We start from the raw sequence: 144,179 nt of genomic DNA on the forward strand, positions 1-144,179 counted from the left end.
TATTATTATTATTATTATTATTATTATTATATCATATATTTCTACAAATTATGTGAGTCAAAACATTATTTTATGTATATGTACTTATTTACATGTACAAACAGTGTCTACCCTATTTATCCTATGAAATTCCATTTTGACCAGGTCGATCTCTAAGGAGTGACTGAGCCGCAATGGTCTTTGAGTACTCGCTAAGATAAGACCTTTCTTAGACATCAAACATGGAATTAAGGATCCTAACGGAGAAACACTTTCGTATTAATATTAACTTAATGACCATTTATTATTATTATTATTATTATTATTATTATTATTATTATTATTATTATTATTATTATTATTATTATTATTATGTTTTAATCATGTGTACATTTTTGGGGTCATTACATTTTATTTAACTCACATTAATGATGTCGCTAAAATATCATCTCACAATAGTGTGTTTTCTTCTTATAGGTATAGATTTACTGTTGTAATAATGGTTATTCACTCTATCAATTGTAGCAATACTATTTCAATTAATTAGGATATGTGGTATTGATTTTTTTCAAAATAGAATTACATACAACATATCTTTCAACCAACTTACTTCCTCACTAGCCGATGCTAAAACAATAAGATCAACTTCCATAGTTGAGTTAACAATTATTGTTTGTCTTTTAGATTTTCAGTAAATAACACTACCATATAAAGTAAAAATATAACCAGTGGTAGAGAGAGAATCACCTGACAAAATATTACAATCAGCATCACAAAAACCTTCAATTACAATAGGGTACTTACTAAAAAACAAGCCATAATTTTTGGTATCGACTAAATATTTCATTGCATGTTCAAGAGGATTCCAATGTTGTCTACTCGACTTGCTCGAAAATTTACTAAGTATTTCTACTGTATATGTAATGTCAAGTCTAGTTAAATCAGTTGCACATCTGAGACTACCAATAATTCTATTATATTCCTTTTGATTAATCACTCCATTTTCATTCTCAATAGAAAAGTTTTTGTTAGTCTAACAAAGCTTTCACTTCTTGTTTTGATGGTAACAAATGAATGAAAGCTTTAATATCATTGTTTGTTCAAGTAATGATGTTTTCAGGAAACTTAAAAAGCCAAAACCAACAAAGCTTCGAAAGATCACCAACAAGCTTAAAGGTGTATGATGTGTAATGATGTGATAAAAAAGTGAAGCTCAAAGACAGTTGAAGATAGAATGAACTCAAAGCTCAAAGATAACCATGAAGTTTTCAAAGAACAAAGAAGTGTTTATATTGTTAAGAAATCTTCATGTAAGTACTGCAAAGATAAAAATATCATTGTGAGTGCAAATAAGCTCATTAGGAGATTTAAATGAACTTTAATATTTTATTTTAACCCTGGAAAATATTTTTCAAAAGCAAGAAAGTTAGGAAGTTAAATATTTTTGAAAAAGAAAAACAAATCAGAAAAAAGACAACTTCAGGTGACCGAGGTGAAACCTCAGGCGACCGAAGAAATTGTTGAATAAAAGATAAAACAGGCAGTGTTGCTTTAGGCGCATGACCCTATATCTTCAGGCTCCTGAACCCACTTCAGGCGACGGAGGATGCTCTTCAGGCAACCGAAGTTCGGCAATGGCCAGATTTTTCAAACTTCTTATTTTCAAATTTAATTGACTTGGGCCCTAATATTTTTAGAAACTTGGGGGGCACTCCAAGTAAACTTGGGCATCACAAGTGAAAGTGTTTTTAAAGCCTATATATACATGGTTTATGAAAATAAAAACCTACCAAGCATTGAACAATCTTTCAAAATTTCTCTGACTCAAAGCTATCTTGTTATTTGCTCTAAGCTCTGAATTGCTGCGAATTCCTTGAGAAATATCTGAGCTTTTTATATCTTATCTAAAGCATATGATTAGAGTTCTTGATCCTTATCAAGAGAAGTATAACCAGTGATATTTACATTGAGCTTCTTGCTTCATTCTTTCGGTATTTTTGAATTGAAGTAAATTAGTTTTCAAAGTGTACTAATCAACTCTTTGTGAGAGCATTCTTTGTACATCTATTAGATTTGTATCTTGTAGATTGACGATTCTAAGAATCGTTTGGATCATTGGCTAAGTGAGGGGATATCGCTTAGAGAGGCATGCTCTAGCCTAATTGAGAGAGTGACCGAACGAGGGTACATCGTTTGGAGAGGCGGGCTCTAGTCTACTAAAGGAATGTGTAAGCGGTATTATTCCACCCGGCAAAGGAACTAATTTTAGTAATCCTTTGGTGGTTTGCCAAAGGCAAGGAGGTAGGCTGGGTATAAGCTAAACCTTGTAAAAATCTCTGTCTCACTCTCTCTTTCCCTTATTCTTTATTTTCAGCACATATAAATTGCGTGGATGATTTAATTTCTTAATTAGACATATACTACGTATATTTGGAAATCAAGTAAACTTAAAGTCTAATTTTGATTTGGGATCGCGGAAACCAAAAGGGAGTACGTTGGTTAAACCATACTTTATGGAAATCATAAGAGAGTACGTTACTTGGTTAATACCCAAAGATAAATTTACTAAGAGTTTATTTGAATTATGAATTTTGGAAAGAGTGTGAATGTTTTATTAAATTGAGAAACAAATTACATTCTCTACATGGCTTACAAATTTGTATACGCAGGGTTGCAAACAAAATAACCATCTTGATTGGATATTGTGGTTGATTGAAAAAATTGATTGGTTTGGTTGATTGATTGATTACTTGATTGTTTAAATAATTTATTGGTATATGGTTGTGGATTGAATATTATTTTAAGTATTGGTCGTGTATTTGGTAAATCAACAAGAAGTCAATAATACATTAAAAAGAAGTAAAAGAAATTTTTTAAATCCAATTCACCCCCCCTCCTCTTGGGACTACACCTTAGTTTTCAATTGGTATCAGAGAGGGGTTATAAAAAATCTTAATTAGTAGTTATAAAAAGATCTTAATGACTCACATAGGCATAGCTCCCTTTGGAGAGGGAAAATCTTCAACTAGGCCTCCTATTTTTTGTGGACATAACTACACTTTTTGGAAAAAAAAAAAAATGAATGCAAATCTATCTTCAAACTATGAATTGGAAAACTTGGGAGGTTGTCACAGATGGGGACCTAATTCCCCTTAAACTAGTAGATGGAAATAAGTTCCTAAGGATAAAAATGATATGACAAACTTAGATTATAAGATGCAGCAAGTTAATTCTAGTGCTATGAATGCTTTGTATTGTGTTTTAGATGCTAATGAATTTAATAGACTAATGACTTGCAAAATGGCTAAGGAAATATGGGATAAGCTAGAATTCACTTACAAAGGCACTATAGATGTTAGGAATAATAGGATTGTTATGCTTACAAGCGAATATGAAGCTTTTAAGATGAACCCAGATGAATCTATAACTACCATGTACACTAGGTTCACTCACATAATAAATTTCCTAAATGCCTTAGGAAAAATCTACACTAACTACGAGATGATAAGAAAAATTCTTAGAGGGCTGCCACCTATATGAGAACCAAAGCTCACTACAATAACGGAAGGTAAGAACCTTAAAACCTCTTCTCTAGATGAACTTATAGGTTCTCTCCTCACATACGAAATGGCAATGAATGAAAGGAGTGGAAAACCAAAGCCCAGAATCAATAGCCTTTAAAGCCTTAAAAGAAAACTCTAGTAGTGAAGAAGAAATGGATGAAGATGAACTAGCCTTCATATTTAAGAAACTTGCAAAAATCCTTAGGAGGGAAAAAAATTCAAAAGAAAAAATCAAGACTCCAAATCAAAAGAAGAAGAAATCAGCAAAAAGAAATCTAAAAATAAAACCCCCACATATTATAATTGCAACAAAGCTGGATATATAAAACCAGAATGTCCACTACTAAAGAAAGAGTCTAAGAAGAAAAACAAAAAGGCCATGAAAGCCATTACTTGGGACAACATGAGTACAAATAGTTCGGAATATGAATCAAGTGACCAAGATGTTGCTTATACTTGTTTTATGGCATATGATGATAAGGAAGGCTCCATCTCCAAATCCTTAACTAATTCTTATAGTGATTCTTCAAATGAATCCAATGATGAGTGTATGTCATCGTATGATGAATTACAAAATGATTTATTCAAAGTACATAAGATACTAATCAAAGTAACTAAACAAAACACATCATTGAAAAACAAGAAAGATGGAATAATGAAAGAGTTAGAATCAATTAAGATTACTGAAAATGATAAAGATTCAAAACTCAAGAAAATAGAAAATAAGTATGAAACTGCAATAAAAGAATTAGAAACTAAAAATCTTGCTGAAAAAGAAAAAACTTGAAAATTAAGAAATTAGAAAGCAAGAATGAAAAGATGATAGAAGACCTTCGATCTCTATCCTCTATGGAAATGAGAAAGATATATGTTAGAATTGGTGTATTCCCAAGAGAGGGGGGGGGGGATGAATTGGAAATTTAAACTTTTCCCTAGGTTAAGTCAGAAGTCAATATGATTTGTAACCTAAGGTCTTTCTACACAATTCCAAATGTGCTGATAAATAAAATACGCGGAATTTAAATCATACACATCATTCATACCATGACATATACGTGCGGTAAATATAAAGTACGGAAATGTAAATAGACTCACGATATGTTATTGGGGTTCGGCCAACTGTGCCTACGTCCCCACCTTTAGCTCGCAAGCCTGAGGATTCTACTAAAGGCTCACTTAAGGGTGAGAGTATCAACAAGCAATCTTTATATCATAAGATATTCAATCAACAGATTCACACAAAGATGTTAAGCAGGTTTCAAATGTATCAATCTAAAGGATATATCAATCATGTAAATAGTAGATGACGTATATGCTTGGTTTGCAAAAGATGTATAGTATTTGTATTCAGCAAATGATATGCAAATAGATATTGCAACAAAGATCTATATTACAAACACAAATATCTTTTCAAAGGTATATCAATATAAATCCCACGAGACATTTGAGTATGTTTTGAAAATGATTTTGCAACCCAAAGATAAATACAAGCTTTCTAAGATATTGCAACACAAATGCAATACTCAGAAGCTTAAGCAAGTCTTCTTAGGATAGGCTTATGAACAAAACCCCCTAAGAACACTTAGGTTTAGCTCTCAAGAAAGTCGTTTCAGTCAAATAAACAAGGAGAGCAAACCTTTGAGAATAATCACTCAATCAACTTACAAAGAGTATGAGCAGTAAGAGAAGGTAAGTATGAGTGGTTTTAGTATGAAAATGAGTATTATAGGTTTTTGGATTTTCAGAGAATTTTCCCTAATCAAATATGATAATCTTATGCTAATAATCCCAAATGAAGGGGTATTCATAGACACCCCATGAAATATAACCGTTGGGGATATAGCCTGGATTATTAGAAAAGTTTAATGATGTTTTTGCAAATTTAACCCTGTTTAAAATATTTTAACCATGGTAAAAAATCAGGGAAACTCGAGAGGTTCGGTCGACCAGAAACCTTTTCGGTCGATTAAAGTTCATATGATTCGGTCGATCGGGCCATTTTTGAACTACTTGGTCGGTCGACCAAGAGAAGGTGGATTTTTCAATTCACGCGGTTCGGTTGACCAGAGGAAAATGAACTAAGCCTCTCGGTCGACCAAACCATTGGGCCAACTCCCAAGGACCCTCGATCGACCAGGTTGGTGTAATACAAAATTTACTCGGTTGACCGGGGTCAAATGAACTGCGGTGGCTCGGTCGGCGTATTGTGGTCAACCAATTGATCCAGACCGAATTCGGTCGACCAAGGCAGAAGGAACTGCATTGGACGGTCAACCGAAAGTGCACAAAGTGTGCATTTCGGTCTTGTTTTGAATCACAAACACCTTAATCAAGTGTCTAACATTATAAGTGCAATGGTGAGTGTCATAGGGTCATTTCTGGGTCCTTTTGAAGACACCTAAAAAATGTGGTGTCGGTCGACCAAAGGGTAACCCCTAAGGTCTTTCTAAGGTCATTTGCATTATGAGCTTACGTATTTAACCACGCAAGTGAGGTGTGTGATTATTGCATACGAAAAGCCCTAATTACTATTACAAACCAATTACATAAATGAATTATATATATATATATATATATATATATTACAATGCAAAGTAATTAAGTCTTCAATCTTCACTTGCTTTATGTGCATTAAGATCTGATAGCTTAAGTTCCTGCACAAAATCTCAAACACTCATTAGATATATAATAAGTATTTGTCATAATCCAAACCGGGCATGACCTATAAGGTCAATATTCTCCCCTTTTTTGATGATGACAGATACGATTAACAAAACTATGGGTTAAGCCTAAAAGGGCTCCCCCTATCAATATGCATCCTATTTATTTTTAACCAAATTATTTTACACATTATTTTTACCCCTTTCCATCTCCCCCTTTTGGCTACAGCAACAAGGGCCATATTAGTTAACACTCGAGGCAATGGGTGAATATTACAATTATACAAGAAGAATTTTGGAAAGATTTAGAAAAATTTCGACAGAGTGCCGTTTGTAAATCGGACTTTCCAAAATGAATCCTGTATAAGTGTAACCTATTTGAGTTTAAATATGTCCTAGCAGTTTATCCACAACTACTCAAACAGTTCAGTAATGTCCAACAAGCAAGTAAACTTTCAAGATGATCATGAAGTGGACAAGTTATTCATCACAAATGGTGATCATTATACATTACATTCAATATGATCATGCAATAGATGTATGAAATGTGCACACATAGACAAGAGTCACTTTACAAAGTCTAATCCAATGATAAATTCCAACAATTATAGTTTAGGTAGACTTGTAAATTTCACTCGAGACTCCTTAAAAATCTGATGATTGTGTGAAGATGAGATTTAATTTTTACTTGGTTTTCACTCATCTTTTCAAAAGATTTTACGGTGAATTTTATTATAATCATTTTGGTGTCCCAAAACAAGCATGCATTTTCGCACGGTATAGCATCATGAGAGCATGTTGGCCTAATACAAAGTGTTACCAATATACAATGAAGAATACATATTTGTTTTTCAGGGCCCAATGATTTTTATGCTAAGTGACTCCCCCTAAAAGTATGCATTTTGGTCCAAATACTTTAAATATATATATATATATATATATATATATGTGTGTGTGTGTGTGTGTGTGTGTGTGTGTGTGTGTGTGTGTGTGTGTGTGTGTGTGTGTACAAACAACCCCAAGGAATTTAACATTTCAATGCAAATGAATCAACTGTGACATATTTAGATTTTGCACACACAAAAGAGGATTGTTTTAGTCATTTAGGCAAATGTCTACAGAAAATTCAGCAGCATGCCGGCTGTAAATAGGACATTTTCCAAAATTTACCTGCAAAAAAATGATTCTCAGACAAACAGTATCTCAAAAGTAAGGCATGCGAAAACCTATAATCTACCAGCAGACAATTCTCATCAACTGCATCTGCCATGTAGGAGGCATTTTATACTAATCATGCATTTTAGTAACATAGTCTTTTATGCTCAAAGGTTTACGCAATCCTGAATTTTACCAAATATACATATGATCATAATCAAAACCGATAACACATAATAGCATCTGCATATGGTGTGTGTGATCGTCATGATAAAACAAACCAAAAGTAAAAGTTGTTTAATATATATATATATATATATACAAACCAGATGAAATAACAAAAAATAAATCAACTCCGCACAGTCTGATCTGCAGGCTGCTCTCCTGAATCTAGAACTTCCCTCCATCATCACCACCATCGCCACCGTCACTGGCATCAAAGTCAAAGTCCATGGTCATCCTGTCTCTCTCATCCTGCATCTCCTAAATATGATTGTTCAACTCACTGAAGCTGATTGTCATAGTCCTCTCTAAATCTGTGAATCGACTAGCGGTAGAGATGGAGAACTGCCGAAACTCGTCACGAAGGGTAGTGGATGACGATGCCAAATCTTATAGATCTGATTGGACTAATTCTAGAAACTGTCCAAATGAGTCAGATAAACTAGTGATGGCAGCCATAAGATCTACGTTTGATGGCTGCGCAGGTTATGGTGGCTACTGCAGGACCTCTTCCAGTGTTGCTGCACCCCTAGAAGGCAACCAAATGTTGCCAACAAGCTCATACCCCATAAGTCTCAGGGTCACGCCAGAGAAAATATCAGCAGGTCGTCTTCTCTCCAGTGAAACCACATTTGAGCATGTGACTTCAATGGATCTAAACAACTTGTTCAGGATTCCCCCGTATGGCATTATAATTCTGTGGCCAATCGTTTTGGCCATCATCCATCGGATCATCAAGTTAGGCAGATCTAACTTCTTTCAGGCAAATAAACACCACATGATAAAACAGTCTAGGAAAGACACGTGCACCCTAGAACCTTCCTTGGGCAGGACATTTTAGGTGATCAAGTGGTGCACAACTCTGACCTCTAACGTAAACTGTCTATACTGTGGGGGATGGTTTTGGCTGACCGTGCCTAGATCAAATAGGGTCAGGTTTGCAAATGTGGCAACTATGAATTCCTATTCATGGATCTAGGAGTTTACCACATCTGGGCACTCAAAATCTCCACGGTCAATATCAAGGACATCTAAATGGTACTGTGCATCGAAACATACATCGGTCCTTAATACTAGAGAGAAGTACCCATCTTCATCATTACCCAAATTTGCCAAAAATAGCCTAACATACGTTGGGTAATGACCGCCAAGCTGATAAGAAATAAATGTTTTCCAGCCTTGATATTCAAACATGTCCATTATATTTAAAAAATACTGATTCATGAACTCCAAGTCTAAGATCTAACCAAGTATCACCTCCTTAGGACGAAACTCGCTTATCTATCTGACTTTGCACCATTCTGATATAAAGTACTCGTCCTCAGCGTGATCCAAGTCATGGGCTTCAATGTGCTCATTGTGGTGTGCCATGAATGAAGGATGTGAGACACAAAATCAAAGTTTGCTTGGTAATAGTAGGGAAAGGTGAAAGATCTTTCAAAATTTTTGCGCAAATGAGCTTTAATCGAGGGGAAAGTATGTATATATATATATATATATATATATATATATCATAGCTCGGTCAACCAGAAGCAGGTACGGTCAACCGAAGGTTCAGGTTCTTCATGCATTGACACTATTCGGTTGACCGGGGTGAATTTGAACTAATATGGTTGGTCGACCGAGAGAGAGTACTATATCTGTGTTCAGTCAACCAAGGGAAAACCAACAAGTTCGGTCGACCGTGGTGGATATGTTCACTGAGGTTTGGTTGACCAAAAGGTCAAAGTCAACGTGTTTCGGTCGACCAAGAGCTTTTACTCATTCAATGCTCGGTCGACCGAGCATAGTGAATTTTCCTGATTTTGTCTCATTTTGATCCAAAGTTCTCCCTTAGGTTCAAATTTGATATATTACAATATAAACACGATTTTTAGGGATTCTTGGTGAAGAGATATTACACAATTGAGGTACGTACCAAGATTTAACTTATTGAGCATAGATTACTTCCTAGTTTTGCAATTACTTTGACTGTACTTCCCTTTAAGTCCTAACTATTTTGGCATGGAGCACTAAGAAGTATGTGACTTTTCTTAAACAATGCTCTTTGGTGATTGGAGAGTATCCTTCAGAAATGATGACTTAGAGGAGCAAGGATACAAATCAAGAAATAGATGATACCTCATTGAATATGATCGTGGTTTGGTAAGGATTTCCTATGGATAGGATAAATCAAAATTAAAGGGTTTACAATCTAAACAAAAAGGGAATACTCCCCTAGTGGATGCCCATAATTTTGATTAGGAATGATATCCTATGACAAGCACTTATCGGATTAGGAATTTGTAACCACTATTGCTCACACCTAGAGTGAAGACTTCTACTTGTTCAGGGTTGTAAAGATCAAGGATGGGTTTAGGATTATATAGTATATAGTGTGAGATGGATTCCCTAAACCACAAACTTATGCAATGGACAATAGTTGCTTAACTTTTGTGATTTTCATGTTAGCATGGGTTAAACATTTAAATTTAAGTACTAGGCATAAATGCTATGTCCATTTGGAAGTGGATAAAAAGTCTTAGTATAACAAGATGGGAGTGTGTATACTAAGAGTTTCTTTTTAAGCATCAAACACTTCCCAATTCTACAATAGTTACAACCCCTAAACTTAGGAACAAAGGAAAAAATAACTAGAATATAGTTTTTATTTGAATCCATTTTTCCTTAAGTCCTACGGGGTTTGCTTCGCTGATTATCCATTTCATTTCCTTTTCTAAGCCTCTAGCACTTCAAAGTAAGCAATTAAACCATATGTGCCACACAGTTTTGCAAAATAAGTAGGTATTGAATATACGTAAAGGATTGTGCTTATTTATTCCATTTTTCTTCAATGAGGTTAGATTGTTGGTTTTATGTAAACAACCTAAACCCTTTTTGAAAAGAGTTTTCTTTTTAGGTTCGAAGGGGTTTTTTAGGTTGTCTTTATCACTTGGGGATTTGAAAATCATTTTAGAATAATTTTTACTTTTTCTTTCTAAGCAAATGATTTTCAAAACCTTCTCCATTTTTCTCCTTTCTAGTGTGGCCTGATATTTTTTCAAATCATTTAAGTGCTTTGCCACCTTTTCATTTTCATTTTTCAACAATGTTTTCTTCTTTGATATCTTAACTAGAATTCTATACATTTTAAATGAGGTCTTTTACAGTTTTTTATATGAAGGCTTCTTATCAAATGATTCATCACATGATTTATCAAATTGACAGACACATAAATCATGACATTCATTCATACCATCATCATCACAAGAAACATTTGAAGATTCATCACAAAATATATTATAGGAATCAACAGATGAATCATCATATGCAATATTAACATAACTATCATTATATTCAATAAATGATTCAACATGTGACACAGCATAGCATTTATCACAGGAATCATCAATCGATTTATCATAAAATTCAGTACATGTTATATAGCAGCATTCACAGTAGGAGTCATCAAAAGATATAGAGTGGGAACCATATACTTCACTGACGGTAAATGCTACATGCTCATGATTTACCCCCTCCTGATGTTTTGAACTCAGAGCACCTGGAGGAGTTACGATCTCCTTCTCCTAGGATTCTCCATATTCCTTTTCTAATTTACCCCAGATTTCTTTTGCAGTCTGACATGCCACATACTCAACAAAAATATCAGAATCTAATACAAGATATAACATGTCCATGGCATTAGAATTAATCATATTAAAATCATTTTCATTTATTTGTGCACATCTTCCTTTGGCAGTCACAAGCCAAACCCTTCAGTTCACAGATTTAAAAAATATGGTCATTATAACTTTCCACGTAGTGTAATCGACACTACAAAATAATGGAGGACTGGAAAGTGACTGTCCCTCACCGAATGGGGATACACCAAAGTGAGTCATTGCGATCTTTTTACAAAAAACATTTAAATCTAACGGAACGAGGCTCTGATACCAATTGTTAGTATTGGTGTATTCCTAAGAGGGGGGTGAATTAGAAATTTAAACTTTTCTCCTAGGTTAAGTAAGAAGTTAATATGATTTGGTAACCTAGGGTCTTTCTACACAATTCCAAATGTGCCGATAAAGAAAATATGCAGAATTTAAATCACGCACATCATTCATACCATAACATATACGTGCGATAAATATAAAGTGCAGAAATGTAAACAGACACGCGATATGTTATCAGAGTTCGGCCAACTGTACCTACGTCCCCGTCTCTAGCTTGCAAGCCCGAGGATTCCACTAAAGGTTCACTTAAGGGTGGAGCGGCACCAATTACAACTAGGTCAATTACCACAGGGCTGACCTCAACCTTAACAACCAAGTCAATTAGCGGGGCTGACCTCAACCTACACGCCTTAACAAGATGGCGCACCTAGCTTTCCTAACCGGGTCTAAGCCAATCCGGGACTATTTCAAAGGGCTAGTCTCCCTCTTCAAGCCCATGCTTGGAAATACAATAGATTTGCAATCAAATAATATCGGTACAATGATTGTGCTTTCTTGTAAAGCATATATGTACCCAAATACGCTCAGTCACATACACCACAAAATGATTTAATATGTAAGCTCAGTGTGATCTAATATTTCAACTCTCAAAATATTTGCTATCAGTGTAATAAGTGTGTGAGAATATCAACAAGCAATATTTGTATCACAAGATATTCAATCAACAAATTCACACAAAGATGTCAAGCAGGTTTCAAATGTATCAGTCTGAAGGATATATCAAGCATGTAAATAGTAGATGACGTATATGCTTGGTTTGCAAAAGATGTATAGCCTTTGTATTCCACAAATGATATGCAAATAGATATTGCAACAAAGATCTATATTACAAACACAAATATATTTTCAAAGGTATATCAATATAAATCCCACGAGACATTTGAGTATGCTTTGAAAATGATTTTGCAACCCAAAAATAAATACAAGCTTTCTAAGATATTGCAACACAAATGCAATACTCAGAAGCTTAAGCAAGTCTTCTTAGGATAGGCTTATGAACAAAACTCCCTAAGAACACTTAGGTTTAGCTCTCAAGAAAGTCGTTTCAGTCAAATAAACAAGGAGAGCAAACCTTTGAGAATAATCACTCAATCAACTTACAAAGAGTATGAGCAGTAAGAGAAGGTAAGTATGAGTGGTTTTAGTGTGAAAATGAGTATTATAGGTTTTTGGATTTTCAGAGAATTTTCCCTAATCAAATATGATAATCTTATGCTAATAATCCCAAATGAATGGGTATTCATAGACACCCCATGAAATATAACCGTTGGGGATATAGCCTGGATTATTAGAAAAGTTTAATGATGTTTTTGCAAATTTAACCCTGTTTAAAATATTTTAACCATGGTAAAAAATCAGGGAAACTCGAGAGGTTCGGTCGACCAGAAACCTTTTCGGTCGATTAAAGTTCATATGATTCGGTCGATCGGGCCATTTTTGAACTACTTGGTCGGTCAACCAAGAGAAGGTGGATTTTGCAATTTGCGCGGTTCGGTTGACCAGAGGAAAATGAACTGAGCCTCTCGATTGACCAAACCATTGGGCCAACTCCCGAGGACCCTCGATCGACCAGGTTGGTGTAATACAAAATTTACACGGTCGACCAAGAGGTCAAAATGTTGACTCCCAAGTGGTTCGGTCGAGTGGGGTCAAATGAACTGCGGTAGCTCGGTCGATCGCACTGTGGTCAACCGATTGACCGAGATTGGATTCGGTCAATCGAGGTAGAAAGAACTGCATTGGCCAGTTGACCAAAAGTGCACAAAGTGTGCATTTCAGTCCTATTTTGAATCACAAACACCGTAAACAAGTGCCTAACATTTATAAGTGCAATGGTGTGTGTCCTAGAGTCATTTTTAGGTCCTTTTGAAGACACGTAAAAAATCTGGTGTCGGTCAACCGAAGGGTAACCCCTAAGGTCTTTCTAAAGTCATTTGCATTATGAACTTACGTATTTAATCATGCATGTGAGGTGTGTGACTATTGCATACGAAAAGCCCTAATTACTATTACAGACTAATTACATAAATGAATTTTATATATATATATATATATATATATATATATATATTACAATGCAAAGTAATTAAGTCTTCAATTTTTACTTGCTTTATGTGCATTAAGATCTGATAGCTTAAGTTCCTAGACAAAATCTCAAAAACTCATTAGATATATAATGAGTATTTGTCATAATCAAAACCGAGCGTGACCTATAAGGTCAACAATATATATATTTCTGAATTAGAGGATAAAATCAGAAAATTATCTCAAGAATTAGAGAAATCACAAAAGAAGGTTGATGACAACAAAGATATTAAGATAAATAATCTCAAAAATCAAATTGAGGATAAAGAAAAAATAATTTACAACTTCACAAAAGAAAAGGAAAACTTTGACAAAATGATAGGCTTACAAAGGATGTCCTTAAACAAGGAAGGCATTGGATTTAATGGGATTGAAAAAAAAAAAAAAAAAAAGAATTGTTACATAGGATATTTTTCAAAAGCATCCAAAGATTATGATAGCACATCTTCTAATGCCTACACTAACACTATATGCTATCAATGTGACAACCCGAATAAAAATGGAATTTGAATAATTAAGAGGGAGAGAAATAGAAATAGAAATAGAAGGAGGCCATAGAACGTTGCCTGAATTCGTCAACGAATACAGGGGTTCGTCGACGAGTGCAGAAGAAAATTCGTCGACGAGAAAATACCAAGGGGGGGGTTTTTGGCTACTCTGAATTTCGTTGACATAAACAGGGTCTCGTCGACGAATTTAATGAAGGACTCATAGACGAGGTGATGTGTCTTGTCGACAAATCTGGCCCTATATATATATATATAAAATCCTATTTTTATCTTCATTTTTAAGCCATCTTCGCCCTCTCTCTCTCTCTCTCTCTCTCTCTCTCTCTCTCTCCCCTTCGGCTCTCTCTCTCTCTTATCATTTTTGGGCCAGATATACGTCGGATCGACAATTCGAAGTCACCACGATGCTCCTGGCGAAGTTTTTTACGAGTTTGCCAGAACGGATCGTTGGGAGAATGAAGTTGGAAATCATCCCTATAAGGCTTTTTAAGTCGAATTTGGTCTTGTGATAGTTATACGAAATGATGTACGCATGAAAATATTGAAGTTTAATAGTAGGAGTTTTAAGTTTCAGGGTATTGATCAGGAAATCCTACGGGAGTCAGGTTAGGATATTTTAGGGGCTTTCTCAGTAGCCAGGTAAGGGAATAAATTAAAGCAGTTATTTTCCATGCAAATTACTATTATTTATGAGTAAATTTATTTTCAGAAAAGCATATGTTATAATTGTATATTATGGATGAAATGTATGTTTGGGAAATACTACTATTATGTTGAAGTGTATACGTATATATGAGATGCCTAAGAATTACGATTTTAGAATAAGAAGTATGATTTTATACAGCGCATGTGTGGCATGAATATTATTTTATGTGAACGTATTATGATATGAAAGATTTTATGAACAAAGTATGTTATTAGGTATTATGAAAAATATATTATGTTATGATGATTTTGACGAATGTATGATAATCGATTTATTTTCAAAACGTATATACCTGAGATGATTTCGGCATGAGACCGTAATTATGATATATTCGGCACGAGGCCGTAATTACGATATATTCGGCATGAGGTCATATTTACTATATATTCGGCACGAGATCGTAATTATGATGTATTCGGCACGAGGTTGTAATTACAATATGTTCGGCGCGATGCCGTACTTATGTTATGTATAATCATGTATTATATGTTATCACAACCCGGATGTTAGTTTAGTTCAGTTCAGGAGCTCGGTATCGTAGCTATATGTAGATTAGATATCTATGTTCAGATTAGTGCTAACCATCCCATGAGGGGATGGGAGATGGATAGTCGATGTCGCTTTCAGTAGAGCGTGGACGTCCACCTGGCAGTCCGGACCAGGGTGTGGCGGGCCCATCGTACTTATAAACATATTTGACTCGGCAGTGGTTGGCCAACCATTGTCGGGTCCCGCCTTTGGGCTACACAACCCATCATGGGAAGTAATACATGACACCAACTAGCTATTCATCTTGGGTATATTTTCAGTATTACAGTTATAAGAGATGTTTTATGTATGTTATGATTTATTAACAAATATGAAATTACATGATTATCCAGTATGATATGATGAATGTTTATAGAGTTATGAAATGTACTGTATATGTATAACTGCCTTAAATATTCATGTTGCTACACAACTGTATTTAGTTTATTTTCCCTTACTGAGAAGTGTCTCACCCCTGACCATTAAATGATTTTTAGGAAATCCAGAGGGATCGGCGGGTCAAGGCCGCCGTTGAGTGGGTTTAGCTTCCCTACTAGAAGGGTAAGCATTGAACTAGGATCAGGAGATTTTTTGTTGTATGATCCTAGTGTTATTTTTGATTTTTTTTGAAAGAATGTAAAAAAATATAGTATTTTAGGAATGTAGATAACTCTGGTATTATGCTTTATAGTGGATGATTGAGATTTTATGTTTACTGTTGCTTAGGTTTCCGCTGTTATTGACAGATGCCACGCTACCCACGGGTTCGAGTTGACCATTTGATTTATTATGTTACATTTTATGTTAAGAAGTTTAGGGTCACTACAATCAATGTAAGAAAAAGGGGCATATAAAGTTTGAATGTCCATTTAAGAGGAAAGGTGTGAAAACAAAACAAATATGGAGAGTAAAAGAAACATCCCTTCTGAAACCTACCGAATCCAAGAAAATATGGATACCTAAATGAAATACCTAAACCAAGGATATCAAAGGTAAAAAGCTATTCTCCTTTTAGAAAAACAAGAAAGTTATATAAATACTAAAAAGAGAAACTTGAATCATTATACAATAAAGGAAGTAAGTTAAAAAGGTTTCAAAACAAGAAAATAAAGAAATTTCAGAAATTGTAGAACTTTAGTTGACTGAACTGATAAATTCAGGCTCCTACATGTACTTCAGGCGCTTGAGCTCCAGATCTCAGGCGACTAAACAACTACTTCCTGCTGAATTTCATCCCAGAAAAATCCTTAGGTGACTGCACTTATTCTTTAAGCGCTTGAAGTTACGGAGTCCTTATATTTTAAACGTGCGAAACCCTATTCTTTTCTAAACTCCAGGCTCTTGAACCGTATTCTATCACTCACCCAAAGTTTCAATACCAGATTTTCTTCAATTTCTTACGTTGAAACCTCCGAATCCGAGCCTTTTAGCATGATCATACCTATTCTAGGGTTTGAAAGAAGCCATTAGTTTGCTCCAAGAACCTTCACAATGCCTTGAACAAAGCAAACAACAAATCGTGGTTCATCCTCTGGTAGAGATGATCCAAATATCGAGTAATGACTGGTATCCTCTCAATCTAAGCATCTTTATAAGACTCAACTCCTCACTAGTGAACAAATATTTGGAAAGGTACTTGATATCCAATTCTTCAATACTGAATTTCCTGAAATTTTACCCTTGTTCAAAAACGTTGGATGGAAAAAATTCATTGAGTGTCAAACCAGAGTGATCTTTCCAAACTTGATAAAAATATTCTATGCAAATATGACCTTTGGGGAAAATTCCTTATCAACTGATGTAAAGGGTAAGAAAATAGTTCTTTCACCTCAAACCTTAGCATCCATCTTGAATATCACTCTCGGAAATTTTGAATGCCCTACATTAGGACAATCATGAATACTCCAACAAGACTTTACACCTGAAGAATTTTTGCCATTAGTCATGGAGCATCAACCAACTTACTTTGGGCATCCACCACTATATAAGCAACTTAACCTGAAATCTCAAATCCTCCAAAAGATTATCACCAATAACATTCTACCACAAGCTGGATCCTATGACCATATTTCATATGCCGATTGTTTTGTAATGTGGCATTTGTTAAAAGAGAAGAAACTTGACTTACCCAGCCTTATTATAAAATGGATGGGGGCTAAGCTTGATGCATCTCAAATTACTCTTCCTTACGATGGAACTCTCAGTTTTTTTTTGCAAAACTAAGTATCGCTTCACCAACAGACTTGTTCATCAAGAGGACTAGGTATTAACTCTTTACCTTAACTACCCTCAAACAAATAGGGTATGAAAAACGGGATTAGAATTGGTGTTTCAAAAGAGGAAGTTAACGAAGGGCAGCTGCTATACCGCCTACTCCTCAGGCTCAGCCACAAAGAACTGCATCTGACACTCCATCTTGGTTTTTGTCTTACTATTCTGAATTCCAATCCTTCACTCATGACATGCCTAGTGGTCTTCAGTCTCTCCAAGAAAATTACTCTTCCTTAGACCAACGTCTCACATGAATTGAACAGGCACAAGCTAGTTCTTCTCATGGTGATCGTATGGACACCAGCTCAATACCTCGTAGTAATGACTCCTCAGAAGAAGATAAGGAGGAAAATGAAGGAGATGACAAAGAGGAAGAAACTGAAGAAGAAGGTAATCATGAGAATGAAGATGAAGAAGAAGAGGAAGAAGATGATGAAGCCTCTGTTGGTGTTGACAATGAAGGACATGATGATTAAGTCTCTTAGCTTTTAATATGTAAACTTAAAACACAACTATTTTTGTGATGCATTGTACTGTTGAAGGTCACATCTTAGTGATGTGTTTTGGTTTGTACTACTTATGGCTCTTTTACCTTGATGCATATCTATATGGTTCTTTGCTCTTTGTATTAAAATTTTGTATCCTTTTTTGCATTATGTCAAAGGGGGAGAGATGGTTTAGAGAGCAAAAATAGCAAAAATATATGAATGGTTTAGAGAAATGAAAATGCTGAGCTAAATGTTGAAAATGCAATTTGCTATGAATGTTGACTATATATATGAGCTATGCAAATTCCTTGATAAATACATTGATAAATATACAATATTGTAAAATGTTATAAGGATTTGCAAATACCTTGTTGAGTTTTGGACTACTTTATAAAACATTACTTGAATCTATGCTTATTGTAAGGGAGAGCATTCTATAAGTTTTTCTCAATTTTTGCTCCTTATTTGTCATCATCAAAAAGGGGGAGATTGTTAGCCTAACAAAGCTTTCATTTCTTATTTTGATGGTAACAAATGAAGGAAAGGTTTAATATCATTGTGTGTTCAAGTAATGATGTTTTCAGGAAACTTAAAAAGCCAAAACCAACAAAGCTTCGAAAGATCACCAACAAGCTCAAAAGTGTATGATGTGTCATGAAGTGATCAAAAAGGGAAGCTCAAAGACAGTTGAAGATAGAATGAACTCAAAGGTCAAAGATAACCATTAATTTTTCAAAGAACAAAGAAGTGTTTATATATTGTTAGGAAATCTTCATGGAAGTACTTCAAAGGTAAAAATATCATTGTAAATGAAAAGAAGCTCATTAGGGGATTTAAATGAACTTTAAGATTTTATTTTAACCCTGGAAAATATTTTTCAAAAGCAAGAAAGCAAGGAAGTCAAATTTTTTTGAAAAAGAAAAGAAAAATCAGAAAAAAGACAACTTCAGGTGACCGAGGTGAAAACCTTAGGCGACCGAAGAAATTGTTGAATAAAAGTTAAAACAGGCAGTGTTGCTTCAAGCGCCTAACCCTGTATCTTCAGGCTCCTAAACCCACTTCAGGCAACAGAGCATGTTCTTCAGGCAATCGAAGTTCGGTAACGGTCAGATTTTTCTAACTTCTTATTTTCAAATTTAATTGACTTGCACCCTAATCTTTTTAGAAACTTGGGGGACACTCCAAGTAAACTTGGGTAGCACGAATGAAAGTGTTTTTAAAGCGCATATATACATGATTTATGAAAATAAAAGCCTACCAAGCATTGAACAATCTTTCAAAATTTCTCTCACCCAAAGTTATCTTGCTATCTGCTCTAAGCTCTGAATTGTTGCAAATTCCTAGAGAAATCTCTGAGTTTTTTACATCTTCTTTGAAGCATATGATTAGAGTTCTTGATCCTTATCAAGAGAAGTATAACCGGTGATATTTACACTGAGCTTCTTGCTTCATTCCCTCGATATTTTTGAATTGAAGTAAATTAGTTTTCAAAGTGTACTAATCAGCTCTTTGTAAGAGCATTCTTTGTACATCTATTTGATTTGTATCTTGTAGATTGACGATTCCAAGAATTGTTAGGATCGTTGGCTAAGCGAGGGGATATCACTTAAAAAGACGGGCTTTAGCCTAATTAAAGGAGTGACCGAACGGGGGTACATTGTTTGGAGAGGCGGACCCTAGCCTACTAAAGGAGTGTGTAAACGGTATTGTTTCATCTGGCAAAGGAACTTATTTTAGTAATACTTTGGTGGTTTGCCAAAGGCAAGGACATAGGCTAGGTATAAGCCGAACCTCGTAAAAATCCCGGTCTCACTCTCTCTTTCCCTTACTCTTTAGTTTTAGCACATATAAATTGCGTGGATGATTTAATTTCTTAATTATATATATATTTCGTATATTTGAAAATCAAGTAAACTTAAAATCTAATTTTGATTTGGGATTGCGGAAACTGAAAGGGAGTACGTTGGTTAAACCATACTTTGCGGAAACCATAAAGGAGTACGTTACTTGGTTAACATCCAAAGATAAATTTACTAAGAGTTTATTTAAATTCTGAATTTTGGGAAGAATGTGAATGTTTTGTTGAATATTAAATTTAGAAACAAATTACATTCTCTACATAACTTACAAATTCGTATACACAGGCTGCAAACAAAATAACCATCTTGATTGGATATTGTGGTTGATTGAAAAAATTGATTGATTTGGTTGATTGATTGATTACTTGATTGCTTAAATACTTTATTGGTATATGGTTGTTAATTGGATATTATTTTAAGTATTGATTGTGTATTTGGTAAATCAACAAGAAGTCAAGAATACATTAAAAAGAAGTAAAAGAAATTTTTTAAATCCAGTTCACCCCCCTCTTGGGACTACAACTTAGTTTTCAATTTTCATTCTCAATAGGAAATAAGTGATTACTTGAATAAAAAAAGTAGTAACATGCTTGCTCTTATCATAGCCATATTTATTCAAAAAAATTTCAACGTAATGTGACTGATAAAGAAATATACTATCGCATGATCTTGTAATTTTCATGCCTAAAATAACATTAGCCTCACTTAAATCTTTCATTTAAAAATATTTTTTGAGCATATTTTTTGTTTTATTTATGATATGTAAATTTGAACAAAAAAGAGCAAGTCATCCGCATAGAGGCTAATAATAACATGTGAATCCTCCCAAGATTTATAGTAGACATACTTGTAAGATCATTTGTTTTATATCCATTCCCAATCATGCAGGAATCAAACTTCAATTCCACCTCACCACTACCAAGTACTTGAGTGGTATGTGAATCACCAAGTATAATAGTTTTGGGTTCCTTAAAAGGAGTGTACGCCTTGAACCAAGATTTATCATAACATACATACCTATTAGCACTCAAGTTTGCCCACCACCCCTCAATACTGTGGACCATATTTATATCATTAAGCATCGCCACAGATGGTTCCTTAACTATATTAGATTAAGGAATAGGTCCATTGTAGACCCATGAAATAAGGAAATAAAAAAAAAAAAAAGGTAATTTTAGCAGGCTTCGTTGATGACGCCAAGGTTCTCATCGACGAAGACCCTTCTATGCTTCATTGCCAAAATTTAGAGCCTCAGCGATGAAAAGATCCTGACCGAAAAGAAAAATACTAGACTAGGGTTCGTCGACGAGGGAAGAGGTTCGTCGAGAAGAGCCTTCAGTGGCTCGTTGACAAGGGCACAATTCGTCGATGAATTTGACCAGGTCAAGGGGTCTATAAATATCATTTTTAGTTGCTTAATAGTTAAGAAATCACAAAGGCGCTCTCTCTCTCTCTCTCTCTCTCTCTCTCTCTCTCTCTCTCTCTCTCTCTCTCTTCGATCCTTCGTTATTCATCACCCAAATCAACGATCCGACGTTACTATGTGGATCAGGGGGAAAACCTTTACAATTATAGTGGATTGGATCTTCGTTTTGAGGAATTTTCGGGTTTTATCCCGAAATCAAGGTAAAAGTCTAAGTTCGTTTCTAGTTTAGTAGATATGTAGTAAATATGATTGTATTAAAGTATTGTCCTTTGGTTTTTAGGTTTTGGGAACTCAGGTCGTTGTTTTTGAGCCGTTTAGTTTGTGTTTCAGTGTTCGGGGAGATAGGTAAGGGGATTTGTTTACATAAATCATTTTAGAAAACTAAACCGCTAAAAAGTTAGCTTATGTTTATATGCATGTATTGACTGCTTATTTGCAAAGTTTCACTAGGTAAAAATATCGGTTTCTACGATTTTATGGTTTTGGTAAAAATGAGGGTTTTGGCGCATTATCTCCAAGCTTTTCAAAACTTCTTTATTTGCATTAAACTTAACATAGGAGATGCTTGAACCCCTTGTTTTCCATTTAAATGTTACTTTTTGAGTTATATACTATATATAACCAAATGAGTGTGGCATATGATATGAAATGGAAACTATGAATCTGTTTAAATACGTATATGAGCTATGGGAATTGAAGTTCCATTTTTCTATCTGAAAATGTGAAAAACAGATGCCAATTATATACCAAGCTTTATATGTGAAAAGGGTTATGTTAGCTTTGGTGCAATCCCAAGAGGGGGGGTGAATTGGTATTTAAAATTAATTGCCTTAGGTCAATCCTCTAACAATAGTATTATACAAGTCTAAGGTCAATCTAATGCGTGTAAAATGAATCAATGTAAATATACAATGGAATTTAAACTGCAATAAACGATTAACCAAGCATGCACAATAAAGCAGTAAAGGAGACGACACCCAGAAATGTTATCGAGATTTGGCAAACTGCCTATGTCCCCGCCTTGACTAACAAGCACAAGGATTCTACTAATGCCCACTTAAAGGGTGGAGCGGTACCGATTACAACTAGGTCAATTATCACAGGGCTGACCTCAACCTTAACTAGGCCAATTAGCGGGGCTAACCTCAACCTACATGCCTTAACAAGATGACACACCTAACTTTCCTAACCGAGTTTAAGCCAATTCGGGACTATTCCAAGGCTAGTCTCCCTCTTCAGGTCCGTGCTTGGAAATACAACATATGTGTATATAATTTTGCGTACAAGGAAATGTTTCTTACACTAAGCTGATTATGTACCACTAAGCACAATGTAATTAATACACTACCAAGAGATAGGATTTGATAAGATCGGTGTAGTCTAAGTGTCTACTCTCAAATATTTATGCAAATATAGCAATCAATGCATGAGAGTGTCAATGATAGGATCTTTGGGTCAAAATAATATTACAATCACAATGCACCAACAAAGATCACGAGCACACTTCAAATATCTCAACAAATAATATTTCTAAATATAAACCACAAGAGATATTTAAAAATGGTTTGCAAAATATTTATTTGATCTTTGTATTAAAAAGATAATCTCAAACAAAAGGTGTAGCAACAAAGATCTTTTAACACTTAATAAAATATCTCAAAATAGATTTCTCAAAGATTCGCACAAGAGATATTTTTGAAAAAGATGTATAATATTTTTGCAACCAAAACACAATATGAACTCTTGAGTATTGCAATGAGAATGCAAAACTCAAAAGCCCAAAGAAGTTTTCATACGGAAGGCTTATTTACGAAGCCCCCTAGGAGAACTTGTGGCTTACTCTCTATGAAATATAAATCACAAATAAAACAACCAAGAGAGAGTTTAAGCTTGGTGAGATAAGCCCAAGAATACTCTTACAAGGAGGTATTTGCAATATAAACGAGTAAGAGTGGGAGTTTAAAGCTTGAATATGAAATATAGGCTTTTTAAGATTGAGAGAATATTGGCTAATTATATTTGCTAATCTCATGCTAATTATTCCAAATGAGGGGGTATATATAGACAACCCCTAAAATATAACCGTTAAGAACACATATGGAATTATTAGGAAAGTTTTAATATATTTTAACCAAGTTAACCTTGTTTACAAATATTAATCACGGTAAAAATTAAGTCCAACCCGAGAATTTTGGTCGACCAAAAACATTTTTGGTGGACCCAAGTTCATATGGTTCGATCGACCAGGACAAAAATGAACTGGGGACTCGGTTGATTTGACACATGTGTCGAGGGCAAAATTACCGAGGTTCAGTCGACCAGGGGGAAATGAACTATGGTCTTAGTCGACTAGGAATGGCGATTTTTTCAATGTACGCGGTTCGGTCGACCGAGAAGAAATGAACTAGATGGTTTGGTTTACCAAATCGTTAGGGCATCTCCTGAGGACCCTCGGTTGACCAAAGCATTGGCGTTCATTTTGGGCTCGGTCGACCAGGAGGTCAAAGTGTTGAGTCAAAGGGAGTTCGATCGACCAGTGTAAATGAATTGTATCAGTTCGGTCGACCGGACGGTGGTCAAACTGTTGACCTGGTCCAGGTTCGGTCGATTAGGAGTATTTGTACATGGAAGTACGGTCGATCGAAAGTACCTATTTAAAGCATTTCAGTCCCGTTTAAGCATACAAACACCCTATTCAAATGACCATTCATATATATGCATAAGTGAGTGTCCTGAGGTCATTTTTAGGTCCTTTTTAGTTTGAGAACACTGAAAAAATCCGGTGTCGGTCAACCGAAGGGTATTCCCTAAGGTCCATCTATGGTATTGAGCTTATCCATCCTACCATGCAGCTAAGGCATTAATTATTACAAACCATGTTCCATAAATTACTATTACAGACCCAAATAATATAAATTACAACAAGAAAAAGTTCTTTAGGGTCTTTGGTCTTCAAGTTTTCACGTGCCATCAAATGATCTTGTTATTATGAACCTGCACACAAACTTGACAGACATCAAATACCAGAGTATTTGTCATAATCAAAACAGGGTATGACCCACATGGTCAACAAGTTAAACCGAGAGGGTGTGTGCTAGTTTATACCACAGTATGAGTGAATGAGTTTGTGAAAATACTAGAACTGTACAGGTGATTTATGAATTGGAAACAAGTTAATTTGTCTTATTGTAAGTTGTATATATGATATTGGGACAACAACTTGTTACTATGAGAGCCTTAAAAAACTCAACGTTATATGAAGCCTTAAAAAGCTTTAGTGCGGTTCCGTTGCTATATTCTGGATACAATGCAACCACACATCTGATTTTCAGTGTGGGTATCAAGATAGTCGGCTGGGTAGGTGTGTGCCACTGGTGGGTTAATGGACCAGGTGGATTCAGTCGAACTATAGTAACCATAATGACTGATAAGTGCCCGCGTAGGGTAGGGCTTGTTCAGGAATTTATGATGGCATAACCCACGCCAAGGGGTAGTGTTGACATTTGTTATGAAGTTTCTAAGCTGGGCGGTGTTCTAAATATGCATATACATGATTTAAAAATTAAAATGGGTAAAGTCACAGGTTTGAGTACTAGGCGGAGGGATTGTACAATTTAGGGGCCTGTACCCTCCCCTAACCTCAAGAACTCTCACTTGCAATGATTCTGAATTAGTTATTACAAGAAATATATAAATATCTCCTAGATTACAGTATTGAGAATATGCTTTATATGTAACTGCCTTCTACTAGTTTGAATGTGTATTGTCACACACTGATGTAAATATCTTCCACCTTACTGAGAAGTGTCTCACCCCAACATACAACCCTTGTTTTAGATCCTACAGAACGTTGGTCCTAGTTACTAGAGGGGCTTGGAGTGTCGTATTGTGTATAAATTACGTAAGTGTTTTGTATATGCAATAGACTTAGTTCAGAATGTCTTTTTGGGGAATTGTAAGAACAAGTTATGTTTTAAGCACGATCGTATGTATGTAAGGATACAGTTAAAAACTCTGGCTTGTCTTATAGATTCCATATGAATGTTTATGTTTTCTGCTATGCATTGAGATTGCAGATCAGTATGAAACACCTGTATGTTCCTATTTAGTGCGGGTTGTATATGTATATTTATTAGAGATAGGTGTATTATACAGGTGTAGTAGCATTCTAGGGCCGTAAAAAGGGTCGGGGCATTACATCCACGTTTTGTAAATTTGCAAATTCAAGCAATATGTCTACTTTTGTCACAAACATAACAAACATTGTTGTTTTGTTTATTTTGAAGGGCATCCTTGGTTCAAGTTCTTTTGATTAGAGTTTCCCCTATTCATTTTGTGAGGTCTACTGTTATTTTTCATATTTCTCCTCTTAGACTTTAATTGAGGGTTTTTAGGAAAAATATCTTTAGGTAAAGTATTATGTTTAGAAACAATTATATTTACCATTGTGGTATTACCGTTATTGGTATTACCACTTTCTTGCATAATTGCATCTTGCCCTTTTGCCTCCTTTATGCGAATTCGAGTGATCAAGGTTTCAAGAGACATCTTTTTGTTTGTTGTACATGCACTTTTGGAATTCTCTACAAGATGGGGGTAACTCATCAATAATTCTAGCCACAACAAGATTGTCTCCAATCTTGATCCATTCCAATGTAACTTTCGTCACTATCATTTGAAAGTCTTGTTCTTGCTCCACAACTGATTTTTTGTCCACTAGATAGTTGCGTATTTTTTCACCCCTACCTCCTCGGTATAATACTTATTCTGCAAAGCATTCCAAATTTTCTTTGCGGAGGAGTAAGTAGTACCATAGTAATCATAAAAATGATCGGTTATATAATTTAAAATGTAATACCGACATTTATACTCATCTTTTTTATATTGTTCTAATTTTACGTAGTGATCAACCAACTCATATTCATTCATTTTTTCGGTATCGATTTTTTTGGATTCTTCTCGGTGAGAATATAAGCAAATTTTAGGAGATTAAAGTAGAAGAGTACCTTTCCTTTCCATCTCATGAAGTGGACTCCTTTAAATCGAAAAGACTTGTTGAGATCTCCGACATTTTCATTTGATTTTTCAAATGTAGGCTCCATATTTTGAATCTCCTTAAAATTGTTAGGAAATTTAATAAAATAAATAATAAAACTTAAATAAAAATAAAAATAAAAATATAAACATAATTTACAAATAGGCCGATACATAAATATCTCATTCTCTTTAAGAAAATTCAAATTCTTTACGATTTTTTACTTAATCTACGAACGATGCAATAAAACTCTTTGAGACTTGTCTTTTTCAAGATATAATAACTCAATTTAAATCGTCACTCCAATTTTATACAAATAGAGAAGTAAAAATTTCATAAAAAAATATATATTTCTTTACTTGTCAAAAATTTTAGAAATAATAATATTAAAATACACTAACAATCATATGATTGAGAAGATGATGATGTGATGATGATTTGAATCGAATATCTAGAGTTTAGTTTACTTTTAAAGGAACCGAATTTTCTGGGAAGCTCTGGGGAGAATTCCAGACTCACGAGCTGGTGCGAATCTAAGGGAGAAGCCTATGACTAAAGGGAATTGCAAGTCAACGCACCACAGCGCCAGCGATCAAAACATCTCTCGTTCGAATTCCAAGCCCCTCACCAGCTCAAATCTGAAAACATAGCTACGATTCTCCTCCCAATCCGACACGAGCTTCTCCACCTCCGCTGCTGACGGCGGGCCAAACGCTCCTACGGCTGTTCGTTTCTCTCCCTGTTCCAAGAACGAAACGTAGTTTAACTGCAAGAAGAGGAGGCTGTTCTAGTGGAACGCAGCAGGCCAGCAAGCCAGGGATTGCTTCTGATTCGAGATCCATCACTGTCGGGCTGCTAGATCCGATCACACTCTCCGGAAGAACCAAGGTGAAGAGTTCTCCTTCACAAATCAACATTATTTCATTCTTATTCCAAATTTTCTTAAGGCGTGATTAATGTACATTAGGGGTGTTTGGTTTGTGCCTAAGATTCTCATATTATTGGGGTGTTTGGTTTGTACCAGATTCTCATATTCCTGTTTGGTTCACAAGCTTGATAGACATCTCTAGGTAGATCTAGTCTATCATGTATCTATAAACTAACCCAATAAAGTGATGACATGTCATACATTAAAGCACATAAATAAAAATAATAATTAGTTCTTTTAATAAACAAATAAAAAATTCATTAGTTGTTGGAGTTTTGTTGGATTAGTTTATAGATGATGTGGTAGACCCAATTTACCTTATAATTTTTACGTTTGAATAAAATTACATGTGTAGCTAATATATAAAGAATAATTACATTATATTTTTAACACAAAAAATTGATTTAAAAAATAAAGGATGCTTTCAGGCCACAAGACTCCCTGCTTTGTGAGGGCAGGGGTAGGGTGTTGGCAGTGTATGCAGTCTTAACAAAGGAGCAATTTTACTGTTGATCCGTTGATCTTGGACTGGTCCTCCAAAACCTTCTTAAAACCTTACCGTTTGTTAAAAAACTTACTTAAAAGTATGTACTTAATTAAATTTATGTGCTAAACTTTTCAACAATTATGAATTTAAAAGATATAACGCTTAAATAACCAATTTACCAAAATATTGTTTAAATATTGATTAGGGCTGTTAGAGGTTATATATGTCTTTTAGAATTATTATTATTGAGTGTGTTAGTATGTTAATTAGTAGAGTTTGTAAGGGTATCATTGTCAGTAGAATGTATTTAAATTTGTATTATAAATAGAGGGAGAGACCTATCTTCAAGTTAGGTCATTCATTTTAATCAAATCTTACATTGGTATTAGAGCATGATACTATCTAAACCTAATTTCTCTCTGCCATCGCTGGAAAACAACATTCTCACATGTGTTCTTCCCTAATCCACCTCCTTCCCATACTAAATCACAAAACCAACCATATACCCATAATTAGACCCACCCACTCCCCCGATGACCCACCCCACAAAAGCCCATCGTTGGAGGGCACTCCACGCGCCCCCATGTACCGCCCAAATGCTGGCAGGGCTGATCCCATGTGCTGGCACGTGAGTGAAGCTCTAACCACTTTATTTTTTATTTTTTGGTTAATTTTTTTTATTTTTATTTTTAATTTTTTTTATAAAATTTTTTCTTCTATCACTTCCTTCTTTAGACTATATTATCAAGCTCTAGGCCAGTTTTTTGCTAAAAAAATTCAACTTTTTTCAACCATGCACTCGCGGTATTCTGTTAATTTCTGTTTAGGGTTTGTGAATGCTCCCTTGTGAGTTTTTTGGAGCCATGGCGGCGTTCGTATGCTCAGTTGTGAGGCTGTGGCAATGCTATATCCGTTGGTGAGCTACCTCTTCCGTGGTTGTGTTTGTGCTTCACATGGTTTGTAATTGTTCCAATTATTTATTGTTCTTTTCGCTTTTGGTGTGGTTGCTGATTTGTGAGTACTGTGGCAGCACTATATTCGTTAGTGAGTTGTTCACCTCGTCTGTCATTGTGTTGGTGCGTCACATAGTTTGTGATTACCCCAATTAGTTTTGATTGTTCTTCTTGTTTTTGGTGTGATTGCTGATTTGTGAGTATTGGGATGGAATTTATGAATCCCAAAAATTTGTTTCCTACATCGTTGCCACAAATAACAACTCGAAAGCTGGATGAAAAGAACTATGTTCAATGGTCTAAAGCTGTTTAGATTTATTTCGCATGGTTAGGGAAATTTGATCACTTGCACCAATTTGATTCTTTTGATGAGAAGAGAAAAGTTATGTGGGTTTAGGAAGATGCCTTGATTGTTTCACTTTTATGGAACTCAATATAGCCACATATTGCACGGATGTGTATGCATCTAGATATGTGCAAGGAGATTTGGGATTATGTCAAATTTCTATGCTCCTGTAACATTACAGGTATGTATGATTTATCTCAAGAGTACTTTCAATTATGACAAAGATATGGGAGCATTGTAGATTATTTTGGAGAGATGAAGCATATTCATAAGGAGCTTAATGTCGTGCTACCTATCACTGCCAACGTTCATGAGATGCAGAAGCCATGGTTTTAAATCGCGGTAGCGGGTAGTGTAACGTAATGGCAATGGGCATAGCGGGAAGCGGGAGTATCTGATGTTACATAACGGGAAGTGGGTGTAACGGCCATGAATTTTTTTGAAGCACGCACAACCTTGTGCATATTAGCGTACTTTTATGTTTTAAGCTTTTAGCCCTTCCTAGAAAGAGTTTTAGTGTATTTTGGATCCTTTAGTTCGAGTAACTAAGTCATTTGGTAAGGGCAACAAGTTTACATTTGTTTTAAACCACCATTGATAGAAAAATTATGTGTGTGTGTGTGTGTATTTATACTTCTCATTGTTTTTATCTGTGATAAATTCTTATGTGTGCTAAATTAATCAATAAAACAAAATACACTGTACACTCCATTAATCTATTAGATGCATAAGACATACGCATAATACAAATATACAATTGCTAGAAAAGAAAGAAGGTTGAGGTTAAAAAATATAGAACATAAATATCACATTACTAATATTATCAAAATAAAATATTTTCCTAACAAGTTAATATTTTCAAATTGTTAATTAATGCATCTATTGTGAGTATTTAAAGAAATAGTAAATTTTGTATCATTGTCTTCCTCATCCTCTTGCCACTTGGTATATTGAGAATGATATATTTTGAGAGGGAAAAAGTGAGAGGAAAAAGTAGAAAATAAAATAATTTTTTGGTGGAACAATCTTGTAGTGGTTACGTAATGGCCGTAGCGGCCTTTACGTAACAATCGCAGTTTGTAATGACCGTTACGACTGTGATTTTTCTTCCCACTGATTTCGTGGTGTGTAACGGTATCGGTAACCCAAAAAACCTGTAACGTAACGGTGTTACGTAACAGTTGCGGCTATTATTTAAAACCATGGCAGAAGCAGAGGGAGCAGATGACAGTGCTTTGTATTCTTGTTGGCTTGAGACTTGAGTTTGAGGCACTTTGGTCCCAAATACTCATTAGTGCTGAGTTGCCATCATTTGTTGATGTTTATTCTCATGTCATTTTTGCTTCCTTTAGCACGCATTCTCTTGCACTTGCATCTGGCTTTGAGAGGACAACCTTTGCTGCAGAGAGTGATTCTAGTTCTCTACCAAACAACCGCAAAAGTTATCGTGGTGGTTCGAGTAGTCGTAGTGGTAGATACGGATGAGGCAAAGGTACTCCTTGAAAAATGCATTCTTTGTGGACGGCATGATCATACTATTGAGCAGTGTTGGAATCTTCACGGAAGACCTTCACGTGTTGCCAATGCAGCCACCAGTGACTTCACACCTTTGGGGACAGCCAATGTAGCCACAATCGACTCCTTACCTTTGGGGTCGAGTGGGGGGCAACATACTGTCTCTATGTAAGAGGAAGAGTATTCCACGTTCCAGTAGTATTAAGCGTCAAAACAAACTTCTATTCCCATTGCATCTCTTGCCCAAATAGGTAATCACAAAGTATGCCTGTGATCCAGTACTCCTTGTCCTAGACCTTAGGTCATAGATTCCGCTGCCACTGATCTTATACCTAGCTTTTTTTCTACTCTTCAATATCCTGCAAATTTACCTTGTGTTACTCTTGCTAATGGATCCACTACTACAGTAAAGGGAATTGGGATTGTAAATCACATTTCTTCTATTTCTCTTTCTTCGGTTTATATATTCCCAAATTTCCTTCCAATCTTATGTTTGTTAGCAAAATTACTAAATCCATGAATTGTTCAGTGACATTCTTCCTTGATTCTGTGGTTATTTAGGATTTGAAGATGAGGAAGATGTGGTGGAGGGCGTAAAGCTGATGGACTATCACTTTGAGCCACTGTCTCCTTGTACCGTTTGCACTATTGTTGCCACGCCTTTTCAAATTTATTGTCGCTTAGATCAACCTTCATTGGAAAAGTTAAAATGTCTTGTTACTAGTTTGAGTTTGTGTCTAGTCTCGATTGTGAGTCTTGCCAGTTGGGAAAGCACCATTGTGTTTCTTTCGCTTCTCGGGTCAATAAACAGGCTGCAATCCCTTTTATGTTAGTTCATTCAGATGTCTGGGGTCCTAGTAGGGTTGTGTCCAAGTTGGGTTTTGGGTACTTTGTAACCTTTGTGGATGATTATTCAAGAATGACTTAGTTATATTTAATAAAAGATCGTTCTGAGTTATTTCATGTATTTTGTGCCTTTTGTTTTGAAATACTCACTCAATTTGGTTTGCCAGTTTGAATACTTCGAAGTGATAATGCTAAAGAGTTTTTCAGTACACAATTAACTAATTATATGACTCAGTTTGGTATTGTTCATCAATTATCCTGTGCCGACACTCAACAAAATGGGGTTCCAGAGTGGGAAAATATACATCTTCTTGAAATGACTCGCACTTTACTTATCAAATGTGTTATTTGTGGCTCTTATACTTTAAGAAAAGAATAAAGAAGGAAAAACATGAAGGAGGCAGCACAGCAGACTCGTCGACGAGGAGCTATATTCATCGACGAGGAGACAGCAAAGGCTCGTCGATGAAGACTCTAAATTTCGTCGACGAGTAATTACCAAGAGCAGGTGATTTCAGATTTTTGGATTCGTCGACGAAAGCCTTGTGTTCGTTGACGAGAGACGTTTGGGCTACGAGCAGTTTTTCAGAATTTTTGAATTTTGAATGTTAGGTGGTTGGGCAAACGGGGGGAAACTTCCGAGAAACTTTTATATATGTTATTTTGGGCGTATATAAGAGAGAGTTGATCATTTTTGAGAAGTGTATTATGTACATCTTGATTTCTTAGGGAAAAATTTGTGTGCCATTGCTTTTGTGGATGTAGGCTTTGCCGAACCACGTTAAATCTTTGTGTTGTCATTTTGATTGTGTATTTTTATTCACTTGTTGTTTTTATTTTCGCCGTGCATCTTCATTATCCGATCCGACCATTATCACTAAAAATTGGTATCAGAGCGAAGTTGTTATGGCATCGGGATCGTCTTCTGCAAGATTTGACATCGTTAAATTTGATAGAACCGGAAACTTTGGTTTATGGCAGAGGAGAGGGAAGGACATTCTTGTGCAACAAGGAATGGCTAAGGCTCTGCTTGATACTCAATCGGAAGGAATGGATGAGACAACATGGGTAGATTTGAAAGCAAAGGCAGCGACTACAATATGCTTGTGTTTGGCCGACGAAGTTCTCTATCGGGTGATGGAGGAGGATTCTCTAGCAGCTATCTGGCGAAAGTTAGAAAGTCGGTACATATCTAAATCCCTCAATAACAAACCTTTTCTTAAGCAGCATTTATATTGACTTAAGATGGTAGAAGGATCTAGTCTAGATCAACACATCAATGCGTTTAATCAAATCATAAGTGAGCTTATGAGAGTTGATGTGAAGTTTGATGAGGATGATAAGACTTTGATGCTGTTAAATTCCTTGCCCTCAACTCTTACCTATGAAAATCTTGTGACTACTCTTACGTGGGGAAAAGAAACTCTTGATTTAGAAGAGGTAACAAGTGCCTTCTTGAATTTTCATCAAAGATTGATTGAAGATTTGTGATGAAGGAGAAGGACTTGTGATAAAAGGTAATAATGAGCGAGGCAAAGGAAAGTTTAAGAATTGGTCTAAATCAGAAATCCCAAAATCAATCCAAGAAGAAGAAGGAAATCCGGTGTTATAAATGCGGTAAAAAGGGGCATGTGAAATCGGAGTGTTCAGATTGGAAGAAGGGAAATGCTAATAAGCATGAAGGGATTTCAAAATTTGTGAATGTTGTTCAAGAAGAGGATTCAGTAGATGGTGATGTTCTATCAGTTTCATCGGAGTCGGATATTCTAATGAACTCTTGGATACTTGACTCGGCATGTTCTTATCACATAACTCCAAGTAAGGAATGGTTCAGCACTTACAGGTTAGTAAACTCTGGATCAGTTCTTATGGGTAATGATGCTTCTTGTAAGATCGTTGGCATAGGAAGTGTAAAGATAAAAATGTTTGATGGTGCTGTAAGAACATTGTGTAATGTAAGGCATATACCTGAGTTGAGAAAGAGTCTGATATCACTTGGCACTTTGGATTGTAATGGCTTTAATTACAAGTCCAAAGGTGGAGTCTTAATGGTGTTGAAAGGTAATCTGACTGTAATGAAAGGGCAGAAACTGGATGGAAATATCTACACATTGTGGGGAACTACTGTTGTAGGTGGAGTTGCAGCTGTGGATGCTGAATCAGATGAGACTATCTTGTGGCATATGCGTTTTGGACATATAGGAGAACATGGCATGAAAGAACTACACAAAAGAAATTTGTTGAAAGGATTGAAATCATGTCAGTTGGAATTTTGTAGATTTTGTGTTCTTGGAAAACAGAATAGAGCAAAATTCAGTTCAGCTACTCATAAGACGAAAGGAATTCTTGACTATGTACATTTAAATGTTTGGGCTCCAGTTAGAGTTGGATCAAAGGGTGGACATATGTATTACGTGAGTTTCATTGATGACTGCTCACGGAAGGTTTGGGTTTGCTTCATGCATCACAAATCTAGTACGTTTGCCAAGTTTAAGATTTGGAAGGCTGAAGTGGAAAACCTGATAGGGAAGAAAATCAAATACTTAAGATCGGATAATGGGACTGAGTACGCTGATTCTCGGTTTATGGAATTTTGTGCGGAGCAGGGCATCAAGAGACATTTTACAGTTCGCCGGACACCTCAGCAAAATGGTGTGGTAGAACGGATGAATCGGACTCTTGCTGATAGGGCTCGGTGTCTCAGATTGAATGCAAGACTACCAAAGAATTTCTGGGCCGAGGCAGTTAGTATGACTTGTTTTCTGGTAAACCGATCACCAAGGGCATCATTAGCGGGTAAAGTGACGGAAGAGGTTTGGATGAAAAATGCAGCAGACTACTCTGGATTGAAGGTATTCGGGTGTCCATCCTATGTTCACGTGTCTAGTGAGGAGAGGTCTAAGTTTGATCCGAAGTCTCGTCATTGCATCTTCTTGGGGTATCCAGAGGGTGTGAAGAGGTATAAGTTGTGGGACCCGACGACAAACAAGGTGGTGATCACTGATCAGTAGAGATGTAGTCTTTGATGAGAAGACTATGGTGAAGCGTACTCAAGAGTTTGATGATCAGAAACAGGAGTCAGAAAGCTAGGGCAGTGATGAACACGTTGTGCAGGTGGAGTTGGAAGCTCAGGGCAACGAAAATGATCATGGTCCAGTGGTTGCAGGGAGCTTTAGCTCGGAAAACCAGCAAGTCGACGATATTCCTATACAAAGATCCGGATGCACTATCAGGCCTCCATCAAGGTATGATTTTGATGAATTAGTATCTTATGCTTTTTTTACTTGTTGCAAAGATCCAACAACCTTTCAAGAGGCAGTGCACGACCAGGAGAAAGATAGGTGGATGGGAGCAATGATTGAGGAGATGGAATCTTTGCATAAGAACCAAACTTGGGACTTGGTGGAGCTTCTAGATGGAAAGAGACCGATAGGGTGCAAATGGGTGTATAGAAAGAAGGAAGCAATTTCAGAAAAGGAAGGAGAAAAATGCAAGGCACGGTTGGTGGCAAAAGGATACTCACAGAAGAAGGGAATAGATTATGATGAGATCTTTTCTCCAGTGGTATGACATACTTCCTATTAAAATTGTGTTGGGGTTGGTAGCTCATTACGATCTTCATTTGGAACAAATGGATGTGAAGATGGCGTTTCTTCACGGTGATGTGGAGGAACAAATCTACATGGTACAACCAGAGGGATTTATTGAATCAGAAAAAGAAAATTTTTTTTGCAGGTTAAAGAAGTGTCTTTATGGGTTGAAACAATCTCCAAGGCAATGGTATAAACGTTTTGATTCCTACATGATCAAGATTGGCTATAAATGATGTGAGTATGATTGTTGCGTTTATGTGAATAAACTTGAGGATGGTTCTCTTATTTTCTTGTTATTGTACGTTGATGACATGTTGATAGCTGCAAAGGATTTAACTGAGGTGAATCAGTTAAAGAATTTGTTGCATAAGGAATTTGACCAAAAGGATCTTGGTTCAGCCAAGAAAATACTTGGAATGGAGATTCGCCGTGACAGGAATGTAGGGAGATTATGGTTATCTCAGGGTGGTTATGTGCAGAAGGTGTTGGAGAGGTTTAGCATGACTGATGCAAGACCAGTGAGTACACCTTTAGCGAATCACTTTAAGTTGTCTACTGCAGATTGCCCAAGTTCGAATGAGGAAATTCGGGACATGTCAAAGGTCCCTTATGCTAGTGCTGTGGGGAGTTTAATGTATGTCATGGTATGTACAAGGCCAGATTTGGCGCATGCGGTAAGCATGGTGAGCAAGTTTCTCTCTAATCCAGGAAGGCAGCATTGGGAAACCGTTAAATGGATATTTAGATACTTCCGGGGTACATCGGGATATGACATCATGTTTGGCAAGCAACAGAGTTGTCCTATAGTTATGGGGTTTGTTGATGCAGATTATGCTGGAGATATGGATGACAGAAGGTCTATAATGGGATATGTGTTTACCTTTGTAGGAGGACCAGTATGTTGGAGATCCATGATACAATCTCTGGTTGCATTATTCACGACTGAGGCAGAATATATGGCAGTTACCGAAGCTGCAAAGGAAGCCTTATGGCTTACTGGTTTAGTCAGAGAGCTGGGAATATAACAAAATGGAGTGGTGTTGCATTGTGATAGTCAGAGTGCTATTTACTTAGCGAAGAATCAGGTATATCATGCTAGAACCAAGCATATTGATGTGAGATTTCATAGGGTTCGGGAATTGATTTCTTTAGGTGAACTTGTGTTAGAGAAAGTTCATACATCTGATAATGTAGCAGATATTCTGACCAAATCAGTTGCTTCAGAGAAGTTCAAGCATTGCTTGGACTTGCTTCATGTCTCCAAGTGATTGAAGGGAGACAAGCCCAAACCTAATGTTTTTCAAGTTCAAGGTGGAGCTGATCACATTTTTAGGACTCTCCTAAGGGGCGTATAATTGCCAAGGTGGAGATTGTTATTTGTGACTCTTATACTTTAAGAAAAGAATAAAGAAGGAAAAACATGAAGGAGGCAGCACAGCAGACTCGTCGACGAGGAGCTATATTCGTCGATGAGGAGACAGCAAAGGCTCGTCGACGAAGGCTCTAAATTTCGTTGACGAGTAATTAGCAAGAGAAGCTGATTTCAGATTTCTGGATTCATCGATGAAAGCCCTGTGTTCGTCGACGAAGTGTCTTCTTCTCGTCGACGAAGCCCTGTGTTCGTTGACGAGAGACGCCTGGGCTGCGAGCAGTTTTTCAGAATTTTTGAATTTTGAATGTTGAGTGGTTGGGCAAACGGGGGGAAACTTTTGAGAAACTTTTATATATGTTATTCTGGGCATATATGAGAGAGAGATGATCATTTTGTTCGTGAAAAATTTGTGTGCTATTGCTTCTGTGGATGTAGGCTTTGCCGAACCACGTTAAATCTTTGTGTTGTCATTCTAATTGTGTATTTTAATTCACTTGTTGTTTTTATTTCCGCTGAGCATCTTCATTATCCGATCCGACCATTATCACTACAAAATGCATGTACTTAAAGATTTTTGGAGTGATGCTGTACTTACTGCTTGTTATCTGATCAATAGACTTCCATCCTCTATTCTTAGTGGTTAAATTCCCTACTCCTTTCTCTTTCCTAATTCACCTTTATTTTCTTTTCCTCCTCGTATATTTGGGTGTGTATCCTTTGTTCATTAAGTAACTTCTAGGGTTAATAAGTTGGATCCTCGTGCTATAAAATGTGTCTTTCTTGGCTACTCATAATCATATACTCAAAAAGGGTATTGTTATTATAGTCCTATGCTGCATCACTTCTTTGTTTTTGATGATATTGCCTTCTTTAAGTCTACACCTTACTACACCCAGTTACTGAGCGCTTCTGAGCTCAATGAGTCTCTTCCTTTGCTTAATCTTATAGATTCTACGTTGCTGTCCTTACCTAACCAACCATTTGAGTGTTCATGTAGTTCATGTTCTTCTCGTCGCCTTGATCATCCTAATTTGTAGCTGTATTCACGATGACGACTCCAAGGAAGAGAGTCCCCTCAAGCTTCTACTACCACACCTTTGGTTTCCTCGCCTGATGATCATACTTCCTATGATATTGATCCTCCTATTTCTGTTTGGAAAGGTAACCGCACATGTACTCAACACCACATTTCCAACTGTGTTTCTTATGACTCCTTATCACTCTCTTATTATTGTTTTGTCACTACTCTATCATCTACTATCCTTCCTAAATTTGTTTTGGAAGCCTTAGCCCATTTAGGGTGGAGGGATGCTATGGTTGAAGCGATGAATGCTTTTTACATGACAATGGTACTTGGGACTTGGTACCTCTTCTTCTTGACAAGCCGTAGTTGGTTGTCGTTGGGTTTACATTGTGAAAGTCAGCCTTGATGGTTTTGTGGCTGGTCTAAAGGCCCGTTTTGTTGCTAAAGGATACGCTCAAGGGTATGGTCTGGATTATTCTGATACTTTTTCTCCGGTTGCCAAACTTACATTAGTACGTCTGTTCATCTCCTTCGCTACTACTTTTCACTAGCCTTTGCATAAGTTAGATACTTAGGTGTGAAAAATGCCTTCTTGCATGGTGACCTTGAGGAGGAGGTTTATATGGAGCAACCACCTGGGTTTGTTGCGCAGGGGGGAGTTAGGCTTAGTGTGACGGCTCAAGAAGGCTTTATATGGTTTAAATAGTCTCCCAGAGCATGGTTGATCGTTTCAATGTTGTAGTACTTGATTTTGGTCTTTGACGGTGTGCCGTGGATCATTTCGTGTTTTATTGTCATAGTTCATCAAGTAAGATCCTTCTTCTTGTTTATGTGGATGATATTGTTATTACAAGTGATGATGCTAAAGGTATTAAGAGTCTCAAACTTTTTCTACAAACTAAGCTTCTAACCAAAGATTTGGGATCATTGAAATACTTCTTGGGCATAGAAGTATCTAAATCTCATATTGGAATTGTTGTGTCACAGAGGAAGTATCTTCTTGATCTATTGGATGAAATTGGCTTGTTGGGATCTAAACCAGTTGATACACCCATGGATCCTAACAGCAAGTTAATGTCGGACATGGATGATTTGCTATCTAATCCTGGACATTTCAGGATATTTGTTGGAAAGTTGAATTATCTCACAGTTACTTGGCTAGATATATCTTTTGCAACAATTGTTGTAAGTCAATTTCTAGATTTTTTGAGGACAAGTCATTGAGATGCAATAATTCGCATCTTGAGATATCTCGAAGGTGTACTTGGGAGAGGTCTTTTATATCGTGATGAGGGCCACGATTATATCCATGAATATATAGATGCAGATTGAGTTGGATCACCTTCCGAGCGGAGATCCACCACCTTGTACTGTTTGTTTGGTGGTTATTTGGTTTCTTGGAAAATTAAGAAACAAACTGTGGTGGCAAGGAAAAGTGTGGAATCAGAATATAGAGCTATGGCTCACACTACCTGTAACTTGTTTGGCTGAAGAACATGTTGGAAGAATTGGGTTTTCCGCATTCTTAGCCTATGAAGTTGATGTGTGATAATCAAGTTGCTCTTCATATTGCCTCCAACTCGCTCTTTCATGAGCGGACGAAGCACATTGAAGTTGATTGCCACTTTGTTTGGGAGAAACTTGTGTAGAAGCTTATTACAACCGCTTATGTGAAGTCGGACATGTAGCTTTCTGATTTGTTTACCAAAGCGTTGGGGGGTGCTTGTGTTGAATTCATTTGTAACAAGTTAGGAGCTTATGACATTTATGCTCCAGCTTTTATGCTCCAACTTGAGGGGGAGTGTTAGAGGTTATATATTTCTTTTTAGTATTATTATTATTGAGTGTGTTAGTATGTTAATTATTGAGAGTTAGTAAGGGTATTATTGTCATTAGAATGTATTTAAGCTTGCATTATAAATAGAGGGAGAGATCTACCTTCAAGCTTGGTCATTCATTTTAACAATCTCAACAAAGGCAAAAGACACTAACCTCCCCCGAGGTTTCAAAAATTATAGAGACCTCCTTTGAGGTTTGTTAAAAAGGCATAGACCTCCCCTTATTTTTTCAAGAAACAGGTTTTTTAGGGGGAGGTTTGTGTCTTTTTGGCAAACCTCGGGGGAGGTCTGCAGCATTTTTGAAACCTCATGGGAGGTATGTGGCATTTTTGAAACCTCAGGAGAGGTCTCTATCTTTTTGTCAAACCTTAGGGGAGGAAAAGACACTTTTGATTAATATATTAAATTATTTTAAGATAATAATATTATTATTTTTATTTTTCTAATAATTTATTATTTTTTTAAAAATAATAGAGTGATAATATTATATTATAGGGGCATTGTTGTCTAATCCATTAAAATAGTGAGGGCAATTAGGTCTAAAAAGATCCAATGAAACTTTCCCATAGGGGAGGGTGAGAATAGGATGCTCATTTTCATGAGAATCCTTTCCTTCCTAGAAATGTAAATGTTCTTGCCAGATCAGTTGTCTTGCTCAAACAAATACAGGAATGAAATGTCATGTGCCTCACCTTTCCAGAAACCTTGAAATATGCCATGAACTAAATGCCCCCCCCCCCCCAGCGGTCTTATGGTTTCTCTCATAAATGAAGGATTTAGGAGTTATATTCTGTTTAATGGCTCCTACTGCCATTAGTTGGACTGGCTCTTTCTTTGCTTTTTTGTGTTTTCCCCCCACCCTGATTTAGCTTTGGGGAATACTGATACGAAATGAGAGTTTTCAAAATTTTATAATGTCGTGTTGGGAGCTTGAAGTTTGAGGCTTCGAGTTGTAATCATGTTGATTTCAGCCAAAACTCAACGCAATTTTGTATGGTCCAAATCTAAGCCTCAAATTCTAGGCCCCCAAACTTACAACGAGTATTTTAAAATACCTTACATAAAGTAATGATTCAACGTAAACATAATATATATAATATTAGTTGTTACATAACTAAGAATAATTAATATATAAATATATTATAACTAATTAATAACTATTTCATAATTACCCTCTTTGGTCTCTATTTTCAGTATTCTAACATATTTTAATAAATTAATACTTTCAATTAAAAATTTACTAGAGCCTGTTTTATTGGATAATTTGAATTTGTGGTAATGAGTCAATGTTAAAATATAGGCAAAATTATAATTATATAAAAATAAATAAAGACATATTAGACATGCATAATTTGTGTATATTTTAAAGAAAAATAATCTTAAAATGTGATGAGCATGAAAAATGATTGAAGTCTCATAAATATATATATTTTAAATAATATAGAAATGTGAATTTGAGCATGAGAACCATCCTTGTGTCTAGTGGGTAACTGCTACAAAGAACCCTGCGGGTGAAGTATTGACATTTTTAATTTGTGTAAATGTGTGTTTACGGTTTTTCAATATGAGCTGCAATGAAAATATCTCAGGGGGGGTGTCTTTGGATCATTTTGACATACAATAGACCATAGGGTTTACAAGGCATTGGAAATTCTAGTAAGAATGTGCATTTTGATTTCAGATTAGATAAATCCCTAATAGATAATTTGTTTTATGGTTTTTTAGTGCTTTAAAGTTAATTTGGACACCATTTTAAATACAAAGATAGTAATAGGTTGGTCAGAGCTGGGTTGTGGACTAGTGTAGGCTCAAAATTGAAATGAACCCCACATTTCTTCCCTGTTAACTTGTAAAAAAGTTTCCTTCTGTAAAAAAATTTTAAGTGGTTTTATATATTTTTGTTCATTCATGTAGATGACTATTACTAACCATCTGGTTCAGGGAATTACATCCTTGAGAATCCTATGCCGTGGCAATTGGAATAAGTTGCCATTCCCATGGAAATTCAAATTGTGGAAGAACTAAATGGGAACGTTTCATGAGCATAATTAATTCATCCAAAATGCTGAGCATATTGGGTTCTTGGGATGGACCAAATGTGGGAATAAAGAATTTCCAATTCTCATTCCTGGAATCATCAAAGATTTCCTGTACCAAAGGACTGGTGAGTACATTAAAGTGTAATTAGTCTTCATTAACTTAGAGTAGGAAGATTATTAATGATGGAATTGGTGTAACTTATGCTCTTTTGTTTTTTTTCCCCTCTTTGTTTTTTGCTTTTTGGGGAAATATGGCTATTGTGAGAGCTTATTGTTTCTTTGATTTATTATAGGTTGTTTTGCAAAATTTTATTATTATCACCGATACAAATAGATAGATGGATCCTGTCTCAGTTCGACTAACTCTATCTAATTTAGCATTTGGAAATGTCTGGCAGCTGCTGCTTGTGATTATCAAAAGGTGTGCCCTTCTATGTCTCTTTTTGATATTCTTTTTTTTGGTATTTTGACCATATATTTATGATGAATATATTGTGATACCTTGATTCTGCATTCCACATTGTTTGTGAAAAGAAGACCTGAATACACAAGCCTGGGCAATCTGACTACTGAGTGACATAATGTAAGCATTTCAGGGCTGTCCAACACAAATATTTTGGGCTAGGATTTTGGCGTAGGGAACTATACACATGTACGCACATATTATGTCCATTGCCATAATTTTTTGAATCTAAGTAGGGGCTTACTGGTTCATCAAAAGATTTCACTATCTTAGATATCAGATCTATTTTTGTTATGTACTTCAAGAAATAGATATATGGCATTTTAATAAGGTGGAGTGGGATGGACATTGTGGATAACACACATTGAAGCTAGTTAATTGATGACAAAAACTGTCATTTCTATGCTATAGGTGGATGAGGGTGATTTGAATACCGTTTTTGGATTAGGAAATGCTGATTTAGTTTTATACCTGAAATGGTATTTCAAAAATTTTGTTTATTTTGTATGGATCTCCAAAAGTATTGCCATTACACTTCTTTGTTGGGACGACTTTTCTTATTATTTTTTTCTCAATAAAAGAAGAAATTTCATTAATGGGGAAAAAGAGATATAGAGTGGAGGACAAGATATCATCCTAAAACATAAGACAGAAAAGGATACCAAGCCCTAGAAAAACACCCAATGCTGCACCATTCAACAATCCATTAGCACCTTTATTTCTTTTGAATCCCCTAGAATTAAGTACATAAAAGAGTCTAAGTAAACCAGGTTGTGGACTATGTTTTCTCTCCTACTTCTCTCCCCATTTCTCTCTTCTCTCTCCGTGCCTATATTAGTACCTTGATACTTTTCTTAAGGAATACTAGTAATTTGATATTTTTTTAAGAAGAAAGCTCGACAATATATTAGCTTAGCAGGTGGGTAGAAAGATTATCAAAACAAAATGAATTATATGCAATTTCCATAGCAAGTGGTCTTGGTAGAAAGCCATTTCATTATTGAAGATATGGCCATTTCAAGCTCTCCAAATGTGATAGACAAGAGCAGACCATATAAGTTATTTTTCATCTTTCCCACATTTCTTCAGGTTTTTGAGCTGTTGTAAATCCCCTTCACAGCAGACATAGCTTTTATTGAGATGAATACCCATTATAGAATTCATTTGAATATGGAGAATAAAAAAATAGGTGATTTCTGCTCTCATCCCATTATTGCAAAGTATACAGACTCTACTTGTAATTTTCCCCATCTATAAATTCTATCCAAAGTTGAGAGTATCTTTTATGGCTAGCCAACAGATAAACCAAGTGGAATATTTGTAGTAAAGCCATGTCTTGGAATATTTGTCTAATGCTGATGATTGTATTGTCTGGAATGTAAGCTCCTCAGGTGACTTTTATCTTTCCTCATGCTGGAATCAGATTAGAGAATCAAATCCTGTAGTAATTTTTTATTTTTACATTGCTTGATTTTTAATCCTTTTTTTTTTTTCATTTCTAGTTATTATGATTGAAGAAATTATGCATTTTTTTTTTTTTTCCAATGATACGTTTTGTGATTATTTATTATTTTATTATAATTTTAAAGCTTAGGTCATACAATCACTTTTGGGCTTAAATTTGGTGAAAATTTGATTACTTTAAATGAATAGTTTAATATAGCTTTAATTTATTGGATCTTACTCCAAGAGGTCATTTTGGTATTAAATTGTAATAAAACTCTTTCTTGTATTATTTTTTCACAGCTCTTTTTTTAATTTTATTTTCAGCAAACCTAAGTTTACACAATATATGCATTAATTAAGAATTTGATAACATTGCTTTGTTAAAAAATATTTATTTTGATAATATTAGTACCTTGATATTTTTCTTAAGGAATACTGGTAATTTGATATTTTTTTAAGAAGAAAGCAAGAGAATATATTAGCTTAGCAGGTGGGTAGAAATATTATCAAAACAAAATGAATTATATACAATTTCCATAGCAAGTGGTCTTGGTAGAAAGCCATTTCATTGTTGAAGATATGGCCATTTCAAGCTTTCCAAATGTGATAGACAAGAGCAGACCATATAATCTTTATTTTTCATTTTCCCCACATTTCTTCAGGTTTTTGAGCCTTCACAGCTGACATAGCTTTTATTGAGATCATATGAACATGGAGAATAAAAAAATAGGTGATTTCTGCTCTCATCCCATTATTGCAAAGTATACAGACTCTACTTGTAATTTTCCCCATATATAAATTCTATCCAAAGTTGAGAGTATCTTTTATGGCTAGCCAACAGATAAACCCAAGTGGAATATTTGTAGTAAAGCCATGTCTTGGAATATTTGTCTAATGCTGATGATTGTATTGTTTGGACTGTAAGCTCCTCAGGTGACTTTTATCTTTCCTCATGCTGGAATCAGATTAGAGAATCAAATCCTGTAGTAATTTTTTATTTTACATTGCTTGATTTTTAGTCCTTTTTTTTTTTTCATTTCTAGTTATTATGATTGAAGAAATTATGCATTTTTTTTTCCAATGATACGTTTTGTGATTATTTATTATTTTATTATAATTTTAAAGCTTAGGTTATACAATCACTTTTGGGCTTAAATTTGGTGAAAATTTGATTACTTTAAATGAATAGTTTAATATAGCTTTAATTTATTGGATCTTACTCCAAGAGGTCATTTTGGTATCACTGTCAAAGATTATGAAAATGCAAACTAGAAACAAAAATTGAACTAGAAATAGATACTAAATACCAGAAGGCAACAACCTGTTCGAGTACTATTTTTGGATCGAATTAGGGACATTAAAAAGACATAGCTAGCCCAGAAAAATATGTAGAAATCTCAACGGAAGGGGTCAGCATTGAGCACACATGGTTTTAGCAGTTTTCTAAGAATGAATGAGACTAATAGAGTATCACTTTACCTAAAAGCTTAAGCTGTTAGGTTGTGGCAAACAATGTATATCAAGCTTTAACACCCCCCCACACCTGCACTCCGAAAGCACATGGAGAGACAAACACACAATAAGTAACACCAATTACAAGGAATATTTTTTAACACCAAACAATAAATGTGGGGAATGAGACTAGAACCTAGGACCTCTTGGTAACCAGCTTTGATACCATCATGGAGCTCAACTTTACCTAAAAGCTTAAGCTGTTAGGTTGTGGGCCAACAATGTATATCCAAATTTAACAAAGATGAAGGAAGGACCATGGATGCATGCGAATTCAAATGCTTAATAAATAAACAAGAAGTCTTATCTTGTTTGACTCTCATCTCAATTAGGTAGAAGCTTCTTATACTTTTGGGCCACCTTGGGCAGAAATTGTGTGGGATCAAGAGCTCGCCAATAATACGAACATGTTGACCCAAGGGTCTAATCTCTTCCATGAGTAATGTTATGCTTCTATTTTACCACCCCCCCACCACACCCAGTGGACAAGGTCTTGTGGAAAAGCCATTCTTATTTTCTTTCATTTTGTTCATGGCTAGTGTTTAGGTCCATCATTTTGACCTCCATTTTCCTTTATTTGCCTCAAGTCCTACCCTGCTGTTTTCGATTTTGTAGCAGCAGGGTGTTAGGGGGAAAGGGGATGATTCCAGCAACTCAAACACAACTCGATCACACAGAGAACACAAAACAAATTACGTGGTTCGGCCAAACTCGGCATACGTCCACGGGAGAGAGGTAATCTGACTATATGATCAATAAGAGAGATACAAAAGAGGAGGATTAACACAACTCAACTCAACTCAACTCTCGTCACTAACCTCTCTGCCACACACACTTAGCTCACTCCGTTCTGCTCTCTATATATTATTCACACACACTCACGACTTTACAAAGCAGTGTATATATATATATATATATATATATATATATAGAGAGAGAGAGAGAGAGAGAGGAGCATTGAGATAGAGCAGCAATAAAAGAATTATGCATGCTCGAGGCTGTGTATGCACCACGACACTGCAACTTCCCAAGCAAAAAATAATTAAATGCACCCACATGGGTGGGTCAACAAATCATCCCCTCCAAACATGTGGGGGCAACCAATTGTCCGCTACACTGATGCTGCAACATTGTGACCTCGCCCTAGTCTCTTGGTGTCCACCCCCTTGAGAGAGTGCTCGCACCCCTTTGCCGAGGTGCACATGCAGGGATCAACTTCTGGATGATTTCAGTAGATCTAGGAGACCCACTGAATCTGAGCATAACTCCAGTTTCTCTCTAGTCATTGTCTTTGTCAACATATCTGTTGGGTTTTGGCTGCCAAGGATCTTCTCAACTGCTAATACCTCTTCGTCTAGAAGAGATCTGATGAAGTGATAGCGGAGTCCAATGTGCTTGGTCTTTGAGTGGTATGCTGAATTCTTCATTAAGTGTATAGCGTTCTGACTGTCACTATACAAAACACTCTTCACCTACTTGAAACCCAACTCTGTCAACAAACCCTGTAACCAGATCATCTCTTTGCTCGCTTCTGTCATGGCCATATACTTTGCCTCTGTAGTGGATAGGGCAACAATTTTCTGTATTTGTGATACCCAACTAACGGTAGTAGCACCTACTGTGAATACATATCCAATAGTGCTTTTTTTGTGATCTATCTCACCAGCAAAGTTTGCATCTACGTATCCCTACAATGTCAGATCACTTTTGCCAAAACATAAACATTTGTTACTTGTACCTTGGAGATATCGAAATATCCATTTTATGGCTTCCCAGTGGATTTTTCTTGGATTCGACATGAATCTGCTGATGTTTCCCACTACATGACTAAGATCTGGTCTTGTGCAAACCATGGCGTACATTAAGCTTCCTACAGTTGAAGCATATGGGATTTTGTCCATTTTTTTCTTCTCTTCCTCTGACTCTGGAGACTAAATCTTTGATAACTTGAAATGACTGGCTAATGGTGTGCTAACTGCCTTAGCATCACTCATGTTGAACCTTCTGAGAATCCGCTTGATGTACTCGGCCTGAGACAACTGCAAGGTTCCCTCTTTTCTGTCTCTAGTGATTCTCATCCCAAGCATTTGCTTTGCTGGACCCTAGTCTTTCATTTCAAATTCAGTGGACAACTGCCATTTTAATTTTCTGATCTCGTTCATATCTGATCCTGCAACAAGCATATCATCAACATAAAGCAAAAGAATTATGTAACCTGATTTATACCTCTTGAAATAGCAACAATGATTAGTTTTGCATTTTCGGTAGTCATTCTTTTGCATGTAGCCATCAAATTTCTTATACCACTGCCTTGGAGCCTGTTTCAAACCATACAAACTCTTATTCAACCTGCAGACAAGTTTTTTTATGCCTTTCTCTGCAAAACCTTCAGGTTGGTGCATGTATATCTCCTCCTCTAGATCACCATGTAGGAAAGCAGTTTTTACATCTAACTGCTCGAGGTGTAAATTCTTTGTTGCAACAATGCTCAAAACTGTCTAAATGGTTGCGTGTTTCACAATTGGTGAGAAGATTTTTGAGTAGTCAATACCTTCTATTTGTTGGAAACCTTTGACCACGAGTCTTGCTTTGTATCTTTTTGAACCATCATGCTCTTCTTTTATGCGGTACACCTATTTGTTTTGAAGAGCTTCTTTTCCCTTAGGTAATCTAGTTAGCTCGGTGAGGGATTTCATCTCATCTTTCATGGCAAGTTTCCACTTGCTAGCCTCATCCACCTGACATGCTTCATCATAGCACTCTAGTTCATCTGCATCAATTAGTAACAAATAATCCAAATATATCCTATTCGGTACATGCGGTTGGGAAGACCTCCTCAGTGTCAGAGTAGGAGTTGGAGTCTGTGGTGCTTCAGAGCACTCCTCTATGATAGATTGCTCTGTTTGGTAATTATCAATAGATTGTTGTGCCACTTTGCTGTTAGTGAAATCATCTAACTCTACAATGATGGGTTATATAGTGCGGGATTACTTGATGATGTCACGTCTTTGTACATAACCTTTTCATTGAAAACAACATCTCGACTTTTGATTATTTTCTTGTTTTGATCATCCCGGATGTGGTAACCAAATTCATCTTCACTATATCCAAGAAGTGTGCATTTTTGAGATTTTGGATCAAGCTTACCCCTAGCCTGATCACTAATATGTACATAAGCAGTGCAATCGAAAACTTTTAAATGTGAAAGCTTTACCTCCTTTTTGCTCCATACTTCCTCTGGTAACTGGAATTACAATGGTACTGATGGACTTCGGTTGATTAGATAAGTAGCTGTGTTGATTGCTTCTGTCCAAAACTGTTTTGGTAAACTTGCTTGTAATCGCATACTTCTGGCTCTCTCAGTCAATGTTCTGTTTATTCGTTCTGCTATGCCATTGTGCTGGGGTGTACCTGGCACGGTTCTTTCAAGTCCGATCCCATGCTCGTAGCAAAACTTTTTGAATTCTCTATCTTCATATTCACTACCATTGTCTGATCTCAGCTTTTTGATTTTTAAGCCTGTTTTATTTTCCACCATTGCCTTCCATTTCCTGAAAACATCATACACTTCAGATTTATGTCTTAAGAAATAAACCTGTACTTTCCTGGAATGGTCGTCAATAAAGGTGACGAAATAGGATTTCTCATCAGTTGATGAAATTGGGCTCAGTCCCCAAACATCGGTGTGCACCAGCTCTAAGTTTTCTTTCTTTGGAGTTCTGCCGAATGTCTGAAAGCTGACTCTTTTCTGTTTGCCGAGGATGCAACTCTCACATTGGTCAATATCAGCTGACTGGAGACCTGGTATTTTTCCCTTTAAGTTCATGATTTTAAAACCTTTCTCACTTATGTGACCGAATCTCTGGTGCCATAGGTTTGAATCTTCATTCCCTGCAGCAACTGAAATTGACATGCAAGCATCTGTGGTCATATAAAGAGTACCAGTTTTCTTACCGCGCAAGCATGTCATTGCGCCTTTGGAAATTTTCCAACCATCGCCACAGAAGTTTGTAGTGTAACCTTCACTTGCAAGCTGTCCAATAGATATTAAATTTTTCTTGAGATCAGGGATATATCTGACATCAGTCAAACTCCAGGTGATACCTATCAAATTTATTTTTGCTTCTCCTTTTCCTTCAATTTCACAAGGTTAGTCATCACCAAGATAAACATTGCCAAGATTTTCGGGTACATACCTGTTAAGCATTTCTTTGTTGCCTATTGCATGAAACAAGGCTCCAGAGTCTAATACCCAAGACTCTCCCTTCCTTTCCAAAGGAGCATAATAGTGCATCTCCTTCTCCTGAAGAAGAGGCGACATTTGCTTCGGTTTTATTTTCTGGGTCCTCCTTTTGGGATCGACATTGATTTTTGTAATGGCCAATCTTGCCACAATTCCAACATTCGATCTACTTTTTGTTCCGAGTGTTGTTGGAATTTCCTGGAGCTCTTGATTTGGACCGTCTTCTTCTTGATCTTCCACGGTTTTGATTTCTGCCCCTGGTCTGTTTCTCACCTTGGGTGACCAAGGCACGCCCTTGGAGGTTAACAGTTGGTTTTCTGAGGGTGTAAATATCCTATAGTGAAGCCACCACTTCTTCCAAATTCAAGGTTTCCTTACTAACAAGCAATGCTATGACAAGACTATCATAAGAAGGTGGTAGAGATGCCAAGAGAAGAAGTGCTTTATCTTCTTCTTCAATTTTTACACCAAGACTCATTAACTAGATTATGATCTTGTTGTAGTCATTTATGTGGTCAAAAATATTTACCCCTTCCTCCATTTTTAGATGATTGAGTTTCTTCTTCAGAAATAGCTTGTTTGTTAGAAATTTTGACATGTATCTCTGTTTTAATTTTTTCCATAGCTCAACAGGTGATGATTCATCTAACACAGAATATTTAACTTAATTTGACAGGCATAAACGAATAGTACTAACCGTTTTCATTTTCATCTCTGCCCAATCATCATCTTTGATATTTTCTAGCTTCTTTCCGAATAACGACTTGATCAAGTCACGCTGAATCAAGATATCCTTGATTGTACTCTGCTATAGGCTGAAATTGTTCCGACCGTCAAATTTCTCCACATTGAACTTGGATAAATTGTCATCCATTATAAAACAGCAAAATCGATTGCACCAATGTGCTCGGAATGGCCAAAATAGTTGGGAATGGATCTGACCTGATATATGCGGACCCCAATGATGACATGGCAAGTGGGCCCCATTGGTGACGTGGACAAATTGGAGTCTCTGGTGCGTGTCTGCAAGCACTTCTGCACACAGCTTACTTCTCCAATATAAAGTAAGTATAAATTCAAGCCACTCCTTTTGTTTAAAAAAAAAGGAGTGAAAAGACCACACCTTTTTATTTAATAATAATAAAAGACCTCCCCTTGTGACTTGGTGGGGAAGATTTCTCCCATCCTGTTTTCACCTTTCTCTGTCTCTGCACAGAGAACACTCTAATCCGCCTCTGCACAAAAGAAAAAATGGAGAACTTCGCAAGCCCTCACCAGACGCTGCAATCACTTGTGGTTGAGAGATCCGCGACACGATTAGCATCTCGGGTTGACCCGATCTGAGGTTGTCTTCGGGTCGGGTCGGGTTTCCCTTAGGGTCGGATTGAGGTGGTCCGAGCGAGGAGGACGCGTGCAGTGCGTGAGGAGCTGGTCACCGGCGCGCGTCGACGCGTCTTGCTCCGGTAAGGCGCGTGAGGGCGCGTGAGGCTTCTTTTGGACTCCGTTCAAGCTCCGGTCTGCACGGTTCTCTTCATCTCGACGAGCTGAATGTGATGGTGACCTCAAAACATAGTTTCGATCCACTGGACAGAGCTATGATTTCGGGATCACTTCCGATTTGGCTTTTCTGCTCCAACCGGGCTCTGATACCACTCGTTAGGAACTTGTGAGCAACCAGAAAGATGTGACACCAGAAATTTAACGTGGTTCGGTCAATATCGACCTATGTCCACGGAGCACACACCACAAATTCACTATTCGTCGGAAAATTACAATTCTTACTCTCTCTCTCTCCTTCTCTTCCTCCTATTTTTCTCCTCTCTGCTCTCTGAGCTTCTCACTTGTGCATCTTTTGTATTCCTCAACCCTCTATTTATAGGGCTGATATTTAAATCAATATTTAATCACAATTAAACATAATCAATCACAAATGGGAGGTTTACAATCATGGGATAAATGGGGATTAATTGCAAATCACGTTCCAACTCATCATGCGTCTCCAGCTTCTGGCTCTCCTGTCTTCAGTTACAACAATTGTTTGCAATTAATCCCCATTTATCCCATGATTGTAAACCTCCCATTTGTGATTGATTATGTTTAATTGTGATTCAATATTGATTTAAATATTATGCCTATAAATAGAGGGCTGAGGAATACAAGAGATGCACAAGTGAGAAGCTCAGAGAGCAGAGAGGAGAAAGAGAGGAGGAAGAGAGGGAGAGAGAGAGTGAGAATTGTAATTTTTCGGCGAATAGTGAATTTGTTGTGTGCTCCGTGGACGTAGGTCGATATTGATCGAACCACGTTAAATTTCTGGTGTCACATCTTTCTGGTTGCTCACAGGTTCCTAACAAGTGGTATCAGAGACCGGTTGGAGCAGAAAATCCAGATCGGAAGTGATCCTGAAATCAAAGCTCTTTTTAGTGGATCAAAACTAAGTCTTGAGGCCACCATCACGTTCAGCTCACCGAGACGAAGAGAACCGTGCAGACTGGAGCTCGAATGGAGTCTAGAAGAATCCTCATGTGCCTTGTCGGAGCAAGACGCGTCGACACGCGCCAGTCACGCGCCGGTGACCAGCTCCTCACGCACCGCACGCGTCTTCCTCGCCTGAACTGCCTCGACCTGACCTGGAGGGAAACTCGACCCGACCCGACCCAACCAAGAGACAACCTCAGACTGGGTCAACCCGAGAACCCGTCTCGACCCGGATCCGGTCCACCGCCTCAGCGCCACACCAGCACGCCATGGTAGCCCTGCCACGTCATTAGGTGCCACGTCAGCGTTGACCAGATTAGCGAATCGAGATGTCAAATGAAAAGAGCTCAAAAATCGAAATGTTCAATGGCAACAATTTCGGTTTCTGGAAGATGCAAATAGAAGATTATTTATTTGGGAAGGAATTGCACTTACCGTTGAAGGGTAAGTCAACATCCATGAACGAGGACGAGTGGGAGTTGCTTGATCGAAAAGCCCTCGGAGCCATCAGAATGACGTTGTCAAAATATGTGGCGTTCAATATCAAGCATATAACATCCACCAAGTCTCTGATGGATGCGCCCTCTAATATGTACGAGCAGCCTTCAACCGCAAACAAGATACATCTCATGAAAAAACTATTTACGATGAGCATGTCTGCAGGTGAAAGTTTTAGCAGGCATTTGAATAATTTCAATGAGTTGTTTGATCAACTCGCCTCAGTCGGGATAACGTTTGATAATGAGATTCGGGTCCTATTGATTCTCAGTCAGTTGCTTGAAAGTTGGAATGGTGTCGTTACTGCCATCAGTAGCTTGGCAGGAAAATCGAAGCTTGTATACGATGAGGTCGTCAGCATGATTTTGACGGAGGAAATCAGAATGCAGTCAAACCATGGCTTCACTTCGAGTTCAGCCTTAAACATGGAGAGTCGAGGCAGAGGAAACAGGCATGGACGATCAAACAACCGCGGCAGAACTAGGCCCAGGCAGTCTAAATCTAAAAATTCTAGAGGTACTTAGGACACAGGTTCTCAGAGTACAAAAGTTATTGAGTGTTGGAACTGTGGAAAAATTGGTCATTACAAGAACCAGTGCAGAAGTCAGAAGAAAGAATACGAGATGAGGGCAAAGACAGAAGCAAATATTGCTTCCGAAAATGATGAGTTGTTGATCTGTTCTTTGGAGAGCAAGCGGGAGTCTTGGGTCTTAGACTTTGGAGCCTCATTTCATGCCACTTGCTGTAGAGATTGTCTAGAGGAGTACACATCAGGTAATTTTGGTAAGTTGTACCTTGGCAACGATCAACCTTGCAACATAACCGGCAAGGGAGTTGTGAAGATCAATATAAACGGGTCAGTATGGAAGCTAGAGGCTGTCAGATATATTCCAGACTTGAGAAAGAATTTGATCTCAGTTGGTCAACTGACAAATGAGGGATACACGACGAAATTCATTGGCGATGAATGGAAAGTTTCAAAGGGTGTACTAACGATTGCGCGAGGTAAGAAAAACAAAATACTTTTTCTAACCTCCAATGCCTCCATGTTTATTTTAGTTGCTGCAAGAAATGATGACAGCAACATCTGGCACCAACGACTCGGTCACATAAGTGAGAAGGGACTTAGGGTGATGCACTCAAAGGGAAAATTGAGTGGTCTACAGTCAGTGTAGATTGACATATGTGAGGATTGTATAGTCAGGAAACAGAAGAGGGTCAGTTTCCAAATAAACACTCGTGCCCCAAAGAAGAAGAGACTAGAACTAGTCCACTCAGAATGTGTCGGGACACAACAACAGAATGCCGAGAATCCTCAGGTGGAGGAACTAGTGGAGCAGATCGTCGCACCACCGTCTCCTACTCCAGTTCCGGAGTTTAGGTGATCTACTCGATCTCATATACCAAATAGAAGGTATATTGATTACTTACTTCCTACGGATGGAGGGAAGCCCGAATGCTATGATGAAGCATGCCAGGTGGCAGATACGAGTAAGTGGGAGCTTGCGATGAAGGATGAGATGAGGTCCCTCACCTCCTACAGAACGTGAAAGTTGCCCAAAGACCTTCACAACAAGTAGGTGCACATAATCAAAGAGGAGCATGACAGCTCCAGAAGGTACAAGTTTCGGTTGGTAGTCAAAGACTTCGAACATAAGGAAGGGATTGACTACACCGGAATGTTTGCACTAGTTGTGAAGCTGATAGCTATTAGATTAGTTCGTAGGAATCGAGTAGATAGGAAGGTGGTGACTACAGAGAAGCTAAAGTTGTGTTCAATTTCAGTTGGTCTTCATGTCTGAAGACATATTTTGAGTACATCATTTATTCATGATACTGATTGAGGAGACGTCTCTGTCTCCAAGTGGGAGATTGTTGTAATTGGAGACAGGAGAGCCAGAAGCTGGAGACGCGTGATGAGTTGGAATGCGGTTTGCAATTAATCCCCGTTTATCCCATGATTGTAAACCTCCCATTTGTGATTGATTATGTTTAATTGTAATTCAATATTGATTTAAATATCAACCCTATAAATAGAGGGCTGAGGAATACAAGAGATGCACAAGTGAGAAGCTCAGAGAGCAGAGAGGAGAAAGAGAGGAGGAAGAGAGGGAGAGAGAGACTGAGAATTGTAATTTTCAGGCGAATAGTGAATTTGTGATGTGTGCTCCGTGGACGTAGGTCAATATTGACCGAACTACGTTAAATTTCTGGTGTCACATCTTTGTGGTTGCTCATAGGTTCCTAACACAGCAGTTGCGTGCGATCTTCGCGGGGAAGCAACTCGAGGAGTTGGTATGGTGGCGTGTGAAGTCACCGTTCACACCTATTTGACTGCTGTCCCAGCTTCGTCTCGACGTTGCCGAACTCGAAGGTAAGCACAGATTTTTTAATCACGCTTCTCACCTTCTTCAAGCTCTGATACCAGTTGTTAGGGGGGAAGGAGATGATTCCAGCAACTCAAACACAACTCGATCACACAGAGAACACAAAACAAATTACGTGGTTCGGCCAAACTCAACCTACGTCCACGAGAGAGAGGTAATTTGACTATATTATCAATAAGAGAGATACAAAAGAGGAGGAGTAACACAGCTCAACTCAATTCTCGGCACTAACCTCTCTGACACACACACTTATCTCACTCTGTTCTGCTCTTTGTATATTATTCACACACACTCACGGCTTTACAAAGCAGTGTATATATATATATATCAGAGAGGAGCATTGAGATGGAGCAGCAATAAAAGAATTATGCATGCTGGAGGCTGTGCATGCACAACGACACTGCAACTTCCCAAGCAGAAAAAAAAAATAAATGCACCCACACGGGTGGGTCAACACAGGGGAAATGCTAGTTCTTGAGGTTTTGTAAGAGGTTTTGTTTGGGAAATTGGAGCACTGTATTTGAATTTATGTGTGAGAAAATTCAATTAAATTTTGTGTTGAATTATGTCTAAATTTAACTGGGTTGGTGTTCTTTAGCCCCCTCTTTGCTTGCTTGATCAAGAAATTCTCCTCTTTGATTGATCCTGACCTTGGAGACTACATTTGCAGGCCTTTTCTTCTGATTAAGGAAGAAAAAGGGTACTCAGCAACTGCCCGAGAAGAAGCTTAACATTGTAGATAACATCAAATGTAAGAATTTTACATATCCTTTGGTTTTGTATTCCTTTTTCCTTAGTAATAAATCCTTTTGTTAATTCTGCCGCCCTTTTGTTAATTCTGGAGCTGCTGTAGTAGACCTAGTAATCATGGGATATCCGTGAGAGGAGAATGGGAATCTGCTGCTTGGGGTTTAACTTGGGGATTTGGTAATGTTGTGACATTGTGGATAATTGCTGTGGAGAAGCTACTGGAACTTTTCTATTGAGGAACAAAAATTGTTATGTAAAAACAATAATGAATGCTTCATTGGAAACTAAAATTATTTATTGTTTGTTTTGTTAATATACAGTGAGACGAGAGCATTATGAGCTTTTGAAACAAAGAGAATAGAAAACATGTCAACATTGCTTTCTACTGAAAATGTAAAAATTATATTAGTAAATACTTGGAGAAGTAGATAGCCCCCCTAGGGTTAGAACTAGGATTAGGGTTCGTTTTGTTCTTCCCCTCCTGAACTGCCTCCCATCTTCCTTGACTCTTTCTGAGAGCTCTTAACCATGGCGGAACAGATTGAGAAGGCTTTTCTGAAGCAGGTTAGAACTAGGATTAGGGTTCGTTTTGTTCTTCCCCTCCTGAACTGCCTCCCATCTTCCTTGACTCTTTCTGAGAGCTCTTAACCATGGCGGAACAGACTGAGAAGGCATTTCTGAAGCAGCCCAAGGTGTTCTTATGCTCAAAGAAATCTGGGAAGGGGAAGCGTCCTGGAAAAGGTGGCAATCGCTTCTGGAAGAGCATTGGCTTGGGGATTCAAGACACCCAAAGAAGCCATTGAAGGAACATACATTGATAAGAAATGTCCTTTCACTGGTAATGTTTCAATCAGGGGTCGTATCATTGCTGGCACTCGCCATAGCGCCAAGATGATGAGGACCATTATTGTTCGTAGAAACTATCTTCACTATGTCAAGAAATATCAAAGATATGAGAAGAGACAATCAAATATTCCGGCACACATCTCACCTTGTTTCCGTGTGAAGGAAGGAGATCATGTTATTATTGGCCAGTGCAGGCCGTTGTCAATGACCATCAGGTTCAACGTTTTGAAAGTTGTTCCTGCTGGATCTTCAGGTGGAGGTGGGAAGAAGGCTTTTATAGCCATGTGAAGTTTGTCCTTTAGTTCCATGATGAGATAAGTGTTGGCTTAGGTTTAACTATTTTGTGAGAGATCTTTGCAGCTTTGAATGGATTCATGATTTGATATTCTTATAGACTTTCTCATGTCTTTCTTTGTTAATTATATCATGAAGTTTTGGAAATTTTGTGAACACAGATTCTGAAAGGGATGGCAATGTTTAATAGTTGTGTTAAAAAAAAAAAAAAAAAGTGGATAACCCCCCATGTTCCTCCTCAAACTTATCTTCGTCATTGCACTTGCATCCCAAGATTTGGAGTTTGAACCTCAAACTTCATGTATGTATGAAGGTGGACAGAATGGAACATAAAATTGTGTAAAGTTTTTTTGAAGTCCACGCAAACGCAAATTCAAGGCATGAAATCTATGATCCCCAAACACCACATTAAAACATTGCTTTTGGTGCCCAAAAGTAGCTACACGGCCAACAAAAGCATTACAAAATGGAGCCTATATGTCCTTTTACATGCTAAGATCGTTCCATCATAAGGGTTTCATCGATAAAGGATATGGGATATATATATATATATATATATATATATATATATGTATGTATGTATGTATGTATGTATATGATAATGTTCATTTGAAGAATTGGTACATTTCTACTATGAGTATGTGAAATGTAGCTAATGGAATATACAAACACCATGACACAAGCAGTTAATTTCTTCCTCCTTACCTTTTCTTCTAGATTTTGATGTTCAGAACCTGATTTTTAAAATTTTATTCTTTTATCTGAATTTGTGCAGTTAAAGAGGACATGGTGGATGCAGTTGTCACTGTATTCTTGGAAAAATTGCTCAATGCTTTTTCAGAGGGGAGCCAAATTTTGAACGAATTTAAGGATGAGTTTGAGAAGTTAAGAAGTGAGCTCCAACTCATGCAAAGCTTTTTCAAAGATGCTGACCGACTCAAGAGGAAAAATCATACACTCCGAGAGATCATGGTTGGTCTGCGAGAGCTAATTTATGAAGCAGAGGACATACTAGCTGACTGCCAGCTTCACTCCAAGGATGATGACAGATTTCCTAGTGGGTTTTCAATGTGCTTCTATCCTGTAAAGCTTTCATTTCAATATCAAACAGGAAAGCGCCTCAAAGAAATCAACGCAAGAATCACTAACATTAAGAACAACATATCCTCATATCTTGGGGTGCCACTTCTGGCACAACCGCAGACAGCTAATGCACTCGATCAGGAATTGCTTCGATGGAGCTCTCCCATATATGACCATACTCAAGTGGTTGGACTGGAGTCCGACACAAAGAAGATTAAAGATTGGCTATTTGAAGCAAATCATGGCATATTGGCCATAGGAATTGTTGGGATGGGTGGAGTTGGAAAGACCACCATTGCTCAGAAGGTTTTTAATGACAGGGAGGTGGAGGAGCGCTTTGAGAGGAGAATGTGGGTATCTGTTTCCCAAACATTTACTGAGGAATATATTATGAGGAGCATGCTGAGAAACCTGGGAGATGCTAGTGTGGGAGATGATCGAAGTGAGCTGCTGAGGAAAATAAACCAGTACCTGTTAGGGAAGAGGTATTTGATTGTGATGGATGATGTGTGGAGCCTAGACAATACTTGGTGGCTTCGAATCTATGAAGGATTGCCTAAAGGAAACGGAAGCAGCATTATCATCACTACAAGAATTGAGGAAGTTGCTCAAAGGATGGGAGTGAAGAGCGCAAGAACCCACTTGCCCAAATTCCTTAGCAAGGATGATAGTTGGCTTCTATTTCGTAAAATAGCATTTGCTGCGAGTGGAGGGGAGTGTTATTACCCCGAACTGGTGAGTATTGGCGGTGATATTGTTGAAAAGTGTAAAGGCCTTCCATTAGCAATCAAGGCTGTTGGTGGAATAATGCTTTGTAAACCGCCTAACTATCATGAGTGGAAGCGAATAGCAAAACATTTTCGTGACGAATTGGTAGAAAATGATAATTCTGTGATGGCTTCGCTGCAATTGAGCTACGATGAGCTTCCTTCATACCTGAAGTCCTGCTTCCTCTGTGTATCGCTTTATCCAGAAGATTGTGTAATAACTAAAGAGCAGTTGGTTTACTGGTGGATTGGAGAGGGTTTTGTGCCACTCAGAAATGGAAAGCTATCAATTGAAGCTGGGGAAGATTGTTTCTATGGTTTAACAAATCGATGTTTGATGGAAGTCGTTGATAAGAGCTATAATGGAACAATTCCCACCTGTAAAATTCATGACATGGTTCGTGATTTAGCTATCAAGATGGCAGAAGATGACATGTTTTCTGGGCCTGATCGTCAATGCTGCCGTCGCTTGGCTATCAAGAGCGATGTTGATCAGAAGCAATGGACACCTAATCAACATTTACGGGCAATGTTATCTACAACCAAGAGCGGGGAAGTGAACATGATTGCTTCAAGCACAGTTAAGAGGTTATATACCTACCGATACTTGCGTGTACTGGATCTTTCCAAATCTATCTTCGAAACACCACTTGCATGCCTACTGGATCAGATTGGATCCCTCAAACACTTGGCCTGTGTCAGCTTAAGCAATACCCATCCATTAATTCAATTCCCACCCTCATTAAAGAATGTTTCTTGCCTGCAGATCTTGGATGTAAGTCATTGCCAAAACCTAAAAATGCTTCCTCCATATATTACAATGTTTCAGAAACTCATAGTTTTGGATGTGAGCCATTGTGGTTCACTTGAATACCTGCCCAAAGGCCTGGGAAGGCTTTCCAGCCTTCAGGCATTGCTGGGATTTAGGCCTGCTAGATCCAATGAACCTAAAGGGTCTAGTCTTTCTGAGCTAAGAAGCTTAACTCGACTTAGAACGCTTGGATTACAACTAATGCAGGCTGATGAGATTGCAGACAATGAGGTTGATGCTTTATTATTTCTCCAAGAATTGCAGTTTCTTGCAATAAGTTGCTTTGATAGTCATGGCAATGACCTTGTGGATAAACTTGAGAAACTCTCGCCCCCTCCGCAACTCCACGAGTTGTGTCTCAAGTTTTATCCTGGAACAAGAAGTCCAAGATGGCTGAACCCCTTTTCGCTTCCTATGCTGCGCCATCTCGCTATGTCTTCGGGCAATATTGCAAAGATGCATGAGAGCTTTTGGGGTCATGAAAATAGTGTGTGGAAAATTGAGGGGTTGATGCTGGAATCTCTTTCAGACTTGGGCGAGGAATGGTCATCAGTGTGTCGAGTGATGCCGTGCTTGAGAATTGTGAATGCTAGTTGGTGCCCACATTTGGGCTCATTTCCCATTGAAGATGTTGCATTTAAAGGGGGTGTCTGGAAGAAGGAAGAGCAGAGGAGCTAGCTAGAACTGTAAGTTCAAATTATACTTCAGACACCACATGAGCACTTTCTATCTGAGAGTTTGAAACTTGCATATTAAATTTAGATTTTTGTAAAATTAGATAAAATATAATATAAAATTATATTTAAATTCATTCAAATTTATATAAACTGAAGTGTATAAATCTTACTCTCGCCCAACTTTTTAAAAAAATTTATTATGCATGGGGTTTGATTTCAAACAAGTGTATATAGTTGCCTAGAAATATATGCCCCTCCCAAATTGTGTGCCCCAACTAGTACCAAGAGTATTTTTAAGTACACTTAACCCTAAAGGGCCCACGTTCAAGTGTGAGATCTGTTGGGCCCACCCCACAGCCAAGTGTAGGACTCACTTGTGGCTGGGGCACTCTTGAACAGAGAAGGCTCATAGGTCTTCAACTCAAAAGGGTTCTTGCTTGTTTGTACATGGAAAAATATTTTTATACTATACTGAAAACTCAAGCCTTACGGTATAGAGAAAGAGAATTCTGAATTTTTAATAATATTAAGTTTATTAATGTTTTTGACTCATTATTAAATATTATAATTCATGGAAAAAAAGTATTTAAACTAAATAAATGGAAATTGAGGATTATATTATTTAGGGAACCTATAAAGAAATAAAACATAGTGGTCTTATTAATTTTTAATTTATTGTTTTGGTAATAGATTTTTGTAAATTGAAAAAAAAAAAATTAACAATTTTTTATTGGCACAAATGGTAAAGGAAAAATTGCACAAACTGTGTGTTTGACTCGAAAATAAGCAAGTACCTTGTGATTTCATTACTGTTATGAACTCCCTCGTGCAATTCAAAATTATATTAGATTACAATCTTATTATTTTTTATTGATAAAATATGTTTAAAAAACCAAAATATCCATATAATAATTAATCAAAATAGGACATCAATTATTTTGATTAATATTTATGAAATGTTTAAGGCTTACTTCCTCTTGGTCAACAACAAATTCATCAAATCAATGCTTGAGCTTCATATCCACTTACAATTAAACTCATGTAGTTAATTAAGTCTTCAAATTTGGATGGATTCTAATCCAATTACTTAATATTTTATAATTTAATTAATTATTTTGTAGGTATTTTACTTACTATTTTTCATCACCTCTTAATAGAAAATCATAGAATTAATATTTCACAATTTGAAAAAAACAAGAGGTTTAGGATTATAATGAAAGTTCAAGTTATCTAATTGTTTTTGAGCCAAAACAAGTAGGGAGTATTTGAAATTATTCTCTGAAATTAACATTAATGTTTTTCAAATAATTTTAATATTAATAAATTTTAAATAAATTATAAAAATTAATGATATCTCGTGCATTTAATGTCTAAAATGCAAATTTAGTGTCTCCCGTAGGATATCCTAGAACTTTCATGTTGTAAGGATCCACTTTAATCTTGAGAAGCGTGAAAAGAGGTGTGAGAGAGGAGATGGGCTACTTATCATTATAGTTCATCAACTTGTAAAAAAAAAAATAAAACACAAACCTTTAATAAATTTTCAGCATAATAATGAGCATAAAATATGCTAATATCTTTTAAGATTTGTCTTAAACTTCTCCTGAGATTTCAAAATTCTCACATAGCTACCTGAAAATTTGAATTCGGAGAACACTTATAACACTTCATCAATTCTTAGTATAAGTGTTCCATTCTCATGGTTATGCTATATTTTAATTGTATTAATTCATTTAAAAAATAAACTTACACTCCTAAATTATCCGTTGTGTTACAAGTGGTCCCTTAAATTTTTAAAAAGTGATATTGAAATCCTCAAGCTGTTCTTTTGGTTAGGAAAATGAATTGCCATTAAACCTAACAGAGCATCATGTGCATGATTCTCATGCATAATAAATGGCTTTTTAGACGAAATTACTCTCACAAAAGCACAAGGAACATACAAACATTTTATAATTTAATTGACTAAAAAGGACTTATAGGATATGGAGAATTGGAGTTTGTGGCCTCGGTAATATTTTTGAATATTTTGTTTTTTGTTTTTGATATTTTTATTAATTAACAAAACAATTATTGGAACTTGCAGTGGTTCGTTGTTGATTTTTTTTTTGTTTAATTTTTTACATTAATTTAATTTAGTTTGCTTAAAACTTCTGATATTTTCTAAAAGACTATTTAATTTTATGATAATCTTGATTAATGATTTTTGAGTATTTTTTTTTTTTTTTTGTATTAATTTGGTGGTCCAATTAACAGGCAACCAAGATGGGGATGAATTAAGTGAGTGAAAAAATTGTCAATTTACAATTAATAGCAAAAAAGTGAGTAGATGTATACAACATTTTATAGTGATGCCGTCAATGTGACATACATCCATTCCCAAGTTAAACCTTGAGTTCTTGCTTTATCAGTGGTAGTAAAACCATTCTTGCAAATTTGCACGTGGACAATATTTGTCCAAACTCACTTCAGCTAAAAAGATACAAGCAACTTTAAAATGCCAAAACAAACTTGGGAGAAAAAAAATCATTGGATCAATAGATTCACACTAGCTATAGATATAGACAGAGTAAAAAACAATACAAAATACAATATATCAGACCTCTTTTTTCTTAATTACTCAAATAAGTTCAAAAAAGCACTTGGTGATTGAAGCTAAAGAAAATAGGCTTTTGCCTATGTGAGAAGAACTAAATACATATAATCACAACTGAATCTTCTTATGAACCAGCAAGCTCTGCATTAATGTAACATGCAAATAGAAAAGCTCTCATTTTTCTCTTGGAATCATCACTATTCTCCTTTCTGTTGATATTATGGGTCATATCTCGCTTTGGTCATGACAAATATATTGATATTTAATGTTTGCCGAGTTTATGTGCAGGATCAATTAGCAAAATCATATGGTGCACATGATGACTCAAAGGGAAAATGAAGACCCAAAGTGTTTTAATTGTTGTAATTTATATTCAATCCATTGGGTCTGTAATAACTATTTCAAGGTCTGTAACAATTGATGCATATCATGCATGTAGGGACTATAAGTTCAAGACCATAGATGGACCTTAGGGATCGGTCGACCGACGTCGAATTTTTAGGGCTAGCTTAAAAAGTCCTTAAAAAGATCTTAGGACCTTGCACAAGCACTTAGGTTAATCTCCATTATCACATATACTATCAAGGGAAACTATTGAATTGAAAAATGACTTAAGGTATAAAAATTATAGGGTTTCGGGCAACCGAACCTTGGTATTCAAAACACCTTGGTCGACCGAATCGTTGAATAGTCAGCGTGTTGGCCTGACTTCGGGTGGCCGAACCAAAAGAACTCTACTGTCCTCGGTCAACCAAACATCTACCCTTACCTTTTCCAACAAATTGGGCCCCCGAACATTCACGTTCAAATCACCCTCGAGCGACTGAATATGTGAGTTCGGTAAACCAAACTTGAGATCAGATGACCAAACCTCAGACAGAATGGAAAATCGCCAAAGGTCGGAAAACTGAACCCTGATTCAGGCACTCGAACTCGGAAAAAGTCACTTTTTTTATTATGTCTGTTTGGGCGACTGAACCTATGGCTCGGTCGACATACACTCTCGGGTTGGCTTAAATTTTACCATGGTTAATTGGAGTTAAACAGGGTTAATTTTCTTAAATATTTTTAGAACAAATTTAATTATTCCTTATGTATCCCCAATGGTTATAACTTAGATCTTCTCTATATATAGGGGTTCATTTGCTCCGATTAGTAATTGATTAGCACTTTGGTTAACAAAATATCCTCTGTATTTTTTAGAGAGATTTTTCCAAATTCAAACCCTATACCCTCACATACTATCATTTCTTTGCTAAACCAAACTTTGTGAGAGTACTTTGAGTGGTTATTCATCATTCTCCTTTGCTTGAAACTCTCATTGTATACATTGTTTGTTTGATTTTGGATTGAAAGTTAAGTATAGATTTTTCCTCCGATTTTATTTAATAAATTTGTGTGTGGGAAAAATCTTGCAGCTAGTGAGTCTTTGCATCTTCATTGCAAGGCTCATTGAACTTTTATTTTTGAGTGTGCAAAAGTCTTTTCACAAGCTCATTTTTTCAAATATCTCTTGTGTTTGAATATTGAGAAAATATTTTTTTAGATATATTTAGAATACTTTTGGTACAAATTGTAATGTCCCAAAAAATGATATGCTTGGAAGTGTAAAAATAATAAAAAATTAAAAAAAATGAATAAAATAAAATATTAATTAATAAATTAACTAGTTATATAACGCCTCGAACCCTTAAACCCGGGTCCGGTGCATTATACCCAATAAAATCCTGATAGTTCATAATTCATAATATACGCAGCGAAAAATATAAAGATAATCTCCATATAGCATAATACTAGAGTTTACTAATTCTAACTATAATCCATAATAAATCATCCATCACCTGCATTTCCATATATACACATATCTCCAAAACATTTTAGTATTCACAATCATTCCTTTCTCAGCAGACTTAAAATATAAAGACATAAAACATAAATATTTACATTTCCCTAAGTATTATCATTATATACCTTTTTTCTTTTATGATTCTTAAAAATGCTAAAACCCTCGAGCTCCCTAAGTCCGACCTCGAGGATGTCCTAAAAAAGAAATAATCATATTCAGGTGAGACACATCTCAGTAAGGGAAGAAATATACATATTAAAACAGCGTGTGACTAACATGAGGTAAATATATATCATTTTAATAACATTTTCAAATCATTAAATTAATACTAAAATCATTCTCTGAACCTACCAATCACACATAAAGGTTTAACCCACGAGAATACCCAAGGATAGGGGTGATTACTCGCCCATACAAATAGCACCCCTCTGCTATGATATTAGGTAATCCTAAGGTCACTACTAAAGCATACCAGAACACTCACCTTACTCTGTAAGCCCTCAAGTGTTAGATTGATCTCGTACTCACAGCGTTTAACAATAGCTTGCCGACAAAGGCACTAAGGATAGGAAAATCTACCTGTCTATACAAGTAGGTTCCCTCTGCCCTAGTACGTTATGCGGCTACTGCCACATCTGAAGCTACTAGTGCACTCGCCTTTCTCAGCAAGCCCTCAGACGAAGAGTATGCCCTACCCAGTCATAACATGTTCTACGTACATAGGTACTCCTAGTATTATAATACATTATCCTTTTTGTCATTATTCAATCATACACATCTATTCATGTTCACAACGTATACATTTCATTGCATTTCACTTTACGTGATCTTCAACATTTCATCATTCACATTTGTCATTTCATATCATGGTCATTTCATAGTCATTTCATTACATTTTCCTTTCTTTCCTTCGTACTACAACTGGTCTTTAACCATCATCAATTAGTCTACAACTCTTTTTACCTGTCATTAGTTAGTCTACATAGAAATGTGTTAGATCTGCTAACATGGTTGTATTTTAACTGTCTTACATTTACATGGTTGCATTTAACATACACAAGCAACATAATCCATAACATATTTTATTCTCAACACTTTACTTACTTAGCCTACATCTCATACATTTAATATATATTTGTACAGAATCTCATGCCACACAATTTAATAGTAAAATTCATACATAATCCTGTAAAATAGGCTAACTCACATTTAACATTTATATGCTGAAAATACATTTTATTTCTTATATAATTCCTCATAAATCACTTTTCACTTTCATCTGTTTACTTTCACATATACATAGCTACATAAGCAATCCTAGGCTCAAAAAACATAGTTTTACATGGTTGACATTTTAATAGCTCACACCAAAACATACATATATTATAACATAATTTATCACCTTTAATTTCATAAAATATGTTTTAATATATAATTTTTCCTTACCTGAATCCTTGAACTACACCGACAGGAATCCCACACAGATGCCCGCGGCGCTCACTCGGACCCTGGTTCAAAAACTTTAGTTCTATTAAATTAACCCTAAATAAAATACTATTTAAATATTTCATAGGGCCATAATTTCCAAATAAATAGTTATACCTGAAATTATACTCAATTTACCTAATTCCTTAAATTCCACTCTCGCTTTGGAGTGAGGCCTAAAAAACCCTAATTGAAAATTTACTCCACTAAAAATGACGACGATCACGACTAGGACCCTATGGTGGTGCTTGATTGTTGATTTGATTGAAGATCTAAAAAGAAATTAAGGATTTAGAAGAAATATGCCTTTATCCAAGAGTGGTGCCTATGCCGCTTACACGACAAATATGCTCCAGTAGATATGTCGGTGACGGAGTTAGGAATCAAACAACACCTTCCGTTTTCTGATCCGCCGTAAATCCGTTGAGAAATTGAGAGAGAGAGAAGGAGACGAAGGCGAGCATGGGGGGCAGCGGCGGCGTAATCCTAATATATAATATAATATATAATATTATAATATTATAATATTATATCTTTTATATATATATATATATATATATATATGTATATATATTCCTTCATCCTTACATACACACATATATATATATATATATATATATATATATATATAAACATATAAATATCATCTACTTAATTTAATTAATTCAATTAAATAATGTTTAATTAATTTATGAAGTCAATTAAATAATAATTAATTAATAATCTAATTTATTTTATTTTATTTTTATTTTTTTCATACTATTCCTTTTATCTGTTCATTTATTATTTTATTTATTATTATTTTCACCTAATTATTTCAATCATTTTAATTTTTCGGGTCTTTACAAGTTAATTGATTAATTAAATAAATTAATAAAATATATTAATTAATAGTAATAACAATTAAATAAATAAAATGATTATATATATATATATATAATATTATTATTATAATAATAAATCAATCCTTCAGGAAGTATCTTGAAGGAAAGATTTTCCTTCTGAATCTAGAGAGTGCGTTCTCTCTCTCCCTTCACTATCTTCTATTCCTCCTTCCTTCTCTTCTTAATTTCTTTTCCAATATTTGGCTTATCAGAAAATGGAAGATACCATTGGGTTCCTATCTCTGCCATTAACATTTCTACCGAAGCGGATTTGTTGTGTGAGCGACATAGGCACCACTCATGGGGAAAGGTATACTCTCTCTCTTTCCTCAATTTCTCCTTAAATCTTTGGCTAAATCAACGATCGGGCACCACCACGGGGTCCTAATCTCGATCGTTGTCATTTTGGTCAGAACAAATTTTCAATATGGGGGTCCTAGGTACCACTCTAAAGCGGGAGTGAGATTTAGGGAAATAAGAAAATTGGTTATTTTTGGGAATCTAATTATTTATTTGAAGTTTATAGGCTTAGGAAATATTAAATAGTTATTGGAAATTTTGTGAGCTTAGGAATATTAAGGAAATTATAATTTTGGGGTTGAGTTGATTTTATTGGGAATAATGTGATTTTAGAGTTTGGAGTTTTGAATGCTCCAGGCTTGGGTTGGAATTTTTACCAAGTTTTTTAGGATTCAAGTAAGGGGATTAAGTTAAGTCAGTAATTTTATGAAATTTTGAATCAATTTAATTGCTATGTTTATATATATATTTATTTAAGAATTTAAAAGTTATTTTCAAAACCAACTATTCGAAATGAATTTTACAAACTTAAGATATATGGTATGGTATTTTTGAATAAAATGAATGGTGGAAAACTTGTTTTTTTATACGGTTATGTTAAAATATGGAAATCGTGTGACAGATGATTTAATTGGTACATATTATTGTATATTTGGATTTGAGATTTTGAAATACTAAACTGTTTGTGAAATACTGAAATTGTTTATAAAATACTAGAAATGCTTGTGAATAATGCAAGGATTTGAAATAATGGCCAATGATTGAGTATTGTTTGATTGGCCAAGGGTTAGGATTATTATTTGACAGCTGAGAGCCGAGTTTTAATTGATGGCTATACGCCGGGTTGTATTTTGTGGCTGGGGGCTAGATTTTTGGAATAATAAGAAATATATGTGAATTGATGTTTTAAATGGTAAATTTTATTATCTAGATTGCATGATATGCTTTAGGAACCCTGGGGACCAGTGTATTGTGAGCACGGTACCATTACTAATGATTTGTTATGTGGTCGTGTGCACCCACACCTGTGCTGAGAGGTGTAGGGTGATCTTATCCGATTTGCCTACGTGAGGTGAATGTACTTCCCTAAGTAAGGAAAATCGGACCAGCAGCTGGAGTTGCATATACCTGCAGATTATGTTAGCAGAGAGTACAGATGACTATTGTCTAGGTAGATCCCCCAGGACATTAGTCCAACCTTTGGGCTGCACAACTCATGCCATGGGGGAAGTAAATGGCGTGTTTGTTACTAGTAGTGTCTTATATGCATATCGGTTAATTTATGTGAATATGGATAATTAATAAGATAATTTTGAGAACTTACTGAGAAAGGTGAGTGCCCTAACAACAGTAATGGTATTAGAGTAGAGGGAAACTACTTGTATGGGCGGGTAATCTTCCCTATCCTCGGCTAATTATGTGTGTGAGTGTAAAATAAGAATGATTTCATAAATGTGTTTATCTACTTAGTGAACTGATTATTTTCCATATACTAAATGGATGTTGGCCACACACTGACATTAACTTAGTCTTTCCCTTACTGAGCTGTGCCTCACTCCTACTTTACAAACTATCTTTTTAGGAAATTCTAGGGATCGAGTCTAACAAGCTAGAGGAACCGGGCTAGTGGTTTAAATTTATATAGGTTGTGTGTATGGAGAGAGATTTTATTTTTGTATAGTTTATGAGATGTAATTATGTGAAATGGAGATATTTATGTATAAAGATAGTTAGAACTCTAGTAATGTAATTTAAAAATTTTGTATTTTATTTTCGCTATGTAGATGTGTTTCATATATGATGAATAAGGTATTAGGTACACAGACGTCACTAAAGTAGTACCCTGGGCCCACATGACGGGGTCATTAGAGGTAGTATCAAAGCTGAGGTTTGCTAGGTTTTGCAGACTTTTACAATTGATGATTACTAGAGTATAGGTTGAGATAAGTTAAGGATAAGAATGGGTAGATTAGGTTGTGTTTTGATCTGGAAGTTTAGAGGCGGAGTTCCTTTGATGGTTTTCTGTATTTTTTTCTGAAATGACGGTTTCAGGAAAACCATGGTAAATCCATCGATGGTTTCGTTTCTGGGTTGAGAGACTGGAGCTCGAAAATTTAAGTTGGGACGTTAGGACGGTCACATACATGTGTGGAGTCAGTGTTACATTGGAGACTGATATCTTGTCGGTTTTGTGACAGAACTAGGGGAATGAATCTTTAAACTAAGAATTCACACGTATTAGTAGTTTCTTCATTTCATACTTACTTCAATTATAATAAATGAGGAGTTTCCAAGTCGGTTTCTATCCTATCTTTGGGATGGATTCTAGGGAAAATGACATTGTAGCTAGAGGATATAATAATCACGTGGATACTTCTAGTGAGGATAATGTCGATGCTTCGGCAGTGCTACGAAGTATAGCACGACAAGCTAGGAAGGAGAACCCGAAGGAACTCTAGAGAGCAAGATCAACCACCGATTGGTCAGGGCTGCACTTTTTAGTAGTTTATCCGGATGAATCCGCCGGCTTTTGTAGGAGGGGCAAACCCAATCGCAGCTAAAGATTGGGTTCAAGAGATGAAGAAACTACTAGGTGTGCTGGAGTGCACAGAGGAGCAAAAGGTGCTTTATGCCACCTATAAATTAGTGGGGGAAGCAAAGAGATGGTGGCGATCGACAAAATTGGTGGAGGAACAGTGTCCAGGGCATACATCTATTACTTGGAGCTGTTTTAGGGAGGTCTTCTTCGATAGATACTTCTCTACTGCCACCCGAGAGGCAAAGACTTAAGAGTTCCTATATCTGATCCAGGGACCCATGATTGTATAGCAGTATGCGCCGATTTCTAAAGCGCTGTACAGAATAGCACTAAACGAATTAAAATAGTTAAAGGAACATATACAAGAATTATAAGATAAGGGTTTATTAGGTCCAACGTGTAACCCTGAGAAGCGCCAGTATTGTTTGTGAAAAAGAAAGATGAGTTCATGAGAATGTGCGTCAACTATATATTTTCATATTTCCATAAGTCGGGCAAAATAGCGGTGACAGTTTAATCCTAAAATTAAGATGCCCATAAGAATGTAAGATACTAAGTGGGCAACAATTGGACTCCTATGTTGTGGGGAAATTCTTTATTCCCTGGGACGTTGCGTTATCGCCATAACCTAAAAAAAACATAAGAACAAGATGTCATGGGCATCATATTGCAAGTATTCCGAAGGATTTTATGAACCAAATAACACCTAACAGAATCATCTTTAGTAACTAACCTAGAAGAAAAATCATAATGATACTTGGACCTTCAGCAAACTGTTATCTAGAAGGAAAACCATACATGCTAGGACCTGGAGCTTTATCTTTTTGCTTTATCCTGTGCGAATCCTACTTGGCAATAGGACACTAATTTAACCGCTTGAGCATCAGCTCAGTTGGGATTTGATTCATATACAACTTAATGTGAAATATTCTGTGGTGATTTGCAGTTGATTGTAGTTTTTGAAGCTATCTCTAGAATCTAGTCCTTCTATCATTAGCAACTCTCTAGTATAAATGAATATCACCCTTTTCTTCTTGGTCCATTTCACATAAGATTCATGCTACCAGATAATGTCCGATCATTGATCATAGCTGACTAAAAAAATTCATTAGTATTGTATTTTGTACCAAGAACCAAAAAATGTGTTTATTGCATATTGTCCAGTCACTAGAGCCAGATCAGGGTTGGCTTGAGTTAGTATATCAGGACTTAGACATGCCATAATTGCAATCCATGTTTTTCATTGAGGATATTTTTTTCAACTATATTTTGATATTCAACGTTTGCCAACATAGGCTAGAGGTGGAATCTTAAAACTGTTGGAAGTAAGAAAAATCTAGGAATCCATTTGGTAGGAAAATGATACATTACCTTGATTTAAAAGTGTAAGCCTGTGCATTAGTTTGGCATTGAAAAGAAACTGGGTGATTAGAATTTCAGAAAATGTTTAGAAGCTTATATAATCTTTATTCAAGCAAATTGCAAAGTTATGATGAGAGTTTGAAGTGCCTTTTATACATTTGATCTAACAAGAAAATGATTACACATCCTGGTCTGAGATGCTCCAAAAGGTAAGGTCTTTGATGAGTATGAGTCATCATTGCAAATTCTATGTTTAAAGATGAGGCTAACCATTGGTGGGAATCTATGTAACGAGTAAGAGATGTTGAGGGTTGAGGTTATGAGCTAGGACCAATTTTAAAATAGTCTTCAATAGGTAATGACTTCCCAATTGACTTATTAAAATGGATATTGTGGATTGGGATGTAATCCTATAAATGGAGTCTCTATATATCATACACTTAGTTGATTGTTTTCAAAATAAAGTAGTACTCAGAGATCCAAATGGAGTGAGGGTTTTTTTTCTAACTAACAAGCTCTCATATTTGACATCTTGAGTACTTATGAAAGGACAAAATGTGGGCAGATGTCTGGGGTTGTAATGGCAATGAAAGAAATATACGAGTTAACGAATTCCAAACTTCTTTACCCTTAGGTGATGAATTTCTAAATATTTTTCTCAGATGATTTATTGGGGCCACCTCCAAGAGGAGATTGAATTTAATATTGATTTGGTGCTAGGAACGGAGCCTATATCAATTATTTCATATAGAATGACATTAACCGAACTAAGGTAACCTAGGGCGTAACTAGAAGATTTTCTTAACAAGGAATTTGTTTGACTTAATATATTGTTATAGATTGCACCTGTGTTATTCACTAAGAAACGTATGTGTTATTCACTAAGAAACGTAGTGAGACTTTGAGGTTATGCATTAATCATTGGGAGTTGAATCATGTTACATTAAGAATTGGTATCGACTTCTAGGGATTGGTGGATTATTTGTTTAATGGGTAAAATCCCAGAATTTTGGAAATGGATTTGCAATTAAATTATCACTAATTAAGATTTGGGAATTACACATCCCAAAGACAGAATTGAGTACACAGTAAGATCGCTATAAGTTTCTGGTGTTACCAATTGGAGTTACCAATGCACCTTACATTTTCAAGGATATGATGAATCAAGTAATTCAACCATACTTGGATCAATTCATTATAATTTTTATGAATGATTTTTGGGGGTATTGAAAGACTTAGGAAGCATGATTAACACTTATGATTAATTTTACAAACATTATGAGAGCATCAGTTATATGTTAAATAGGAAATGTGGGTTCTGGACAACTAATACGAAATTTTTGGGGCATGTCATAACCAAAAGATAATTATCTATTAATTCCTCTAAAGTTATGTCAGTGTTAGTTCTTTAGAAGATTGAAGATGAAAATTGAAGTTGTTGAGTGTTGGTTCTATAGTAAGGGATATTAGAGCATGATATCAATCTAATCCATCTATCAATGTTAGCTATCAATTTTGATAGGATTATTAACAAGTTTTAACTCAAACTTGTAAGGTTGACGATAGATCTTGTTTGGGATTACATTCAACAAATTTTGAGGATGAAATTTTTATAAGGAGGGGAGAATGTAACGCCCCAAAAAATGATATGCTTGGAAGTGTAAAAAAAATAAAAAATAAAAAATAAAAAATAATGAATAAAACAAAATAAAATATTAATTAATAAATTAATTAGTTAATTGATTAATTAAATAAATTAATAAAATAGATTAGTTAATAGTAATAACAATTAGATAAATAAAATGATTATATATATATATATATATATATAAAACTTATTATTATTAACCTTATATAAATATAAATATAAATATATATATATATATATGTATATTTAATATTATTATAATAATAAATCAATCCTTCAAGAAGTATCCTAAAGGAAAGATTTTCCTTCTGAATCTAGAGAGTGCGTTCTCTCTATCCCTCCACTCTCACACCGTCTCTCACTCTCCTCCATTCGTTCTTCCTTCTATTCTCAATTTCTTCTCTAATATTCGGCCGATCAGAAAATGGAAGATACTGTTGGGTTCCTATCTCCACCACCGACATTTTTACTAGAGTAGATTTGTCGTGAGAGCAACATAGGCACCACTAATGTGGAAAGGTATATTCTCTCTCTTTCCTCAATTTCTCCTTAAATCTTCGATTAAATTGACGATCGGGAACCATCACAGGGTCCTAGTCTCAATCGTTGTCATTTTGATCAGAACGAATTTTCAATTTGTGGGTCCTAGGCACCACTCCAAAGCGAGAGTGAGATTTAGGGAAATAAGAAAATTAGTTATTTTTGGGAATCTAATTATTTATTTGGAGTTTATAGGCTTAGGAAATGTTAAATAGTTATTGGGAATTTTTTGAGCTTAGGAATATTAAGGAAATTATAATTTTGGGGTTGAGTTGATTTTATTGGAAATAATGTGATTTCAGGGTGTGGAGTTTTGAACGCTCCGAGCGTAGGTTGGAATTTTTACTAGGATTTTCAGAATTCAAGTAAGGGAATTAAGTTAAATCAGTAATTTTATGGAATTTTGAATCAACTTAATTGTTATGTTTATATATATAAGAATTTAAAGGTTATTTTGAAAATCAACCGTTTGAAATGGATTTTACAAATCTAAGATATATTGTATGATATTTTTGAATAAAATGAACGGTGGAAAATGGCATTTGTTTTAATTGGTACGAATTATTGTATATTTGGATTTGAGATTTTGAAATACTGAACTGTTTGTAAAATACTAAAATTTTTTGCGAAATACTGGAAATGCTTGTGAATAATGTAGGGATTTGAAATAACGGCCAGTGGTCGGGTATTGTTTGATTGGCCAAGGCCAGGATTATTATTTGATGGCGGAGGGCTGAGTTTTAATTGATGGCTATATGCTGGGTTGTATTTGTGGCCGGGGGCCAAGTTTTTGGATTAACAGGAAATATATGTGAATTGATTTTTTAAATGATGATTTCTATTATCTAAAGTGCATGATATGCTTTAGGAACCCTGGGGACTAGAGTATTGTGAGCACGGTACTGTTGCTAATGATTTGTTATGTGGTCGTGTGTGCCCACACCTATGCTGAAAGGTGTAGGGTGACCTTGTCCGATTTGCTTACGTGAGGTGAATGTACCCTCCTAAGTAAGGGCAATCGGACCAGTAGCTATAGCTACATATACCTGCGGAGTATGTCAATAGAGTACAAATGACTATTGTCTAGGTGGATCCTCCAAGACATTAGTCTAGCCTTCGGGACGCACAACTCGTGCCATGGGGGAAGTAAACAACGTGTTTGTCATAGGGAGTGTCTTATATGCATTTCTGTTAATTTATGTGAATATGGATAATTAATAAGATAATTTCGAGGGCTTGCTGAGAAAGGTGAGTGTCCTAGTAGCAGTAATGGTATTGAAGGAAAAGGAAGCTACTTGTATGGGTGGGTAATCTTACGTATCTTCGTCTAATTGTGTGTGTGAGTGTAAAATAAGAATGATTTCATAAATGTGTTTATCTACTTAGTGAACTGTTTATTTTCTATACACTAAATGCATGCTGGCTACACATTGACATTAACTTAGTCTTTCCCTTACTGAACTGTGTCTCACTCCTACTTTACAAACTATCTTTTTAGGAAATTCTAGGGATCAAGTCTAGCAGGCTAGAGGAGTCGAGCTAGTGGTTTAAATTTATGTAGGTGGTGTGTATGGACAGCGATTTTATTTTTGTATAGTTTATGAGATGTAATTATGTGAAATGGAGACATTTGTATATAAAGATAGTTAGAACTCTGGTAATGTAATTTGATGATTTTGTATTTTATTTTCGCTGTGTAGATGTGTTTCATATATGATGAATAAGGTATTAGGTACACAGACGTCACTAAAGTAACACCTCGGGCCCACGTGACGGGTCGGGGTCGTTACACATTTTTTTCAAACTCTAAATTGTGATTGAAATTTACATTTATACACAATATTAAAGATTAGCTTGTTGATACACTCTTATGCTTGATTGAATATAGACATTACTTTAAGTGGTTATTGCACTCATATAGCACTGAGCTTATAGTTCTTACATTATTAGTGTGTGTTGATTAACATTAGTACAAATTTGCTTGGTTGAGAAGCATATATTTTGTATACATCTTGTATTGTAATTGATTGTATTACATGTGTGAGCCTGAAGATGGAGACTTGCTCTGTGAAAAGTCCTAAATTGGCTTTGACCCGGTTAGAAAAACTAGGTGCACCATCCTGGTAAGGTGTTGTAAACGGTGCCACTCCACCTGTTAAGTGAGCTATAGTTGAAACTCTCTTACTCGTGAGCTCGAGACGGGGACGTAGGCAGTATTGGCTAAACCCCGATAAAATTTCTTGTGCCTACTTTTAATTTCCGCAATTTAAATTTCAACAATTGAATGTTTGTGATTTATTATTGTGAATGATTAAGTTTATAATTGCATAGACAGACCCTAGGTTGTATATATAGCTACTGGATAGTTATACCTAGGCATAAATTTTTTAAAATATCCAATTCATCCCCCCTCTTGGGAATACACCAATTCCAACAATTGGTATCAAAGTTTCGTAGCATTGACTCAAACATTTTTGTTAAAGATCGGGATGACTGACATTGGTGTATCCCCATTCAAAGAGGGATAGTCACCTACTGGTCCTCCATCGTTTTGTGGTGTTAACTACACCTACTAGAAATTAAGAATGAGCATATTTTTAAAATCAATTGACTGGAGGGCCTGATAGGTGATTGTTAAGGGAATTCGTTTGTCCTTGAATGAAAATGATATTAATTTGATGCATGCAAATTCAATTGCCATGAATTTTTTATATTATACTTTAAGTTCTAATATTTGTCTTGAGATTATGGCATGTAAGAGTGCACAAGAACTCTAGGATGAACTCGAAAAGAAATATGGTGTGACCCAGGAGAAGGAAACCACTACTCTAGAAATATCAAGCATAAATGTTATGGAGGTGGTAAATCACGAGCTAATAGCATTAGTTGACAAAGAGGTATATGTGCTTAACTCTATCTCAATTGATGATTCTTTTGTTGAATATCATAATACATCATGTTATGAATCATTTGATATCTCTTGTAATAAAACTACTGATAATGCATGCAATGATTCATATGATAGTTATTGTAATAAATCTTGTGATGAATCATGCTATAAGATTATTGATGAAAGCATACCCTCTTTGGAAAAACTAGAAAAGACTACTTAAAATGCATAATTTTTTAGATAGGATGTCTAAGCAAAAAATGATCTTGAAGAGTGAAAATAAAAGGCTAGCTAAACAATTAAAAGATTTAAAAGATTTTCATGCCACCTTATAAAAGAGGAAAATTGTGAAGGTTTTGAAAATTATTTGTTTTGAAAGAAAATGTGAAAATTAACCTGAAATGATTTCCAAATCCATGGGCAAGAAGGATAACTCAAATAAAACCTTGGGAAACAAAAGGAAATTTTTTTTCAAAAAGGGTTTAGGATTGATTCATAAATCCCATGGTCATTATGTTGCCTCATCATGTAAAAACAGAAGAAATAAGCATAATCCTTCACACATATATAAAGCTTGCTTATCTTGTATAATAAAAGGACACGTTTGGTTTAATTGTCTACTTAGATGTGCTATAGGCTTAGACAAAGAAATGATGTGGGTTATCATGAAAGCAAACCCCGTAGGATCTAAGGAAAAATGGATTTAAATTAAACTTACAAATTAGTTAAATTTTCCTTAAACCCCAGGATTATATTTAGGGGTTAGTAATGTCAATAGGCTTAGGAGGTGGCTTTGGTTCAAAATATAGAAGTTTAGTATACATATCTGCTTCCAAACGGACAGGGCAATTGTGCCTGGTATATATTTCCTACTGCTTAACTCATGCTTTAATATAAACATCTTAAGTTAAGCATACTTTGTCCATTTCACAAAGTTGAGGTTTAGGGATTCGTTCATTTATCCCTAAGCTTATCTTTTAACATAAAGGCCTCTACCATAAACTTAGTCATCATTTCAGACATAAGCACTGTCTTTCACAAATTCCTATTCCACCCAGTGCTTAATTTAAAGACATCCTTCCCGAATCAAATTAGAGGCATCCTTTAAGGGATTCAAGGTTTATTATTAAATCAAAATATTCCCTTTGAACCTTAAATATAAAAATCCTCTATTTTGATGTACCATCTCCTTCATAGGAAATCCCTACCAAACCACGATCATATTCGGTAGGGTTTCTCCCATTCCTTGGCGTGTATCCTAGTTCATAATTATAATCATGTCTAAGGAATACTTTCCATCATTCAAAGAGCATTGTTCATGAAATTCGTATACTCCTAAATGCTCTTTGGTAAGATGGGTTGGACATATTTACTAGCATGAAAACATTTTAAATGATGTCCTACTTCTTCATGAATGCTTTTTTGAACTTAAAGGAGAGTTAATCTTTAAGAGTATTCATTCAAATATCCTTCACTAGCTTTCAAACTTTATTTAAAACCATTTAGAGCTTCATCTTCATAAATTAAGTTAAATGGCTAATATGATTGATATAGGTTTCAACATATATGAAAATGCAAAGCTTCAAGAAGCCTATGCCTGAACCTTGAATTTTAATGCCATTTGAACTTATGCCTCTCACATTTTGAAGATCATAAGAAAAGAGGCAGTTATAGGCTTTATTCATTGAATGAATACTCATTGTGACTTTTTGGTCCGATAAGCCTAATGCATCCATCGCCAAGTTTAAATCATTGAAAATCTTAAGCACCTTGGCTAAAATATTTAGAAATGAAAAAGGCATAAAATGAGTTGAGTGCATAATTCAGGGGGAGCATTTATCTTTCATGGTTATAAATTGAAATGCTCTCTTGATATCTTATCTTTTATGCTCATATGTCGTTATAAACAACATTGTAAACTGATATCCTTAAATGATTAAATCTCTTTTATGGATGATTTATATGTTATGTGAATTATTAATTGTGCTGTTTGAATGCATGCGTAATCTAGAATGCCTTTTGCATGACGGATGCAGTGGATGTGAACTGCATGCTGGTAGTTGAATTTAGGTTGTTGCATGCTATATATGATCTATTTTTTGAGAACAACCATTTATCAGGTATAAGTTTTATGAAAAAAAGTTTGATTTACAGACGACATGTTGCCAAATTTTTGAAAATTTTTCCCAAAATAGAACCTTGTACATAGATGATTATGATAAAATTAATGTTAAAATCTTTTTGAAAGGATAAGTGAAAACTAAATATATTAAACTTCATCCTAACTTAATCATCAAACGTTTAGAAAATGCTCAAATCCATCCTTATAGGAAGCGCATAAATGACCCATATGCATCACTTTTGTCCACTGAAATATTGAGGCTCTTCTGAAATCATTGAACATTATATCCTACGCTTAAAACTTAATGTTTTAATATGGAATGTTCTTGGGTTATGAACTCTATAGCATGCCTTAATATACACTTTTCTGATGCATCTTTGGTCTATAGGGACCACAATACTAATAGGGAAAAATATAATTGATTAATATTCAGTATAATTGTTTTTAAAGATTTAAATTGATGGCTTACACTACTTAGCATAATGAAATTAGTCTTTAACTGGTATAAGCAATTTATTGCATCTAAGTTATAATTCAAATTGATAGGGGGGGGGAGGCATCTAAAATTAAAATGTCTATCATATTATGCTCACAAACTTTTTAGCTTAGATTTGTTGTTGAATCAAGTGTGGCATGTGATTGAATGAAATGTTTTATTGAAAATCATAATCTGAAACATGTTGATTTGCCACAGTCATTTAATTTGTCATATGATCTTGCATGTGATTGTTAAATTTTAGGATCATTATGGTTGTGGTTTTCTGATTATATTTTAGTATATGCTTAATTGACAAACCAGAAAATTTGTGCTTGCTTGTTTTAAATTAAATTTTCTTTTTCAGCAAGTACCCCCATTACTTTTTGCAAATATCAAAGGGGGATATATATTTATTTGTATATACATATATATTTATTTTAATACTTTATGGCAAGAACTAATTTCAAAACTAATTTATTTTTCTCTTGCCTTATTATTATTATTATTATTATTATTATTATTATTATTATTATTATTATTATTATTATATACATGTATGTTTTTTAAAATTGCATAACTTATTCAATAACTTCACATAAAAATGCATGCGGACTAGTTAGACCGTATTTGTGCTCAAATAAACTATTTGCTATCATATGCCAAATGTTTTAACATCAAGTTTTTTACGAATCTTATGATATGACTTAAATTGCTATGGTTTGTGGATAATTCTGGTTTAATCATGTTTGTTATGTCATTTTAAATTTGAATGACTAATTATATTATTTGTGTGCTTAATTGCTATAATTTTCAAAAACCAGTTATATTTTACATGCCCTTTTTGCTGTTGCCAAAAGGGGGAGAAGTAGGCAAAACTGGGAAGTCATTAAATGTTTAAAAGTTTACATTTTCTTTATGCATATTTTCAAGGGGATCCTTTCCTAGTTGTACCCACTTTTGCATAAAGTATTTGCCATCATAAAAAAAGAGGAGATTGTGTGTATCAAATATACACACAATAATCATACCATTCATGATTTGATACTAGATGTACTTACAAAATACGATACTAAATGTGATTATGCTTATGTTTTAGGGTCATAGTATTTTCAAGCTAATTTGCTCCCCTTTAGTTATACCCTTATCATATTCTTATGTCTTTTCCTTGTAATCGTTCTTCACCAGTTTAGCCGAGTGTTCTAAGATTTTGAATGGTTTTTACTTGGCTTTACCAACTTTAGTTTAGAGGATCAACAAGTCATAAACAATTCTACTACAGGGTCATAAGCCTATATTGCCTCTTTTCTTATGGATTTCGATGCATAGCTCTTCTAGTCATTTGCATTATCATATAGATTGAAACCTATTGCATATAACTTAGTCATTTGACACATTCAAACTCTTCTAATAGATTGGACTTGAAGTTTGAGAGCTTGTGAGGTAAGATTTTGCAAATACTCTTAACAATTTAATTATCATTAAGTTTGGAAGAATATTCATTGTCTGTGGACAGTATTCAAAATATTTTCATGGAAGTGAATATATCCAACTACTTAGGCAAAGATCAATTTGGGAGAATATTAATTTTTGAATACTACTCTTTAGGTATTTCTGATTATCCAATCATTGGACGGTACCTTATAAGTATGTTTTCAATTTTAAGCAAGGGTACAACCCTATAATGGATGAATCTTTACCAGATATGATCATGGTATGGTAAAGATTTCTTATGGAGGATATTACTTAATCACAGATCAAACTTAGGAATTTTTACGTTTTAAGCACAAAATGGAATATATATTAAAAATGTCTTGGTAAACAATTTTATCCCTTAGAGAATTCCATTGATTTGATTATAACGGAATATCCTTTGATAAGCACTTGAAAGATGTAGAGTTTATGATTTATCAATGCTTGTGGCTAGAATGATAACTGATTTAACCCTTTGAACCTTCAAGAATGAGTTTAGGATTAGATGATTTTTAATATATGATTTATTCCTAAGGCTTAGACTTATGCATTGGACATGATTTGCTTAACTTACGATTTTAATATTTAAGCATGTGTTAAGCACTAAGAATTATTCGTTAAACAACAATGCTTTAATCCATTTGGAAGTGGATTTATTCTTCAATGTTATGATTTATGTTACTCATTACAAGGATATTATTTTGATATTTTAACAGTTAATCTCTCAACCTTCACTTTGAATACATCAAGATTTGCATGCTATTCAATATTTTAATATTTTACCCAATCATTACGATATAAAAGCATTAGGCAATTAGTTTGGCTATCTTGCTTAAAGAATCATATTGACTTAACTTTCTCGTAGATTCTTAGTATAATGATACACATACTAAGATTTACATTCTAAGCATATACTATTCCCAAGCCTATTAGTCATCATTACCCCCTTCACTAAATTCTTAATCCTAAAATCTAAAGAGGAGTTTTTGGGGTTTGTTTGGTACTCATTTTTCTTAGACTCACCAAACCTGTTTGAGCTTCACACCATTTCTTTTAAATGGAAAATCAAATTTAATGTGCCCTTTATTTTTACATAATACACAAGTGGATTGAGCATACAAACCGGAGGAGGTACTAGCATAAAAGTTTGACGCTTTAACAAAATACCCCATGTATAGGTTTTTTCTTCTCATATTTTCAATTCTATTGTAACCTATACCTTCTTTGTGTAAGGTCATCTTTTGAGAACCTAAGAGCTTGTCAAAATTTTCTTTTCCCTTAGTAAATGTGTGGATGATTTTAGCTTGATCCTCTATCTTTCTTTCTAGGTCTTGAATTTTTAAATTCTTTAAGCCGTTGCAAACAGCTTATAACTTTACCAATTCGTCGGTCATTTTGTTTGCTTTACATTCAAGTTCAGAAATTTTGAGATCTTTTGCATTATCACTCAAAATCTTGGATCTTAACTCTTTCAGCTCTTTTGCCATCATATCATTCTTGTTTTCTAATTTCAAGATTTTCAAATCCTTTCATTTTTCAATACTAATTTTTGATTCTAAATCTTTCAATGATGCCTCATTCTTGATTACTAATCTCTTAATTTCTAATTCCTTTTCAGTCTTTTCTTTTTCCCAAGAAGTATGAGACTCTCGAAACTTTTCTAACTATTTTGCTAAGTCTTTATTTTCACTTTTCAACATTATTTTCTTTTTGGACATCTTTGTTACCATTTTATAAGCCTTAGCAAGTTCCTTTTGTAATTCCTCATAAGATGGCATGTTATCATTATCAAATTCATCATAATATTCACTACCAGAACTCTCACAAGATGTATAACAATCATTGAATGAATCGTTTTGAGAATTTGAAAGAGAAGTAGAATGAGTAGAGTGCACTTCTTCATCAATTAATGCAACTAGGCCATAGTTTTCTACTACCTAATCATTTGAGTATGAATCTTTCCAAGTAGAGGACTTCTTTCCTTTGGTCTCTCCAAATCTCTTATCGAGTTCTTCCCATATCTCCTTAGCACTTTGACATGACTTAATTTCATGAAAAACATTAGTATCTAAACCAAGCAATAGAATATTCATAGCACCGAAATTTATTTGCATTAATTTCATGTCATTCTCATTTATCTCATATTCAGATTTAGGGATTTCAACATTATCAATAATTTTCATAGGAACTAGGTTTCTTTGATCAATTACTCTCCAAGTTCTCCAATCCATGGATTTTATAAAAATAGTCATTCTCATTTTCCACTCAATGAAATTTTCACCATAAAACATTGAAGATCTTGTTGAGATTTGTTCCACACCAAATGGGGATACACCACAATAATCCATCATGATCTTTTTACAAATGAACTATTAAGTCTATGTACACCCGCTCTGATACCAAATGTTGATTAAGGTGTAATCCCAAGAGGGAGGGGGGTAAATTGGGCATTTTAAAAAATTCTTTGAACCTATTTCCCACTTAATCCCTATTTGTATTTTTAAAAAATCAATTGCTGGAATTTATGACTGAATTAAATTTATTTTATCAATGAGTTCCTTTTACCCATTTAATTGTGGGTAAAGTAATTCAATATCCACATGCAATGTAAATAATATAATGTAATAGTAAAGAGTTAAGGGAAGAGAGAAGACAAATACAATTTTTACAAGGTTCAACTAACTCGGCTTACGTCCTCGCCTTGAGCAACCCACTTAAGGATTTCACTAAAATCCCTGCTCCTTAAATTGGGATGGAGCTTTCCTTACAATCCGCTGCTTATAAGAGGTACAACTCCCTCCTACTCCGCTGCTTACAAGAGATACATCTCTCTCCTCAAACCCCGGTTCACAAGCCGAACCGTGAATACAATGAATCTGTAAAACACTCAAAATTGCTTCCAACAAAAGCTAGTGAGTACAATTCAAATTCCTAATACATTAACATATGATTAAACTTGAAGCTCAGAATGTATGAAACGACGCAATCGTTTATGTATGATATGCTTCCACACACAAAATTCTTTTTATCAAATCTCCCAAAAATATTTATATAAATCACTACTTTGGAGAACTTAGGTTAAATCTTTGAATACAAAAACAGCTTTGAAGATTGCAAAGATTTGGTACACACTTTGTCAAAAACAATATTTCTCTCAAGATTTCAATTTCAATGTGATCTTGGTAGTATTTGCCCTAATGTGTATATATATGATGAGAATACCAAGGATCAAAAGCTTAATATATGATTTTTAGAAACTATCCTTCAATATGTATAGATATAGTTATGCACGTCTTAGGATATCTAATCAACTAGTTTAGAAGTAACCAAAATATCACATCTTTAACTTTGAACACACTTGAATGATTACTCTTTAAACAATGGCCAAATAAAAACTTTCTCAAGTATTCAACTTGACAAAAACAATCTTGATATGAATATAAAAAACTTAATATCAAACTTCTCTAAAGATATTCAATAACAGATGTTGAGATGAGAATTTCTTGGAAAAGCTAAATGAATCAACCAAACCTCAATACCAAGAAGAAATAAAGTTGTGTAAATGAATCCCCTTTTGATTTCCAGAGTAGATTTTCCTAAGCTTGATGAATATAAGCTAGAGTGCAGGCAATTGTATAGCTTTATGCTCAGATTTCTCAATTTTCTTTCAAAAAAAGTTCTCTTCTCTTCTCCTTGATCTTGGCTGATGTACTAGAGTTTAGATATTCAGTATATATAGTGTCTTACCCTTAGAATTGATTTCAACCATTGGATCAAAGAAATATGTCGCGAGTTCTTTTAATAAAAATCAGATTTTTAAGTTTTTCCGCAAGTTCAGGCGACTGAGGTCGAAGCCCAGGCGACCAAAGTCCCTTAAAGCTTTGAAAAATTAACTTGGAATATAAGGTCAGGAGCCTAAAGTGAGATTTAGGCTCCTAAAGTGGTGAGTTCAGGCGCTTGAAGTTCCAGGTTCAGGAGACTGAAGTGTCTCAGCCAGTTTTTGTGTTTCCCATTAATTCTTCAGGTTACTAAACTTAATCTTCAAGTTCCTGAAGAAATTCTTCAAGCGACTGAGGTTGAGTTTAGGCTACCGAAGTGCCCTTTTTTCCTTTCTAATTTAAAAATCTGCTTTGCTCTCTTTCTTAACTCTTTTATAAAAACATTTTCCAAGGTTTTAATAATACATGAGTCCTAAAATCATTCTAGGGTATATGTTGAGCCTCAAATTAAATCATATGAAAATGTAAATACATGAGTTCTAAGTACCCATTCCCATGACGTTCTTGAACTTTGCCGCTTGCGTCTTGATTCTCGTACTCTTTGAGTTCCATAGATCTTGCCAAGATATGTATGCTTTACTTTATGCCTTCTAGGACTCATTATCCTTCCGTGCATGCTTAATATAGTTCCTGTTCACAAACTCAATGCACAGATCAAATACCAACTGATTTGTCATTATCAAAAACTAGATTGGACTCGTAGAGTCAATATAGTATATTTCCATTTAATATCTCATGCCACACTCATTTGTTTTAAAAAGCATCAGTATAGCATATGGTTCGTAAAAGTATAATTTAAATTGAAAACAAGGGTTTCAAGCTTCTCCTACTTTAAGTTTAGTACAAATAAATGAGTTTTAGAAAAAAAGGAGACCATTCCTCAAAACCCTAGATTTTCCAAAACTGTGAAACTGAAAAACCAACAATTCCACCTGGTGAAAATTTCCAAATAAACAGTCATATCGTACATAATATCATAACCTACAGTTTTACCGGTTCAGATTTCAAAAATAAATTATGTAAACAAATCCCTTTACCTTTTTCCTGAAAAACGAACCCGAACGGCTCGAAATGACAATATCAAAACTTCTAATCAGTGAAAACATGCGTACTTGCTCGACTAAGAGTGAGAGAGGCAACCGAGACGCAAAGAAGAGCTCGGAAAGGCTTTTTGGTGAAAAAGTTTCGAAACCCTAGGAGAGAGAAGAGAGAGAATTGAGATTCTCTAAAAAATGAGCTCAAACCTATTTATAGGTGAGTTCAAAACTATTTATAGGTGAGCAGGCCCAAAGGAAAATCGGCGTCAATTTTCGTTGTATTTGCAACGGTGGTTGACTGGCCCAGCTAACCCAAAACCATGGCCGATTTTCTTTTGGCTCACAAAACTGTCGCCGGTTTGGGTCCCCACTTTCCAAATTCCTTATTTTTCTTTTATTTTTCTTTATTTTTCTCTTTTATATTCATTTTATTTTATTTTCTGGGTTCGGTTTCCTACAAGCAGGGATAGTCGAACCTTGAAAAAATAGTCGTGTTTGCTTCTCTTTCCCTATACTCTTTAAATTTCCGCAAGTGTGTGTTTATATTTATTTTGTTATGATTATTGTATATATTTTAAATATTGTCTTGTGATTGATTGAGAAATGCTGAAACTTATAAAACCCTATGATAGAAATATTGTGTATGCTTAAATAGTTATAGTCTTAAACTTGAGAGTGTTGTGTTTTAAAAATAAGGTCAAAAGTGACCTACAATTTTAAAATATCCAACCCTCTATTGGGATTACACAAAAAATTACAATCATGAAGTATTATACGAGCGACATAATGATCTTCTCAAACTAGTATGTGAACATGTGAGCCTATATTTTTTTATTACATCTTGGTCATCATAATAATAATAATAATAATAATAATAATAATAATAATAAAATTTTATTTGTCAAAGTGTCGAAATTATAATGGTCTAAGGCATCCACTGTATTGCTAAGATGGTACCATGCGCAAGAGGTTGCCATCTCCTCCAAAAAAAAAATTGTATCGTGCAATTAATGTCATCTTATTAAAACTCGACCTCTTTTAGAATTTTAAAATATTTTTAAAAAATAAAAATATTTAAATTTTATTTTTTAAAATTTAATAATTTCAAAAATAAAATAAATAAAATATGCATGAACAAAAATTTAATTTTACATATCATTAACGTGTAAATTTTATTAAATATTAATTATATTAAAATAATTTTATTTTAAATAATATTTAATATGAAAAATACAATAAAAATTTTCTTTCTTATTTTAATTTTTTTGACTTTTTTTTTTAACAGAACTTTGGTTCAAAGTTCAAACACGGTAACAGGGGCTTTTTAGTCTTTTTCCCATTATTTCTTTGTACACGAGCAAAAATCAACTTCTATTCTCAATCGTACGATCACTTATGTGAGTCGACTCGGCAGTTGCATGATGGGGAGAGACGAGATTAGTGTTAATTTTTAAGAAAAACGCGTCGCAACCCATTGAATTTTTTAGCCGGGAAAGGAGTAGCCGTTATATGGAGCTTTTCGCGCAGTCGAACGGAGTGCCTTGCATTTCGGTGAATCCTAAATACAGCTAATGGGGAGAGAGAGAGAGAGAGAGAGAGAGAGAGAGAGAGAGAGAGAGAGAGAGAGATGGAGGAGAAGACTCCGTCAAACATCTGGAACAACCCGTGTCATTACTTTCTCTCTCTCTCACATCGTTCATTCGAGCTGTTTCTCCGGCAATTTCTAAGAGCGCCAGCTCTAGAGCATTATCCGGTCATTAGCACCCTTTTCATTCCCTCACACCCAAAACCCTTACATTTTGCAGAGGTAAATTCCCGACAACTTCCCTCTTGTCTCTTTCTTTCTTTCTTTTTGCTCTTCATTCATGTGATTACAATTATATTCCCCTTATTCGTTGAATTGAATTCATTAGTGCGCACATTTTTTTGGTAATTTTTTGGTTTGGTCTAGCTTTTTTTATTACAGGGTTTTTAATTGATTTTAATTTTGAGACTGGTTTCGTGTAAATCTTGAATTGATGATTTATTTGGAGACGAATAGGAATAAATTTTGTTGGATTATGGCATCTTTGCAATTTTTGAAGTTTAATTTTAATTTTTGATTCACGTATTTAATTTGGTAGCATTGCAGTTTTTAATTTTAGGTTTGATAGACTAAAGATGTTGTTCTTGATTTCTGACTTTATTGTCCGCGGGGAGATATGCAGGCATTTGGCAACAATTTTTGTTCTGGTGCATCTTGGTATGAGTGCTTGATTCATTTCTGTGACACCCATAGTTCCATTTTAACTCCAAAACGCAATAAAGTACGGTGCAATAATGTCCGGCCCACTCTCTCCCAAAACCGGTAGGTTTCTCTCCAATTCCTCCTATTTGTTTTGCTGTTTCAATCAATTGCAATTGATGGAATTTAGAACTGTATAGTTATGTCAATCTTGACCTCTGTAAAAATAGCATGCCTAGCAACACAAGATATAATTATCTGTATACCAACCTGGTAAAGTTTCAAAGCCTTTGTGCTTGATAAAGTAACAGCTACAATAGGAAGTATATATCCTGATATTCTCAATATTGAAGAATATTATATTAACTGGTGAGTTTGTGTCTATTGATAAGTCCTCTGAAATTGTCTTTAGAGGAGAAAACTCAAATGTGCAATTTAGATCCCAGTTATCACTTATTTGATGAAGCTTAAAAATGTAAGCATTAGCACTCTTACAGTGAATTAATGATGATAAAAAAAAAAAAAATTATAAACAGCAAAACAGTGTTGGAGCTTGCTTCTGCTTTTTATTTATTTATAGAAGTTTTAGCATTGTTAATAACCCATCCAGCAGTATATGCAAAATTCAGTGAGTCCTGTTTCCTATATATATATATATATATATATATATAGTTTCTTCATCATGAAGCAGCTTGGGCAAACATGTTTTATTTGGTTTAAAATGCCATAAATTAAATTTAGTAATTATAGCAAGGTCATTTAGTTTTTGTATTGTCATTCAAGTTTTTAATGACCAATTGTGCATTCTATTTGTGAACAGCTCCTGAAAGATTTGACTTTGAAAACTCTGAGGATGAGAGGAAGACTAGAATTGGCTCTTTAAGAAAGAAAGCTATTAATGCCTCCTCTAAGCTTAGACATTCTTTAACGAAAAAAGGTAGGAGGAGTAGCAGAGTCATGTCTGTTGACATTGAGGACGTGCGTGATGCGGAGGAGTTGCAGGCTGTTGATGCATTCCGTCAAGCACTCATATTGGAGGAATTACTACCCTCAAGACACGATGATTATCATATGATGCTCAGGTCATTTTCTTTTTCTAGTTCTACAAGCATGTACATAGATAGCACACATGCACACACATGTTCAGCCTTCTGCAGAGAAAATGTTCCTTAGCAGGAATAGCTTCTAGAACTTGTATTACATTTCCAGGAAATGTTTTCAGACAATTCATGACTGGCCAATAGTAGAGATATAAAATCAAAATTAGAATCTGGAGGTATTGTCTAAATATAAATAAGCTGCAGACTATGGTTAAATTGTGAGTACTTTTCACAAGATTAATTAGATACAAGAGGTGGACCAAACATCAATGTGATGCTTTTTCTGGTCAAGTTGCACAACATTGTATTATTGCACTTCATTAAATAGCCTCTATACTTGATGTACAGGTTCTTGAAGGCCAGGAAATTTGACATTGAAAAAACAAAGCAAATGTGGACCGATATGCTTCAGTGGAGGAAAGAATTTGGTGCTGACACAATTATGGAGGTATTGTGTTCATCAGAAAAAATGAGTGGTTTACCTTTAAAAGTTTACTATTTGTTCTCTTTTTTTTTCTGTCTTCTTGTCCTTCCTCATCCTTTTCTTTCATTGCTTATTTATTTTTTTTAATTAAATTTTCTCCTGAAAAGATTTCTGCTTGATGACTTGTCCCATGGTATGCCTGTATAACTGAATTTTATCCTATCTTTTTTGCTCTTTGTATAAGGACTTTGAATTCAAGGAACTAAGTGAAGTCTTGGAACATTATCCCCAAGGGCATCATGGAGTAGATAAGGATGGACGACCAGTGTATATTGAAAGATTGGGCAAAGTAGACGCTACAAAGCTAATGCAAGCCACAACCATGGACCGCTATTTGAAGTACCATGTACAAGAGTTCGAGAGGACCTTTATTGATAAGTTTCCTGCTTGTTCCATTGCTGCAAAGAAGCACATTGATCAAAGTACAACCATTCTGGATGTTCAAGGAGTGGTATGTGAGAATAAAAAACACTACTTTAAGTAAGATTAGCTAGAAACTTTAATTTTATACAGAAAACTTATTCATTTCCCATGGTTCTTCAATATGATTAAAAGGAAGACAATCTTTTGTGTGTGCGCCACAAGTGCATGATAGGTTTTAGAAATTCTTTTGGATTAGTTTGAAATGTAAGGGAAGGTTCTTTTTGTTAATACCTTGATTTACACCAGGGTCTAAAAAATTTCAACAAGGCTGCAAGGGAACTTGTAGTTCGCCTTCAAAAGATTGATGGTGACAACTATCCTGAGGTATTGATTCTCATAATTGTGTTAGTGCATCACCACATCTTGGTATCAATTTGGAGACTAGATGCTTCTGATCAATATATAACATTTCTTTTTTTGGAATTGCGTATTCATGCAGACTCTAAATCGCATGTTCATCATCAATGCGGGTTCTGGATTTAGGCTGCTATGGAACACTGTCAAGTCTTTCCTTGATCCTAAGACCACAGCAAAGATTCATGTAAGCATATGCTTTCTCACATTTGAGTTTCGGTTCTTTGTTCAAGGTATCAAAATTAATAAGTGAGACCTACTATTCACCAGGTTCTTGGCAACAAGTTCCAGAGCAAGTTGCTGGAAATAATTGATGCTAGGTAAGTTGTTTGTTGGTTGATTAGTTATGAATTGTTCTCATTTTGGATTCAATTTTTATAGTAAAATGTATATGATTTCTTAAACAAAGAACCGAATTTTCATATATTATGGAAGGAGCATTTTGAAATTGTCTTTTGGAAGCCTCTTAAATTGTCACTTTGGCTTGGTTTTGTACCAGTGAGCTGCCTGAGTTTTTAGGGGGCACCTGTACATGTGCTGATCATGGAGGCTGTATGCGTTCTGACAAGGGCCCATGGAAGGACCCAGAAATATTGAAGGTCATCTACTTTTTAAAACATTAGTTACCATGAATTATGTTTCCTTTGAATTTTCTTTTTAGTTTCTTATCATTTCAGCAATCAGAGGTGTTGTGTATGTCTGGTTGATGTTCTGGCTGCAGATGGTTCGCAATGGTGAAGCCAAATGTACAAGAAAAGAGGACCACAGCACTGACGAGAAAACAATTTCTGAAGATGAGATAGTTTACCCAAAGGTCTGCCTAATCTCTGAGCATATGTTCATTTAATTTCTCATGACTATGGCCATGTTTTTTGCCTTTCAACTCACCTTTACTAAATATTTGTCCTATTGGCTTGTTTATTGAGGGACATCTTACTTTATCTTCATTTTTATAGGGGCATCACTCATCCAATTTGGATACAGCTCCCGATGTAGAGGATGTGAGATCTCTTTCTCCTGAAATCCCAAGGGACTACATAGATCATCCACAACTCTCTCCCATTCATGAAGAGGTGATTGTTCCAATCTGCATATAATTGTGCTAGTTATTAAGAGTTTCGTGATGTCCACATTGGCTTTTGGGTAATGTGATTTAGATCTAGCAAAGGAAGCTAAATGGATTTTTTGACTTCTGCTGGGGATGCTTGTGTTGGGCAATGCTGGGCAGACTGAAAGTGAAATGATAATCCACTTGACTCCATTTCCCCAGCAGCATATTAACAACCACAAAACATGACTATCAATAGGGTGCAACTGTGTTAGGGTTTTTTTGTGATGACTCAGAATCCTAGTGCAATGAAAGAAATTCACCCTATTGACAGTCATGCACATCTTCCATGCATTTATGTATGGAATAAAGCAGTAAGGTTATGTGGAAACTCCTGCCTTATAAAAATATCCATTCAATATTTTTAGTTTCTAAATCCTGGTCAGATTGTTATTTAGTTCCTTGTTTAAAAAATTGTGTTTCTTTTTTCCCAATTTTCTTTATGGGGAAACAAATGGCAGGTTGTTAAAAACCAAAAGTTCCTCAAGCCTTACAAGTTTGACGACCTCATACCAATGGTTGATAAGTCTGTGGACGCATCTTGGCAAAGTATAGTACAGAATGATAAGATTGCCCTCTCTAAAGGTATCACTTGCTCATCTGTAGTTGCGCATATACAAATATAATTATCTTGTTTTTAGAAATTTCAGTGAATCCTATTTATATTATGAAGGGTGCAAAACTAAATGATGAGGTAATCATTTGGTATGCCACATTCTGATTTTTTTTTTTAAACCTGAACCAATTTCTTCAGAATTTTATAGAAAATTGGCTAATAATTACTGAGAAAATGCTCATAAAATGGTCGGGATATTTAATGTCTGTGAGGATTGGGCTTTTCTTGGCAGATTGTTGAGCATGCAAATGCAGGACATGCCTGACCCATCTAATCTGCACCTTGCATGATGCTTAAACTGCATAACTGAACAGGCTAAAGGCCAATCATGTTCTGCTAATTTTTGGATAAGGGAGAAATGGTGTATTTAGATTACGTCATTATCTGTATAATAATTATTGCTAGGACCAGAACTATAGTTATAACGTGGCAAAGAACAATTTTTTGCAGCCCGATTCTCTCTCAACAGTATACTTCTCAATTTTTGACATTGTCATGATCTGGAAATTTGTATAGTTAGTTAATTATAAAATACAACCTCGTATGTTTATAATGCATCTTCCATCAAGATATTTGAGTTATATTTGTTGTGGAATATATCTTGATCTTATATTAACCTTATTCACGTGTAGAGACTTTTTGAGCTGCCCGACATACTTGTATTCATCAACCTCTGTGCTCAAATAGTAAACAATGGCTTTTATTTATGCTACAGTGGCAGATTGTTTTCCCATGCATGATGTTTGCAAGGCTCCTCTTGGAATTAGCAATCAAATCGTAACGGGTCTCATGGCCTTTGTTATGGGCATTGTCACGATGATCAGATTGACTCGCAACATGCCAAGAAAGCTCACTGATGCTACCCTCTATTCTAGTCCATATTTCTGTGTTGATCCAATGATGAAACCACACAAGTTACCGGCACCCGCCATCTCCACTTCAGATTACTTGTCTGTGATGAAGCGCATGGCCGATCTGGAAGAAAAAGTCATTGCTATGAGCAAACCTGCATCCATATCCACGGAGAAGGAGGAAATGCTGAATGCTGCTATCAGCCGGGTTGATGCCTTGGAGCAAGAGCTTATGGCTACTAAGAAGGTAATTATCGTTGGATTTCATGAATTTTTGCCATTTCCTCAGCCGATAGCACAATTATCAAGCCGTGAAGACCCCTTATTATGAATTCACTTATAGCACAATTATCTTTCTGTTTGTGTTTTTAAATATCTAGCGAGCTTTAAATTATGTTTTATGCAGTATCAACTACTTCATGGCTGATGTTGCTTTTAAGGACATTTCGTAGGAGCCATTTTGACCACTACAAGATATATTATACAAAAGAAAAAACTTGAAAGTGCGGATGTTCTAATTTTCTTTGCTAGAAATCTGAAGGAGTTGAATGATGGCTCTGAAGTTTTATTTTTTATTTTAATGTTTTGTGCAGACCCTGGAGGACACCCTGGCCCGACAGGATGAGCTCCTAGCCTACATTGACAAAAAGAAGAAGAAGAAGAAACTGGTATGCTACTGAGGCTGTAATAATGCACATCATCTTCTTTTTTTCATCTGCATCTGAATCTAATTAGTGTTCCTTTTTTACTGTTTTTGGCTTTGAAATGCAGAACCCGTTCAGCTGGTAGAGGGGGAAATGGGGGGAGATGCTGAGACATGCTGTGTGTAATGAATGTATAAGTAAGTGGTGACAGGGTGACTTTTAGTTTCTCCCAAGGCCACCCAAATGCACTCTGCCTTAATGTTTTGCATATGGCAAATGACGAAACCAAGGTTTTGGTCAAATATAAGTTTGCAATTCATTCACCCTCAAAATCTATGCCCTATTATACATATAACAACTTTTTAGGTTGGTGATCCGACTCCAATTCCCAATTTTGTCTATGCCCTTATCATTTGTTTGGATCACAGTGAAACAGAATGAAATTATTATTTATAATTTATATAAGCACCATATAATTTTCTATTCCATTCCATTCCATTCCATTAACAGAGCATAGCGAGGATTAGGTTACAAATATAATAGTGACCGTACTATTTTGCGAGTTTGTGTGATGATCCCTAACACGGCCAAAGTTGTTTTTCATTTGTAATTTTACATTTTTTCATATACATTACTCAAAATTTCTAGTTTTCAAATATCATCAGAGGCGAGTAAACTAATACTTTTTTTGGTACTTTACAAATTTACAGTTTAGCCCTTGCATTCTTAAAATTTATTTATGCCAATTCATCACACATGTAGGTATTTTGACGCCTTTGCATATCTAAATTAATAATATGATAAAGTATAAAACTAAATGCATTGGTGCAAGAATTTTAAGTCTCACTAGCCGTGGTGTGGCCCGTGACTCCTGCGTCGGTCATTGTATTGTCGCCGTAAATATAAGCCAAAAAGAAATTATTCCTATAAATGTGCATTCCGATCATGTCGGAATAAAATAATTAAAAAATTTCGGCTGTGAAAGAATCCACTAACAGAGACTAATTTGATAATAAAATATTAATATGAAAGACGAACTTAACAAGGTGGCTGTAGTTTAGTGGTAAGAATTCCACGTTGTGGCCGTGGAGACCTGGGCTCGAATCCCAGCAGCCACAATTGCCTTCACTTGTTTTGAGAGTATATGATGCTTTGTTCATGAGAAAATTTTTATTTGGTTTACATCATAACATTTTTTGGAATATATATGCAGCTTTCATGTCATTTTGGTTCCACATATAAAACGTGTTAGGTATTTTAAAAACATGGCTATTATACTATTGACGTGCTTGCAATGATCTTTTGTAACCTAAAAATTTACTAAAAATACGTCCTTAATTAAATCTATAAACCAAAACTTTAAATTAAGACAAGAGACATTCACCTCCCCTGAGATTTGACAAAAAAAATAGAGATCACTTGTAAGACTTCAAAAATAACGTAAACCTCCCCTTAAAAAAAAATGACAAACCTCCCTTAAAAAAAATAATTTTTTTTGAAAAATATAAGGAGAGGGTTGCATCTTTTTATCAAACCTCAAAGAACCTCAAAAATTTTAAAACTTCATGTGAGATTATTGAAATTTTTGAAACCTTAAAGAAAGTCATTGTCAAATCTCAAGGGAAGCCAATGTCATTTACTCTTTAAATAATTACCAATTTAGAATATTCCGTACTTAATAATTAATTAATTAATCAAAATAGTTGGGTGTTAACCCCACTCAAACTTCTGGTTGGGCTCAGTTCACCGTCCCTGGCCCAATCCACTCAACCCGCTACCCCTAGCCCAATATCCTAAGCCTATCCTTACTGCCAATCCAACCCACACTCTCCAGTGCAGGAACTACTATCCCTCCTCCCTCAGCAGACTCACATGCTCGACAACTGAGACTAATAGCAGCCTCTCAATTTTTGAAGGATTAAAGTTTGAATTAGAAATTGGAGATTCTCTCCCAACTGATCATTGCGCAGAGGGCAACCACCCAAGATTTAGGTCTATAAATAAACAGCCTAATGAATTGAAAGAAGAGTGATGCCGTTCGAGCACTGAGGCAGAGATCGAAGAAGGAGGGAGTAAAGAGAGTGAGAAAGAAGAAAAGTGCTGCTTACAACAGAATTTGGAGAGAAGAAGAAGATTCAAAGGAGAGCATAGAAAGGGAGCTTGTGTAGAGTCCAAAGAGGAGAAATGAAATTTGACCAAAGGTAGCGTAGTGTATAGTAAGCTGAAGGAAAGAGTGAATAAGAAGTGCGGAGGAGGCTTAAAGGTCTATGTTCCCTAGCTTACTCTCTCAATTCATCTACTTTAGCATGTGCTAGGTAGGATTGTGGTGTTCCGGTTTGGGTGATTATGTTTTGGATCATGTTATGGGCAGGATGATTAAATCCTACGAGTATTAAACAAACAATCGGTTGAATGTAATTCTATGAATATGAACTGCTGAATGTCAAACACGTTTTGATTGGTTTTGGCGTTTGGTGGCCAAGTGCATGATTGAATAATGCTGATTATGTTCGATTGTGATCATGATATTGGGTTGCAAAACTTTGGAAAACAAGGATTGACTAATTTCAAAACTATGTTGTTTTAATTAAAGTGGGTTGTGAATTGCAATGTTTTGAACGCAGGAAGTGATTTCAAAACCATATAGTTGATTGTGTGAATTGAATGATTGGTGAATATGCTTGGACGGACAATTAATTGAACAATCTAAGTCTATATCACTAGATTCTCAACCATTTGAATTCAAATCCACCTTAAGATTCAAATTGAATCAATTCGGTCCAACACAGACTTAGACCCAATTCTATAGTTAGGTCAACTCACACCTAGATATGATTTTCATTCAAGTCAAATCAAAACCACACTCGAATTTCTAATTGGGTCAACCAAGACCTAGACCCGAATACTATTGGGTAAACCTGAGAACCGGACTCAAATACCACTTGGGTCAACCTAAAACCCCTACCCATTTTTCTATCTGGGTCAACCTAAGATCCAAATCAGATTCCCCTCTAGACCAACTGGCCAAGACCAGACCCAGACTAGGTCAAACCCCCCTACCTAGACTCGGTCAAACCCCAACCTTATCCCAATCCTAGCCTAACCAAACCTTAGGATAAACCAAACACAAACCTTCTTTTTTTAGTAATAAAAAGAAAAGAAAAGAAAAGAAAAAGAAAGAAAGAAAAGATCAAAGAGGAGACTTCGATTTTTTTTTGTCTAAAAGAAGAGAACAAAGAACAAAGATAAGAAAATAGGTTAGGGTTTGTTTGGTCTGAAAGAAAGAAAAGAAAATATCAAGAAGAGGGTCCATGGTTGTTTGGTATATAGAGAAAAGAAAAGAAAGCAAAAGGAGTAAAGAGTATAAAAGAGTGGAGAATAGAGAGCACAGAGAGATCAAACCAGAGAAAGCAGAGAGAAAATAATCATACCTAAGAAAGAAAGGTTGGCATTATCCATGACTTTCACCAAAGTGATCCAACATGAGAGAAGTTGGTCAGAGTGGTTTAGATGGCTGGTGAGGGTTTTTGTTGGAATTGGTGTATTCCAAGAGGAGGGTGAATTGGGTAATTAAAATTTCCTAAGTTGATTTCAATTCCACAATTAGTAATTTCCAACGTAGGGTTTGTCTAAGCACATACCAATATCTCAACATAATAATACTGAGCAGATATATTAAATAGATGCAGCAGACTCAGTATTTCCCATTCACAGTATTTAAAACATGCACAACATTCATATAACAATTCAAATATAAACATACATGTGCATAAATTAAATTATGGAAATATAAAGAGTATAGCCGACACAGGATATGTTATTGGGGTTCGGCCAATTCAGCCTACGTCCCCGCCTCTAACTCGTAAGCCCAAGGATTCCACTAAAGGTGCTCACTTGTGGGTGGAGCGGCACCGAATACAACACCTTACAGGATGGTGCACCTAGTTCTCTTAGTCGGGTCTGAACCAGTCCAGGATTATTCACAAGGCTAGTCTCCCTCTTCCAATCATATGTCGGGAATACAACAGATATAAAAATATTTGTACAAGTACATGCTTCTAATACAAGCAAATGTGTACCAATACGCACAAATGCATTCACGTATGATATGAACTGAAACTCAATGCGAGAACATAAATTTCCTTAAAATATTTTGAAATGCTTGAATGAGATATTTATTGATAATGTTTTATTAGTTGATGGCTTGAAGCATAATTTGTTGAGCATGAGTCAATTGTGTGATAAAGGATATAAGGTTTCATTTGAAAATGATAAATGCATAGTTGAAAGTAAATCAGATCAAAAAAAATTTTTCACTATAGATCGCCATGAAAATGTACATGCTACTACTTTTGATAATTTAGCTTCACAACAAGTAACTTGTTTTTCTGTAATAAATGAAACTAGTTGGTTATGACATAGGTGCTTAGGACACGCTAGCATGGACTTGTAGTCAAAACTAGTAAGAAAAGATTTAGTGAAAGGCTTGCCTAAAACACCATTTGTGAAAGATAAAATTTGTGATGCATGTCAAATGGGTAAGCAAACAAGATCCAGCTTTAAGAAAAAGAAATTTATATCTACCACTATACCACTTGAAATGCTTTACTTGGATTTGTTTGGCCCTAATTCTGTGCAAAGTCTTAATGGAAAATCATATGCTTTTGTCATTGTTAATGACTATTCTAGGTTCACATGGGTGCTATTTCTCTCACATAAAAATGAATCATGTGAACAGTTTATTAAACTTTGCAGGAGAATTCAAAATGAAAAAGGCTATAAGATAACTCACATAAGAAGTGATAGAGGCACTGAATTTAAAAATGAAGGCATAAAAGATTATTGTGACCTAGAGGGTATATCACACAACTTTTCTGCACCTAGGATCCCTAAAAAAAATGGTGTGGTAGAAAGAAAGAATAGGTCTTTACAAGAAATGGGTAGGACCATGTTGAATGAGCATAAGCTACCTAAATATTTTTGGGGTGAGACCATAAATACTGCATGTTATGTCATGAATAGGGCCTTGATTAGACCTTCACTAAACCCCTTATGAATTGTGGAACAACCATAGACCTAATATTTCCTATTTTCATGTTTTTGATTATAAATGCTTTGTGCTTAGGGATAATGAGCATCTAGGAAAATTTGATTCTAAATCTAATGAAGGCATTTTCCTAGGTTATTCTCTTAATAGTAAAGCATATAGAGTTTTCAATAAAAGAACTTTAATTGTCATTGAATCTATTCACATTGTATTTGATGAATCTAATCTGTTTTCTAAGAAAAATGATGAAGATGATACTGACATTAGAAAATGCTTAGACAAGTTATCTATTGAAAATAATGCAAGTGAGAATTCAAAAATTAATGATAAATCATCTGAAGATAATAACAATAAGAATGAAGTTCAGGAGTTGCCTAGGGATTGAAAATTCATTAGAAAGCATCCTATAGATCAGATCATAGGTGAACCTTCCCGTGGTATAGCCACAAGATCTTCCTTGAAAAACCTAGTGAGTCATTCTACTTGTCCCAAGAAGAACCTAAAAATATTAAAGAAGCAATAGAGGATGAGTCTTGGGTGATGTCCATGCAAGAAGAACTTAATCAATTTGAAAGAAGTAAAGTGTGGACCCTAGTTCCTAGACCTAATGATCATATAATTATAGGAACCAAATTGGTATATAGAAATAAGAAAGATGAGAATGGGGTAGTAACAAGGAATAATGTTAGACTAGTTGTCCAGGGTTATAATCAAGAAGAGGGAATAGATTTTGATGAAACATATGCTCCTATTGCTATGATGGAAGTCATTCGTATGCTACTTGTTTATGCCGCTTTTAAAAAATTTAAATTGTTTCAAATAAATGTTAAAAATGCTTTTCTTAATGGCTATATTAATGAAGAAGTGTATGTAGAACAACCACTTGGTTTTGAAAATCATAAATATCTAGATCATGTATACTGGTTGTCTAAAGTCTTGTATGGATTGAAACAAGCTCCTAGAGTTTGGTATAAGAGGCTTAGTGGTTTTCTACTAGAAAATGAGTTTTCCCATGGCAAAATTGACACTACACTTTTCATCAAATCCAAAAATGATGATATGCTTTTATTCAAATTTATGTTGATGATATCATTTTTGGAGCCACTAATGATGAGTTGTGTAATGAGTTTGCCAAATGCATGCAAAGTGAATTTGAAATGAGCTTGATGGGTGAACTTAGTTTCTTTCTAGGGCTACAAATTAAACAAACTAAATATGGAACTTTCATATGCCAATCTAAATATGTCGGGGACTTGCTAAAGAAATATAATATGGAAGATAGTAAAATTTTTGGTACTCCTATGAGCTCTTCCATCAAACTTGATAAAGATGAGCAAGGAATCCTTGTTGATGTAAAATTGTATTGTGGCATGATTAGTAGTCTTTTATATCTTACAGCTAGTAGGCTTGATATTATGTTTAGTGTGTGCATGTGTGCTAGGTTTCAGGTCGCTCCTAAGGAATCTCATCTATTAGTAGTTAAATGAATCATTAGGTATCTAGTTGGAACCATAGAGTTAGGATTATGGTATCCTAAGCATACGACCTTTGAGATTGTTAGTTATATTGATGCTGACTTTGCCGGTAGTAAGGTTTATAGGAAGATTACTAGCGACACTTGTCACTATTTAGGACAATCTCTCATTTCTTGGTTCTCCAAGAAATAAAACTCAGTTGCCTTATCCACAGTCGAAGCAGAATATATTGCGACTGGAAGTTGTTGTGCTCAAACTCTTTATATGAAACAACAACTATGAATTTTGGTTGCACTATGATACAGTATCGATTAAATGTGATAATACTAGTGCAATCAATATTTCAAAGAATCCCATCTCACATTTATGAACTAAACACATTAAGATTAAGCATGATTTCCTTCGTGATCATGTACAAAAAAGGGATGTGGCACTTGAACTTGTGCGCACAAATGAACAATGGGCTAACATTTTCACTAAACCACTTCCAGAAGATAGGTTCATACAAATTAGAAGTGAACTAGGTCTCATGCATAGTAGAGATGCTTCCTAGATATTAGATAGAGTGCATCAACTTAGGGGGAGCTTTCTAACAAATCTTTAGTCTAACAATTGATATAACTATTGGTATCTTTCATTGGTTTAGACTTCATGAATTTACTTGTGTTTTGTAATGCATAATTCTCATATCTACTGCATGATGATGATTGTATTAATGTTTTACGTCTTGATCATACTGGAACTGTTTGGGTTAAGTAGTTGTGGATAAACTGTTAATCTTAAAACTCAAAACAGGTTATATTTATATAGGTATTTTTGGGAAAATGTCCTATTTTCAAATGACATGCTGCCAAAATTTTTTAAAATTTCCAAACTTATCTTGTGTATTAATGCATCATACCCAATGCCTATGACTATTTATTTCATAACTTTTTTTTACTGTTGCCAAAAGGGAGAGATAGAGATGAGGCAAAAATTGGGTAGTAGTACTTAGCCCTTGAAAATTTATTTGCATAGAAATTTTTCTTTTGCGTTATGCATATTGTCAGGGGGAGCCTTTCAAGGTTATACCCACTTTTTGCATGGTGTATTTGTCATCATCAAAAAGGCGGAGAATGTTAATCTTATAGGTCTCACCCGGTTTTGATAATGACAAATACTCAAGTATTTGATGACTATCTAATTTATGTGCAGATATATAATTAACAAAACAAATTGATGGCACATGAAGTAGGGCTTGAAGACCCTAAAGACTATATTATGTTGCATTTCAATTCATTTCTCATTTGAGTCTTCAATAATTTAAGTTCAAGGGCCTGTAATAATTAATGCTTTACCTGCATGGTAGGATAGATAAGCTCAAAAAGACCTAGGCTGACCTTAGGTTCCCTATGCATGCATAAATAAGTGCCCTATCAAATTTAAGTTAATTATCATATGAATAGGGGTAGTATTTTAAACAGAAAAAGACCGAAAATGCCCAAATTGGCATGTTCAGTTGGCCGAACTCAGTTACACTAAGATCTTCAGTCGATCGAACCCCCACCGGGTCAATAAGTTAACCGCTCGATTGACTGACCAAAAATATATGGGCAACACCCTCATCGACCGAACCCCCACATGGGAAGTGCGAATCACCCGGTTGACCGAACCTCGTAGTTCAAATTGACCCGGTCGACCAAACCGCGCGGATTTGGAAAATCACCTTTGAAACCTTCAAGTCTGGTCGACCATCCTTTTAGTTCAAATTTCTCTCGGTCGATCGAACCCAGCCACTTGGTCAACCGAACCTTAAGTTTGATCGACCAGTGCTCTCGGGTTGGCGAGAATTATTGAGGTTAAAACATGGTTAAAATTTATTAACCTCAGATAAAATTTTTTTAAAATGACTAATATGTCCTGAACGATTATAATTTTGGAGAATTCTATATATACCCCCTCATTTGCAAAAATTAGTCAATGATTAGCAATCTTAATTAGTGAAAATCCTCTGAAATTCAAAAACTCCTACTTCCATTTTTAAGCCTCCTACATTCATTCTTACTCACTCTTATTGCTAAAATCTCTTTGTGAGTGTGCTTGAGTGTTCTTCTCATAAGGCTTGCACTCTCACTTGTTTGGTGATTGATTGAAATTTCTTTATCTTGAGAGTAAGCCCTAAGTGTTTCTAGGAAACTTTGTTAATAAGTCTTTCTTAGGAATACTTCATTGAGTTTTGGAGTTTTGCATTGTTATTGCAATACTCAAGGAGTTCACATTGGATTTTGGTTGCTAAAAATATTTTACAAATCAATTTAAAAAAATATCTTTTGTGCTTATCTTTGAGCAATATATTTTGAGATATTCGCTTGAGTGCTAAAGATTTTTATTGCTATACCTTTTGATTGAGATTATCATTTTAATACAAAGATCAAATAAAGTTTTACAAATCATTTTTGAATATCCCTTGTGGTTTATTTTTAGAAAAACATTTGTTGAGATATTTGAAGTATACTTGTGATCTTTGTTGCTGCATTGTGATTGAGAATATTATTTTTACACAAAGATCCTATCACTCGCACTTTCATGTACTGATTGCAATATTTGCATTAATCTTTGAGAGTAGACACTAAGGCTACATTAAGCTTATCTTATCATATCATTTGGTAGTGTATTGATTACTTGGTATATAATTTTCTTAGTTGAGAAGCATATTTGTTGTACGCAAATTTGATTGTGAAATCTGTTGTATTCCAAGTGTGGCTCGAAGGGGCGGTAATCCAGTCCGGTAAGGATTTATTATAAAGGTCAAGGTCAGTCCTGTGCTAATTGACCTAGTTGTTTAGGTGTCACTCCACCTGTTAAGTGAGCTTATAGTGGTAATCCTTGTACTTTTTAGCCAAGGCAGGGACATAGGCAGTTTGGCGAACCTCGATAACATTTTTGAGTGTCATTTTATTTACTGCTTTGTTGTGCATGCTCAGCTAAATTATTTGTGTAGTTTAATTTCCGTTGTATATTTATATTGATTTGCTTATCTACACTACATTGACCCTAAGCTTGTGTAATACTGTTTTTAGGGGATTGACTTAGGGGATAAAATTTGAAAATACCAATTCACCCCCTCCCCTCTTGGGATTACGGTAAAGCTAACAACCTAGCACACTCCATAGAGAGAAAAAGCACAAAGATTGAAGATATTTGTTTCCTATTGTAATTGCATTTAGTTTTTGGGTTTGTAATAATGGACTGTAATATTTGCATTTCATGCATGATGGGATGTATATGCTCAAAAGGCGCTAGAATGACCATAAGACTCATCACCCACATAACCCAAAATGCCATATGCTTAGTCACACCGGGTTGATGAAGCATAGATACCAAAACAAAAGTTAAATGCATATTTTTAGTGGTCTCGGTCAACCAAACCCAAAGCTATATAAAGGCTTCGGTCTACCGAACCGAAGTCAACACTTTGACTTTGCTTGGTCGACCATCACAAAATGAACGTGACACTTACAATCGACTGAATCCCCACGTGTCTGACACCCTGTACACTCGGTTGACCAAATTTTGTTAGTTCATTTGGATACGGTCGACTGAACTTGTAAAGATGGTCAACCGAACCTGTCTCGATCGACCGAACCTCAAAGGGTTCGAAAATTGCCTTGAGTCGACTACATTTCCAGTTCAAAATTGACATGGTTAACCAAACACAGTACTATGGTCGACCGAACCTCTCGAGTTGGTAAAATTTTTACCACAGTAAATTAGGGTTAGTTTTCATTAAACCCAATTAAACTTTTCGAAAATACTTAGCGTGTCCCCAACGGTTATATTTTTCCCTAACTCTATATATACCTCCTCATTTGTCATAATTAGATAGTGATTAGGGTTTTATATTAGCCAATTTTTCTTTAAAAATTTTATTGGGCTAAATCCTTCGTAATCCCATATTTTTCAACCTTATTGCAAGAATCTCTCTCTCATACTCTTTTAACTACTTACTTTTGAGGGAGTTCATTTCATCTCATTCATTTTACAAGCTTAATCTCTTATACACTTGCATTTGTTTATGGATTGATTTTTGAGAGTAAGCTTATGGTTTTTCCCATGGTATTTTACATATAGATATTATATTGGAAAAAACTCTTCATTAGCTTAAGAACTTGCATCCTTATTGCAAGTTTATAAGCTTGCGTTGTGTTTTGAAAAAAATATTTTTAGCAAGCTTAAATCCTAATATCTATTGTGCTTGACTTGTGAAAAATATTATTATGATATTTGTTAGGATTGTAGAGACTTTTTAACTATTCATATTACTAGTGTATTATCTTTAAATCAAAAGTCTCACTCTCACATATACACATTGTCACACATATTGTTGAGAGTTAACACATTGGTTAAGAAATTCTCACTTGAGCTTGATATCCTATCATTTGTGAGTGCATTAATTACGTTAAACATACTGGTATATATTTTCTTGTATTAGAAGCATTCCTTTGTACACATTTGATTACTTGTTGTATTCCCGACCGGTTGTTGGAAGAGGGAGACTAGCCCTGTGAATAGTCCCGAACTAGTTTAGACCCAGTTAAGAGAATTAGGTGCACCATCCTGTATGGTGTTGTATTAGGTGTTGCTCCACCCACAAGTGAGCAATCATAGTGGAATCCTCTTGCTTGTGAACTTGAGGCAGGGACATAGGCAGTACTGGCCAAACCCCAATAACATATCGTGTGTGCACTTTATTCCGCAATTTATTTACTGCACGTGTATGTTATTTTCATTAGACTATGAATGTTGCGCATGATTTAATTTTCATATGTTATATTTATTTGCGCATTTGGGATTGCATAGACAAACCCTAGGTTGTGTTATACTGCTGGTGGACATTGAACCTAGGGCTAAATTTTTAATACCCAATTCACTCCCCTTCCCTCTTGGGAATGCACCAATTCTAACAAATTGATAGTGTTTAAGTGAACTTAAACACACTTAGGTAGAAAAGGTTAGTGGCGACTCTGTGAATCTAAAGAAAAAGATAAAGGTTGATTAACACATTTTTGAATAGCCAATCTTGTTGAGGCATAGGGTCTTGATTAGCACACGTTGAAAGTATAAAATAGTGGATAAGTATAAGTGTGGTGTTTGAAGATAATTGTTTTGTGACTTGACTTTCAAGTGGTATGTGTACTTGTTCACCAAAAATATGTTGATCTGACTTTACATGAATTGAAACTAGGATATAAAAAAATAATAAAAAAGATGATAAAGGAAAAAAGATTGTTCATGGTACATTTTTATTTTTATTTTTATTTTTATTTTTTTGGAAAGAGCCGAAAGCCACTCACATAGTGGCCCCGTCCCAAGTTTATTAATAACTCTCACTTATGGCGGAGGAATGTCGTAAAAATAAAAGGACACTTGGGGTTTACATAATAACCAATAAAACACCCCATGCATCAAACCAAACAAAAGAAGAAAATAAACTGTCGCAACATCCCAGAGCGCGGGTGCCCCAGGGTGGCGAAAAAAAATGGTTTGATTAATTTTTGGGAAAAATAGGAATGGAGTTGCCACTAACCTTTTAGTGTGGTTATAACACTTGATTACTAGCCAATTAAGGGTAGAACAGGTCTATGTTACCAAAGCAGGGATCGGGAGTTCGGTTACGTGAGGGGAAGGTATTAGCATCCCCACACGCCCGTCCTTACGAACGATACTTAATTAATTAAAAATTATCCCACCAATTAAATTTAATAAATCTTTAAAATTGCTCCATTTTTGTGAATTTATGAAATACACATGCAAAGAAATTAATTACACAAAAATATACATAATATATATATTCTCTCAGAACTGGGATACGTGAGGGTTGAAACCTGATACCCTTTTTTTTTTTTTTTAAATCATAGGGACATACACACACTAAAATAAATAATACATAATACAAAATATAAATATACCAAAGAAACAAAAATACTAAAAATATTTAATATTAGTAATAATAAGACAGAAATAATAGTAACAACAATAAAAACATATTAATACAATAACAACCTTGTACTAATAATATTATGTAAATAACACTATGCAATACTATAATAGTAGTATATAATATCATAATAACACCATACTAATATACATAGTACAATATCATAATAGTAAACTACTTAATAACATAACAATACCATAATAATACATAATAAAATATCATGATAATAAACTACATAATAAACCACTATAGAAATAAACTAATACAATAATGTGTAATACTAAACATACCATAATAAGAACACCATAATGTACTAAAATACTAAAAATAATATAATATGTAATACTAAATATAAACATAATAACAATACTCAAATGTCATAATATCATATATACTACCATAATAAGGATTATACCATAATAATAATCTACTACAATACTTGATAAAATACCATAATAGTAAACTACCTTTCTACATAATAATGATACCCTAATAATAAACTACCATAATAAATAATAATAATCTACCATATTAATAATGAGAAACCTATGTAATGAAAAGCCAAAACCCTAAATATTACACATACAACTTGAATATTGTGCACTTAATAATAAACAACAACAAAAATTATTATATTTAAATATTAAACAATAGAAATCTTACCTCCACAATAAAAAAAAATAATCCTACAATAATGAGAACAAATTGATTAAGATTTATAAATATGGACATTAATTATAAAAAATCCTAAAACAATAAATATAAGTCAATGTTAATACCAAACAAAATTTAAAGTTTAAAACAAAAATGTGTGTGTATGTGTATATACCTATATGTGTGTGTGCATGGAACTTATCACAGGGTTGTAACGACCTGCTATTTATTGAACATTTTTTTTTCTAAATATAATAAATGTTATTGGTCGGTAATACTGAAAACAACATCCCAGACCCAAAGAGCACTGAGGAAATTCTGTCTATCATACATATCTAAGCAACGGCACAAAACTGGGAACTGCTATGTGCAATACAATATACCAGAAAGCTATAATGCTCTGAAATATATTTACAATACAAAATACCCAGTGACGTCACTATAATCTGAAAACTATCCCAAAACACTGTTATCTCAAAATACCTACCCTTCCTACAAGGGCAACTCCAGTCAACCTCTACCCGCGAGCCTGATCTGTTCGCCTAACTGGATCTCCTGAAAAATGTTAAGTCACTGGGATGTGACAACGCTTAGTAAGTAGAAATATGCTATTACTAGTGTGTGGCGGTTGAGTTAAATATTTAAAATACTGAAATAATACCGTAATCCGAGAAAACTGATAAACTGTATAGAATATATCTATCTATCATGTAATCTTTAAAATATGACTATGTATCTGAGTTTGCTATCTGAAAATACTGCTAATATAATAATATAAATTACTACTGTGTGTATTATATCTGTACATAGGAACTTCTGCTATACCCTAGGATCTGTATATCATGATATAACCCCTCATGATAGGGTTGTGCGGCCCGTAGACTGGACTTACTCTGGTTGGCCTACCAGGCAAGTCAATATATATCTGTACATCCACCAATCTAACCCATTGCAATCTCTCCGAGCAATCTCCAAACTCTAACATCGTCTAACTAGCCACCTCAACCCAACTCACTGAGGAGACTACAATCTCTCCTGGCCTGGCTAGACGGAATCCACAAACTATCTGACTTATGTGGTTGCACTCTATTCTGTACTAACAACGGCACCATGCTATACTGTATATTTATCTATCTGTAATTTCCACAGGTTTCTATAACTGTGTAATACTGTATACATATATAAATATATAATAATCTTGCTGCTTTTAACATGATTTCAAAAACAACCACAATACTATATTTCTGAGCTATATTATCTGAGATATTTGACTAAAATAAATATATTATCTTTCTGTATCATCTGTGCTTTCTGTCTGTACTATTTGTAATATCTGTAGAAAATATCTATATATAATATTTGTATACTCTGTATATAATGTATGTATGCTCTGTATATAATATATGTGTGCTCTGTATATAATATTTGTATGCTCTGTATATCTGTTGTAGCATCTTGAAGTTATCACTGTATAATCTGTCTGAATAAAATGTCTGAGTGTTATGGTTTAGAAATCATGTTTTCTAAGAAATACTGTAAGCCTCATTCATTTCTAATATTCTGAAATATCTGAATATCTGAATATCTGTATATCTGTAATATTGTAAAATCTATATGTATTATACTGTAACAAACTCATGCCACACATTTGAATAAACGTAATCTCATGCTCAATTTCTGTAATTCTACTATAAAAATAATATTCATAATTCTCTGGAAAATAATCTGATATACATGCTTGTATATACACTTTCATAATCTTCTGTATACATATTAAAAATTTCTAGCATAGCATATTTCCCTTATCTTAAATCTGAAAAAGCCCCTATAAAATTCTGGTTTTATACCCTCAGGGTTCCTAACTCAACATCTTGAAAACAATATCCCCCAAAACAAAACATAAGTATTTCCTTACTTACAACATTTCTTATAACTACAAGGAAGGTGTAATCTGAATAAAATACCTTACCCTAGATTTGAGATGAATTTCAAATCAACTTTCCCTATAATCTGCTCTAGCAAACTTGCATAGAACTTCGCTAGGAGCGTCGTGATAGCCTCAGATCTTCAATCCGGTAAGAAATGGGGCCAGGATCGAAGAGAGAATAGGAGGGGGTCATAGGAGAGAGAGAGAGAGAGAGAGAGAGAGAGAGAGAGAGAGAGAGAGAGAGAGAGAGAGAGAAGGGTTTCTGCGCTAAATTTTTTTTTAAAATCTGAGTTTCAGCTATTTATAGGGCTGGATTCATCGACAAGACACGTCACCTCATCGACAAGTCCTATAGAAAGTTCGTCGACGAACCTGCACCTTTGTCGATGAGTTTCAGTCTGCTTTAAACCCTCTCTCGGTATCTTCTCGTCAATAAGATGAGTCTTCGTAGACGAGGTCCTGAAGAGCCCTAGTCGACGAAAGCCCTGTGTTCGTCGACGAGTCCTGTAGAAATTTCTTGGGTTATTACAAGGGTGCTACCGAAGCCGTTGTCACCGGAGATAATGACTGGTGCTGGGTTGCAGGCGGTGTGATGACAGTGATGTTTTTCGACGAAAGAACTTTGAGAAGACGATGATCGCGAGACGGGTTGTTGTGTTTTGGCAGAAGGTGTAGAGGAGAAACTTGTCAGAGCAAGGAAGGTGGCTAGAGATGGTAAGCACTTGAGCTTCTCATCGGGGAGTTGTCGGGGCTGGGCGTGAGGTGGTGTGGTGGCTTGGTGAGGTGTTCACAGCTGCTGGGGGTTGCTGGGCACAGGCTGGTTATGGCTGGAGCAGGCGGTGACGGGGACGGAGCTTGGCTGTAGTGGTGATGACAGTCATGTGACATTGCTAGCTGTGAGGTGTTTACAACTGGTCTGGTATGACGACGCTGAAGCTGTGTGCGACGAGGATGAGAGTGGTGGCTGCCGGAACGGGGCTGCTTGGGTAGCCGAGAGACATCGCTAGCATCGTGTCTACTGGTGCTGCAGGCGAGATGGGCTGCCAGGTTGGGGATTTGGTGTTTGTGGGTGAGAGAGGGAGACATGAGGGAAGAGAGTTGGAAGAGGAGGAGAGAATGGAGAAGGCTAGAGAGAGGCAGTGAGGGTCACGGAGAGAGGCCGAAAGCGAGAGAGAGGTAGGAGGCTACGGCTAGGTTTTTTTATTTTTTATTTTTTGTGTCTCCACCTCCACAACTCTGTGAATGCCCCCTTGCAAGCTTCAAGAAAAACAAACCCTAAATATATAAAACCCTAAGGTCCCCCTCTTTTATTTTTTATTATTTTTATTATTTTTATTTTCTTGCCAACATAAAGCCCAAAAATAAAAATAAAGACTTGATCTAAAAAAAAAAATTCTAGGACTTAATCAAAATTTTGAAAAATGAAAGACTCAAACTAAAATATCCAGACTCAATTTAAAAATATAAGGACTCTAAAAATAAGAGATTCAAATTTGAAAAATGTTGGGAATCAATTTAAAATAACAGGGACTCGATTTAAGAACTATGACTCAATTTAAATTATCGAGACTCACTTTAAAATAATCGGGACTTGGGACTCAATAACCGGGACTCGATTTTAAGAACTAGAACTCCATTTTAAAATAGTCGGGACTCGGTCGGGTCCTCTCATTCTTGGGATAAAAAGTCAACTTCTAAGTACACCAGGTTTTCTCAGAAAGGCCTGGTTAGAATTTGGGTGTGTACAAAAACCTATACCAATACCAAAAGGAAACCAGCTAAACATACCTCATATAAACCGTACTCTTCTTATCCAATCCATGCAAACCTTTGATAATCAAGGAAGTTGACTACTATTTGTAAACAAAACTATTCCTCCCCATGACACCTTGTCGAGCCAAAGAATCTGCCACTTTATTCCCTTCTCTGTACAAATGATTTTTAGAAAAATTTACTCCCTCCAATAGATCAATAAACTGCTCCCAAAAATTCCACAAATACCACAAAGAGCATTTACTGGATCTTATCCAATTTACTACAATATTCGAATCACATTCAATGTCAATACTGGTATGACCCAATTGTTTGCAAAGCTTTATTTCTTCTGTCACTTCTCTCAATTCAGCTTCATTACTAGAACAAGAACCAAAATATTTTGAAAAATCAAAAATAAAAAAACTTGTACAGTCTCTAAGGATGCCACCACCACCCGCTGGCCCTGGGTTCCCCAAGCTGCTCCCATCCAAATTTAGTTTCAACCTCCCTTGCCTCGGTTTTGGCCATCTCACACCTTACATAGCTTTATTCTTTTTATTCACAATCTGCACTTCCAAATTCTGCAATATCCGAACATCAGCATCATTTAAATGAGTCATAACTGTCATGTTCTTACTCAAAACCCCCACCCAATTCTTAATGGACAACCACACATATGTACTACTTTCTAATTTCCCTTCTATTCTAGCCACACATCTCCTTCTCCACAACCTCCAAACTACTAAATAAGGAATCAAACCCATTAATGTTCCCAATTAAGAGTATCGAGAAGGCCTATTAAACCATATTTGGACTCTCTTTTTTCCAACTTTGGTGCCTAAGGAAAGGTACACCTACCTCTACCGAAACCTTCCTCCATGCATCAACAACAAGATCTCCCTTATTCAAAATGTTAGACCAAATAGTTAAAGATCTTTCATTCCTACTATGTTTTGATGTTATCAACTCATTAGCTGCTCTCAAGGTCACTAACGTTTCTCTAAGATATGTTTCAGGTATACAGAATGGCATCTGAACCAACAAGCAGTCAAAACGACTCATGTCATGACCAGAACCACAAGTCTCTTAAAGCATTCATGAACAATACGACAAATGTACAAAAGTCATCTGAAAAATGAGTGTGTAAAATAAGAGAGATATTGTTTTGTAAATATCTGGTACACAAAGTGAAACTCAATACAAAGAGCAAGAAAGGGGCATATCACACACGCACAACAAAATACAAGTAAAGTCATTTTTTAAGTATATAAAAAGAAACCCCCAAAATGGACAAGAAGCTTCTTAGAAACTTAAAAGGTCAAAAATTTAAGAAGGAGGATCTCGTTGACGAACACAGGGCTTCATCGACGAGTTTAGTGCAAACTTCGTTGACGAACACAGGGTTCTCAATGACGAAAAGATACCAAGGGGCATCTGAATTCAAAACCACAACTCGTCGACGAACACAGGGCATTGTCGATGAATTACATGAAGGGCTCGTCGACGAACACAGGGTCTCGTCGACGAAAATATACCGAGGGGCATCTGAATTTAGAACCAGCAACTCGTCGACGAACACAGGGCGTTGTCGACAAAATTGTTGAAGAGCTCGTCGACGAACATAGGGCTTCGTCGACGAACGTCGGGGCAGCAACGAACATTAAATGCTGCGAACGACGATTTTTGAATCTTGTCTTACATTCATAAATGCCCAATGGCTCTCCAGCGTTGCCCTCGTTCATTCAATGTATAAATAGAAGTAAATGGCATTTTACTAAACATCTAGAGAAATCATTTTGAAACAAGAACATTCATTAGTGTTGTCATCTCTAGGGTTTACTCACAAACTCACTTCCCCTCTTCTTGCTACTCTTAGTATTCCATTCACTCTATTGACAGAGGATATTGAGTAAGGATTTTATTGGTTTAACTACCTCAAGGGAGTATTCAAGCTTACACTTAATCTTCATCTACCTTTTTGTAAACAAAGGCTCTTTGTGAGCTGGTTTTTTGGTGTCTCTAAGTGAGCACCTTGTTGAAGCTCTTTGTGAGCTGGTGTGTATTGGCTTCTCCACCCGAAGGAGGATTTTAGTGGATTTTGGGAATCCTTGAGTTGGTCTCAAGGCGTGGACGTAGGCGGGGTGCCGAACCACGTAAATATCAATGTGTTAAGCTTTTCTTCTCTCTTATCTCATTTATATTGTTATTGTGATTTGCTACATTTCCTTTTACACAACAATTTTATGCACTTGCTCTTGGTAAGATTTTTGTGTTTGTAGAAAGTAATCTCATCACCGAAGAAAGTCTATTCACCCCCCCCCCTCTAAACATACTACCAGGTCAACAAGTGGTATCAGAGCGCCAGTTGCTGAAATTCGGAGTAACATCCAGGCAAAAAGATCAACATGGCAGATATGTTTGCCCAAGGTCAGTCCGTGGACTGCCCTCCCAAGTTTTGTGGGATTAACTACCCAGCATGGAAGAATCGAATGTCCATTTTCATCCAGGCCTATGACTACCGTATGTGGAATGTCATCACTGAAGGAGACTACACCTTCAAAAACGAAGACGGCGATAACATACCCATTGGGAAGCTTCCTGAGGGAGATGCAAGGTTGGCACAACTCAACTTTAAAACCAAGAATTTCTTGTACTGTTCCGTAAGTGATGAAGAATACAACCGGATATGTGGTTGCAGCACGACCAAGGAAATGTGGGAAAAACTTCAGGTAACATATGAAGGAACTACTCAGGTAAAGAGATCTAAAATTTATATGCTTGTAAAAGAATATGAAATGTTCAAAATGGAAGAAAGTGAAACAATCACAGCTATGTTCACACGATTCACACACATCACTAATGGACTAAAAGCTCTTGGTAGAGAGTACTCTATGGAAGATAATGTGTAGAAAGTTCTTCGTTCTCTGCCGACATCTTGGTACGCAAAGTCCACAGCAATTGAAGAAGCCAAGGACCTCTCAAAGGTCACACTTGATGAACTAATTGGATCTCTCATAACCTACGAAATCAAGAAGAAAAATGCCGCTGCTGAAGCTAAAGCACCCAAGAAAGCTACTGGAATTGCTCTAAAAGCTGGAAAGAAAAAAGAGATCATAGAAGAAGAGGAGAATGATGATGACGACGAAGTCGCCTTACTGACCAGAAGATTCAAAAACTTTCTAAAGAACAAACGAAATGGAAAATCAAAGGAGAAAGGAGAATCGAGCATCAGATGCTACAATTGCAAAAAGATTGGGCACCGCATGGCCGATTGCCCTCTTTTCAAAAACAAAAACAACAATTAACAAGGAGATAAGAAGAGATTCAAAGCAATGAACGCAACTGAATAGGATGAACTAGATGGAACTTCAACCGACGAAGAAGTTGAAGAAGAAATCGCTCATTTCTGCCTCATGGCGGACGAACTAAGTGAGGTAAGCTCCGATGACGAATATCTCCCTTCATATGAGGAACTAGAAGAAACCTGTAGAAAACTCTATGTTAAACTAAGAGCATCTAAAAGGAAAATCAAACTTTTAGAAGAAAACTATTCAAAATGCAAACAAAAACAGATTTGCTCGTGTGATACCTTGAAAGCTGAAAATGCATCTTCTAATCTTGAAAAAGAAGAGCTTTCTAAAGAATACTCAAAATACAAAGAGTCCTTTCAAAAAGAAATTGAAAGCTTGAAAAGTCAAGTAATTGAATTTCTTCAAGAAAACTCTTCATTGAAAAAGAAAGTGGAGGATCAAAGCAATACCATATATAAATTTACAAATGGAAAGGAAAATTTCGATAAATTTCTTGGAGCCCAAAGATTTGGAATTTTCAAAGAAGGGTTAGGATACGGCCTATCATCTTCCGAGTCAATAGGATTTGCAAACCTCTATGCTAAAAGGAGCTCTGTATCAAAGAAAGGTTTTGCACCTAAACTAAATCCCTCACACGCAAATAAAGTCTGTTTATATTGTGAGAAAAAGGGACATATACGATTTACTTGCCCCTTCAAGGGAAATAAAGGAAAAAAATATGAACTACAAATGGGTGATTAAAAACACTAACCCAATAGGACCCAAGAAAATATGGGTACCAAAACAAGTTACTTGATGTTATGTGTAGGTGTGCTTAAAGAGCAACTCCGTAAAGAACAAATGGTTTCTAGACAGTGGATGCTTAAGACACATGACGGGAGACGCAAACAAATTCCTCTCCCTCTCATACAAAAAGGAAGGGCTAGTCACATTTGGAGACAACGCCAAAGGAAGAATCATCGGTAAAGGTAAAATAGGTAATTCTTCCCTAACTATTGAAAATGTTGCTTTAGTTGACACTCTCAAACATAATCTGCTAAGTGTTAGTCAACTTTGTGATAAAGGGTTGAATATCATTTTCCAATCCACAAAGTGCTTAATAAATGATTTAAATGGAAATACAATTCCCATAGGAAAACATGAGTCCAACATATATACAATTGAATTTGAAGAAATCACAAGTTGTAACATTAAATGCTTAGCTGTCACAAATGAAAATTGTTGGCTATGGCATAGGAGACTAGGTCATGCAAGCATGGATCTTTTTCATAATCTTTCATCCAAGGATCTAGTAAACGGTCTACCAAAAGACAACTATGTGAAAGACAAAATATGTGATGCATGTCAATATGGAAAACAAGTTAAGTCCTCCTTCAAAACTAAGAAAGTAATCTCTACATCAAGACCCCTAGAGTTAATTCATCTTGATCTATTTGGACCTAATGACATTGCTAGCATTAGTGGAAAACTGTATGCATTTGTTATTGTTGATGACTTTTCCAGATTTGCATGGGTAATTTTTCTTGCCAATAAAAGTGATACATGTAATGCATTTATTCATTTTTGTGGAAAAATCCAAAATGAGAAAGGGATGTCAATTGTACATATTAGAAGTGATAGAGGAAGAGAGTTTAGAAATAAAGAACTTGAGGAATTTTGCAACGAAATTGGATATTCTCATAACTTCTCTGCACCAAAAACCCCACAACAAAACAGAGTTGTTGAAAGAAAATATCGAACACTCCAAGAAATGGCTAGAACAATGTTCAACGAACATAATTTGCCAAAATACTTTTGGGCAGAAGCCGTTAGCACAACCTGCTATGTTGAAAACCAAGTCAATACCTTTAGAATTGAAAGAGAATTAGAACAACTCAAGATAAATAATGACCAAGTCACAAATCATCAAGATACAAATGTAGATCATCTAGGATCTTCTCCTTAAGAACCTAGCCAAGCAGAAGAGAAAGAAGATCATGAATTACCCAAAGCATGGAAATTTGTAAAAAATCATCCAACTAATCTCATCATAGGAAGTCCCTCTCAAGGAGTCAGCACCCGATCTCGCCTTAGAAGTGGATGTAATCATATTGCCTTTATATCTCACCTAGAACCTAAAAACTTTGAAGAAGCTGAAAATGATGCCGATTGGATAAATGCCATGCAAGAAGAACTAGATCAATTTGAAAGAAACAAAGTATGACACTTAGTTCCTAAACCCAAAAATACCACAATAATTGGCACTAAATGGGTATTTAGGAATAAGAAAGATGAAGATGGAAACATTGTCAGAAATAAAGCTAGACTTGTAGCCCAAGGATACAACCAACAAGAGGGTATTTACTATGATGAAACTTATGCTCATGTAGCTAGACTAGACGCTATTAGAATGCTCCTTGCCTTTGTTTGTTACAAAAACTTCAAATTGTTTCAAATGGATGTTAAAAGCGCCTTTTTAAATGGATACATAAATGAAGAAGCTTTTGTTAAACAACCTCCTGGCTTTGAGAGCCACTCTCATCCCGATCACGTATATAAACTCTCAAAAGCTCTTTACGGACTTAAGCAAGCACCAAGAGCTTGGTATGAATGCTTAAGCAAATTTCTTCTTGAAAATGGGTTCACAAGAGGAAAATTCGATACCACTCTTTTCTTAAAACATAAAGAGAATGATATGCTTGTTATACAAATCTATGTAGATGATATTATTTTCGGGGCCACAAATGAAACCTTATGTCAAGACTTTGCTCAAACTATGCAGGACACATTTGAGATGAGCATGATGGGTGAGCTAACCTTTTTCCTAGGATTACAAATCAAGCAAATGAGGCACGGAATCTTCATAAATCAGGCCAAATACATAAGGGATATGTTAAAGAAATTTAACCTTGAAATGGGAAAATCTAAGGAAACTCCTATAAGTATCACAACTAAGCTTGACGTTGATGAAAAAGGGAAAAACATTGACCAAAAACTCTACCGTGGCATGATAGGCAACTTACTATATCTCACCTCCAGTAGACCTGACATTATGTTCAGCATTTGTCTTTGTGCTAGATTTCAATCTTGTCCTAAAGAATCTCATCTTCTTGCAATTAAACGAATCTTCAGATACTTAGCAGGCACTCCTGACTTAGGACTCTTCTTTCCTAAAAATGCCCCCTTCAATCTCACATGCTACTCTGACGCTGACTACGGTGGTTGTAAAATCGATAGAAAAAGCATTAGTGGAACATGTCACTTCCTTGGACACTCCCTTGTTTCTTGGTTTTGCAAGAAACAAACCTCCATAGCCCTTTCCACCACCGAGGCTGAGTACATAGCAGCCGGCAGTTGCTGTGCTCAAGCATTATATATGAAACAACAACTTGAGGATTTTCGAATCTTAGTAAACGTACTCCAATTCATTGTGACAATACTAGTACCGTCAACATTTCAAAAAATCCGTGTCTTCACTCTAGAACCAAGCACATTGAAATTAGGCACCACTTCATTCGAGACCATGTCCAAAAAGGAGACGTCAAGTTGGTTTATGTTCCCACCGAAAACCAACTTGCAGACATTCTTACTAAGCCTCTAATGAAGAAAGATTTCACAAAATTCGGCATGCCCTAGGCATGTGCACTCCTTCGGACATACTATAGGGCGTATGTCTTTTCCACTCTTCCTTCCCCTACTCTTCCACTTTAATATTTATTTCTTTTCTCCAGGTTCTCGTCGACGAACACAAGGTCCTCGTCGCCGAGAAACCCTCATAATTCATCGACGAATACACGGGCATTCGTCGCCCAAAAATTCATTTTTTCGTCGATGAACTTAGGGTTCTCGTCGACGAAATTTGTCGGGGTACTTATCTCTTAAAAGTTAAAACAAACAGAAGCCCTACCCCTCTCTCGCCCCTCTCCCTCTCTCGACCTTGTGCTAACACTTCGCCTTCCTTGCACCGTCGCCTCCCACCACCACCCATCACCTTCCTCCTCCATCTTCGCCGTCAGCCCTTCCCTCTCGCCCGCCACTGCCTGTCTCCTCCCTCCAGCCCCCAGATCCTCCCTCTCGGCCAAGCCTTTCTCCCTGTCCCTCCATGGCTTCTCGCCCCAAACGCAGGCACCGTAAAACTGAAGCCAACGAGGGATCCTCTTGCCCTGCCTCCGGTCCCCCTGCACCTGCCTCTGGTCCCCCTACCCCTGCTCCGGCCAACTTCGACCCCCGCTTCGTCTCCTCTAAAGCCACCCACCGCTACCATACCGACATTGTCAAATGACATGTCGTATACGGCAAAATAGTACCCTCTGAGCTTTTATAGCTTCATTTCCCTGCTCTTCTCATCAAGATTCAAGCTCTTAGATGGGATGCTCTCTTAAACCTCGATGACCTAGTTTATGAAGATCTTGTTCGAAAATTCTACGTGAATTTTGTCCCTTCTTATTGTGGCAGTGCCGCTTACTCTACCGTTCGGGGCACCGTCATTCAGTTGTCCGATGCTACATTCTCCACGGTACTAGGTTGCAATTCTTATCCTCTTCGTGGCATCCCAAAGTCCTCTTGGCCGACCCGCTTCGACTGGTTCAACTCCCACACAACACTTAAGCTCATTACCAGTAACCCTTATATCTCCGCACTCGCTCACCCAAAATCCAAGGACCTCACTGTGGAATTTCGGGTCCTCCATCACATCATCACATATAACCTATGCCCTCGGACTGGTGTCCGAGATTGGGTTACCCTCGGTGACATTTTTTGCATGTATTATTTGTGGGTTGGTCAGGGTATATATCTCCCCTCCATCATCGCTCAGAACATGGAAGAGGACCTCAAGCGGCAATGTGGCTGTCTCCCATATGGTTGTCTTCTCACCACCATCTTCGATCACTTTGACCTTATTCGTGCCGACCTTTCTTATATTCATCCTACACCCAAAGATATTTATACTGAGGCAACTCTTCGTCGCATGCACTTCGAGAAGGACGAAGCCACTAACATATGGGTCAAAGCTCACGAGTAAGGCTCTATTCCTGTCGATAAGGTTGAGGCTGACCTAGCAGTCAAAGATGAAGCCGAAGCTGAAGAAGGCGAGCATGAGGACCCCGTCTATGGTCACATACTGACACATCTAGACGAACTTCAGCATACTATGACATAGTCTGAGCGTCGCCACCGCCATTCGTTTGACTCTATTAATGCCTCTATTGCTCGGCTTGAAAGCACTAACCGTGCTCGTTTCGACACTCTCGACGCATCTTTTGCTACCCTATTTTATCGACTCGGTCGCCCTCCCCAGTAGCTTGTTGTCTAGGCTAACCCCCCAATTTTGATTATGGCAAAGGGGGAGAAGTGGTTTTTGATTCAGTGTTCAGATGTGTGCGGATGTAATCAGAAAACAACTCTAGTTGATGCTATTAAAATTAATCACTCGTTGTAAGCACATCATATAATTAGTAATGGAACAATCATTGCATCCTTTTGAGTGTAAATTCTCTATCTGTGTATTTGATTGATTGATATACTGAACTGTCATGGTTTATGCAGGATTAAATGGAAACTATCGCACTTATAAACGACATGCTACCAAACTTTAAATAAAATACTCTTTCATAAAATGCAAACATTAAGGGGGAGGATTTTATTTAAACTGTAAACCATTCTATTTAGTAAGGGGGAGCATTTATGTTTTTAAGAGACACTCATTGATTGCCATCATCAAAAAGGGGGAGAATGTTAGACCAAATAGATAAAGGTCTTTCATTCCTACTATGTTTTGATGTTATCAACCCATTAGCTGCTCTCAAGGTCACTAACGTTTCTCTAAGATATGTTTTAGGTATACAGAATGGCATATGAACCAACAAGCAGTCAAAACGACTCATGTCATGACCAAAAGCACAAGTGTCTCAAAGCATTACGACAAATGTACAAAAGTCATCTGAAAAATGAGTGTGTAAAATAAGAGAGATATTGTCTTGTAAATATCTGGTACATAAAGTGAAACTCAATATAAAGAGCAAGAAAGGGGCATATCACACACGCACAACAAAATACTAGTAAAGTCATTTTTTAAGTATATAAAAAGAAACCCCCAAAATGGACAAGAACCTTCTTAGAAACTTAAAAGGTCAAAAATTTAAGAAGGAGGATCTCATCGACGAACACAAGGCTTCGTCGACGAGTTTAGTGCAAACTTTGTCAACGAACACAGGGTTCTCGTCGACGAAAAGTTACCGAGGGGCATCTGAATTCAGAACCATAACTCGTCGACGAACACAGGGTGTTGTTGACGAATTACATGAAGGACTCGTTGATGAACACAGGGTCTCGTCAACAAAAATATACCGAGGGGCATTTGAATTCAGAACCAGCAACTCGTCGATGAACACAGGGCTTCGTCGACGAACGTCGGGCAGTAGCGAACATTAAATGCTGCGAACGGCTATTTTTGAATCTTGTCTTACATTCATAAATGCCCAACGGCTCTCCAGCGTTGCCCTCGTTCATTCAATGTATAAATAGGAGTAAATGGAATTTTACTAAACATCTAGAGAAATCATTTTGAAACAAGAACATTCATTAGTGTTGTCATCTTTAGGGTTTACTCACAAACTCACTTCCCCTCTTCTTGCTACTCTTAGTATTGCATTCGCTCTATTGACAGAGGATATTGAGTAAGGAGTTTATTGGTTTAACTACCTCAAGGGAGTATTCAAGCTTACACTTAATCTTCATCTACCTTTTTGTAAACAAAGGCTCTTTGTGGGCTGGTTTTTTGGTGTCTCTAAGTGAGCACCTTGTTGAAGCTCTTTGTGAGCTGGTATGTATTGGCTTCTCCGCCCGAAGGAGGATTTTAGTAGATTTTGGGAATCCTTGAGTTGGTCTCATGGCGTGGACGTAGGCGGGGTTCCGAACCACATAAATATCAATGTGTTAAGCTTCTCTTCTCTCTTATCTCATTTATATTGTTACTGTGATTTGCTACATTTCCTTTTACACAACAATTTTATGCACTTGCTCTTGGTAAGATTTTTGTGTTTGCAGAAAGTAATCTCATCACCAAAGAAATTCTATTCACACCCCCTCTAGACATACTACCAGGTCAACACAAAACATTCTCCACATCTTCTGATTGCCTCATCTCACAACAACCATATGCCGAAGCAAGTGATACCCCCACCCTTCTCACCTTTTCATCAACGCTTACGTACTCAAAAGCAGCCTTCCACATACAGATAGCAATTTTCTTTGGTAACCATTTGTTCCAAACCTACTTTGCCCAATCAAACTTTAATGTTCTTAAAATAAAACTAGGGTCAAAACAAACTTGGCAAACTTAATGGATTTTAACACTTAGGTGTCCAAGATGGGTATACGAGGTCCAAACCGAGTGGGATCAGGCCCAACACGTCTGTGACATTGAGCTTGACGTGTCGGAGCTAACGGTGCCTAAAAATTCCTCCCCGATTGAAAATTATGCATTTATAGACAAACTTAATAAAGTTAGTTCATTTTAAGCACTAAGATGTCCAATTCAAGCATACGAGATCCAAACTAAGAGGGGTCAGTCCCAGCATGTCCGTCACATTGACATGGACGTGTCAGAGTTAACGATGCCCAAAAACTCCTCCCTGAGAGCTTTTTGCACACTTAGAAGTAAAGTTAGAATACAAACAAATTTAACAAATTTAGTGGATTTTAGCACTCAGTTGTCCAAGTCGAGCATACGAGGTCTAAATCGAGTGGGGTTAGTCTCGACACATCCGTGACATTGAGCTTGATCTGCTGGAGCTAACGGTGCCCAAAAATTCCTCCCCAATTGAAAATTATGCGCTTAGATGTGAACTTAATAAACTTAATTGATTTTAAGCACTCAGGTATCCAATTCGGGCATACGGGGTCCAAACTGAATGGAGTTAGTCTCGACACGTCCGTCACATTGACCTCGACACGTTGGACCTGACGATGCCCAATAACTCCTCCCCGGGAGCTTTTCGCACACTTGAAGTAAAGTTAGAATACAAAAAAATTTAGCAAACTTAGTGGATTTTAGCACTCAAGTGTCCAAGTCAGGAATACAAGGCCCAAACCAAGTGGGGTGAATTCCGACTAATCAAATTTAGCTATTTAAAATTGTATCATTTTTGTTTTAACTATATCCGAATATCAGATCATTTTGCTAACAAATCATTTTTACTTATAATACGTATACATATATGTTCAAAAATTGTATCCTATTTTTTTGTATAATTATTACTTTATAGGGTTTGCAACTGTCACAACTTCAGGATGATGCCAGGCACTATAGTCAGATGTAGCTTTTCACTTTTTTCTATATTTTTTGTTATCAGAACAGAATGAATTTTTGTATTTTAATTTTTATTTGTATTTGTATTTTGAACAATTTGTATTTTTATTTTGAATAATTTATGATTTTTTTAGTAATTTTGGTTTAATATTATGTATGCTAAAATGTAACAGCAGGTTTTTATCGGAATTAATAAATGAATTAAAAAAAATATTTATTTTAAAGTATAAGTGACAGTTTGAAAACCGTCACTAATATCACCACTACAAAGTATTAGTGACGGTTTTATTTCGTCGCTAAAAGTCTATGACTATCATTATAAATTCTACATTTTCTTCGCTCAAAATCGTCACTAAAACCCAAGTATTAGTAACGGTTTTCAAACCATGACTAAAAGTGGTACTATTAGCGAAGATTTTCAAACCGTCACTAATAGTACCCTTACACAATAGTAATGACGCTTTTCAAACTGTCACTAATAGTTGTACCGGTGAGCATTAGTGATGGTTTGAAAACTGTCACTAATAGTACCATTTTTAGTCACAGTTTGAAAATCATTACTAATACTTAGGCTTTAGTGATGATTTTGAGCGGGAAAAATGTAAAATTTATAATGACGGTCTTAGGCTTTTAGTAAAGGAATAAAACCGTCACTAATACTCATTATTAGTGACGATTTTTAAAATTCGTTACTGATAAGTATTAGTTACTACCGTTTTGGCGACTAATTTGAAATTATCACTAATAACTTTATTTTTTGTAGTGTTACAATACAAATACACCCAGAATAGTATATATATAAAGTTCCTTGGAGGTTTCCCTCCAAACCCCAACCAAACTAACATCCACTTATTCAAAGTTTAAAATCTGCGTTGGTTCCCAGAACGAAATTGTCGATGGTTTCAGAAAACCATCAACGATTGAGATACTGAGAGCAAACTGTCTCTATATGTTCAGTCAATCCGTCAACGGTTCCTTTGATGGATAAATACTGAGAGCGAATATAATTAGAAAATTCAGCCAAACCGTCGACGTTAAGAGCAAACTATCGACGATTTCCCCCCAGCACACTGATTTAACCATGTTTTCTCCTTATGTATGTCATCCACTCAATGATATCAACCACAAATCACAACAATGTATATGTATAATTTGGGTCTTTATGAGGGAAAGTCTTGGATTAACAGTAGGTAAGGCTACTCCTTTATGACTAGCTAACTAGGAATTCAAGTCTAAGGAAACTGTCTTTTTGCATAAAAATAGAGGTAAGGTTGTGTACACTATCATGAACCTCCTCATACCCTTGCAAAGTAAGAAGCCTTATAACCTGGGGACGCCCTTTTGATTTTATACAATTTGAGCCTTTACTTGGAAAAAAGAAAAAAATGAATAGTAAAAATTAATTTGGATTTCATTTATTATTGTTGTCTAGGAAAAACGTTACCCTTTCCCCTAAAATGGACGAGCTTGGTCTACTTCCAAAATGTTGTTATAAAATATTAGCCTACAAACATTATTAAGGACTCAAAATAGTTATTATAATTTATAAAATATATATAATTTTGTAACATCTAACCCTAAATATGGGACAAGTGGATAGGATGTGTGCAATTCACCGTAAAACTAAAATAAGGTTGACTTTGTCAACTTTAAAATACAATTAAAATAAAAATATTAATAAAGTTTATAATTAAAAAAAAAAACAAGTTATTCAGGAAATCTTTTGTATCATTTTTTAATTACATGTAGAATAATTTTTTCTTAGAGCACCAAAAATGAGTTTTGAAGTGTAGTGATTAAATACAACGCTTGAAAAATGAGTTTGTTGCAGCACACATTCGCTCGGGCCTTACTCTTGTCTACCTAGAGTAAGACAGGTGTTGGTGAAAGCATAGCCCAATTGAGCAAAACATAGCCCAATTGGACCTTGGGCCTCCAATCTACAAGCATTCCCAAATTGGGCCTCCAATTGAAAAGCAAGGCCCAATTAAGTCAACCTAAAAATCCATTTATTTAATGAGTTAAACAAGTTTGGGTCAAGTATCAAAGAGGCTACTCATTTATTCCATACAAGTTTTTCTTTAAATTTTAACTCATATTTGTTGAAACGTAAAAGAAAAAAAATAATAATAAATAGCCAAAAAAAATAAGTGTTATATATTTATCAAAATATTTTTTAAAAAATTAAATATAAATATTATATATATTTATTAAAATAGGTAGTTGTTTATAAGTCAGTAATTAATTGGACGGGCTTGAGTTTATGTTTTACATACTCATTAATAAATGAGTTAAGTCAAACAATGAAACCCAATTTGAACTTGATCCATTAACTCATATTGTCACCCTTTAGAAACCTAGAGGAAGCCCTTTATTTTCTACCTAGTGAGGTTGGGGGAATTGAGAGACAGCGAGAGCAACGTTCTGAACGAAATGGTTAACCTTGAGCACAACTAGATTTGTCAAAATCATATTTAAATATCTTTTTTGTTTTCTAGAACCATTTTTTTTTAAAAAAAAAAAATTAGGGGAAATAGCCCAAAATTAAGCCCCAAAATCATCACAAAACACTATTTTTTTATTTGTATAAAAAATTAATCATAAGGGAAAATCTTGAAAGTTAATGTGACAAAATTTGGAAAAATATTTTATTTTATATTATTTTTTATGAAAAATTTGAAAATTTATCTCAAACTTTAAATTTTTATTTTTTATTTTTTTTAAAAATTGTGCAAGAATGAGTGGGAAGAGCAGAAAACACAATATTTTTGGTAAATCATTTCCTAGACAATATGGTTTCAACAATGATTTTACCTCATAAAAGGCGTCTCACAATGTTGAAGTTCAGTCCTTATATAGTCAATGTCTTTAGCATACACTCAATCTGGAATCATGACAATATGTAAAAAATAAAAAATAAAAAAAATTAAAAAATAAAAAAATTATAAAATTTCTTAATAATATATATATTTTTTATAACTCGATGACATCGCGCCACTTTGGAGTATTTCTTAACAATAGTTAAAATTTTATAATCATAAAAATAAGAATAATCATTTAAAAAGTTTAGCTTTAATAAGAGATTAAAATACAGTACTTCAAAAAAAAAAAAAACTACATGTTGGATTTTACAAAATAAAAAAGATATTTGTAAAATAGCACTCGGATGTTGCACACTATTCAAGTTTAGGCACCATGTGCTTAATGTTTATACACCATACACAGATTAATTTACTCATTTCACTCAAATTGTGTCACACAAATAATCTGGTTCTGACCTAAATTTTCATAGCATGGTTTTAATAAGTGAAAGAACACGAACTCCATGACACATTTTTTTCACCCCTAATGAACTATTTTGTTGGTAAATTTTTAACGCTTCTTATTAATATCAAAATTCGACCATGCATAGTATTATTTTTTAATTAAGATGGAACTTTTGATATTTAAGTCGAGAAAAATAAGTCGATAAATCGTTTAAGCTGATAAATTAGTTAAAAAGTTCAAAGAATATACACCCAATTCTCTCAATTATCAAACTTCTATTCAACAATGTTGTATTCATAGTAGACTTGCATCAAATCAACTGTATGAATTCTTGAGAATTGGGTGCTCACAACTCCATGATTTGTGGGGACATTTTGGATAGTGGTGAAATAGCTTTAGAGCCTACCCTTTGAATGCAAACACTGAAATATGCCATTTGTACAATCTAAAATGTGAAGTTAGCTGAACTTGGCCTTGTGCTTTTCAACGCTTCTGCTTAAAAAAGGTGGGAAGGTGGAGTTGGGTTTCAGAATTGACTCCTCGACCAAATCCTCAACTAATGAATAAAATGTTCTCTTGTCAATATAAGGTGAGCAATTGTGATTTTGAAGGCATTCCCCAACATTATCTTTTCAATGGTCAACATTCTATTTGTGCTCTTTGCTTGTTCATTTTCTTTTTTTCAGATAATCTTTGAGCCTCATTTTGATAATATTTTCTCGAAATGTTTACAATAAACATTTGTTCAATATATGATTTGAAACTCACTGATTGTATAATATCAAAAGTATTATCTAGTATGGATTTCCAATGATACGGGTCACGAATCATTTTAATCGGTTCACATATTAATATAATATTTTTATAATAAGTGAATTTTAAATGTTTATGAAATAATTATTCTTTATAAGTATTTCTTTCTATTTTTATTTTTTCTCGGTCAAAATCCACATAAAATTTTCAAAAAATTATAATATTTGGTCCAACTTTTTATAGTATTTTTTCCAATTTTTTTTAGAAACATTTTTACAAAATTTTTATTTTGAAAAATACTTCAAATAAGAAACATATGATAGCTTATTGGATTGTGTAATCCTAATTTTATTGAATATCCTTTTTCCTATCGTATTTAACATCTTAGGTGTTGCAACGTCCTGGAGGGGTCCTCTCACGAAGTATGGGGGTCGAATCTTCGTGTCGCCTCTACTGACCGGTGAACTTGAGATCATGTGAAAGGGGTAATGCATGTGATAAGAAATGGATCAAATTTTGGTTTAAGGGAGTCACCACTAACCTGTTTAACTCTAGGTGAGGTTAGAACACCTATTTAATATGCTTACAAGTTCATTGGTCTAAATTATTCCTAAGCCCAAGGAAACCGATAGTCAATAGTCAATGTTATCAGGTTGGATTCAGGAGTATGATTATTTAAAAGGAAGGCATTAACATCCCTTTACATCCGTCCAATGGGCGGTACCTGATTAGCCTAAGATCACTTCGAAATAAACCGATCAAGACTCAGATTTTTCCTTTTTATTTCAATTACTAGTCCATATAGTATATTGAGCGGCCTTGTGAAAGTCAGAAGCTACCCTAACCTCGGGATCCCCAAAAGAGTGCGAAGACACAACTCCCAATGATCCTTAGGAGGATTAATTGTTTGTTGTTTGTTCCAAGTTAAATTTTTCGTTTACCCAACCTTTAAATATTAGGAGACCTTGCGAAAGACAAAGGCTTCTTCACCTTCAATTCCCTGAGAGCATGTGAATACATAAACCCCAATATTAGAGTAAAATTTATTATGGAAGTTCATTTTAATATCCCAATGCAATCAAGGAAACAAGTTATTATTCAAAGCATATAAATCATAAGACATGCAAGAGAAGTGTGCATCTAAACCAAGGGGTCTGATAAAATCACTATCGTGAAAGCCCGCAGTGATTCTGCTAGAACCCTCGTCCCTCAGGTGATAACTGGGGATTGCATAACCCTCATATTCCTCATGGGAGCACACACACACACATAAAAAGAGTAGACACACATTTATGTAAAGTCATGTAATAGGCAAGCCACACAAGATAAACTACTAAGAGAAGTCCAAAATTAAAAAAAAAAAAAAAAAAAAAAAAGAGTCTTATGAATTTTTTGGAAATTTCCCCTATTTTTTGAATTTTGCTACAATTTTTAAAGGATTTTAAAGACATTTTCTCATATTTTATTTATTTTTTGACTTTTAATTTTAATTTTTTTAATTTTATTGAGTCAAAAGGGCTCACAAAATTTTTCCTGATTTTTTTTTCGTGATTTTTATCATTTTTGTTTAAATTTCAAATGAATTAAAATGAAAATTTAAAAATATTACTAATTTTTTTAAAAAAAGGAGTGGCTCATGGGGGACTAAACCCAGTCAAACTAGGAGACCAATTTGACCAAGTTAATAGAATATACCTAGGTTGACCCATGTGAAATCGAGTTGATCTGTTTCAATAAAGAAGAGAATAGGTCGGAAACAGGGGGCTTGCCACGTGTCACCCCTTCATGCAGACATGTGGCAGCACTTGGACGGCACTATTCTTTATTTTTTTTTTCTTTGAAAAATCAAAGGGGGCGACATGTGCAGGTGACGCCATGATGAAGAAACCCCCATTTCTCTGTGTTCTTGCTGGTTGAAGAAACCTCAGTGAAGGCAGAAAGTTCTGAGCTCTTTGCCTCCCTCCTTATGGTTAGATCCAAATTTGGATCCAAGGACTTAGGTAACTCCCTCCTCTCTTTGTCTCAATCCCTTACCCTCTATTTTCTTTGTCTCCCTTTATTTTCTTGTGGTTTCTAGGTTGCCAAATAGGGGTTTGGCTGACTAGGTAAGGTTAGGTTTAGGTTTGGGTTGGTTAAGGTTTGGGTTAGGTCAGGTTAGACTCGGGTTAAGGTGTAGCTAGGTTAAGGCTGGTTAGGGTTTAGGTTGGATAAAGTTAGGGTAAGGTTCAGTTGGGCCTCAGGTTTAGGTTCAGTTGGGGTAGTCTGGATTTGGGTTCAGGCTGGGTCTGGCCATGCAGACACCCCATTTTGTTTGGGGTTTATGTAACAAAAATTGGGTAACATTTTTATTTCATAAAATGAGAAAATACAAGAAAATAAAAAATACAAGGAAAATTAATTTTGTACATTGAAAGTAAAAAAAAAGAAAAAGAAAAAAGAAAAAAAGAAAAAAAAATGTTAGATTCTTCAATTTCTTCATGCTTGTACATGCACACTCCCACAAAGAGACTCGTTTAGGAAATCAGAAATAAAAGCTAATTGGTGTTTTAAATATGACTGAGCAATTAAAAATTGGTTAATCAATTTGATTAACCAATTAGATTTAAGTTTTGATTAATCAATCAAATTTAATATAATTGCTTCCCTTAGATCTATAAATAGAGGTCTTTTGAGGGTAAGAGGGAAACACACAAACATGTAGAGAGTCATACAGACAAACATGTAGAAACTGAGAGTTTGAGAGAATTATGAATTTGGACAAGAATTCGTGAAGATCAAGAAAGTGAAGAATTCAAAGGGGCTTAGATAAAGGCTATGAAGTCAGAATTCAAAATTAGAGGAATTGTGGGGTAGATTTGTAGAGCTTAAGGCTTGAAGAATGATAAGCATAGGGCTAGGAGCAGGAACAGTGAAGAATTGGCATCAAGCCTAAAGATTGGAGAAGTTTGAAGACAAAGGTTGGTTTTCTTTAATTTTGTTTCAATTCTATTTTGCTTCTTGAATAATTATAATTGCAAAATTTTAAAGTTTTTTTTTTTTTTTAGATTTGAATGTAATCTAGATTTTATCATCCACATTTGGGTTCAATAGCTCGGATCTCTACCACGACCCATGAGTCTGGTCAACTTAACCAAAGCCCAATCCAGAATTTAATTAACTTAGAGCCCAAATGGGCACGACTTAAACTACACCATTGGTTCAAGCCTAAATCAAAACTGACAGGAATAGTGTATTCACAAGAGGTGGGGGGGGGGGGGGTGAATTGGGATTTAAAAAAATTTTTGGAAAAATTAAATTTACCATTCACCACAAATCATATTTCGTTCAAAATATAAGCGTGCATGTAAAATGATTTAGGTAATGAGTACACATACACGAGCAAAACATATCTCATTTAAATTAAATGTGTGTATGCCAACTAATTATAACAATAAATTAAATGAACAAGCATACACGTATGGAATTTAAAGTACAGAAATTAAATGAGATAGAGAGAGAGACACAAGATTTATTATCAAGGTTCAGTCAATCTTGTCTACATTCCAGCCTTGGGCTAACCACCCAAGGATTCCACTATATGCTCACTTAACCGGGCGGAGCGACATCGTTTACACTTCTCCTTACGGGATAGAGTCTCCCTAGCTCACTTATGGGCGAAGCCAAACCATTTCTCCTTACGGGGCGGAGTCACCCTATCTCACTTACGAGCAAAGCCAAACCATTTCTCCTTATGGGGTGGAGTCTCCCTAGCTCACTTACGGGCGAAGCCAAACCAATTCTCCTTTCGGGGCAGATTCTCCCAAGCTCACTTACAGGCGAAGCCAAATTGATTATCCTTACAGGGTGGAGTCTCCTCAGCTCACTTACAGATGAAGCCAAATTGATACTCAAATATGGGATTTTTCATACAAAATGAATGCTTCTCAAAATAAGTAGAGATGTACAAATTGAAAGTCTATATGCACACTTATATGATATGAAATAATGCTCAATAGAGTATGAGTATTTTTCTCAATAATGTTTTGCAATCTTTGAATGAAATATATATATATATATATGATAAGAACTTCAAAGATTTAACCCTAATTAATATTTCTCCTAAAAATATTTTTCAAGAAAATGAAGGAGAACTTAGGGTTTGGCAAAAACAAAGCAAAAAACCTTTCAAGCAAAGTTTATATCAATAAATATACACTCAATGCCTTCTTGAATAACTCACAAAATTTCTCCAAAAGATTTTTCCAAACAAATTATATGAGAGAAATTTGTTCTTTGAAATCTCAAGAACAAGAAGCTTCTCAAGCAAGTATATATGGATTATATATGCTCAAAACTTACTTATTATAACTCCAAGATTTTCTCCTAAAAATATTTTTTTTCAAAATAAAGATGTAAGAGAAACTAAATGATCTCTCTCAAATGATTTTATAAAAAATAAAGAGAGTAGGAGAGAGTATAAAATTTTACCCCAAAGAGATTTTGTAATAAAATAAATGTGGGGGAACTTTGATTTTAAAAAATATGCGCAAAATATTTGTGAGGATTTTCAAAGTAATCAAAGTTACTAATTAAGCTTATGAATGAGCTATTTATAGACTTCTTCAAATTTTGACTATTAAGGGACATGTAGGTCATTTTTAAAATGTTTAATTAAAAAATTAATAACCGTTTAATGCTAAAAATTTGATCAACTCGAGAGGTTTGGTCGACCAAGGGCTTCGCCGGTCGGCTGGCCTTAGTACTTTCTCAAAAACAATGAAGGGTTCGGTCGATTGGGGAGAGAGCTAGTTGGCTGGGTATTTTGTGTTTTAAAAATGGTCAGTCGGCTGAGCTTCAAAAACTTGGCTAAATACAAAGGTTGGTCGGATGGGCTTTGGTAATTAAAAACAGCCTGGTTGGCTGGGGCATTCAAATCAGGCCAAAAATAACTGGCCGGTCGATTGGGGCAATTTTAACTGGAAAGGGTCGGTCGACCGAGGTCATTGAGAATCTTAAGTTTGGCCCTATTTTTGAATTGAAACCTTTTAACCCTATGTGTATGAGATTGGAATTATGAGTAGAGGGTTTTCTATGAAAATTTGAGATTCCCTAAGGTCAATCTATGGTCTATGTTTGAGCATACATTCACACCATGCAAGATATGCATTATTACAAATTAAAATCTAAACTAAATGCATTACAAGTAAAAACATATGTCTTCTTTTCTTTTTGCTCTTCACTTTTCCATGGAATACACCAAGTGTGTATGAGCTTTAAGTTCCTCCTAACTTTCATTTCCCTTTAATCTTATATGTGATCTAAATTATAAACCTGCTCACATGCTAAGTAAATACATAAGATACTTGTACTTTGTCAGTATCAAAATAGGGATCAAACTCAAAAAGTTAACAAAAACCTAACCCTTAACCTTTTTTATAACCGAGGTTAACTAACCCTCAAGTCCTCATTTGGATCCTAGGAAAATCTTAGAGAACAAATTAAGAAAGAAAAATCCCAGAAAAAAAAAAATGAAAGAATAGAAAGAGAAGAAGAACTTATCTCTGTGAGTTAGGATTCAAAGTCTTCCATTCTTTCCTTCTGAATTAAGACCTACAAAAAGAAAATCACAAAGAGAGAGAGAGAGAGAGAGAGAGAGAGAGAGAGAGAGAGAGAGAGAGAGAGAGAGTTAGAAATATCAAAGGAGATCTATTAAGAGAAAATCAAAGAAAGATTAAGTTAGAAAGATCGAAGGAGATTTGTTAAGAAAGAAAGAAAAAAGTTTGAAAGATCGGGGAAAGAAAGAATGAAAGAGAGGAAAAAAGAAGAGAAAAAGCAGAGAGATTTAAGAAAGGGCCTGGCTTAAACTACACCACTGGTTCAAGCCCAAATCAAAACCTAACCCTTAACCTAGGTTAGAACCGAGGTTAATTAACCCTCAAGTCCTCCTTTGGATCCTAGGAAAATCTAAGAGAACAAATCAAGAAAGAAAAATCCCAGAAAAAACATGAAAGAACATAAAGAGAAGAAGAACTTATCTCTGTAAGTTAGGATTCAAAGTCTTCTGTTCTTTCCTTCTGAATTAAGACATGCAAAAATAAAATCACAAAGAGAGAGAAAGACAGTTAGAAAGATCGAAGGAGATCTATTAAGAGAAAATCAAATGAAGATTAAGTTAGAAAGATCGAAGGAGATTTATTAAGAAAGAAAAAAAAAAAAAAAGATCTAGGGAAGAAAGAAAGAGAGCCAAAAAAGAAGAGAAATAGCAGAGAGATTAAAAGAAAAACGAGAAGATATTTGTAGGGAAAGGAAAAAAGCCACAAAGAGATTAAAAGAAAATAGGGAGAGATTTGCACAAGATAAAGGAGAGTAACAGGGAATATCTGCGGGGAAAAGAAGAAAACGAGAAGCGGAGAAAAGAAGAGAGAGAGAGAGAGAGAGAGAGAACTTTTATAGTAGTGGGACATGTGTCACAGTCTGTATGGTGACACATGACACAACCAGAGCCACATCTTCGGAAGGCGATGTGACGCAATCATAACCATTCAATTTGTGTTTTCTCTGGACGACTAGAATACTGGCCTGCTATAGTAAAATTCAAAAAATAAAGAAAATAAAGAAGTTGCGAAGTGGCAGGTGACATAACGCTGACGTCACTCTAGTATAGTAAATTTTAAAAATAATAATAATACAAAATAAAAATAGAGCCACATATTCACGCTGCTGGTGGATATGTGGCCCATTCATTTTAACCAGACTAGACATGGTTTAGGCCGGTTTATTTATTTTATTTTAAAATTAATTTTTAATTTTTAAAAATAGTAAAAATTAGAAAAAAAAAAACAGAAAAAACATTTTAAAAATTATAAAAAAGAAATAAAAAAATATTTGAGTTATTTCCACTTGGATAAAAAAGTAGAAAAAAAATACCAAAAAAAAAAAGAGGAAAAGTCTTTAAAAATTCTTAAAAAATTTAGAAAAATATTGGAAAATTTTTATAAAAATTCTATAAAACTTTGAAAAAATATGGGAATATTTTAAAGACTTATATTTAAACAAATCAATAAATAAAAATTTAATTTTCTTACATGATTAATATTTGATTTTTTTTTTATATATAACATGGGATCCACCATGGTTGCCCTCCCTAATAAATTTTGTTATCTACTCTTTTAGGGATTAAAAATTTGTCATCTTAAGAATATTTAGAGAAGATGTTGTGAAGTCCATGCACACCCGGTGCCTTCTTAAACTATACCCGGAATCCAAATTTAAGATGACTAAACTTATATTTTTATGGATTGATTATCCTAAACATGATTTTTTTCAAATTTATAAAATCATTGTTTTTACATGCCAATAAATATTAGCATGTAAATTAAATTGCTTAGGTGGCATCAGGTCTATGTGCTCAGCTTAGTGCGGCTAAGCGGCTGAACCAATTTTCTGGGTGTGCTGATGATGTTGATTTGCGGATGAGTGTGTGTGTGTCGACGCCTGAAGATTAGCGAGGAAAGTGATATTTCCTAAATCCCATAGAACAAATGTACCCTTACTTTCTATCTCTCACGGTCACGGGGCTTCTTGCGCTTCAAGCGGACCGAGCTGATCAATTAGAAGCTGCCAGAGCATAAGCCGATACTAGGATAACGGACACTTCATAGCAGCTCTCCGATCTAGTTGGGATTCGATCATATCTTCGCAAGAGAGGCGGGGAGATTTCAGATGCCACTCCGTTTCTAGGGTTTATAGGAAATTTTGAATTCGATGTGTGCAGACTACTTCTCTCATCATCGTTTTCTCACTATATATATTAGTAGTCTCCGAAAGATTAGACGCTGTCTCTCGCTTTCCATCAGATTTCTCTGCGATCGAGCTTTTCTTTGCTTATACTCCACGAGTTCTCCAGTTTAAGGTGCACGGGAATCTAACAGTTTTCTATATTCTTTCTTTTGATGAGTTTTTCCATTGAAAAGGTTGAAAAGACGGTGTTCTTTTTTTAGGAAAATTTGGATACTCTGGAGAAAGGCGAAGGGAACGACAGCAGAATAGGGAAGAAAGGCATAAGACTGATAGCAGAAATCTAAAGTAAGGATCGATTCTCACCCTCTATTTTTAACTTTTAATTTTCTTTCCTTTCTTGGGGTTTTAAATTTTAAATAATATCTTTTGCTCTGAATAGTCATCGGAAATTCTAATTTTAAATTTTTTCTTATATCGGCTTGGTTTTGAACATTAATTAAAATAATACGGTTGTTATTGGAAACTTGCATGAAGATCTTATTTCCCATTATTGATTCTTATATATGCCCACATGGGATTTAGCATTTTTTTGTTTAAAAAAAAAATTTTACTAGGATATTTATTGTATTGATTGCATTTTTTTTTTTGGGTGGAAATCTGTAGGGCAATGGCGACTATGGTGGATCCTCCGAATGGGATCAAGCCTCAAGGGAAGCATTGTTTCCGGCTGTGGCAGACATTGTTTGAGATTGACACCAAATATGTTCTTATCCAACCCGTAGGAAAAGGATCCTATGGGATCGTCTGCTCTTCCTTTAACACAGAAACGAATGGGATAGTTGCCATTAAGAAGATCAAGAATGTGTTTGAGAGTCAGATTGATGCACTGAGGATGTTGAGGGAGATGATTTTGTTGAGGCACATCAAGCATGAAAATGTAATTGCTTTGAAGGATGTTATGATGCCGACCCACCGGAAAAACTTCATGGATGTTTATCTTGTTTATGAACTCGTGGATACCGATCTGCATTGCGTCATTAGGTTCTCTCAACCTCTTTCCCGTGACCACTGCCAGTTTTTTCTTTGTCAGGTATGAAGCCATCTCTTGTTGAACGTATTTTCCAGAATTGATACTTGTTGCAATGTGAAATCAACAACCTTTTAGTTTGTTCCCTGATGGAATTCATTGGATTTTGCTCTTTCTCTGCAATGTTATGAAGAAATCAATTTGCTGAAATTTTATTATGTGGATATAGCATTGCATTGGATAGGTCTTGAAGTGGTAAATATGCTCAACATGCAGTATGGAATTATGGATGTAGAATTGAGTAGTCTTAATGTGGTAAATATGCTTAATTTGGAAAAGTCAAATTCATAATGCATTATTGGTTGGGCGAGGATGGCTGCTGTCCCAAGCCAGTATGGAATTATTAATCTTACTATGTTCTGAATGACGAGTCAATAAACTGTCCTCCTATGAATCAAAGTGCCTTGAATGATCAAGAAGTCTTTTTGCAATTAGAGTGAATTTGTTTGACGAGGATATTAAATAAGTTAAAAAATTTCCTTTTCCCATAGCACAAATGGACAACTATAGTTCACCATCTAATTCAAATAATAAAATTTGCTTATGTCAAATGTCAATTAGATCTTCAAATAACTTGTTCAGTTCAGTAAAACAAACAAGGAATCATTGATGACACATGAAAGTCTGTCCTAATTTAATATACATCTTCCTTCTATTCAAATTTATTGATAGTTTTTTTTTTATCAATTGTCTTTTTTCTTCGAAAACAAAATGCCCTAATCGTGTAGAAATTTTAATATTTATCTTTAGCAATTTTGTATTTAATATTATTAAATATAAAGTTTCACCTATTGATTTGGTTTTGCATGATACAGCTGCTTCGGGGGCTGAGGTATCTTCACTCAGCAAATATTCTTCATCGAGACCTAAAGCCAGGCAACATCCTCATCAATGCGAACTGCGACCTGAAAATATGCGATTTTGGACTAGCGCATACCAGCAGAGGTGACGGTGAGTTCATGACAGAGTACGTTGTCACCCGATGGTATCGGGCTCCAGAGCTTCTCCTCGGCTCTGACACTTATGGAGCATCCATTGACGTCTGGTCTGTTGGATGTATTTTTGCTGAAATCCTTGGCCGAAAGCCTATCTTCCCCGGAACCGATTGCTTTGATCAGCTTAAACTAATAATCAGTGTTCTTGGGAGTCGGCTGGAAGCTGATCTAGCATTCATTGTTAACCCAAAGGCCAGGACATTCATCAGTTCATATTCCTTTATACGAGAGGAATCCCATTTGTGCAGTTGTATCCCGAGGCGGATCCTCTAGCGATAGCTTTTTTTTTTTTTACCATCGATGCAGCTTCTCATAACTTGTAGAAAGTATTTTTGAAATTTTTGTGCAGTTTATAAGTTGATTTCTTTTATGTACTCCCATGATGTAAGATCCTCAAGAAATGCTATTTTGATGTTAATTTTTTTCATCTTTCCTTTATGCACCATTTGGAACTTGAAAAGGAAACTATTTGAAGCATGAGATGATAAACAACACAATTGGTATCAAATCTGAATGTATTAAATTCAAGGGGAGTTATGATTCTTTGCTTGTAGTATGATTTTTTCCTAATTTTCATGAATTAGGGAAAGAATGATGAATTATGAACGACAAATATGACTTTTGAAGTATTTTTAGCTAATATGAATGTTGTACAACATATGTCTGATTGTAAATTTAAAGATGTCACAACACATATGCAATATGAATGACAAATATGAAACATGCATGACTATTTGACTATCGAAGCATACTATATATATATACTATATTGCAATATATTGAGAAGTGTGTGTTCATATGTTTATTTTAACTTAATCTTTTTAATATCTTACTTTTTTTTATTGATGTCAAAAAGGGGAGAAGTATTTAGTAAAAATTGAGCATGGTATTGAAAAATTTGAACATGATATATCTATCAAAAGGAAGGGGGAGAAATATTTGATATTGAATGATCTTGAACTTGAATGATGAAATGAGCATGATATTGTATGATATTGAAATTGGTCTTGAAACTGCAAATATTGTTAAGATGATACTTATTGTTAGGAGGAGTCTTTTTAAGGTTTACTCAAATTTTTGCTCCTCATTTGTCATCATAAAAAAAGGAGAAATTATTGGCATAACTGGGGTTTTCAATCTTGTTGTGATGATAACAAATGAAGGATGTTTTAACTTTTGTTGTTGAGTGGCTTTCTTTCAGGTTTAAGGAAAAAAACACTCATGGTTAATCATGAAAGTAAGCTTAAAAGGACACTCAAAGTCAATCAAGTGAGAGCTTCTAAGTATATTGAAGCAATGAAAGACAAATGAAGTGCTTAAAGGCCACGAAGATCTTGAAGCAAAGACTAAATCTCAAGAGACTGCAAGACTTAGTGATTAAGGAGATCATGTTTAGAATGATATTTGTAAGTACTTCTAGTCATTACTATTTAGATATGTGAAACTCCTTAAGATACAAAGACTTACAGACCAGCATTTGAAAAACCCTTAAATTTTTTTTTGAAAAGTTGTATTTGAGTTTTTCATGAAAATGAGATTTTAAAGAATCAGAAATAAAAAATATTTGAAAAGAGAAGACTGCCCAGCTGACTGACTAGATGAATTGAAATCAACCAGCCGACTGACCATTTTTGAACATGATTCAGTCAGCTGGATGACAATTACTTTTTGAAGAGACAGAATGGTATCAGCCGACTGACTAGTACAGAAAGTGACTCAGTTAAGTGAGTCAGCCGACTAACTCTGCGAAGGATTTTTGAATTTCAAACTTACGGGAAGATTTTCAAAATTGATTCTATGATTTAATATCTTTTGAAAAGTTACCTAAATGCTCCATGTTAAATGAGACAACTTTTATTTAAAAAGTCTATAAATACCTCCCTTGCTCAATAAAAAAATACACTCAAGCAATACATGATTTCTACGCTAAAGTTCTCCTAAAAGATCATACTTGCTCACACTTTTGCTAGGAAAAAACTCTACAAAATTGCTAGATTAAAAAAGGGTTTGGTTCTGAGTTGCATCTAAAATCATTGTATCAATAAGAAAGAACCATTGGTGACTTCTAAACCTTGAACTTCACATTTTTTTTATTTAGTTTTGGTTTTGAAGTACGATTAGAGATTTAACTTGTACAACTTGCTCTGTGTTTTGAGAGTGTTATTGTACGCAGAGATTACTTCATATCCTTTGTAGTTCTTGGACGATTTGAAGTGTTTGGATCATTGACTAAGCGAGGGGATATCGCTTAAAGAGGTGCTGCACTAGCCTAATTGAAGGAGTGACCGAACGAGGATATATCGTTTGGAGAGGCGGGCTCTAGCCTACTAAAGGAGTGTGTAAACGGTTTTGTTCCACCCAGAAGGAACAAGGTATAGTGAAATCCTTAGGTGGTTGATCTAAGGTAAGGACATAAGTTAGGTATAAGCTGAACCTCATAAAAATCCTGATCTCACTCTTTCCTTCCCCTACTCTTTATTTTCAGCACATTTAAATTGCGTGGATGATTTAATTTGTAATCATATATACTACGTATATTTGGAAATCAAGTAAATTTAAAGTCTAATTTTGATTTGGGTTGAACTTAAAGTCTAATTTTGATTTGGGTTGCGGAAATCGAAAGGGAGTACACTAGTTAAACCATACTTTGTGGAAACCATAAGGGAGTGCGTTACTTGGTTAACACCCAAAGATAAATTAACTAAAAGGTTATTTGAATTCTGAATTTTAGGAAGAGTGTATATGTTTTGTTGAAAATCACTTTGAGAAAGCTAATTTATTATCAAAATGATTGCATTCACTACAAGGCTGCAAAGAAATAAAAGTTGAAATCTTGTATCTTATATCTTGGTTTGGATATTGTATTTGATTGGATAATTGGTTTGGTTGATTGATTGGTTAATTTTTTTTTGAGTTACTACATTCTCCCCTCGTTAAAAAAATTTCATCCTCGAAATTCACTAATCAATCCTTTTACCTAACTTTCAAATTCTCAATTTAAACATTAAATGTAGTGACCCGAAGAATAATATTATTTTAATAATAAAGAGGGAGGAAAATGGAAACAGCAACAGAAGGAGGCAGTAGACTTCGTCAACAATATCGCATTTTGGAGATAATAATAATAATAATAATAATAATAATAATAATAATAATAATAATAATAATAATAATAATAATAATAATAATAATTTCAAGGAATTGATAGGACTCGTCGACAAATACAGGGGTTCCTTGACTAGTGCATAAGGAAATTCATTGACGAAGCTACATCTCGTCGATGAGAAAATACCGAGAGACGGATTTGGGCTACTTTGAATTTCGTTGATGAAGGGTAGGGTTCGTCAACGAATTCACTGAAGGACTCATCGACGAGGTGACGTGTCTCGTTGACGAATCTGGACCTATAAATAGTGAAAAATCGGATTTTTATTCACTTTCAGTGCTTTTCTCTCTCTTCTACGGCCCCTCTCACTTCTCTTTTAGATTTCGGGCCCCACCAGTTGTCGGATCGACGATCCGAAGCCACCACGAGGCTCCTGGCAAAGTTCTCTGCAAGTCTGTCGGAGCGGATCATTGGTAAAACGAAGTTAGATTTCATCCCAAATTCAGGGTAAGACCTTTTAGTCCATTTTTGGCCTTATGATAGTTATAGGAAATGACGTAAGCAAATAAGTACTGATATTTTGTTCTGGCAAACGTTATTTTCAAGGTGTTGTGTAGGAGGCCCTGCGGGTGTTAGGCCAGTATACCATAGGGGCTTTGTAGTAGTCAAGTAAGGGAAATATGCTATGCTAGGTAATTTTAAAATATTATACAGTCTATTAAATTATGAATATTATGTATTAAAGTATGGCGTGGCTTGAGAATATGAATATAGTACGAAGATATGCTTTACGAATTTCAGTACCATGATTTTATCAATTTTAGTACCATGATTATACGAATTCTAGTACCATGATTATACGAATCTCAGCACCACAATTATACGAATTTCAGTATTATGATTATGCAGTTTCAGTGTTATGATTATACAGTTCTCAATATTATGACGTATGAATTACAGTTATAGTTTATTCAATATCATGGTTATTATGGTTATTTCAAAATCATGGTAAATCAGATAGTTGTATATAGCAATATATTATATAATATCAGACCCTGTTGGATTATGCAGTTACAGAGCATGGTACCGTTGCTACAGATATTTATGTTATGAGTGCAACCACCTATTTAGATAATACGTGGTAGTAGGTCGATCACCTAGGCCCTTGACGTGGACAGACTCCCCATCAGATATGGGTTGAGGTGGGCAGATCAGACCGATGGAGTATAGTGATTTACCCTAGTTGGCCAGCCAATGTAAATCCCGCCTATGAGCTGCATAACCTTATCATGAGGGGTTAAATCATGACACACAGTTATCCACAGGGAAAGTTTTCAGTTACTATTACGTATATACAGGTTTATAGAAACAGGGGACATACTTATGTATGCTAGAAGTACTTTGAATAGTAACCTACAATACTGTTATGTTAAGCAACATGGAAAGGGTAGTGTATTTTATTTCTTGTACTGTACTTACATATCCAGTTATACATGATTATATAAAAATAGATTTTCATAATACTGTAGCTCATTTGCCACACACTAGTAATAGTATATTTCGTCTTACTGAGCGTTGGCTCATCCCAGTGTTGAATCATTTTTCAGGTGATCCAGGTAGGCGAGTAGACCAGGCTCGCAGATAGAGGGTCTCTAGTACTGCCCTGTTAGCAGATAGTGAGTATGTTTTTGGAGGATGTTTGTATATCCCAGCATAGTTGGGGATATTTTGGGAATAGTGATATGTGTATATTTTGGAAAACATGTTAGCTCTCTAGTATTGTATTATATATAATTATATATGGTTATGTTTATTTGATTATGCTTCTTGCTGCTTAGGCTAATGATTTGGGTTTACCCCCAGTATGGTATCAAAGCATGTAGAATATCATAGTATGAAAAAAAAAAAAAAAAAGCATGGAAATTTAGCCGGTTGTTACATTAAACCCCCAACTTGACCTCAAACCATCAAATCACAACACCTGAATTACTCAAATTTTCCTTCAAAGACTTTTCCTGACAATCAACTAACCTAACCTTTGAGTTCTAATTTCAAGTTCCAGTTTCTCTGCTCGGAAACATCACCATAGATGGATTTACTGTGGTTTTCTGAAACTACCTACTTTAGAAAAACACAAAAAACCATCAAAGGATTTTTGCCTCCAAGCTTACAAAACAAAAACTCAAAAGTCCTAACAATCTCCTAATCTACCCATTCTTATCCTTATCCTAACTCAAACCTATACTCTAGTATTAATCAATCTTAGAGTCTACAGAACCTAACAAACTAATGCTTTGATACCACTATATCATGCCCCCAAACCCGCCAAGTGGGGCCCAGGGTGTGATGTGATCCAATCGCCTGTATCTGATACCATAACCTCAATCGCGCAGGGAAAAAATAAATAAACATCCTCAATAATATACTAGAGTTCTATATAAACATTCCAAAAATTCCCAATATCCAGTATCCATATATATTCTCGAAAAACTAAAACATAAACCCAAAAATATATCCAAGATCTGTACCCTTTCAAAAAAATGCTATGCCAACAATCCCAGCCCCGAGCTCGCTAAGCTCGTTCACACGGAGGTCTTGAAAAAAAAAATGAATTGTATATCGCGTGAGACACATCTCAGTAAGATGGAATAAATTAATGTTAGTGTGTGGCTATCATGAGGTTTGTGTACAAAATATTATCATCATTTACAAATTAATCCATAATTATTAAATCATTCTCTATCCCTACTCACACACATGCAGCGTATTTTATTAATGAGAGTTTCCCAAGGATTGGGGTGATTACTCACCCATGCAAGTAGCACCCCTCTACTCTGATACCTTATGCAACCGAGTATAGCTACAACTAATGCTCATCAGGGCTCTTACCTTACTCGATAAGCCCTCAAGTGGATAGTTTGTCTCATATTCACACATTCACACAATTATTTATCAATGAAGGTTCCCGAGGATAGGTAAGATTACCTGCCCATACAAGTAATTTTCCTTTACCCTAATATGCTATGCAGCCCAGTATGACTACATCTGATACCTATCAGGACACTCACCTTTCTTAGTAAGTCCTCGGGCGGAGAGTTTACCTTACCCCAAATACATATAATAATACAATACGTAATACACTTATTACTTTGTTACATTACTCTATGCCCGATTATCTCTGTAATACTTATCTTTTCATAATCTCAATTTTCACATTTCTCAGTATTTCACATCACATAATATTTCATGTCGCATAATTTGTTCCCACATTTCAAATTTCTCATCTTCTATCTTCACATATTCAGTATTCACAGATAATTCACACACACTGTTATATAATATTCACTAGTTAAATCAACAATTATGCATTTAGAACTCACTGTCAGATGGATAAACACTATCATACTTTCCCCCATGATGACTTGTGCAGCTCGTAGGCTGGACTTAACCCTGGTTGGCCCACCAGAGTTAAATTTGTAGCAACCTCTTCAGTTTGTAAGTTAGATTGGCTGTTCTTACACTAGTCTAGACTCCAGGGAACTCTACTTGTAGTAACCTGAGAAAAAAAAATATAATAATAATAATAATAATAATAATAATAATAAAATAATATTATTAATCAATTAATTGATTAAATATTATTAAATTGACTAATTAAATAAACAAATAAAAGGAATAGTATGAAAGAAAAAAAATTACTTAGAATAAAGATATATATATATATATATATATTATAAGTTAAAGTGGATATATGAATATATATTTACTTAAAGCTTCTTCAGGAAGCTTGATCCAATTTCAAAATTGGATTTTGCAAAAGCCTGCACTCATCTTTGCTTCTCTCTGCTTCTTTCTCTCTCCTCCATGACCTCTCCCTCTCTCCTCAATTTCTCAACAAATATTCGGCTGATCGAAAATCAAAAAATACCACTGGCCTCCATTCTCCACCACCGACATTTCTACCGAAGTGGATTTGTCGTAGGAGCGACGTAAGCATATCCCTTGGGGTAAGGAAAATTCTCACTCTCACCTTAATTTTTCTTAAATATTAAGTCAAATTAACGATAGGTAACCACCACAGGATTCCTAGAACAATTCTCTATAAATCTAACAAAGCGAAATTTTGATTTAAGGTTCCGGGGCATAGCTCCAAAATCAGGGTAAGGTTGTATTTTTGGGTTTTAATGATTATTTGAGGGAAATAGGTTAAGGAATATTATTAGGGAGTGTTATGGGATTGAAATGATTGGTTTGGAATTTATGGACACATGGGATTTTGCACGGACGCCGCAAGAGTGGTGTAGGGTCCCTACGGGTTTATTTTCGAGAGTCAGGTAAGGGGGACTAATTATATCAGTATTTTATTAAGGTGAATTAGTTATTTACGAGCATATGAAACCTAGTATTTATTCATATGATTTTCATAACAACTTGAGTACTAGAAAATGATGATTTTGTTTAAGGTTTATATTTGGGATAATTGCATATGATATTAAAACTGTGTGGCGTGTGAACAATTTTTCCTAATAAATTGAATATGAATTACTGTGGTATTTGGGCTTGCATATAGGGATGTTTGTAATGATTATGACATGATGAATGAATTGTTATGTTTGAATTCCTGTGTGGAAATGCATTGTGATTTTCGATTCTTGTGTGGAAATGTATTGATGCGTCTATGTGAATTACCTAATGTGGTTATTCGTATGCATCACAATATAACGTTGACATGAGGAGGTTGTTATATTGCATAGATATAAATCATGATATGATGTTGGTAGGCCGATGAGTTTGTCATATTGTCATTTATATAGGGTAGGACATTGGCATGTCTAAGGAGCTTGTTCTACTGATGTACTATGGGTAGGTCATAGGGATTGGATACTGGTGAATAGTGGTCCCTATGTGGGCTACGTGTTGCGGAAGTCGGAGTGGTTCCTGTGTGGGCCACGTTATATCGTGTGTGGATGATGGCGAATGTGTGGGCCATGTTATGTATCCTATGTGGGTGGTGGCGCCTGCGTGGGCCGTGTTATGTACCCTATGTGGATAGTGGTGCTTGTGTGGGTCATGTGTAGATAAGAAGTACGTAGGTGCCTATTTGGGCCACGTACTAATATGTACACAGTTGCTTTATGTAAGCCATGTACTGAGGACATTGGAAGATGAAGTATGAGATGCATGATTCCTGTGTGTGTGTGTGTGTTGTGCACATGCGAATTTAATTATAACATAATAATAATGGTATAGCATATTGTGAATGCATGTGTATACATGCAGTAAGGTAAACATACCATCGGGGGCTTGTTGAGAAAGGCGAGTGCTCTGATAGGTAGTTTCTTAGTATTAGTGCAAAGGGAAGCTACTTGTATAGGCGGTTAATCATCCCGATCCTCTAAAACCTTCACCTTTAAAAGTAAAAATAAATATGTGTATACTGGCGGTAAGGTAATTCTTCGCCTGAGGGCTTATTGAGTAAGGTGAGTGCTTTGGTAGGTATTTTTTAGGTACTAGAGTAAAGGGAAGCTACTTGTATGGACGGATAATCTTCCCTATCCTCCGGGACTTTTGCCTGCATAAAAATTAAGTACTTGTGCATATTAGATGTGTGTATGATATCATATATCAGTGATATTATTAATGATGCGTTTTCTCAACTGTTATTGATATTATATGGGAAACAGTTTATATATATATATATATATAAAACTCATCTGACACACACTGTTATAATTTACTATATATATATATATATATGAAACTCATCTGACACACACTGTTATAATTTAGTTCCACCCTTACTGAGAATTGTCTCACCCTAGTGGATTATCAACCTTTCAGGTTCTTCTGGAGATCAGGCTTAAAGGCCTGGGTTGGGACTGTTTTTCGTAGTTTTCTTTTTGGGGTATTGTGAGTTACTGGTAAATATACAGATATATTTGTACGACGTTATGTTTTAAATGTTGGTTGTAGATACGGATATCTGGATGTTGTAGTGTTCATTTTTGGGATGTTATATAGAACTTTGGTATTTATTTGAGGTTATTTATTTATATTGCGCTGCGTGTATGTTAATTATGGTATCAGAGATGGAGGATTGAACAGCATGGCATTCGGGTCCCACCTGACGGGTTTAGAGCGTCACACTACTCTTCTTAGCCCAATCGATCATCTCGTCTCCACACTCTCCCTAAGATGTGTGGGTGTACTAAGCTCTCATGAAACACACGCAACAGTACTATATATACTACAGTCCACTGGAGTTCTCAAACCATACGTTGCAATTTAACATTCACATTCTGATCTGATTAAAAATTTCACATCCAGCATAATCCCAATACATTTCATTATTTCCAACATGT

The 144,179-nt window shown here is 35.5% G+C and overlaps 3 protein-coding genes, 1 non-coding gene and 1 pseudogene across 15 annotated transcripts; all 5 read left to right on the forward strand.

The window, feature by feature from the left end:
* The first annotated feature begins 26,833 nt into the window (after positions 1–26,833).
* On the forward strand, positions 26,834–59,895 carry LOC131157362 (disease resistance RPP13-like protein 4). Of its 12 annotated transcripts, none has more exons than XM_058111470.1 (5): positions 26,834–27,366; positions 41,295–41,544; positions 41,713–41,840; positions 43,991–44,058; positions 57,112–59,895. In XM_058111470.1, exons 4-5 carry the CDS (start codon positions 44,034–44,036, stop codon positions 59,673–59,675), a joined length of 2,589 nt encoding a protein of 862 aa, XP_057967453.1. In that variant the 5' UTR covers positions 26,834–27,366; positions 41,295–41,544; positions 41,713–41,840; positions 43,991–44,033; the 3' UTR covers positions 59,676–59,895. The 12 variants fall into 12 exon arrangements, 11 of the variants coding, with proteins under 11 accessions (XP_057967453.1, XP_057967428.1, XP_057967460.1 ...); XM_058111445.1 differs by having other exon boundaries at positions 26,879–27,366; positions 41,322–41,544; XM_058111453.1 differs by having other exon boundaries at positions 26,880–27,366; positions 41,322–41,544; positions 41,818–41,840.
* Positions 55,767–56,521, forward strand: LOC131157405 (small ribosomal subunit protein uS17-like; annotated as a pseudogene).
* Positions 59,896–86,049: 26,154 nt separating the features above from the next.
* Positions 86,050–92,940, forward strand: LOC131166990 (phosphatidylinositol/phosphatidylcholine transfer protein SFH12-like). Its single transcript, XM_058125703.1, has 15 exons — positions 86,050–86,457; positions 86,858–86,997; positions 87,695–87,956; positions 88,323–88,422; positions 88,643–88,909; positions 89,128–89,205; positions 89,321–89,422; positions 89,506–89,555; positions 89,735–89,834; positions 89,957–90,049; positions 90,192–90,308; positions 90,805–90,928; positions 91,675–92,057; positions 92,404–92,478; positions 92,582–92,940. Exons 2-15 carry the CDS (start codon positions 86,970–86,972, stop codon positions 92,597–92,599), a joined length of 1,797 nt encoding a protein of 598 aa, XP_057981686.1. The 5' UTR covers positions 86,050–86,457; positions 86,858–86,969; the 3' UTR covers positions 92,600–92,940.
* Positions 92,941–93,500: 560 nt separating this feature from the next.
* TRNAH-GUG (transfer RNA histidin (anticodon GUG)) lies at positions 93,501–93,572 on the forward strand. Its single transcript has one exon. It is a non-coding gene; the product is annotated as a tRNA-His (tRNA).
* Positions 93,573–133,296: 39,724 nt separating this feature from the next.
* On the forward strand, positions 133,297–134,994 carry LOC131166488 (mitogen-activated protein kinase 7-like). The gene is made up of 2 exons (XM_058125092.1): positions 133,297–133,719; positions 134,532–134,994. Exons 1-2 carry the CDS (start codon positions 133,297–133,299, stop codon positions 134,982–134,984), a joined length of 876 nt encoding a protein of 291 aa, XP_057981075.1. The 3' UTR covers positions 134,985–134,994.
* The last annotated feature ends 9,185 nt before the right edge of the window (positions 134,995–144,179 follow it).

The sequence above is a fragment of the Malania oleifera genome, chromosome 1 (genome assembly GCF_029873635.1).
Source record: "Malania oleifera isolate guangnan ecotype guangnan chromosome 1, ASM2987363v1, whole genome shotgun sequence".
NCBI lineage: Eukaryota > Viridiplantae > Streptophyta > Magnoliopsida > Santalales > Ximeniaceae > Malania > Malania oleifera.

Excerpts from the sequence above, each read along its gene's own strand:
- LOC131157362 (XM_058111470.1), top strand. The coding sequence starts at position 44,034 with ATGAACATGGAGAATAAAAAAATAG. Across the intron at positions 44,059-57,111 it reads CATGGAGAATAAAAAAATAG|TTAAAGAGGACATGGTGGAT; the intron begins GTGATTTCTGCT and ends GAATTTGTGCAG.
- LOC131166488 (XM_058125092.1), top strand. The coding sequence starts at position 133,297 with ATGGCGACTATGGTGGATCCTCCGAATGGGATCAAGCCTCAAGGGAAG. Across the intron at positions 133,720-134,531 it reads GCCAGTTTTTTCTTTGTCAG|CTGCTTCGGGGGCTGAGGTA; the intron begins GTATGAAGCCAT and ends TGCATGATACAG.
- LOC131166990 (XM_058125703.1), top strand. The coding sequence starts at position 86,970 with ATGTCCGGCCCACTCTCTCCCAAAACCG. Across the intron at positions 89,556-89,734 it reads CTGGAAATAATTGATGCTAG|TGAGCTGCCTGAGTTTTTAG; the intron begins GTAAGTTGTTTG and ends GTTTTGTACCAG. Across the intron at positions 89,835-89,956 it reads AGGACCCAGAAATATTGAAG|ATGGTTCGCAATGGTGAAGC; the intron begins GTCATCTACTTT and ends TTCTGGCTGCAG.